Here is a 144179-nt window from a genome sequence, read left to right on the forward strand (position 1 = left end):
TCAAGTGTTTCTGCTTGCTTTCACGTTTCCATCCGAGAGCATCTCCAATGCAACGCTAACAGTAATGATGATTAATTGCGCCTTTGTTGTATCATTGTTTCCTCTCACAAATATCAAATTGAAGTGGTCAGATAATGATGTTATTAGGAAAGTCCAGGTCTTTCGAGGTCAGTGAGAAGACTTCTGTCAGAGTTTTGGGGCCACTTCTGGATCTTACGTGTTGCATGTGTCAATGAACAAGATTACTTTAAAAAGGTTGCCTCTACAATTGCTTTGCAGTCATTAGAAGACGCTGTGGAGGAGAGTTTAAACGATACCTCAGTCCGGAGGTCACCATCTGGTGTTTTTAGTCATTTAAAAAGCCGAAACAATTCAGAAGGTCATTTACGCTGTGAAATTTACAAATGATGTGATATTTGCTAAGGTGTTGTTGTGACAATTGCTGTAGATTCGAAATGCTTCTTTTCACAGGTATTGCCTTCTTTAATGGTCTTAGGTGCATCACTTACTGCCTCTTCTGTTTCTAATGTTATTTGTTTCTGCGGCCAAACGTGTTTTCTCTCTGAGGATTTATAAAGCTGTCAGATCTAATAGAATTTAATTATTTATTTAGCGATATAAAGGACTTTTCCCCCAAACTATTTACTTTGCAGTCTAACTACACTAAGTGTGATAACAGCTGAATGCCTTAAACAGTGAAGTCATTTTACTCATTATTGTTAACACACCGGTTGAACTCTGCACAACACCTTCCTGCAGTGTTTTTAGAAAAATACTGCACCAGTCTGCAGGGATACATACAGTGTGTGCACACTCACACACACACATATGCGTGCAAACACACGCACCCTCATTTCCTTTCGCCTTGTACTCCTCTTCAGCATACAAAGCATTCAAAAGCAGCAGTCAACTACCCATTCAGCTGAGGCCTCCTCTGAGGACAGCACCAGTCAAAAAATTAGACTTCACTCATCGTGCCATTAAAAACAACCTGCAGTATTTGAAGCTGTCAGGTGAAAATCCCCCATAAGCTGCTGAACACAACAGAGCAGATATAGGAGTGGAGCAGAAAGATAAAACGTGCCATCTATTCTGTGCGAGTTTCTCTTTGAAACTTGTCTTCGGCGTGCCTCTGAGATGGAGGTTCTTTGCTCCCTGCAGAGCTGCTCCAGCTTCTCCTCTCCCTGGAGAGATTTGCAGAGCGAGACAAACACCTTGGGTTTCTCTGCGGCTGTGTGTTCTCCAAAATTCACCCCAGGCAACTTTAAATTAATACCTAGCACTGCCTTTCCCCTGATAATTACGTATCATCACCCATGAATGCTATAAACGCAGGATGTTTAGTGCTTTTATAATCGGGCTAAACTGTTATGCAAAAACCCTGTGCTGGATATAATGAATGCTGCATCTTTCAGAAATGTGCTGAACGTGCCTACAATTACAGGGAGCTCTGCAGGTTCATAATATTTACATGCTATTACAGCTCCGTAGCTTCCAGCTATGGCTCCTTTTGTTGCAAAGAAGCTATCTGAGCCCACAAATGCAAAATGTCAATGTCGGGGATCAGCAGAAATTTGTCGCCTGCTTAACTCCTTCCTGTCCTTTAACCAGGACATGCTTTGTTTGCAGCAGCAACAAGCAGAATGCAGATTCTTTTCTCAATAATGGGCAGACTGACAAGCCCGTGGAGGTTTGTAACCAACAACATTTCTCCCAGGCTCGCTGAATGGCGGAGGGATGTCTCACCGGTCGCAGCAGCATGCGCCCTCTGTTGCAAGGAGACTCTGCGATTAGCCGGGAATTCATTCCTGACGTGATAATTGCTGTCAAATTACAGCCAACTGCCAACAATTATGATGAGCGCTGACAGGTGAAGTGTGCTCATCTCCAAGTCCACGAGCTGCACGGCCGGCACTGTGTATTTATAGGCGAGAGAATGAGGGAATGCACACAGTTTACACACACCGACACAATTTGCAATTGTTCAAGGTCCCTCAGTCAAGCAGCACCGCTCCATCAGCACACAACTGTTGTGCTGACTGTGGAGCGAGAGCAGCCTTGGCTTCCACCGCCGTGGTTGGGTAATGAGATGCTTTGCAGTGAACGGGGTACTTGCTCCCTTGTGTGAATGTGTCGTCCGTTATCACTCACCACTAACTCATCCACGGCCTCTGAGCCACACGGGCCAGAGGGAGATTTCTGCATGGCCGAGGATGCCTGAGCATGTATGATTTATGGAGAAGGGCAGATGAACAATTCAGCCAATTATATCTATGTAAATGGGAACTTCGTGTCAATCTGCATGCCACCATTTGAAGGGGAGGGCATGAAGCTTATGACTGACCAGGTCGCACTTGTTTCTAGAGATGTAAACCACGATTCTGAAAATCTATGAGCCGCAGTGGTGACTGTGGTGCAGCAAAACGCAGTCATCATGCAGACGTATGAGTAGGTATTTGTTGCAAGAGACTCCTTCTCCTAACCTCAAAGTAAGTTTATTCCTACTTTGTACATGATGATGCAACATGACTTTTCAGTTGAAATTGGTCACCAACTTACAGCATACAAAGGCCAACATAATAACTAAATCATTTCCACTTTATTTGTACCTTTATACTGTTGCTATGATCCTCCATTTTTCCCTGAAACACGTCCACACCAGCTGCTCTGTGAGGCTGCACAGTGATGCTAACCCTCAGCTTGCTAATATGGATACAATGATGCTGCTAGCATGCTAAATTCTTGACCACTTTCACCATTGGTTTAGCATGTTAGCATGCTAATTTGACAACTAATGTTAGCACAAAGCACTGCACAGTACTTTGAGTCATTGGCTTGGCAAGTATGTGATAAAATGTAAAAAAATATATATATGATAAGCCAAAAATGATACACTTTAAGAAAGGTGGATAGCTCAAAGCTAGCCTGTAGAGGTTAGCCTGCAGTAGCTAGCAACTGTTGCTTACAGCAAGAGTTTAAACACTCAGAAAGTTGTGCTAACTTTTCATTCTCGAGAAACATTTACAGTATTTGATAACATTATGTGTCAAGCAGCCATATGACATGAAAAAACATTCTGTGTGATGTTTACTAATCCTTTCAGGTAAAGCCAAAAACAAACATTGAGCATGTTTCCCAAAAAAAAGACCAGTTGTCTTTGAAAAGTCCCAAAGGCAAAGTGTATCAGCACATTTCACGGAGCAGAGGGAAAATAAATGATCTTACCTGCTCAGTGGGTCCATATCTTTTAGCTTGTCTCCAGGAAATCCAAGGAAAAAGGCAGTTCCTCCCAAACAGTATTTTACCTCAGCAAGACTGAATACAGAGTTAAATCTTAACCTTCTAAGGATTTAAAAAAACAAAACAAAATCATTCTCACTAACTAACTGCACTTTCAGGTGGTGAAAGATTTACATTTCACTTGGTTCCAGCCAAGAAATGCAAGTCCCTCTTCCTCCTTAAATCACTTCCTGCTTCCTCCCAGAGCAGGAAGTGAGCCAAAGGTGTGGCCATCAGAGTTCCCCCCTGGCTGCATTATATCTCCACTTCAGTGAACCCGGAGCTGATTTTTTTGGTTCACAGATAACAATAAGGCGCACTCAAAGTTTGCAGTTCGCTCAGCTGATTTAGTCAAATCCATGAATTAAAGTTAAACTTATAACAACTTGGGAAACCTTTCAGCTTTTGTGAAAATGTCAAACATGACACAAATGATTTGCTCTCAACACCATTGCAGTTTGTACATCAGCTAAGCTATTTATCACTTGTTCTGCACTTGAGTTGCTGAATTATATTAAGCGGTAATTAGGTTTATTGAAAATAAATATGCACTGCACGTCACGCCAGAGGCGGGGGTGTGAGATCGCTTGTCAGAATGAAAAACAAAGGACTAACTCAGCTTTCATTAAAACTGGAACCAGCTTTCACTTTGCTCGGCAGCGCACCTGCGACCCCCATCGTGATCAGAGGAAAGTCTACGTCGGTAAGCACATATTTTCATGGAACTGAACTATTTCTGAGCGATGCCTTCACTTGAATGGGTCTCCTCAAATAGAACTAATTACTAAACTGCGGTGACCACTGATAAGCCAATGAGGTTTGTTTGAGGCATTGCTGACAGCCAATCAGCTCTGGTCTCTGCAGCCATGGGCGAGTGTTGTGCCTCCCTGAAACCTCAATAACACATAAAAAACATTCAAAGTCACAAATCTCAGAGGTCTCATCGCGTAGAAATCTGTCAGTCAATCCATTTGTATTACATAGGGCAGTTTATTGAACTTGTAAATGTGTTAGGTGTCATTATGCATGACCTTAAGTTTGTCTACACTCACAAAACCATAAAAGTTTGAACATTTATAATAATAATTTGCTGCTTCAACATTACATTCAAAGCTGTAAATTGTTATAGCTACATTTTGTTAAAAACACAGTATTTACATTAATTGTAATACACAAATTTTTATATTTGGCATACTTACATTAATCTCATCATATAATTTACAGGTTCTCAAGTACTGATTAATGTGAATATTTAATCTCAGAAAATTCACAACAAATCAAAAAGTAAATCATCCATACAAAAATGAAACATAGAAACGATACTAAAGCTAATCTCCCCCCGCCCCCCCCCTCAAAAAAAATGTAGCACGGATTTAAGATTGATGAATATTTTATGCCAAAATTGTCTCTATTTTACAAAACAATGTGAAATCTGCCTGCCACAGAACACTTGCTGCAGCACTGCAGCGTGGCTGAACTGAGCAACTGTTCATCGTGCCGTCAACTCACGTCCAACTCAATGAAACACAAAGTAAATCTCCACTATACAAATATTTGACAATGATTAGTTTGTAAATATTTCTTCCACAGCGTGTCACTCCTTATGTGCTTTAAGGTGACAGTGAAACTCTGCTCCAATTGCTGCTTTGTCAAACAGAGAGTTAACAGTACTGGTCATAATACACACGATAAAGTCCTGTTTGTGCTTGTCTTGAGTTACATCTGATCAGCAGATTACAGTTTAATCAGAATTTTTTTGGGGGGGGTAAAATCACTTTTAAAATTCTTTCTTAAAAATGTCTCTTCAGCTGAGCATTTATTTCCAAGCTTCTTGAATCCAGGTCCCATTAAAAAAAAAAAAAAAAAGAAAAATCTTGACAGCACATTGTACATTTTCCTTTGGCACAATACTTTGTAACCCCCCTCCAAAGATCTTTTGTCATGTACATCATGCAGGAGGGAGAGCATGTGTTCACATCCATGGCGATGGTCGACGTCCAGCTTTTAAGCATGCAATTGCACCAACGTTTGGCAGTGTGTTTGGTCCAGGCTCATGATGTCATAGTGAATGGGGGGGCAGTTTTTGCTAAGTGTGAATGTTTAAAATGCTGATTTTAAGATCAAGGGAGAGAAGGGCAGTAGAGGTGGCAACTTCTCACTGAAAGCTGCTCTAGTTTTCTTATTTTCATGTAATATATTATAATCTGGAGTTAAATAAGCCTCAAAACTGCTGTGCTGGAGTTAACTTTACCAAACTGTGTAAAAAGGACAAATACGGTCATCGGTTTTGTTGGCAGAAATGCAGGTATAACAGCATTTTTTTCATTGAACCATACATTTTTGTTCGCTTTTTGGTGCCATTGCTTGCGTGGATATGACTATGGGAACACAACCTTGTCTACTACACTTCACTGAAATGCATACTCGAGGCCTCTAGCACCTTTTTAGCCATACAGTATACAAATGTACAGAGTTGTTTAAAAAAAAAAAACGTGCAAGACTCACGGATAAAAGACTCTGTTTCCAATACTTAAGGCAAAAACAATTCTCATATATACCAATATACATATATTTCAGATTATTACATCTATCAAAACTGTGTTTCTCTACACCGTTCTGGTAAACATACGCTGCGACTGACCGCGGTGACCTATTGTACGTACTAGAGCTAAAAGTGCGGAATGACCAAGTCAAAGTCAATGCAATGCCCTCTAGCAAATACAAAAAGAAACTTCTATTATTTGACAGTTTCTTCAGTTTTGTTTTACTTTTTCTTTTTTGACTGCCTGTTAATCTATAGGCCTGTGTCGTGTATTGGAGTGTAGGTCAGGAATGCCAAACTGAAGATCACAAAAAACAAGTTAGTGCCCAGTAGAAAAGTGCAAAATACGCCAGTGTGTTTCTTCAAGCTCCAGACCCGGCACCTATAGCTGGGACACCTTCCTGGGCAGAGGCCTCGGTCTGGGGACTCGAGGGTCGGAGGTCCCGTCCAGCTTCATGCTGCCTGTGCGGAGCTGGTGAGGCTTGGGTGGCAGGGCCGGGGGGTCCGTCTGTGGGGGGATGGAGAGACTGTGTGGCAGCGGCACGGGCCTGCGGGGGTTGTTCCTCTCGTACACGCTGTAGGGGGGCGGGGTCTTGTTCTCTCTGCGGATGGGCTCGTCCGAGCTGCTGGAGACAGAGTTTGGCAGGGTGGCGGGGGGAGGCAGAGGATGGGGCGGGTGGTCTCCCGCAGGCAGCTCGGTGCCCGAAGCTTCCGACACGCTGCAGCGGCTGAGGGAGGAGATGCCGCTGCTGTAGCTGCCGGAGAGGACGGGGGAGTTGGAGACCAGGCTGGTAGACTGGCACTCAGTGGGCGAAGGGGTGAAAGGCGGCACTGTGGTCTGGAGGGAGAGGAAGAGTGACAGCACATCAAATACTTTTCCCCCGTTTAAATCTAGTGTGCTTTTCGTTGTATCCAGCGGCTCGTGAAGCAGTTTGACGTTGCTGTTTGCGATTTCGGGGTCTTATAGTAAAACTCGCAAAGTAGGGCTGCAACTAACAGTAAGTTTAATCATCGATTGCTCTGTAATGACTTTCTGATGAGCTGATGAATGGATTAGTCTGTGGAACACAGTCTGAGAGCCCAGGCTGACGTTTATTTTCGTCCCACCGACGAGCCAAAGCCCAGATAATCTGGAAAACGGCACACGCTCCATTTCAGAAGCTGAAGCTGGATAATACATGCCAACTGTGATGATTAAACAGCTATCAAAACAGCCGATCGACTAATCAATTAATTGACTAATTGCAAATGAGTCACTATCTTTGGCTTTTGGACTGTTGATCAGACAACGCCGGCAATTCCGAAAGGTCTCCTTGGGCTCCAGAAATGGGCATTTATCACCAGTTTCTGACATTGTTTAGACCAAACAATTGATCAATTAAGAGAGAAAATAAGCCAAAGATTCATCGATAATGACAATAATTGTTACTTGGAGCCCTATAGCAGTTTCTGAAAAGTTTTTCTTTGCAGATTGGCTCATTTGAAGGATTTTTAGAGGCCTGAAATGACAATATCCAGTGTTTCTCATGACGAAGGCGAAGATTTGACGTCAGTAAAGGCCAGGTATGCTAATCATGCTGTGTCCAACTCGTGTGCTGACGCTGCCATACAGCAACGATAAATACTAAAGAAAAAGAAAAAAGCAGAGTCAGTGAACAGATTGAGAGGGCCAGGTTTTTCCACTCTATCAACCGGCTGTGTGCATCGAGACGAAAAAACACAATATGTCGCACTTCCCCGCTCAAAAATCCGATCGCTCAACAAAATGTTTTTCTAAGCAATTACACCATGCCGCCATTATATCTGCTAAAACTTAATTGGATCTAGTGGAGTATACAATTGATCAGTGAGGTTGTATTGTTCATGCTACGGGGGGCACACAGAAAAAGAGGTTTCCATTTGACATGCACGACTGGACGAGCCTTCTCACATCTGGGGCGAGCTTGATGTAAAGCTGTATGTTTAATACAGCGCTGACAAGCACTTTAAAACCCGGTTTTCCAGAGAGAGGCTACCACTAAATATCATTTCTACCTCTGGAGATGAGTAAGTGCAGCCCTGTCAGACTGGCACCATGTGTTTTCTGCAGGTTCACTTCTGTCCTGGGGTTTGTGGTCTGGTAATGGGCCCCTGGCTGCACCGACTGATGTGTGTGTCTGGCGTGTGTGCGCTCATGTGCCAGATAATGGGGCCTGCTGGTGGTCCACGGAGGAGCCGTCTCTGGCTGTGCTGTGATGGGCAGCTTGGTACTTCGCTCCAGGCCTCCTCTATTGCCACGGCACGCTCTCGCAAACACAAACGCACGCGGGTGCACACGCCGAACCACACACACGCGAACCAGATTGACAGAGCATGCTGAGCGCCAAGCTGTCACTCACACTTTGGTTTCCAGAGTTGTTCTCTCTCTTTCCGCCTCACACACACACACACACGGACCGCGCTAACGCGCACAAACAACCGCATTCTCGGTAGTTGTCACATGTAAGAAGACATCGCGCCCGCAACAAAGCTGGGAGCTTAGCGCTGCTGCTTGTGACGAGCCCACAAAGAAGATAACAGTTAGCAGGAGACAAGCTTCGGTTCACCGACGCTTCAAAACAACTTTACCCTCATTAAGAGCTCCTTTGGCACTTTGCTAACCTTTCCCGGACCTCTACCGCGTCTGGAGACTATTAACTAGTACGAGGCTCATTAACAATAAATGAGAGCTTGGAGAGAAAGTGAGAGTAATCAGTTTAACTGTGGACAAACATGAAAACACTTGAGGTCAAAAAAAAAAAAACCCTCAACTTGTTTTACCACATCTCAGCTGAGAGAGGGGAACATTCAGTTCAGGTCTCACAGTATCAGCAAAGCAGAACATAACAAACAGGGTTCAGTCTTTGAAGTTTAAATCAACTGCGTGTGTAGTGAGGTTGAATAAATCCATCTAGTGGTGCATATTCTTAGCAGGCAGTCCAGTTGACATCCTCTCAGAGCTTGAATTGAACACAGCGGACACCAGTTGGCGTCCACCAGGTGTGCATTTCGCTAATGCAGCGAATGCCCTCCAGCCAGCCTCGTTTCGGGTCCTCCTTTTGAAAGCCGCGTCATGAAAACTACAAAATCAGTAGCAGCGGAGCAGTTAGCGGCTTCAGTGAGCAGTAATGCAAAGCTCCCAGACCTTGGGTTGACACAGAGTAGGATAAAGACCCTGGAGCTGGCTGGTAAGATGCTAGCAGCGCAGGATAAAGGCCCCCTGAGGCTGTCGCCGAGCAAGGTCGGGCTGTCTCAGGGAAACGAGAGAGGGAAAGAAAAAAACAAAACGAAGACCGAACGGACAGAGGAAGTGAGCGACAGCAGCAGAACCAACCTTTTGCGGCGATCTGGACGCGGAGACGGGGGACTGCGACCTCATGTTTTTCGCCGAGGAGCCTGCTGACAACCAGATGAGAGGGAGAGGGAGGGAGGAGAGAAGAGAAGAGGGCAAATTCAAATTAGAGGAGCGTTTTCTCCCATTCATCACGATGACACGGCATGAGTCACGCAAACATACACACACGGAGCTGAGAGGGCCAGTGGCTTAAAGCATCAATGAGTCAAATAAGCGCTGATGTTCTGCAGGTCCTTTAGGCTGCCTTAAGCTGTTTCTACATCCAACAGCTGTTACTGCTTTGTGCAATGAGGGCAGAAAAAGTGAGGGGTGGGGGAAAAACACTCCATCTGCTTATTACGCTGCTGGGCAGTACAATGTATCAGAAAGCACTGGGGAATAAGTCAAGTGTTGCATCTGTAAATAAATGAAAGACAGTTTGAGGTGATGGAGGAAATTGCTGTTAAAATGTAATGACGTATTTGTAAGGGGGTCTGAATGGGACAAAAAAACAACACAAATCCAGGAATTGACTGGAATTTCAAGAGGGATTGACTTCAAAGTCTGCACGGATTTTCACGCTTGTTTTCAGCCGAGCTAACATACCAGAACATGTCAGCATTTTAAGCCAGTTAGTAAAGGAAACGCTGGTGAGCTCATGTCCGTATGTGGGGAATATTAGGCAGCAGCAAGCCAGGAAACAGTCAGCCGGAGAGCCTCAGATGGGAAAGTGTCATAGCAGGAGGAGGGGGAGGAAGTGCCAGGTGTCAAAAGTCGGAGTGGAAAATTAGTACCATTCCTCATTCTTCACTCGCCACGATCGGGCTGTTTACCTGAGTACGGCGGCCTAGGAGGTACGGGAGGGCATAGCAATTTGCCAACTGAGTCAGAGAAGGATGGAGCGCCCTCTTTGACACTGTCAAGGCTCCAGCTACTGGGCGTGGGTCTCACTTACAGTACACAGAAACATCACAAGTCACTCAGCAGGTCATGGGATTACACAAGACAACACGGAGAACACAGATGGTGCGAAAAACTGGAAACTAATTAAGAATGAGAAGTGTATTCTCATGTCGTCAGAGCACGGTTGTGCTGGTTTCACAGCAAACAAACAAGAGGCTAAAAATAGATTTTCTCAGCTTCTTGTGACTCTTTGAAGCAGAACCTGATGACAGTTCAACTCTCACTAAATGAAAGCTGACGTTACTGAGCGATGCTTAAGACCTGAGCCTTTGTTTTAAGGACTCTGTTCTCGTCTTTGTGTAATTTCGCGTCTAACTCTCCGACGTGTGGCTCCTGCTGTGTTGTTACCTTTTGTCTTATTTCTTGTCCTGTCTCTCCTGCCCTTTTCAGAGGGACCGTCGATTTTATTCCACAACTGTTTTCGCTTGTTCCTTCCCAGAAACAGTAGCATTTACTAACATTACTGTCAGAGACGTGACGTTAAGGTCAAGCAGCTAAACAAACCTCTGAAGAAGCGACCCGTGAGGTGGTGGAGGATGCTTTTTTTTCCAATTAGGAGCATACAACAGATGCATGCAGGTCACCGAAAGGAGGTTTTATTCACTGGCACACATTTGAATGGGTTTTGTTTTCAATGCGACTATTTATTTAGTTTTTGTGTTGTTTTCATTGTGAAAAATGTCCATGAAGCAGAAAAAAAATCATTCTGCCATGCAACACTTGCATATCTGGAGTGCTAATGGGCTAAATTCCTAAATAAATATTCCATATAAACAGGAATTAATTATAAATTACAAACCTCAAGCTCTTGAAGCAGCTGTAGAAACATCTGCACCTGAAGTAGCTAGAAAATGTTTAACAGAATTTCCCCAATGAGGGATTAAAAAAGTACTTTCTAGCTACTTCAAGGGCAGACATTTCTGTAAAATTAAAATGTAACGGGGCGCTAGAATTGAAATCACAGCACTGACGAGGCCTCAAGAGGTTGTCTCTCATTTCATTTCTGCAAACTGGAGTCACTCTGTTTGGTATGTGGAGTTATAATTTAAAGGCAGAATATGCGACAAATGACACTTTTCCACAATTGCAGCTTTTGTGTAAATCTTGGCACCTTTTCATCACCGCCGTGTGCATAAAGGTGTCACGTCTCCATATTGCGGCAGTTCATCTGCCTCTCGCTGCATTATTTACCGCTCGCACTTTAATCGCACGGAAAGGTGCGTGTTTTTGTGTGAGTCACAAGGAAGCTATCACGTCCGCACTCCTCTCTCTATTTTAAGGTGTCTCGTCCGCAGTCCTGCCTAATTATTTCACAGCGTTCGGAAAGCCGTGTATGAAATAAATTTCACATGTTCATTTTATAATGGGAGTTTTGCTGAAGTTCAGAAAAAAAAGTTATCTAACTGTTCAGGGTTTTTTTTTTTAATTACATACGGGGGTTCAGCTTTCAGTCTCAATTCACTTGCATATTTTTCCCCCGAAAATGCAAGAAATATGCATTTCCCCTACGCTATGCTGAGCGAAATGACAACCGGGGGCTTAACTAAAAGATATGCAGTCATACATATGAATGTCACACACGTCCATCAGCATCGCAGGGACAGTACCTGCCATTTCATTACTCTTTCAGGATGAGGGAAGATGAAATGCTGTGATCTAGACGGCGTGTCTGGTTAGGAGTCGGAGGAAAATGGAGCCCGGCGTGTATGTGTGTGTGTTTCAGGGTGTGTGTGTGTCTGTGTGTGTGTCCAGAGGAGCTCCCTGAAGCAGCTGTGTGAAGACAGATGCCTCCAGTCACTCTGTGATCAGACTGTCTCACACACACACACACACACACACACACACACACACACACACACACACACACACACACACACACACACACACACACAACACACACAAACACTGCATGTCTGGACAGACGACCACCGCCCCGGCGGCTATTACTCCAATGAGTAATGGAGAAGATGTTACTGTTGCGGCATTATTGCGCTCCACTGAAGAGAGCTTCTGTTAGGAAATTCTGCAGGAATTACAGTTAATGGACACATGCCCAGGGACTTACAATAAAGGCTCTTGTAAATAACAATAAGCAGCACACAAAACAATATAAATAATACTAAACACATACCTTAGAATAGTTTTAATAAAAAGTGTGTACACATGCTGGATTTATTATTCTGCTGGAGGGGGGCCCCTGCAGTGAGAGCGTATTTCCAGGGTTTTTGAGAATGTGGACGAAAGCAGAGGCTGTAAAATAAGATGCAAAAGGTAGTGTTTTACCTTTGTCTGGTGCTGAGAGGTTGGGGTCGCTCCTTGGTAAAGTGGTGTCACCTATCTGATGAGAAGGAGCTCTCTGCATGGAGAAGAAATAATCCAAAATTACATGCAGCATGATAGCACAGGTCAACACTACGTTCACAATTATAGGAATAAAATGGCTTTTTCTTACCCTGCTGCACTAATTACAGAAAATGATACAGGGGATCAATGTTTCTAATAATCAATACTCCATTAGCAGCTAATAGCTAGTCCTGCGCTGCTGTCAAGTTAGAAATAATTATCAGGACCTCCCGTCATCTATTCATCTGTAGACTTGAACTGGTTCTTTTGATTCGAGCCGGGCGAGCCGTGCCAGCAGCATCAGCGCTGACGAGCAAATGAAAGAGCCTTGAAAAACAAACACATAATTTTTCTGTTACAGCGGCTTTGTCACCGAGGATGGGGTCTGTGACAGCGTTAGGTGCTGCCCTTCAGCTCGAGAGGAAACTGCAATATCATGTTGTTCTTGTTGGCTCTCGCGGTAACATTAGCTTGCTTTCTTTTTCTGAAAATGAGGCAAAGCTCGACTGTCTGGCTTCAGTAAGCCACCAGCTGCTCTTGAAAAACTGCAACGCTCAGCTCGAAAAAGGCCTCGTGATACGTGCCATTGTCCAGGAGGACAGAGGTCACCCATGGAAGTGTTTGTACAATGCAGAGGTGACCTTGTTTTCTGCACCTTATGGGAAAACATGCCTGTAAGAAGCATTAATGTACACATATTCATCATTAACTAGCTGCTTGTTAGCATGCATATTAGCAGCACAGTGACTCTTTGTTAGTCATTTTAAAGCACGTATTGATGCCTTATTCTGCACGGCCATATTCTACAACTACTGGGCCATTAATTTAGACTTTTCCCCCAATAATCTGTTGATTATTGTTTCATCAGTTTGGCAAACACTTTGGAGTTCATGGTTAACTTCCCCCCTCATGCCTCTGTGCACACAATGTACCCTCAACTGTATCAATCAAGCAGATGTTTTCTATCTGACGACACAAGCGGGAGAGTTTTATGCCCGTAGAAGCCATTAAAGAATCAGTTAAATGGCCATTCGTTGTATAATGTATATGTTGATAAGTGTTTGTGTGTGTGTGTTTGTGTGTTAACCTGTGCAGGGTCCAGGGGGTTGGGGAAGATGGCACTGACTGGCCTCTCTCGTGGAGACAGACACGCGTTTTCTCTGGAATGCTTGTGTTTCTCTGCCATCTGGGGTGAACCTGGAAAGGTATGAGATGTTAGAGTGGTAACACACACACAAACACACACACCCGAGAGCATGCGCAACACATAAGGGACCAAATAGCAGCAAGGTGTTACACTATTACCCACAAATACTGGCAATCAGGAAAGGCCAATCTCTCTTTGTCCCTCCAAGTCTCTGCACTATTCTTTCAGCCTCACTGGCTCCACAACATGATAAATGGCCTGCCCGCCTCCCCCGCTGCCTCCCCCCCACACACACCTCACCTCCTCAGTTAGGTTGGACAGTCACACCAGACAGGGACACATGCAAAACCTCAACACAGAAGCATATGCAACGCTTGCAAGCACGAGATAATGTAGCCGATGTGCAGATCTTGATCCATTAGCGAATGTGATGCCACTTGAAAGGCTATCATGTGAGTATGAGATAGCTATCGCTGGCCCTCATTCAGATAACACACGAGCAATAATTCTCTCCAGGCTTTATGGGTAGACAGAGGCCACTTTTATAAGGGCGCCGCCCGCTGCCAGCAGCCTGCCAAAGGGGAGTGCATACGCTTCCATAAACGTCTTCATATATTCTTACTTTTTATGATGTGGATCAGGCAGGAACACGTTTGCACACTTGGACACAGCGAGATAAGAGAAGGCATTAGATATTCACACTCCACTGTAGAGGAGGCTTGGCCCGGGCTGGACTGGAGATTGTATTGAGGTCCAAGAGGGATACTCCATAGAGCTGTAATCATCTCTTACTCTCTCTTGCATTTTCCCTTGCTCCATGTTTCTTTCAACAGCATTTGTCTCCACGTCTCAGCCCATTTCATTTTTCATCTTAGCTCATTTTGTATTCTCTCTGCTTTTCAGTCTCAACCCTCTCTCCTCACCGTTGTCTAGCTCTCTCTTTTTTTACCTTATCTCCCTCTCCTATGTGTATCCCAGGCTGTCGTCTAACCTCGCTAACCTCTCCAGACAGGATGCCGCGGTGGTTTGAGAGAACATCGTGTCACAGAAAGGTCAAAGGTTCGGTCCCCGTGTGCGGTGTGTCCAGCTGAACCTCTGTCTGCTTCCTCTGTGTGAGTCACTCTGGATTGAAGTATCAGCTAAAAGCCTACAGTGTGTAGCATTAGAAAATGAGTGCCAGTCTCACCTCTGGCACTGGAGGGGGCTGAGCTGGTAACATTGGGCGAGGCAGAATGGTTGGAGCTGAGGCTTGAGGTAGACGGACTGGGCTGCAGGTAGGAGGACAAGAACAACAAATACAACATTGTGATGAACCATTGAGTGGTAAATATGTCATATATGAAATAGATTAGCTTGTAATACCGACTTGAGAAATTCATAACTTCACTTAAAGCCACCTGGACGTGCAAAATTATTATTTTATTTCACAGATAAACGATGATTAAAGACAACAGGACCCAGGCTCAAAATGCTATCCAATGTATGGCGAATATAAAGCCATAGCCTGAAGCCAGTTAGCATAGCTTAGCATAAAGGCAAGAAACAGGAGGAAACAGTTAGCGTGTCCAAAGGTAGCAAAATCCACCAACCGGCGCCTTTTAAAGCTCACTAATGAACATGTTATCCTCTTTATTTAATCTGTACAAAAACCAAAGAGCAACAACAACATGTTGTGATATTACGACGGCTCTGTGCTACTCTCGGCCAGGGGCTGTGACTTCCTGGACTCTGCACATGTTGCCTGGCAACCTCGCAGTGATGACAGGGCTAAGCTAAACAGCTGCTGCTGATAGCTTCATATTTACTGGAAAGTCAACTGGTTTGTGATCTTATCATGGAACTGGAGAAGCGTGTTTCCCAAAACGTCAAATGATTTCCCTTAAATTTCAAGTAGCTGGACAAAAAAATCTCTTGTGGCCTTCATCAGGTTCATAAGAATAATATACTCACATAGAAATACTATTATTATTTCTTGCTTTAACAATTATTATTGTATATTATTGTATTATTCTGACAAGAGTAAAAAATTGAATGATTTAAAATGCCTCATGCTCGTATGCCTCCACCTGTGATGTCACAGTGGAGCTTCTATTGACACTTTTGGATATAAAATGTCGTCATTTCATCATTTCATACAGACATTTTTGCCATAATTAGCATATGAATTGTTGGGTTATCGCCTAAACCACGTGTTGTTGAGTTTTGTTTGAAACTTTTTATCTATACATATCCACACGCGGAGGGCTGACAGATGAGACTAGATCTGTCACAATGACTTCAGTCGTGGTCATTAAACAAAAACCCTGTTGTTAAAATAAATCCATGCATATCACAAAGTCTGCAGCTGACACCTTTAAAGTGCGTGTCTGCAGTTGAATGGGGTTTAACAGCCTGGCGTTCTGTAATAATACTTGTCTTTTAGATCACCCTTCAGTGAATTGTACTTGATCTATAGAATAAAAGCTACGATGTTCAAAAGTAATGTTGTAATAGGTTCAGTCGGATCCATGACAGCAGCTTTTTTCTCTGCTTCCTGTTATTCCAGGCCTGCCAGGTGCAGCGGACGGCTTGCCAGGAGTTGTCGGCAGCTTTCTCAATTGGCCAAATCTAGTTTAGATTACTGCCCAACTCCAGTGGGCTCCCTAGACTGACCACACAAAGCACCGTGTCCTTATTTGATATAATCATGACAATTTTCTTGACCAGACAAAGCGGCTAACAGAGAGGGCCGAGGAGAGAAAGGGTCACTGGAGAGGAGAAATGAGGGTGGAAGGGAGTGAGGGGGATTAAAATGAATTGCAATTGAAATCTGCAGGGAGCATGAGGGTAATGAACATGTTGGGATGTGGTCTACTACCTTAAGAGCCTTTGTGTGCATGGGAGAGAGAGAGAGAGAGAAAGGTTACCTGCATGTTGAAGACTTCATCCGAGCTCTCAGACTGCCCTGTGATGTTACTGACTTCGTTGGAGGCCTGAGATGACAGAGAGGACGAGGAGTAGCGGTTCACCGCAGGGTAGCTGTGCAGACTGAAGGTGAAAGACAGAGAGAGGTGGTCACGGTGGCTTTCGGCAAAGGCAGGTAGGTTTGGGTGTTTCGTTTCATTCGCGTTCAGAGGTTTCACTCACCGAAAATTCAGCATGAGTGCCAGCAAAAGGGCGTGCGGGGAGGGGGAAAAGACAAACAGAGACAGAAAATGTCAGATTAGAAGAAGTTAATCGATGCAGCCATCACAGCATTTCGTCAAGCACTGGTCCGCCAAAAGGCAAAAGTTTGAAAGAAAGGTTAGAGAACAAACACAGATGGGGTTTTAAGGAGAAGGTTAAAGCCGAAGTGTTTGCAAAAAAATAAATAATGATAAAAAATAAAAATAGATACAACCTGAGTTTTGTGTTGGCAAACAGAGAACAAGAAAGAAATCAAAACTCCAGAAGTTAAATGCAAAATGTCAGTGGGAGATAGAGGTGGTGTGTGTGTCTGTGGCGCTCTGTGTGGCTGTGCCCCCTGGGACCGGACTGTGACGGCAGAATGTCGCAGGTAGACAGAGTGGCAGGGTCAGTGGACACATCAAAACACACACACACACACACACACACACACACACACACACACACACACACACACACACGCACGCATGCACACACAAAGTACACAGTCTGCATGCTGGCCCGGCAGCAGCCACACAGAAATATCCCTGTGGGTGCCAGCCAGTCGCCCCCACCACCTATTGTATGCCCAGATGGAGCCACACCGGTAAAGAACAGGGGGAAGGAGGGAGCAAAGGCACAGAGCGTGGTGTTGGAGGTGAGGTGGGGACACAAAAAGGAAAAATAAGCAGGTAAGTTGAAAGGAGGGATCAGCAGTGAAGGGCGACTGAAGTAAATCTCTAATGCAACAGAAGGAAGACAGACACAATGACGCGTTCAATAGAATCCGAAAAATCAAACAAACATTAGACAAAAGAGGGTCGTCACCTCCGCCTGGCGACCCCTCTGCCGCCGTCGGGGCTGATGATGTTGGGCACAGAGTTCCTGCATGTCCGCGGGCTCCCGTTGGTGAAGTGCACTGGGCTCGCGCGCACGTACGCTGGAAACTCCTGTGGTGTGAGAGGTGGAGGAGAGGAAGTGGACATGATTAAACGCTTCTTCGTGCCAGCAGGGGAGGGGGGGGGGGGGGTATGTAAAATAAAATACACACAAACGCAGATAAAGGAAGTGTGTTTAATGAGGGGTGGCCTTCTCCTCGGAGGACTAACGGGGTCGCTCGCTCGGTAAGTCTGAACGCAGCGGTCGCTTTCTGTTCTCACATACAGTGTGTGCTTCGATAAAGGACTTAAGGAGACTTAATGATTTGAGGAAAAACCATTAACGCAAAAGGGATGGTTTTAATCTTCCTAATACATGATTGATCCATCATTAACCAAAATAACATCTGTTTAACTTGATATTTGAATCCCTCATTAATTTACAAATGCGCAGCCTTTAAGATGTATTACCATGGCTTGTCGTAGGGCCTACCTGTATGCCGAGACTGGATTTCATCAGGTGAAACTGGTCCACTAGCTTCTTGTGGAGAGGTCTCATGTCCTGGGGAACAAACTTCTCATGCACAGCGAGGCCGTACTCCAGAATGTGCGCCTGCGGGAAAGAGCTGGTTAGCATCTCCGCAGGTTTAACTGTCAGTTTTGTTTTGTTTAAGGGGAAACTTTGCCGATTTTCAACCCGCTTTGAATCATTACAGTGTGGGTAGTGTATGCCAGCGAGCGATGTTAAGCATGCCTGCTGCTTTTGAGGCTGCTGTTGGAACTACAGATTGTACTTTGGCATATTTTTGCGTGTCCTCCTCCACAGAAAGTCGGATGGAGAGCTCATTAAACGCTTTTCTTACCTTAGGAACAAAAGGGAATTCCACAGTCTTTTTTCCTCTGTTTTCTCTGTCATGTGGCACCAATTTAAAAAAATATTTCCACTGCATAGACATCCCATTCCTTTAACTATATGTATACTGTACTATATGTACTCACTATATGTATATTATACTATTACTAGGCAGGATTTTCATTACATCTGTGCAACTTATCCGGTCCAATAAATAAATAAATATGTGTGCAATAACACAAGGACATGTATTTTGGGCAATAATTTCATTTTTATACTATTTGTATACAATGTTCACAGCCCTCTTTTTTATCTTATCTTATCTTAATTGTTCGACTTTGCTCTTTTTTTTTTACCTCTCCTTGTTATTCTCCTGTTGTAGCAGGTGAATTTCCCCAGCATGCAATCAATAAAGTCTTATCTTATCTTATTATTATCAACTATTTTTTACCGAATTTGTGAATACAGTGATTCCCAGTGGAAATAGTACGGGTTATATCAGCAAAATCAAGTTAATCTCACCTCATAAATCGCCTGGGCTGATATGTAGGCTGACATTATCTTATCCCTAATACATCAGAGTCTTTGTTGATTGCAGTACAGAAATTGAGGTTATTTTACAGTTTCAATAACAAACACTTATCAGCCTTGAAAAATCGAGAATCTGTTCAGCTCTGATAGGTTTAATAAGTTGTTTTGCACTGAAGGAGGAGTGAACCTGCCTTTTCCTTTTAATGAACAAGGATTCTTACTAAATTAAACAACGTTATAAACAGTACTGTAAATTGACAGGACAACTCAAGGTCCGCTTCCTCACATGCTCTTGAGAGTGTTTAGTCGCACGCTCTTTCCGAGGTCTCTCCAAGGTTTCTGGCCTGTTTATCTCTTATTACAAACCTGTTCAAACATGAGCTCTCTCAGCCGCCCGATCTTCTCGCCGTCCTCAGGGTGATTCATAATGTAGTCCTTCACGAAAAAGGCCTGCGTGGAGACAAAACGCAGAACATCTGTTATGCACACACCGGGAGCTGAGGCGGTAGGCTTTCTGTGCTGCGGAGCTACCTGAATCCCCGCTGGGCTGACACAGTGAATTAGCGTCCACACGTTTTTGTTGAATCCTTAAAAAACATCCACAAACAAGCCGAGCAAATAACCAAACAGAGAAAACTAACATGCAGCTCAAATGGGGTGCAACACTCCCGTCTGTGTTTTTGTGTTGTGATATTAATATCGAGTTCAGGGAGGAGAATAAAAGAACACACTGGCTAAAAATAGTCGAAGAAAACCACTCAGCCAAATGGATGTTAGTGGAATCAAAGAATTGATTTTTGTTTGATTTAAGGGCCAATTTGGTCTCAGATTTTAAAAGCTTTTTGTTTTTTTCAAATCACATTTGTTCATGTCACTGCTTCCTGTTATAGATCACGTCTCCTTAGAAACATCACACTTCTTGATTATGGCTCGCAGACGGAGCCTTCTGCACGCTTTCCCAGACGTTTTACTTCAAAACAAAAAAAAAAAACCTCAAAGGGGGAGAAAAAGATAAAAAAAAGCCGTGGTCTGCTTTGAAAGATGCATACATTAAAACGCCAGTTCCTCGCTGTTTACAATGCCATCAACACTTGTGATGTGTCTACAGATTATGGTTAATCCGTTTCAATCTGCATCAGAGCACACAAAGAGGAGAGAGACGACGAGCCGATGAAAGACCCGGCTCATAATCTGCTTTCAAATCTGCCACAGAGGGAAACGCCTGCACACACAAAAGCAGGGGACTGAAAGGTAAATGGGGAATTTGCAAAAAAAAAAAAAAAAAAAAAATCAGCACGCTTCCTTTCCCAAGGACGCAGCTGTTTATCTCCAAAGAGACAGAGCAAGATGACAGTCAAAGAGAAAAGATGCTCAATGCTGCTTCAGACATGTCGCGCACATCAACAGCACCATCCTCGAAAAAACAAGGAATATGATTCCTCCAGACAAACAACCTCAGATGGCAATCTCTGTCAAGACAGCATATATTAGTATGCACTGTACATGATATGACATTCCTTGATTATTAAACCACGCGACACAGATGTAGGAGAAATGAAAAATATCTTATTGCATAAACATTATGTCGTCGTATAGTCGATGCAATATAAAGCATAAACAGTGCCAAGGTAGCCGTTCTAAAGACAGAAGTGCTGCCTTCAGCAGGAAATCCCGACCAAGGACTGCCGGAAAAAGCAGCAAAAAATAATCAATAATCTTCCCAGAATGATGGAAATTTTCTCGTCAGGCAGCAGGGAGTGAGGCCTCGCCATGGAGTGGCTCAGTTAATCATTAGAAAAGTCCAATTAGAGATGGAACGCTGAGGGGAGGGGAAATAAATCAGACAGCATTCCCCCCTCCAGGCCTTCAACTCAAACTAAAGCAATAAATCTGAATATTAATAATGACAATTTCTCCTTCATTTGTAACGGAGCAAACCTCCACAGCTGTCAATCGGCATTACAGTGGGAAATGAATAGATTTATGGCGCGTTCCGCCGAGCGCGGCGTGCGATATTCTGCTAAGGCGGAATGAGAAACAGCCGAAACAGCCCCATCTGTGTCCACCTTGTGAAAACACCTGGAATATGGACGACTTGGACCACGTATGATATGAAAATAAGAATTAGAAGTGCTTGTACAAGACGCTGCCAACCTGTGTGCAAAAGCAAAGTGTCGCTCTTTAAGTCTATTGGAAGCTGAAAATCGTTCCATATGCTATCATTTTTCAAACAGCGTAACGGCGGTGAGCGTGGAAAGCCCTTCAGTGACGCTCGCCTTTGTGACTCTATCAAGTATCCTACAAACCTTAATAGGCCACTTCTACACAGTGGCACGCTCTTCTGCACAAACCCAATATGCACTCGCGAACACACACATGCAGCCTGTGCCCACACACGTGTGCGCACAAACAGGAACATGCGCCCCCACGTACGCGCTCCCAGTGGAAAAGGGTGGTTGCTATGCGACACGGAGCGAGTCGCAGAGTCCACTCGGTTTGTTGAGAGTGGGAAGAAAAAAAAGAAACAAAACGTTTTCTTGAGTGGATTTGGAGACGTCTCTTTCTTCAGCTGCGCTCCACCTGGTTAACAAACTGCGCTGTGCTGCCATCCTGCAGCTGTCTGCTATGTGGGAGCTTTTGGAGAAGCGTTAGATTTAAGTGTTTGTCAGCGGGATTGACCCCAATATTTCAGTCCGTGTGTCTGTCTTATTCATTCAGCTATTATTGGCCTTCCATCTCTCCATAATCCTTCCTCCCACTCCTCTTTCTGCCACTTTATGACCTGACCCCTTTCCCTCCCAGAATCCATCCGTCCACCGACCAAGACCCCCCATTCATCCACCCATTCCTCCATCACCCCTCCATCTCCTTTTCCCGCTTCCACCCCCTCTTGCTCTCCACTCATCCATCTATTCCATCATCCCGTATCAGTCAAACCTTCCCTCAGCCGTTCATGCATCCATCCGGCCATCCATCTGTTCATCCGCTCCTCCCGCTGCAAAACGCTCCCTGTCCATACATCTCTCCACTAAAACCCACCTTCATGCATCATTAGGCAATCCATATGTCAGCGCTCCTCAGCACTGCCTCGCTCTCTAAAACCCTCCAAGCTTATCCTCCATCTATCCATCCATACCTCTTGGTAGCGGGCCAGCCCCCCGTTGACAGCGGCGTCGATGACCCCGTTGAGGCACATGGTGAGGGGGTTGATGTTCTGCATCTGCCGGCTCTGACACTGGGTGATCAATGTGCGCAGTTGTAAGTTCTTGTTCTCGATCACCTCGATGGCGTTCTCCAGCGGGCTTACCTCCACCTGTGAAGGGGGGGGAGGTTGAAGACAAATGCTTTAAAGGGCAAATTCTTCTGTAGCTATAAACGGAGTCTAAAGTCTGAAAGCTAGAGGAAAATAACGCACTCTGTTTGGGCTTAGAGATGTTCATTTAGAGTCATGTTTCTGCCATCTGATGTAAATTCCAGTCCAATACCTAGTCAATTTTAGCTCCTTTTTTGGTCTCCACCAACTCCAAAGCGAAATATGTGGCTCTTTATGAGCTCCTAAATGCGCCACTGTGCTCACCAGCTAGCTGCTAGTTGATGAGTGCAGTCAACTTGAACCCAAACAGTTCAGTTGTAAGCCGTAAAAAGTAGAACAATGAGACGGATGGATGCATAAAAAATCTTCTTCCCTTCATCCTGCAGTTCTTTTTCTCTTTCTTCTTCTTCCTCTGTCTCACACAAAGCTTAATCCTCCCGCTAATAGAGCTTTTGCCAGGTCTATATTTTATATGCTATTGCACTGCATAGCCATCATAGAATAACACTGGGCTCACAATCCACAATTTCACACCACAGTCAGCAGCTCGGTGCTAAAGAATATGCGCTTAGACCAACAGAGACAGACTCTGTGTTATGTTTTGCATACACGGGACAAAATAGCATTTAAAATCCTCCCACTCCTTAGAGATCTGAATGGGAACATCCAAGACAGAGAGCTTTTGAGGGGATTTGTGTGTAACAGTGTAGCAACGGACTTGTATTAAATATGATAGTGATTCCGGGGTAAAAACACAGAATAAGTATAGCGGAAAGATTTCCCAATACAAAAAAAATCCTTTAACAAATTGGACATGTTGTAATCAAAGCAAGATCTTTTGCCTGACATCCATCCAATCCCATGGTTCAAATGAAATGTGTCCAATAGCCCCAAACTCATGACCTCGATCATTATTCCTGTTCGATGTAATGACTCGGATCAATACTCGAGTATTGGCTGCTGTACTCTAAATGGCAACCTGCAAAATAAAAGCGCATTACAGTATCCCCTGTGTGACACGGCTGTGTGTTTGAGCTCTCTTCGTGGTCGTCTCATCGCACTCACCAGCTCTCTCTTGTCCACCTCAAACCAGCGAGAGATGCCCGGAAGACTCTGGACCAGAGTCAGGGTTGTCCTCTCCACCCAAAGGCTCTGCATTAACACACGATACACCTGTGGTTATTAGCTGATTGCTAAATACACTTCAAAAAAATCCATAGCTACTTATGCCTGATGCACACATGCGCTCCATCGCTGGCAGAGCGCACACAATTTAATTACCGACACATAGTTTGAGGAAAACATGTTGAGCACACCTTCTGCCAAACACCCACTTGTAGGTGTAGGTCAGATGTCATATCTTATATCTCATACCATCATTCATGTTGCACCACTTACCCTGTCAGCCAGCATGCTTGTCAATACGCCAACGTCTCACAAGGTCATTCTGACAGCACGTAAACTATGGAAACGCTAGCATTCACTGCAGGCTATTAACATAATAGATTCAGACTAGAGTGGAGTACCTACAGTGAAGTTGTATTTTGTGAACACATCAGGACACACGAGGAATGAACAGCAGTTAGAGTTTATATGTGCTGTATTTTTGATATGAACTCATTATTTTGACTCATAAAAAACAGTTTGGCACAAAAATCTTAACTCAAGGTCCACTTACTGGCTTTTTCTGGAGCAGTATTTTCTCTTTTGCTCTCATGCTACTGTTTCCAAGGTCAAGATTTGGCTTCTCTATGCTGCACTTCGCTCACAGCAGTGCTTTGAGCTAAATGCTAATATTGGCATACCAACATGCCAACGTGCTGATTTTAAGCAGGTAACAATGTTCGCTTTGTTCATGTTAATTTAGCATTTCAGCATGCTAATATTTGGTAATTAGCACTTAACGCAAAGTACAGCTTTGCAAGTATAAACCCAAGTACTGAAAATCCTCGTGTAAACATTTTGTTTTCTGCTGGGCTCCCCTCCACAGCCGGGTGACATCAAGGTGCCGCGACAGTACAGCTCCATCTATTTTAAGCTTAGTTTAGAACCCGATGTCTTGCTCAAGGACACTCCAGCAGAGCAGATGAGTGCTGACAGTATCGATCCTGTGTCCTCAGGTTGAAGAAGGGTCTTCCGACTCACTACACAACCCTGCTCCCCCTTATTGATTTTCTGCTTTTGAAGGCCAAGAAACCCACCTGAACACCTCTTTAAAAAAAAAAAAAAAACCCATGTATTACAGTTTAAGAGCAGGAAGTTGAAAGGAAAATCTGTCAAATCTAAAAGTCTTGACCTTTCTGCAAACCGTTTTTTTTTTTTTTTTTTTTCAGCAGATAGGAACTTCTTTGTTGAATTTTTCTTTAGTACTTTATTATGACTGATCAGATCATGGCTGCTGGATGCTCTTGAGACCATGCAAAAGTTTATCATACACGTTATTCCCACCTGAGGGCCAGAGATATGGAGGCCTGATGAAAATATATGATTACATTTAGCCAGATAGCTCTGATGGAATGGAGATGAAATGACTGCAGGAACCTTGTGCATGTGTGTGTTAAGACTGAATATTTCTGAGCCTAATATCCGTGTGTGTGTGTTGCGTGTGTATACTTAGTGATGATTAAATGATGCGCTACACACAGACTAATACCTGCGCGCAGTAGAAAATGAAGCTCCACATCAGCCAGTGAAAAAAATTGCTAATAATCAGACATGAAGAATTTTAAACTCTGAAATATTCAAAGGAAACTTCCCCATGTCATTTCAAAGCACTTCTTGCAGCTACTCTACGTGCTGTAGCAAGCTGTGAGATTATTATTTAAATGCTTAGTTTCTCATCTCCACAGTGCTGACAAATCCGTGGAGTGAAACACGGATGAAATTAGATAAATGCAGATAAATGTGTAGCACACTGCCCTCTTAGTGCGTGTGTGGCGCACGTGTCAACTTTTTTGGCTTCGTGCGTCAGAGGCTGTCTGTCATCATCAGCTGTCTTTCTACTGAATTTATCTTTCTTTCGTGCGTACCTTGAACTCGTTCTCCTTGTCTTTGGTGCCCTTGTGAAAGGGCCGGTCGTATCTGAACCTCCAGATGTGATTGAACTTGTAGAAGCTTTTGATGTTGTCTGGCACTCCGTCTCTCTGCAGCACATCCTGGCTCTCTGGGATGGGGGTGACAGCGTAGATCTGCAGGTCTGGAAGCACCGGACGTTAAGGAAAGCTCCAGAGAGTGTGACAATAGAAAGCAGCGCGCATTAAAACAGACAGGAATTCTTCAGTGACCTGAAAGAAGCTGGGAAGTGGCACAAGACAAGGACACACAGGATAGTAAAGTGTGTGTCTTTGAGGTAAATGCATCTCTCCTGCAATACCCTTTTTTTCCATGCCAGTGACCACACACACTTTTATTTACATCCACATGGAAACAACACCCCGCCAAGGATATATTTCTCTGTTTCTGAACAACCCATAATTGCTCATTAAGAATTCTATCTTCCTAACATATACACACAAACACGTCATTCTTGCACACGATCAGAGCAGCGTCGCCACAAAAGAGGAGCAGAGAAACAGAAGAACTGAACGGAGAGACGAAAAAGCAAAAGGAAAAAAAAAAAACAGCAGAAGACGGGACTTGTCACCGTGAGCGGTGGAGGGGGACGGAGGAGCAGGAAGTGATTTGCCAATGTGTATTTGCATGAATGTTTGCAACAAGGATGTACAGAGGAGTGAGCAATCTGAGAGAGAGAAATTATTGATTAGCATCATATGAGAACAACAAAGCAGCGTGTTAATTCATTCAGATGAGTCCCTTCCTGCTCAGTAGGGGATGCACATTGAAGCAAAACACATCGCATGCATTAAAAGACAAAAAAAAAAACTGCGGAAAAGAGAGTACTGGATGTACAGTACACAGAATAGAAAAATAAGGAGCTATTTCATATATATAAGTAAGGATAACTTGTTCCAAAATTAAGAAAAAATCATCAAATAAAGTAAGATTAAACCAGGAGGAAGAATCCGGGCTTGTCATTTCAGAAGAAGGCTGATTGAATATGTGCTCTCCACAGTCTACCTCCACCCGTTCAGGGTCTTTGGAGAGAATTCTGTTGGCGGAATTTGATTAAATGTTTTATAACCTCTGAGTTATATCGTGCACAGACAGGTGAGACGGGAAGGCGTCTGCGGCCCAGCCACCCGGTCATATTGGCAGGAAGTAATACAAGCAAGACGGAACATTTTTGGTCACGGCACTGACAGCTCTTTGTCTACAATCTATTTGGCCAAGACTGCAGCTCATTTATCGGCGCAAGACAAATATCTATTGAAGATATTATTAGCAGAACGAACCTCCAACAACGACTGGCTGAGTGAATATTGTGACGAATGCTCAAAGCATGGAGAGAAAGACCTTTGCGGTACATCCATGGGCTGATAAATTCAATATGTTCTGCTGTATTTCTGTTTCTTCAACAAGAAAGCATAAAAAAACAACTTAAACACCTCTCTCTGTCCTCCATTTGGCTTTCTTTTAGTGCCTTTGTGTCATGATGCCACTCAGTCTCCGCTTCCCCCTCCCTCTCCCTCTATATAGGCCAACAGTTGTCCCATACATTCGTGTGAATAATTAAAAAGGCGCCCATATTGCGCGGCTTCATTTGAACACACTGCCTGGAGACGAACGGCTCTCAGTGCGAGCCGGTGACTTGATTTGTGTGGGGGTGCAGGTGGGAGCCTCGCAGAAGCTCAGGCTCAGAAGTCACGACCATGTTGAGATGGTTAACTGCTGTGGTGGACAGTCCGCGCTAAGCTTGCTGCGGATTTGTTCCAGGGCGTCACATGAGCGGAGCCGCACAACCACATGAAAATGTATACTGTTGCAATAAATAAATAAGTAAAACCTTGACTGAACTGCAGTTCTAGATATGCTAGTAAAGCTTATCGCTGTGAGATAATGAGGCAACCCAGGCGACTGTACTATCACATTTCTATCACTTCAGAGCTTCTCTTGTCTGATTACGCTGAGCAAGTGGATGCTGTTTAGAGAGATTTTAGTGGGTAAATGCATTTGAACTTTATAATTGAAAACAAAAGTGGAAGTTTGTCTCTTCAGTTTGCGTTTAAGCAGATGTACGATCACAGTGAGTTTGATGTACTTTCTCGTATGACATGCGGCATGCTGCACATAATATGCAGTTTGTGTGTGTGTGTTTTCCTGTGAATGGGCCTTTGATAATGACAAGACAAAGGCTGGGAGAGAAAGAGGGACGCATGGCACCTCATTACAGGTAATTGCGTGTATGTAAACACAAAACAAGGGTATGTGCGCACATTTGTATGTATACTCTATACTACAGTATACTGGCTGTAATGTTTTTATGCATTTCCAACATATGTGCCTGTGTGGCAAATGCACTGCTTAGCATGGACGCATGTGCTTGAAATGAATTTTGTATGTGCATCTTCCTCCAGCCAAGGATACACTGTGCGTCTGCCTGGTATATGGTCTGGTCTGGCTGGTTGACGTGCTGCATGGCGATGGCGTGGGGGAACTCGTTAAGCATCCGCTGCTGGAAAGCCTCCAGCCTCTCGTAGTCATGGCCGCGGCACACAAACTCCTTATTCTGCAGAGGGTGGGGGGGTGGGGGTGGGGGGGGGGAGTGGGGGTGTTGAGGAGCAGAGGACAGCGTGGGGTTAGCTTGACATCTAGTGGTCGCACACTGCAGCTGCAGCCTCTACTGCAGACTCCACCAAGGACGGGGCCTGTTACATCATTAAACGGCATTGAATAAGAGTTGCTGAATGTCACCTCACACTGGAGGAGTCTTATATAAGAAAAGTTAATTCTTCCCGCAGGTCCTTTTCTTCTTTAGAGAGGGCAAAAGTATTATTCTATTCGACTTGATATTCATGACACAGAGGGAATATGGAGATTTCTTTACCCGTAAGAAGAAAGGGAACTTCTTTCCATAGAACCCCACTCGAAAGAATTCGGGCTCTAATCTCTGCTGGTCCATGATCTTGTCATAGAGAGAGGCCTCCATCATCTACGAATGGAAATGAAGGACAACACTGAATATAAACCACTAGCATACAAACAATAAGGGATTTGGTGCATTGACAAAAGCATAGCTATTTTAAAAGCAGATTAATTCCTAAGTGCATGATAGAAGAAGGACTTCAACTGTCTCTGTAGCTTTTTTAAAGACAACTCACCCTCATCTTGCTCAAGTTCCTGTAGTCGTAGTAAGACTCATATTGGTCGGCCAGCTCTCTGCACAGGATGATGCCGTTCTCCCAACACTGAGGACAAAAAAAACGCTTAATCATCCTCATGAGTCCTGCCTCAAAACACAGTGGAAGCAAGAATCAGGGACTGTCATGTCTATTCATTTAGACGAGCATATGAAAAGAAAGCTTATTAAAACTTTATCTGCAGTGGTGCTGCTAAGCTGCATGTCCCCCACTGGGTGGCACTGGTGAGTTGGCGATACAGAGAGTCAAATATAACCTCTTCATGCAGGTACACGCAGCACCCAGCCATCTTGCTAATTAAATGAAAAGCTTTCCTTTCCCGTTGCCTTCCAATCCCTGTGCGGCAGCACTGGCAGATGGCATAGCTCATGAATGTGAAGGAAAATTGGACTATGAGTAACGAGGGGAGCAGTTTTAATGATTCCACAGAGCAATGTTATTTCATCAGGGATGCTGAAGTTTCTTTTTGTGTGTGTGTGTAATTTTGGAGGGTTTCCATAATGCCACTTTTCTCTGAGAGTGCACAGCATGATGGCAAAGGTAGTTAGGATAAAGAGGTAGAATTGGTGCAGAGGAGCAGTGGGAGGAAGAAGGGAAAATGTACATCCTGGAAAGTCTGGAGACTACTTTTCAAACACTGCTGCATCCTGAATCAGCTGCTTAAGCTGCCAATCTCTGTTTAACTGAGGCCTAAAACCAGCACAGTGATTCAAGTCACACTCCACCCGTCAGTCCTGCCATCATCATTTCCCACAGTATCTCTTAAAGCCACGGTGTAGGATATTGTGGGACGGTATGGAGCCTGCTTTAATTACAGCCGCCAGCGATTCATCTGTTTAAAGCAGGGAAGTGCTGACGCCTCGAGCCGCTGTCACAGTTCACAACGACTCTGGCGGTGAGTGGCACGTATTATTGTAGTTCCATGCAGTCCTGCTCTCCCCTTATGAAGAGATTTCATTTCGTGTGATAACGTCACCGCTACAACGAGCGGGGAACTCCACTTCTCTCATCCTCCACCCTGCTGCATTTCAGCTGAGCGTGAATGTTTCATGAATTTGTTGACGTTTATTAGGTTAGAATCCGTCTGTTTGTTTCTTCCAAAAGAAGCATTTATAATGTGGCTGCGCTTCTTTTTCAATGCCAGGTATGAATTAGTTCCATTTTAGAATATGCATGAGAAGCTGGCATGCTGTTGGGTGTTAGCGCGGCAAAAAAGTACTTTCAACTAGACCGGAACATGCTGCTGCCTCCACAGTGGCGTTGCACATTCAATGGTCTTTAGCAGCATTAAGAAACCACTTGTGATGCTGGTTTTGGAGCTCATGTGTCCAGTGTTTCTCCGGGCTGGCAATGGAGGATACTAACTTGTTGCTACCAACACGTCTTTCAACAAAGTGACGTAGAGGAGCGGAAGAGTGTGAGGCTCACCTTCCCCCTGTCGAAGTTCTGCACGATGGTGAGATGCAGATACTCCTTTCTCTGCCACTCGCTCTGCATGGGGTAGTTGAGGAACTCTCTGAGCGGCCTGTCGGACCATTCCAGTAACTCATCGTACAGCAGCAGAGTGTAGGACGCCTCTGCGGCACACACAGGCGGGAGATGATATACATGTGAAAGCAGCAGTAAGTGTGAAATATCTTTGACAGTATGATTAATGGGAGCAGTTCAGAACAATACATTTGGATGCAAGTCAGTGCTGTGATAAGAGCAGAGTCATGAATCTCCCCACACACGCGCTCGCACATAGTGCATGTTAGGGTCCTGTTTGTTTGGGCTTACCTGTGTAGTTTTGTGCTTTCAGGTGCAGGTCGTACAGTTTGTGAATGTAGCGGATGTACATCTCCTCTTTGTTCAACTCAGTTTTGTAGAAGTTCTGGCAGGAGCAGTGGGCGGTTCAGTGATGAGTGAGGACAAAGAGAATCACGAGAGAAAGAAAGAGAGAGAGGGGTGGGGGGGTTGTGAAAATTATAGACAGAGTTGGAGATGCAAATGACAAAATGAAAAGTGACAGCAGATTGTTCTGAGGTAGAAGTGCAACAATATATTTCAGCAGTGACTTCTGATCTATCTGCCTACACACACAGGTGTTCTTACAGATGGCTGCGGTTATATAAGAAGACCTAGTAGGCAGAAGGACTGACAACAGAGGGAAAAATGAAAGAAGAGGCTGATTGCTTATGTCTATGAGGGAAGGAGATGAAAGACACTTAAAAGTCTTTAGCGTTAATTTATATTTTCACACCATTAATCAGACGGACTCATTATGTAACTTACAAAATACACAAGCATAAAAAAAGCAATGAAATTATGTATAATAGCCTGGAACGAAGAAAATAACAACAAAATCTGATTTTTGGGTAATTCTTCATCAACAAAAGGATGAAAACTTCACATGGCTTATCACAGCAGTAGAATATAACACATGAATTACATTTTGCTCTAATAGTTTAAAGAAGGCAAAGACCTACTGAAGAGACTGAAAGCCTCATTAAAAAGTCTCCAACTTTATGCAAATATTGAGGAAAAGTTCGATATTTTGGGAAACAGACTTCTCTTTCCTGCCAAGACTTAAATAAGATTGATACAACTTTAATGCTTGTGTCAAATGTGAAGCTTAGCTTAGCATAAAAAGTGGAAGTAGGGGGAAAACAGCTAAACTAGCTCTGATCAAAGACAGAAAAAAAAGCTCATCAATCAGTTAAACCTAATTTGAACAAAATACAAAAGTGTTACATTTGTAGTTTTACTCAGAGTAATCACTACTCACCAGTAAACTGACAGTACATCCAATCTTTTTCCCATCCACTTCTCCCAGCTTCATACAGTCCCTGCGACAGAAGCGCAATTGAGACAAGTGTCGACGGAAAAAAAAGATTTCTGAACATAATTCAAACTGAGAAAGCATGTATGCCTCTGTGTGTGTGTGTGTGTGTGTGTGTTTGTGTGTATGTGTGTGTGTGTGTGCGCACTCTCACCTGTAGTCTAGCAATCTCTCCATTAGGCGAGTGACGGTAGCGATCAGAGAGATTCCACTCTCCCTCCAGGTCTCCCTCTCAATCTTCTTCAGCAGGCTGGAGGACAAAATAGAGAGATGTAAAGACCAAAGGAGACAAGGGGTAAAAGAGATCAAATGGGAGAGGAGAGGTGGGGTGGGGGAGAGCAGGAGGAGGAGGAGGAGGAGGAAGAAATTACTGCAAAAGAAAGGGAGGCGAAGCACAGAGGAAATCAATCTCAGTCACACCAGTGTCACCTATGCTTGTTGGCCTGCCTGTGGGAGTTAACACAATAAAATACCAAAGGTGGCTTAAAAAAATTCACAATAGCTGATCTAAATAGATTTTTTCAGAATTGATTATCTCAACTTGGCTGGTAAAGAAGACAAAACACATCGCCGCCAAAACACTGCCGTTAGCTTGCGGCTACGTCAACCCTCGCCGCCGTTCCCCCTCACACAGACGACACAGAGAGAACAAAGAGGAGAGCGTCTTACCTAGGGTACGGACCAAACAGAGGAATTCTACTCCAGGCGGGAAGCATAGGCGGAATAAATTAATATTAATACGATTAATATCAGCACACACTCACTCAGGTTAGTCTAGGGTTTAGTGGAGTTAGTAGGAGGAAAATTAAGAAACTAAATCAAAACAATAAATGAAGCAAGGAAAAATAGAAGTAGACTAAAACCATAGTCATAAAACTAACATTATAAGAACAATAATTTTACTGCAACATCATATTGTATTGCACAATAGATGAGATATAGTGAAATAATATGCAGCAATATTGTAGTTTTTTGCAATGTTTCACATATGAAAATGGCGGGAAAGAGAATGGTCCACTATGAAAGACAGAGGGACAGTTACAGTGGATGTATATTGATAAAATACTTATCAAGATTACACCTCGAGTCACAGCTGTGTGTAAAAGAGATGTACAGAATGTGTGCCAATCAGAAAATGACTTCATTTAATAATGCTTTCGAAGACTGAGTTGAAGTAGTTTTGCAAAGTGGGACATAAAAATATGAACAGAAAGAAGCAGGGATACACACACGCGCACACACACGTTAGCGCGAGCACATACACTAAAGCATGCAGGAGCACAAACCTGGAAACACAAGGACAGAGTGGACGAGGACTGGCCACAGAGGAGGCGTGAGTGAAGATGAAGGTGACTGAAGCTGAGTACTCGTCACTTACCTCTCACCGTCATTTAATCAATATACTGACTATAAACAGCTTCAAACACAGAACAATCGGACCGCCTATTCTTTCATACGGGGCACAGCTTTGAAACCTTGCTGGCACATCGAACAGCGCTTTTTTTATCCAGATAAAGGTGCATTCTCTGGACATTAACGCTGCTGTCTGTGCGCTTTGGTTTTCAGCTCATTTTCAGAACACTTAGAGATAAAGCAGCCATTCACTGAGGCAAACCACCTGCCGGCTGCATTTACCTGATGAAGCCTTGTGTGCGCTGCATCATTTAAGGTCATTAGACTCAATAAACAGCTATTTTATCTGTCTATGGAAGTGTCTTTACGTCCTGAACTGGCCTCTTTATTTAGGCCTTTACTGTGATTTTGCTATTGAGCTCCTTGAGCTCCCTTTACGTTTAAAATCCAGGCTAATTATACAAACCACTCGCCCCACATCCTCATATTTTCTGTTTCTACTGCTGCTCCTTTCTCCAACTCACATGCTGTTGAAGAGCTCCCTGTACGTCTCATCTCCTTTGCCCTCTGACATCAGGCTGTCCAGCTTGTCGATCAGCTTGGCCTCCACCTGCGAGGAAGAGCAGCATGGACGGTTTAGAGCTTAAAACTGAACGCCGTGTTCCACTGAATCGCTGCACGCCATGTCAAAAATCACAGCAACTGCCACTGACATGCTTTTACTTTTCTGACTTATTGCATGCATTCGTGAATGCATCAGCTGCTTTTGGTAGGTATATTCAGAAATTATAGTGCATAGTAGCTAACTAACAGCTTGTCAGCTAATTGTAGTTCTGGGTGCATTCATGCTAACTAAGCAGCCTGGTGAGTTAGCTTCAATGCAAAAGACAGACTCTAACATTTGCAATTTCAATATTTTTTTTTTTCTGCCAATTAAATGAGTGCCAGGCAAAAAAATCTACTTTTAGCAGCTGTGTACCTGTTTGAAATTGCCGCTGCGTCTCTGCTCCCAGTCCATCATGTCATGGAAGATGGGGATCATGACATTCCTCAGATCAGGCTGAGGCACCAGAGTCACCTCCAGGAATGGACCAATCATCGCCGGGATGAAGTTGAGCTTGTGCTCCCCTGGAGGAGAGACAGGGGTCAACGCAGAGGTCAGATTCTCACTTTAGCCTTGAACACAGCACGCTGTTTATGTCAGAAGCACTCTGGCAAACTCTGGAAAGCATTTTCTTCCCCTCAAAAATTTCAGCAAGAGCACAGGCAGCTCTGATAATTTAGTTTAAGTGCACAGATGACTCTCATCACAGTGCCTGCGTGACTTAAAACGCATTAGCATTAGCATTAGCAGGGAGACTTTGCCATTCACACTGACATCAAACAAAACAAAAGTAAAATGACCTTGAAATGTATTTCAAATTGTGCATAAACACACTTGAATACACATAAAAACACTAGAAATTACTCTAAACACCCCAAATTGTCTCGGCCTATCACACAGAGCCAGATAAAAACATCCACACAAAAGAGAGGCATCCAGCTGGTTGCCACGGTGACAAGTCCAGAAAAGGCCTTAGAGTGTGTCTCGCTCCACATCAGCTCAAATACAAAGAAACAGACAGATTTTCTTTCTCTGACATCAGTCCATCACATGGACTTCGAGGAAGCTGCTCTTGGATCAGGAGAGGAATAAATATGGAGATATTTAGAGAGACACTGGAAGACGGACAGCTACCTTCACTGCGCTGTATTTGCAGCACCACTCAGAAAAAATCTGAGTGTATTTAGGAACAAAGCAGCCTGTGTGCACCGTGCGCATCAAATGCATAATCTTACCTAAATTCTGCCACATGCTGAAGATCTCACAGCCCATCATCACCCTCATGTCTCCATACCTGCATGATAAAATATCATGGTTAGACATGTTTGCTTGCTGAGAGAAGAACAGCATATTAAGCGTTCATTATACTGTACGCGGCTGACAGTGTAGTGTGTGTGTGACTGTTTTAAAGTTTGACGGACAACTGGGGAAGGGCGGGATGGCTTGTCGAGGGAGCACGTGGCTCATTACAAGCCATCCGCCGGCAAACGAACCGAACTCACTTTTCCAGGATCTTCTTCCTCTTGGAGGGAGAGAAGGACTCCAGCTGAAGACAGGGCTGGTTGATAAATATTACAGACAGATAGAAGTACGAGTCCCACACCTGGAAATGACAGCGAAAAAACAGCGACATGTCAAAGCTGCGTGAAAAAAAGTTCCTCCTCCAACTTCAGTTTGCAAGAATTCAAGCAAAAAAATAGAGGCTTTGCCGCTGGTGTCCACGGATTCTTGATACGACCTTTTGCTGGTATGCTGCGGTATGAACCCAACAGCTGCTAATTAAAATCATAAACAAAGTTGAGCCTACTTCAAACACATATTAATCTCTCAGTACACTAAATACTGACACTTGGACCAGGAAATCTGCAGTATTACAGTACAGGGAAAAGAAAAGCCTCTTTACATTTTAATTAACTCATCTCTTGTGGTGTTTTTATTGCTGTTTTTTTGCTTTCAGCTAATTTCACTGACTGACTTAAGCTTCTCAGTAATAGAATTAGCTCTGTTTTATGCATACGTGTCCGTAAGGGCTTTTGTTTTAACAAGAGAAGCACAAAAATAAATATATTAATGGCTTCTAGTAGCTTTGCAGCGCTGTCGCATTGTTTAGATCTACACACACACACACAATTCCCCTACCTTGTAGTCGAACTTGTCATTGAGGAAGTTTTTCCTCAGAGCGTCGGAAAGGTAGAGGACAGTTGTGATGATGACGCTGAAAGAGCATGAGAAAGAAAGGAGGAGGTGGTGAAGAGGGTTACTGTGCTACCTTGGAGGAATAATGCATCAGCCCAAATAATTTAAATGCTACACAAATGGCCCATCTGGAGAGTAACAGTGCAGAGGTGAAGTGATAAGACACAATGGGACAAAATACACTTGTGATTAAATGGCACATTAATGAAGGTAAAAAACGAAGGGTGAACCAGAAATACAAAAAGAGCAAAGCCATCGTTGACTATGTTCACACGCACAACGTTCCACAATTAATCTGTATGTGGGATATGCAGACATATTCAGGTTTTAGGGGGCATTATTTGGATAATGCATACAGTGCATTCAGAACACGCATCTCCACCAGAGTTTTTACTGTGAGACGCGGACACCTGCCTGTATAGGAGAAACACACCTATAGTACTTTAAACATTATGAAAGACCTGGTTTTTGGATATGCTTCAAGATCGCAACACCAACCTTTTCAAGAAGGCACGAATGAAAGAAGGAGGCTGTGTTTGTTAAACCATGTAAACAGGTAGGTTGGAAAATCGTATTTTTGGGAATAAGGCCAAAGACCTGAATATGTTCTGCATGTAAATGGACTCAGTGTGATCATCTCCTGACTGTGGCGCTTTTCCACTCCGAACACTTCATTATTAAGTACATACAAGCTCTTCATTGCCATTTACGCATCAGATCCTCTATGCGCTGCATCTGATAATGCCCTCCAAAGCGACACAGTGCATCAGCCTTGGATTCACTCTCATGAGAGCACTTCATCAACATTTCGCTACTTTTTCTGCCAATAACAACTTTGAGTTTTTGAATGTTGAGAGTTTGGTTAAATAGTTTACTTGTATTTGCACCTCCACTTCGTTGCTGAAAGCTAGAAGCATGTGGACTAAATAGACGTCACCTTGGATTACTGATTACCCAGATAAAAGAGAGTGCAGAGAGGTGGAACACACTGTCCAACTGATGCTTAAATTTGCATGTGCGGAGTGTCCTCATGGCCTGATGGTCAGAGATGCATCCCACGTAACGGCCCCTGTCTGACTCTGACTTACACCCTGATTTACCCTTGATTATTTCTTCTTTTTTTTTTTTAATTGTGTCCATGTGTGGACATTCATGTGTGTGCTCTTACTTGTTGGTGACCAACCGCATGACAGTCCAGTCTTTGGGAAACATTTCTGGTCGGATTAGGATCCTGAAGACTGTGAAGATCTGGAGAAGAAAGTCCTGGGACACACAAGCACACACAAAGGCACACACAAAGCAGACAGGTTATCAGTCAAAACTCAACTCAGTTCGGTCAGACTTGGTCCTAAATTTCAAGTTTGTGTGTTTTTTAAAAATCTCTCTTGATGGTGCTTAAACATTTAAAATCAAGCTCTGTGAAATTCACTCTCTAATTCACTCAATTACCATTGGCTTCATGAGGAACACTCATGAAATTTAAGGATTTAAGACACTTATTGATCATTTTTCCATCACTCTGACTGTGAAACCTTCTATGGATACACTGAAAGAACATTTTAGGGGAAACATAGCTGTTCCTGCATGAATGTATCTCCTAAAATGTACTTAAAATCTAAGGATTATTGTTGCAGTTTGGAATCAAAGGCAGTCGCTTCATGTCTCTCTCCATGGTGCTGAAACAATAGTTTCATGGCCAGCGGCTGCTCGATCTGTTCCACACACTTACCCTGGACACTTGTGATAAAAGTACTAGAGCTAAAACACAGAAATAGCCTTTCTCAAATAAGAGCTCTCAGGCTAACAGGAGCAGATGACCTTTTTCTGACAGTCAGCGAATTGATATTTCTCACTGGAATGAACTTGTGCCCTCATTAGCTTTTCTGTCTCTCTGCTCTTCTTCCTCATTGTGTAACGTGCCACCGCTGACCTCGCGGCGCAGAATACAAAGCGCATGAATACCTACAGGTGCACTATATGAACATGTACGAGTGTGTCCATGCACTTGTCTGCAGGCGCACTGAGTGAGTGGAGAGAGATGGAGAGCCAGAGCGATGACTCGAAGAGGGCAGGAGTTAAATCAAATGTTTCACAGACGAGCTCACATTAGAATACTGAATAGAGAAACTAAATAAAAATATGCCAATTGTTCTCTGCCTCTCTAGTCTCTATCCAATTTGCATATGCCAGTGCACACACAGGCCAAGGAATGGCTAAATATAAAGCAATGTGCCATCAATGTGTTCTCACTGTGAGCTGAGGTCTGAACTAACGCTGTAATTGGCTGGCAGGCATTTTAATAAACACCAATGAATCCAATTATAGCGCCCCTATCTTATTTCTTTAAGCACCACTCTGCCTTATTTACCTTTTTACACCTACATACTTGCTACCCAGCAACTCGCTAACTACAGAAACTAACCAGCAGAATCACTTTTCCCACCGGAGGATAATTAAAATCTCTTCAATTTGCTTTTAATATTCGGCAGCAGTTCATGTTTAATCAATGGCACGGAGGTAACTTTGGAAGCAGCTTGACATTATACAGTGCAGGTGGGAGTCTATTATCCATCCACTGCTGTTCGTTTCGTTATTTGTGAGCTTTCAGAGTCACATGAGGTCACAATGCCGGGGCAGAGAGTAAGAGACGGAGAGATGGATGTGGTGGTCTCACCCTCAGGTTGTCTTTGCTGCTGAACGCCTGCAGCAGCTGCTGGTAGTGTCTGTCGCTCATCTGTCGCAGAAGGGCCAACAAACATGCCACAAACTCTCCCTGAGGGGTAAAACACAACGAGAGAGAGGGACAGACGGAGAGGAAAGTTTGTGTGAGCGTCGCATTTAATGTTGAGATGTGGCCGATTGTCCTCAGGGGTGGTTTACGTAGAAAGCGCTGACGTATATTAAAACAAATCTGTCCTTTTTTTTGAGAAATTAGTTCAGAATAAACTGAACTTTCGCATCCTCCTTAGTATCCTTTGCGGCAGGAAATAGGAAAGGAAGCACTTTGTCAAATTGAATTTAAAAGTGCGCCCTTTATTAACCCCTATTGACAACCGCTTAGAATTGTAGCTCAATCACATGTGGAACAACCCTCCACCCTTCCTTGATCCTCCATCATCAAACAACGATGATGATGATGATGATGATGATGATGATGATGATGATGTCATTATTATCCACTTCCCTATTCCCCTTTCACACTGCATTATAACATAAATCTTAATTATTGACAATGATGTTAATAATGTTAGTGGAATCATCGCCACAGCAGCATCTCAAATTAAAATCCATAATTACTCTTGTGCATTTTGTGAAGTCCCAAAACAATTTATAGTTGGAAGCACACACACACACATGCTGACTGACACATGCTGTACAAGGTAAAACACACATACAGTGACATCCTGGAACTGGAGTCTCATGGCAGGTCCGGCAGGCTGGGGCCGGTTGCTAATTTCCAGGATGGTCCTCAGTAAAACTCCCAGCAGGCTCTCTACAATTAGCTCCACCTCCTCTGAGACCACCGGCTCCTACACGAAGGACAAAACACATGCATATGAATCACAGGTGAGTGCACTTTGCATTTGATCAACAGACTCAAGAAAAGAAAAAAAAAACCTTTTCGGCTAAAACATCAAACTGAAGTGTCACTTAAAGTTTAAAGCAATTTTACTTATTTTCAGAGCAGCACAACCTTGAATCCTGATCGACGTCATTCTGCCTCAGAGTCCTTACCCTATAATTTTACTTTCATTTTAATGAGTCTTGAACCAGTAAGTGTGGAGACTAATATGAAGTTTCAAGGCTAAGAGCAACATTTGGAAACTCTAATTTAACAGAGAGGGAGGAAAGTGGAGGAGAATAAAAGTGGGTGGAACACAAAGGAGAAAGTGACAGTTAAAGATTAAAAGCAACTCAAAGAGAGTGGAGGATAAACTGATGGGTGTGTGCGTGTGTGCGCGTGTGTGTGTGTGTGTGTGTGTGTGTGTGTCTGTGTGTGTGTGTGTGCGCGTCTCCCACTAGTCTCTACCCCTGACAAGACAGACAGGTCTTGGACAGAGCGATAATGAGAAGGAGCTTCAGACTGGCACATTGGCTGCCACTGCTGTCACTTTGCTTTAGATGTGGTGCCAGTCTTTGTGAGTGTGTGTGTGTGTGTGTGTGCGTGTGTGTGTGTCCTACTGGACGCCTTTACCACTAGCTGCCCCTCTGGCAGCGATCAGTTCAAGCTAGGCATCCCAAACTGCTCCACACTCGTGCACAAATCAGAAACACACACACAGCTCGGAGTGACTGCCGCTTCAACAATGGCCATAGCTAAATGGATGGGTCTCATTACTGGACTGCACGGCTGCCAATGCCCTTGTTACCAAGACTAATTGACCATATACACACAACAAAGCAATCTGCTATTGCAATGTACTGGTGGGGAAATTGCTGTAAGACTCATTCCTCCAGCTTTGACGTCCTTTTAAGTTATTTTCCAGTTATTATGTTGGTAATTTGCTTGTACGGTCTTGCAGAATACCAAAAGGAATTCATTTTCACTGTACATGATCATGTCTGGGTATAAAGTCACTTCGTCCGTAATGTAATGTAAAAGTCACTGATCTCTTGCTTTGAGTCAACACCCTGAGTTTCTGAAGCTGAGTTTCTACACCAAGATTGATACCTATGTTGTATCTGTACGCTAATGATGAAGCTACTGCCAGCAGCTGGTTAATTTAGCTGGGCCCAAAGACTGGAAACTAAAGCCATCTTAATCAACCACTGGTCCCCGCTGGTGAGGAAACAGCCTGGCTCTTATGCTGTTTAGGTCATATTGGATGTCTTCTGTATGTGTTATGTGAGGATCAACATTTTGTGCACTGACAATATAACAATGTTTTATTCAGGTTTAATTATCTTAACGATGGACTTTGGCTGACATGAGGCGTCCATATTTGTTTGGTCTTCAGCCACTTCATTGTCATGGTTGCCATGTTAGATCTATCAGAGCTGCTGGAAAAAAATTACAGTCGCTCTAATATGACATGGAACACTGCAAACCACCAAAAAAAAACAGGATTTGTCGCTTTACACTGCTCAAACAAATGAGATATGTGTCAATTAGCAGGCTGACATCTTCGACAGAGCCAAGCTAGCTGTTTCCACCTGTTTTCAGTCTTTGTGCTAATCTAAGCTAACTGGGTCAAAGCAGTAGCTTGACATGTGGTAACAAACTTCCCTCCTGTTTCCAAAAATGTCCATCTATTCCCTTAAGGATAAGGCGGGCTTGTATAATGGCGAACAGCTACTCACCGCAGTGCCATTTTCCTCCTTCTTGATTAGAGACAGCATGCTGGTGAGGATGCGGGCACACATGACCAGGTCTCTCTGCTCCTGCATGTGCGCCTGGAGGACCCGGAGCACCACCGGCAACAGGATGCACCGTGACTCTGCAACACACACACACACACACACACACACACACACACACACACACACACACACACACACACACACACACACACACACACACACACACACACACACACACAGTCGTTGTACCATCAAGACCTAATGATACATAAAGAATAAACACAACAGGGAACACAAGCCAATCTCCTGTGGCTGGATTAGTTCTTGTTTTACACACACTGTTTCTTAAATATAATTAGCTATATCTTAATGTGATTCTTTGATAAGATAAAATAATCTTTTATAAATCCCACAGCAGGGAAATTTGCAGTGTTAATTGTAACGTCTGACAGCAGCAGGAGGGAAGGACGCCGCAGGTGAAGCAGCCACTGACGGAGCTGCACAGTGCTGTCAGAGTGTCCCGCATGGGGTGGGACATGGTCTCCGTCAGGGATGATATCTTAGCCATCATCCTCCTTTCTCCCACCACCTTCACTGGGTCGAGGGGGCACCCCAGGACAGAGCTGGCGTTCTTAGCCAGCCTGTTATTCAGTGTGTTGTGTAACATTAATGTGATTTGCACGGGGGATGTTGTTCCTGCTACATGTAGCCTTTGGGAGCATGCTGGAAATAAAACACTGAGTAATTTGCCGCGGTGTGCAGCCTTTATTAAGAACAATTTAATGACACAGAGTTAGGTACACTGTAGGTGTTCTCCAATGGCTGCACGGCAGGAGTGCACAACCAATCAGTGTAATATGGATTAATAGCCAGTTTGTACATGATGCAAGACAAACACACAGTACAGCTGATTGCTTTCTGCATTTTCTGGATGAGTCTAGTTGTTTGAATCTGTTTGTTTGCCTCTGTGCTGTTTACTATTCCTGTGTGTTCAGAATCTGTATGCAAGGCTTTTTTTGCATTTGTGTTATTTGCGCACAAATGTTTTTTTTTCCTGTGCGTTTACAAGGAAACAATCATGTCGTCTTATTGAAGTGTACATAAACCGTTCATCTGTGCCGGCAAGTCTTCACCTGGGTTGATGTAAAGCTGGCTTTCCACCGTCTTGGCGATGCACTGCAGCTTGACAGCCTCCAGGGGACAGTCAGCGTGGACGGTGGTGGGCAGGCTGCCCAGCGTCTCTCTGACGAAGCCAGCTACCTCCCGCACTGTGAAGATCTTCAACAGCTCGCCATAAACTGCTGGGAACGTCCGCAAGAACACCGCCTAGGCAGAACGGGGCGACATTCAATCACTTGGAGGCTGAACTGAAGGGACACTGTGAATCTCTTTCCCTCAAAGACTGGAGTCACTTTGTTGAGCGCTGACAGCCAAAAGCATTCACGCCACAAATTAGAGCGCACAGAGCAGTTCAAGATATGAAGAGGCATGTTTTACAAAGTGTTTGTTCACTAATTTCAATACATTTTCCACTAAATCAGATTTCATACTGTATATTAACCCTTTAAGGCACATATGTCAAACCTATTCCACAAAGGGCAGAGTGGCTGAAGGTTTTCTTTCCAACCAAGCAGCAGCACACCAGACTTGACTCATTTCATCAGCTGATCTCAGTATTCAGACAGCTGATTGGTCAGACTGCGTGCTCTTGATTGGTTGGAGGAAAAACCTGCAGCCACATGGCCCTTTGCGGAATAGGTTTGACATGCCTGCTCTAAGGGGTGATGTGGAGTTCCTGTGGAGCTGAATGGGCAAAGCAGGCACAAACAAATGGTTTTCAGCAGCTCAGGGGCTTCTGTAAAAGTTCATTCCACAAGATCCTGTGACGTACCGGCAAAGGCAGCCATAACACTCAGTGCCCTTATTTGCGATGGATGTTTCGTTGGGAAAGTATATATTTACTGTCTAGCCTCAAACAGGAGTCACAGAAGATTGCTTTCATAGCTCCTACTTTGTTCTAAATTAGCATAAATGCATTAAATATGTTCTAATTACATTATTTTGTTTTGAAATCTGTTTAGCGCATCAGCTGTTACCTCATTCTGTGATGAAAACTACATCAGGTGCTAAACGGTGCGTACGTGGCGTCACTGTTTATGTGTGTTGTCCAGTGTGTGTGTGTGCCCAAATGTCACAGATTAAGCTGGATTAGCATTAGCCCGGCGTGCATCTCCCCCCACAGCTATTGTTGTGATGAGAATACAGATTAGTCTGGATCAGAAGTCAGTGGAGGGCTGGAGTGGAGCTTTCCTGGCGGCGTGGAGAGGGAGTAACTGGAGTGGCTAATGTTACACCGAGGTGAAATCATTACGGAGTGAGTGGTGGGTTTTAAACACTGCTGGTTTTGATAACCAAACTCTTTGCGTGGGTCTCTTGAGCAGATGTTATAACAGTTCAACTGAGCTGTGAAAAGAATTGATTTGAACGCATTTTTCCCTAATGCAGGAACAAAACATGTGTTCACGATTCACATGGGTGAACCAAACAAAGCAATAAAGGGAAGATGTTATTAACACGCACACAGTCTAACTTGAGTGCTGAGAGGAACCTGGGATTTAGTCGATTGAGAGTGTCGCTCTAATGGACTAAAGAGAAGTGATCAGAAGAGACAATACAAGCAAAGAGAAACACAACAAAACAACACAGATCCACGCACAGCTCCTGCAGAGGTAAAAAAAACGAAGACGCACACAACCACACAAGCAGCTGTTCCTGGTGTGTAATTAGGATTATCTTTAGCGTCTTTAGCGTGTTTTTTTTGGTCTTGTTTCAAAATCAGTGAAGGCGGCTACCCTGCTGCGCAGACCTCCCAGCAGAGAAGGGAAAGCTGCCACAGAAAATCCTACTCCGACTCCAGACCCCTCTGGCAGCATGAAATTCAATTACAGACAATTTCTCACCTATCACGACTGCATTAGCAAGAGTCCTCGAGAAAGAAAGCGGAGTGCGGCGCACAAGCACGGACAGGCGCAGATTTACACACAGAGATGCACACGTGATTGTGGAGGCACGGAGGATTTGAGACGCACAGACACATACACACACACACCTGTGTTTGTGCGACGGGGCTGGTGCCTTTGTTTTCCTGCGAGAGGAAGAAGCGGATGGACATGAAGAGCTCGTGGATGCAGACTCGGAATTCCTCCTCGTTCTGGCCCCCCGTGGCCAGTGAGAAGAGGCGGCGGGACTGGATGATGTACTTGAAGATGTACTCGCTGGCCTGCAGGACGGAAAGGACAATCATTGTTTATCATCTGGTGTTTGGTGACTTCCCTTGCAGTGAAAATGGTTAAATGATGATGGGATGTGAAATTCTGCCAGTGACACTTGCTTTAGCTTCTAAAACGTGAGGATTTGCAGATTTTTTTTTTTGTCTTTTTATGAATAAAACACATTTCAAATTTCTTCAAGCTCTTGGAGCTTGCGATGGATATTTTTCATTACTTCCTTGCATGTTATAGACAATGTATTTAGCTCATGAAATAAGCAGTTTGTTCAATGAAATATGTATAATAACCACTTTTAAACCACACAAGACCAAGATTTATTGGCTATACTGCAGTGCTCTCACTGTGTCTTCCTTTTTTTCTTTATTAAAAACATTACAAATTTATCTTAACACGTCCAGCTTCACACTTTCAGTATGAGATGTAACCTGCCTGAAGGAGGCGCTTTCAAAAAACCTCATGGAAGACATTCTATAGGTCCCTCACAGGAGGAAACCCTGCAAACACATCTGCAGGGTTTGACTTATATATTATTTACTGCATGACAGAGTAACATTTACCTCTGGTGTAGAATGTATTCTATGAATGACGAATGAGGAAACCGCACTCCAGAAGCTGCAAATGTTCTTCTCTGACGGCGCGAATCATTAGAATAATGTGATGTGGATTCCCAACACCAGAGGCATTGCATTTCTGCTGATTAAAATTGCATGCGTCGTAATGGATTGAGGAGGGGAATAATGAATGATGGCGCGATGTTTTCGCTGCTGATGGGGGGATAAATTAGCAGGAGTGGCAGTGAGAGGGAGAGAGTTTGTTTGTTTGCGTTTCTGGATGTATCTGTGTTGATGCTGAGCGCGTGTGTTGTGCTAGAGCAAATGCCTCACCTTGAGAACCTGCTGTATGTGATCCTGATGCTCTGCGTCAACAATGCGGTCCACGTACCACTTCAGCACTTTGATCAGGTCCCTAGAGAAGACACACACACACAGTATCACCGCTCACCTCTAGCTACATCGCACATAGCTTCTCTCACTGGATTTAGCAAACACACAGATGAGGCAATGCGGCGTTTTAACATGAAATACTTCATCGCACAAAGTTTAAGTCAATTTCAGAAACTGCTCTTGGTAGTTTTTCATAAATACAGCTGCTTTGAATCTTAACTCTTATGAATAATGACCCAAGGATGACCCGCAAAGTCAGTGCTTCAGTATTAAAAATTAGTGGAGTTTAGAAGAAAACTCAGATCTAGGCAGATATTTCTTGAGAGGCATTCCTTCATGCAGCAGTAAGATTGTGACAAAGAAGGCAGACAGTGATGACAGAATGTAATCAGGCTTGGATGACACCCTGGGTTCCTTATTAATAACTAAAGATAGTTGCAATGAGGAAAAATAGAGATATGCACGCACCATTTTTGTGTTAATTAAGGTGTGACACTTCTAATGAAACAATATCGCAGTTATAAAGAGTTTAAAGCAGATGGATGTCACAGCAGTAGTGTGTGCGTGTGTGTGCGTGTGTGTGTGTGTGTGTGTGTGTGTGTGTGTGTGTGTGTGTGTGTGTGTGTGTGTGTGTGTGTGTGTGAGAGTGGGTGCATGCAAAAAGACTGGGAAGAAAAATAAATAATAAATTACAGAGAAGAAGACAGCACCAGCACGGTATCTTAGCAGGTACAGAGAGTGTGAAGAAGACAGCCGGCGAGAACAGCAGGTTGTGAATACGTGTGTGAATGTGTGTGTGTATGTATTTGATGGATGGGAGAGGGAGGAGGAGGAAGGAGGAAGCAAGCACAATTTCATAATACATCAGCCAGGGGGCACCATAAGCATTTCGTTCGCACTGGTCTGGTGAATAAATCACAGAGCAGAGCTGAGTTGAGCTGCCTCTCAGCACTGACGCAGGTTCTCTGACTGCTTGCCCACGTGATACAGACAGCATGTCATTAGGATACGACACACGGCTGCGTTACTGCACGCTGAACGGCCACACACCTGTAGGACAAAGCTCCAGCGAAGTGGCTCTCGATATAGGTGTCCATGACTGGTTTGAAGTGCTGGAATTTGCTGTCCTGGAGGAGGTTGATGATGTGGACCTGGAAATAAACAGAGAGGACGTATTAGCAAAAACATAGAAGATAAGTTTCTGTGCAACTGTTATGGTTGTTATTTCACTATATGACTTAATCATATATATTTTGTCTGGTATCTGTAAAATAAAATAGATACAAATAAAGTTATTTGAGTTTGAACAGTGTTTAGAGCCTAGCACAGCTTGAGTTCAGCTAACCCAACACAGTGTGTAGTTTGGAAAGTAGTAATCCTCAACATTTAAGCGAACATAAAAACAACATTTGAAGTGATATGATATGAGGGGAAAGGAGAGTTAAGATATGCAGACATCTATACGGATGGTTGTCGTGAAATGCGGTGAATTTGTCCGACCACAGACGCTAAGTCCACTTGTCAAACTCGCGCGATTGATCTCGAGGCCAGAAAAAAGGAAACCCGATGGCTGCCCCGGCTCGCTAGACCTTTTCATCACTGATAACGCCACGCTGAGAGGTGAGAGTGTGTTCATGTGTCAGTGTGAGACTGATGGAGAGGGAGAGAGCCAGAGAGATCAATCACTCGCTCTATCAGCGCAGTGCAGCATAACCGGGGTGAGATTGGTTCAGCGGGCTCTGTAGCGTTACATCACCAGATCTTTCTCCGACGGTTGGCTTGCGTTTCTGCTTCCTGACTCAAACACGGCGAGATCGGGCTTGACACATGAAGGAAGAGGAGGAAACATAAAACACAAAAACTTACCAGTGAATCAAACACCTTGAGTCCGTATCTCTGAGAGCTTTCATCCAAAATACCAAAGAGAGTGTCCAGGGTGTCCTGTAGAAACTGTGGAAGGGAGCAGAACAAAGGGGGGTTTGTATGTGTGAGCTGGGGCGTCAAATGAACTTCAGTTTTTGAACATCTTCATCCTCTCAGCCTGAACTTGAAAAACTCCTGGACTGAAATCAAATCAGAAAACAATCAATACTACAAATGGCAGGATTGCGGGAGCACTTCAGAGAATCTGATGGCGGGCCTACTTTGACAATCTCCGAGCCATCGATCTCCTTCAGCTTAGAGAGGCTGTCGTTGATCCTTTCGGGGTGGGCTCGCCACTTCAACAGGTCCAGCATGTCACCTGGAGACAGGACAAAAGAAGGGGTAAAATGAAGGAGATACAAACCAAAAAATGACAAGCGCAAAAGATCAGGATGCATCTCGTGTTTGTTTGTAAAGGAACGCCGGATGATGAGAGCTGTGCACACCTCAGATCACAACGCATCACCACATCCTTCAATTACAGGCCCAAAACTCCTCTGAATCCAAACAACTGATGACATTTTCAAGTGCAATGGGATAAAGGAGATAAAAAGTCATCTTCCTGAGCCAGGGTCCCCAGACGCACGCATGAATAAAACATCAGCCTCGAGGAGAAAGTCTTTTAGCTGTCTCTTTGGATTCTGTTGAACCTGAAGTGTGTCTTTTCATAACTTCATGTGCAAATTCTGTGCCTTGTGCGTGCGTGTGTTTGTGCGCGACTGCATCTATTTTCACTAATCTCTCAAGTATACTTTGTCATCAGACACTGCGCATTACATCTGCAATCAATTCACAGACAACGTCAGATGGATTCAGGAAATTAACAGCCTTTTGCAAGCAAACTGGACCTGTAGCTTTTATGCTTATATGCCCTACCATCCTCTTAATGATGCAAAAAAAACATGATTCATCATTCACTGTTTTTGTTACGGCCTGAAAATACTGTTGCGTGGTAAAACGTGACAGTGCCTGGTGAAGTCTGGAATGCATCAGTGGCTCAATCTGTTTCAATCTGTGATTATTGTTGCGATTGTTTACAGTATAAATGAGGGAAAACGTGATCAGTGATGAGCTAAACCTGCAGAAAAAGGAATACAGATCCCACTCTGCAAGCAGATTTCTGAAGGCATAAGGATTTATTAGCTCATTAGGGAGCACTGCAAACTGGACGCTATTCCCACCATCCTGCATATTCACACACTGTCACTAACTCTCTTGCACACTCGTGCCTCCCTCTGTTTTTTTTTTCTTTAAACATACGCCGTTTAACCATTTTGTTAGCCTCTTACGACGTGTTGATAACTATCTTTGGCAGTAACAGTCGTATCTTCTGCTCACTGAGCTGCACAGGAGCACCAGCTAGTGTATTAATGTACAAGCGAACTCAAATTTGAAATGTGACAAGACTTGGAGTGTAGCATCCACTAAAAAAAAAAAAAAAACACCACCTCGCTGGGCGAGTGGCCAAAATGTTAATCGCTGAGTGTAGTTTACCGTTCTGCGTGAGCTTGGTGGAGCAGAGGAAGCTGGTGATCCAGAAAGACTCTTTGGTGCCTTTCAGGGTCTGGTTGTTGGATGGGAGGTTGGCTTTGGAGAATGGCAGCTTCAGGTAACGCGAGCAGTCTGCCAAGCTGGTATTCTCCTCACACTGGAAAAAAAAAAAAGCAAGAACAAAAGCACACATTTCGTGAACTGGCACAGGAGATTTTTAGGAAAGGAGCGCGAGAATGTGATAGTTCTGCTCCATTTTCGTGCAAATTTGCGAAAACATTTCATTGGCTGCGCGCTGCGTATCAGTCAGGATGGTGACACGTGTAAAGCTAATCAATCGCAGAACTCTGCTGTTATTTTTGGGGCTTCACGTGCAGCTTTAATGCACAGCTGAGGCCGCTCGGGCTCTGAAGCCACCACATCGTTTGGACTGATTCTACTGTGTCTATTTTGGGTCTGAGCAGAAACTAGGCCATGCCAGTTTCATTGAGCTTTTCAGCAACTTCAATCTGGCATTAGACTGGGCCTTTTCCCCTCTCAACAGTGGGAACACACACACAAGGCGACCAGAGTTGTCCTCTCAAACTGGCAGGCTCGGGTTAGAGGGGTCTGGTAGGGCTAAATCTGGCCACCTGACAGGAAAAGAGGACGGTGAAAAGAGGAGTTTTTGTTTTTGAAGACTACATGGCGAACAGTAAAACAAATAATCATACTTTCGGTCGCATTTCTGCCTCACTTCCTATAAAACGCATGCACTCCGTGCTTTTCCGTCCTCTGCAAAAGCCTGAGGTTTACGCACACACCCTTCGCCTGCAGCAGAGGAAAAGTATGCAGTCTGCAATTATTCCGAATTATACCCAAGACGGCCCTGCAGTAGCTCTTAACTGGGGATGCTGGCCGTTTTATTTTCTGTAGTCTTTTGATGTGTCAAAAACCGAGATGTGTGAAAAGACGAGTGGACGTAGAGAGAGACAGAGTGGACTGAAAGGAGACGCTGTTTGTGCAACCAGTTGAGTACCAACTGTTACACAAACACGCATCCGCTGACACTCGCTCGCAGTTAAATTCAACCCCACAGCATGACAATGTTGCGTAAGTGGGCATTACTCATTGGCTCTTCAGCTTGCAATGGAGCGATGTGAGCTGTTTGTCAGCCCGTGGCAGCAAACAATGCGATAACAGGATGACCGCATTTTGCCATTCAGAGCGAATGATTCACATAATCATGCACACTATGTAATCCCCTCCGACGAAGCCTTGGCGACACCTGTATGAAGCAAAACAGCGAGTGGGTTCGCTTAAGAGAGTCTCTAAGGTGCAATTTGCCGACAAACAGGATGACCGTGAACTTTTTTCTTTCTGTTGACTGAGATCCTCTGTTTTTAAACTGCACTTATAAATGTCGCGTCAAATGCGTCGTGCAAGGAGTGGAAGAGGACGGCCCACGGGTAAAAGCCAAGTAGCTTGAACTAGCATGCGATGCAGATCACAGCCCTGTTATTGAGATGATAACACTTCAACTACAAAAAGTCGAAAATGCTGAAATTATCACATCCTATTGATTCAAAATCAGCCTCAATCTTGGATGGAATTACACATTAAGGTGAATATTAAAGACTGTACAGGTGCCAAATAAAAAAATATCCTGCAAAACACACAGTCAGCTTGATGCCATGTTGTTCAGAGGAAACCTTGGTGGTGAGGGTACACAGTTATTACCTTATGGATAATGAGCTCATGAGTGCCATCTGGCAGAGTCCTGCCGTCCTCCTGCATCAGTGGAACAAAGGAGTAGCCAAACAGTTTCTTCTCTCCCTTGTCTTTAGCTGTCAAACAACAACACATGGACATGATATTGAGTCCAAAATACACCAGCACAGGCGGCGAGAGAATAAACAAAACAAAACTCGTATTATGAAACCGGTTATGCAATGTGATGAACAAGGTGAGCAAGTGCATCTGATGCTTTGCCTTCAGTGCATTTATTCTGCAATATTCTGAATGCGAAGCCGGCCAGGGCAACACGTCTGACCTGAGGAAACACCTGGTCAAACACAAAACATATCCAAAAGCTGGCGAGTTGTTTGTTAGCCTGAAAACAAAGTCTCCCGAGGACCCAACCCTGCCGGCACATAGCAACTACAACATATTTGGATTCTGTAAAATTGCTCTTCAAGGGCCTGATTAAAGTGGGCTGCTGTGTTTTTTAAGAGGCTTTCTGAAAGCTCTGGGCATAATTTACATTGTGAACACATGTAATCTGATTTATCTGCTGCTTTAGCAATAAAGTGCTAATGTGCGCACAGCGGGAAGTGAGAAGTGTAGTGTTTCTATTCCCTTTCATTGCAGCACCAGTGATTCATTTAGGCAGCATCTACCAGCCCTCTGTGTGTGTGTGTGTGTGTGTGTGTGTGTGTGTGTGTGTGTGTGTGTGTGTGTGTGTGTGTGTGTGTGTGTGTGTGCGCATGTGAGTGCGCGCTTTCTCCCAGGAGAAGCACTGTGTTAAACTTTTAAAATCAGTGCTGCTCCATGGCCATTTTATTCCCGTTGCTTCGCTGTGATTAAGTTTTTCCGCCGGGAAAGTTATTGCCTACAAGACTCAAGACTGTAAACTTTTGATTTTTGTTGTGTGAGGTTCTTTTCAGACAAGTTTTGCTCGTCTAGAAGACCTCATAGCCTCAGGGAGATTAAGAAAGATTAGGTGGTACAGTGTGAAACTCGGGCTTAGCTGAGTTTGGCGGACCAGGTAGAGAGCGGTGTATCTCTAAACCCACTCGACCAAATACACTCTGCTATATAGCAGAATTTAACGGTTTGAGGGCTTGTTACGATTTTAAACTGTAAACGTGGAAAAACTGGGTATCTTTCTGCTGTCTAGCAAGAGAAAACACTGCTCCTACGGCGGCAACAGCGTTCTAATAATAATAATAGCACTTCTTCAACTGCAAATAGTTTCAATTTTTTGAAATACTCAATAAACAATCGGCTTTAATAAAGCTAAGTATTGCACTGCTGATGCTGACAGGTCCTTACACTCCCCTTTAGCACCATTTAGGAACAACACTGGACTCCCCGCAAACAAATTAACAATTACTACTGCTACATAATGAGTGCAAAAACAAGATAGCATTTAAAAGCAAATTCGGAAAAAATGAGCTTTCTGTTTTTAATTAATTGAAAATGAGAGTGCCTGCTAATCATATTTATTCAGGCAGGTTGTCCCAGAGTTTGAGAGCCCTGCTATTACGTGTAATATGGTCTCCTCAGTTTTTTTTTGGTGTCACCACAGGCTTAAATTGGGCTCTTAATAGGCAGCCCTTGGGGTAGCAATGCTAGCATTGCCAGCAGTAATAAGGCTACTATATCTACTGCACACAGACACACAGCCTCCCAGCTTGGCTGCAAAAGGCATAATAATATCAGCTTGTTATGAGAGAGGAGACTCTGCCTTCCCCCCACAGCTCAGGGGAGAGGGGGAGAGAGTGAGAGTAATATTTTGGTCATAATTAGTTGTAAGTAAGTTTTGTCTCATTAGGTGAGAAGTTGGACAAACTACCCTCATTATGGAAACGCTCAAACAAACGCGCACTTATACATTTGGACGCTGTGTATTTGTGGGTGGCACTAGCCTCGGGACTTGAGGCTGGAGGGCTGGTAGATTCAAGTGAGCAGGAAGGTGAATGCTTATTGTGCTTTTCCCCCTCCACAGCAACAGCTCTTCACCTCCAACTCCCCTGGATTATCGACTGAAAAAAAAAAACAAAAAAAACAGCACCTCTGGCTTTCACATGCGCACAGCTAGTGCCTGGAAATGTGTGAAAGCTCAGAGCAAGTCACTTAACCTCTGCTGGATAAATAAAGGTTATCCACGACGCCGTTCCCACTTACTGGAGCAGTGCCGGAACTCAAACCGGACGTGCGACCCTCGAAACATGTCGACTGGGATGGGCAGCTTGATCTGCTCAGCCCAGCGGGGGCTGTTGTTGTGGTACAGCACCAAGGAGTGGTACTCGTCCCCGCCCGGCTCTCCAGAGCCAGCAGCCACGTGACTCTGAAAGACAGAGGCAGAATGAAAGAAAGAACAGGAAGTGAAGACAGGAAATGAGAGGCTGGGCTTGAGGATGAGGTAAAGGGCAGGTTTGAGGAGCGCGATAAATTAATGAGCCAGATAGGACCGTACTGAAAACCTCCCACGCCAGAAGAGTGAGAATGACACGGTTTACATGTGTGTGTTTATGTGTGTTAGGGGGTTGCGTGCCGTGTGGCGGCGGCAGGCTTATATTTGAGTCTATTTTCTGTTCAAGGCCGAGGCAGCGCAGGAAACCACAGAGGCAGCCTGTCACAGTGCTGCACCAGAAATGGGAAACACACTGGAGAGACACTTAGCTCTCATCTGGGTCAGCGATATTTAAATGAAGAGTTTTACTCCAAAATAAGACACCCCCTATTGAGAAAGAAAAACGAGTAAACTAAGGACTTAAATAAGGCATTTAGCGCCCTTACACAGTGTTCCACCCTTAAAAATGAAATATTTTCTCAATGACATTTATGCTACTTGCAAAACAACTACGACACACGTAGTTGATGGGGAAAAAAAGTGTTTTTACCTTGAGGATCTGTCCATCGATATCCAGCACATAGACAGTGATCTCTACATTCCTGGCTACGCTCTTCCCACCCTTTTCAAACTCGCCTTTCTCCAGCGTGACGTAAAGGTCATTCCTCATCTCTCCTGCAGGAACAGGAAGGAAAAAGAGGCAACAAAGCATTGATTATGCACATGAGCATGCATTATTAATGACCTCTCAACAGCTTGACGACAACTTTTAGTGTAATGCGTCATGACAGGGGTGGACAGCGGTCTGCATTAGCGGCAATTAATGATAGATTTTCTGCTGACAGGAAATGTAAGCCTGAGCTGTGACCTTTGACCACGAGAAAACACAATATTTAATATCATCTGTTAGCCTGAATCCATTTCTTACATGTATTTCGAGCAAAGACTACATACTGGACGCTGACTGGCAGGTCATGGAGGGTTGATTCACAGCAATAACAAGAGGCTGTATCATCAGGCTTAACACACACAAGGAAAGGAGTGCACAAAAAGCTATCATTATGCTATTTTAGCTAGCATTTTAGTTAGCATCACTGGCAGCTCCTCATTCCTACATGCAGTTGTATGGCCTATAAATAAACTGTACGAGAAGATAACATAAACATTACGTACACAATGCAGAAAACATGTAGTGAAGATAACAAGGAGTCACAGAGATCATCCTGAAGCCTCAAGATTTGAGATGTAATCCCTCAACTAGCCAAAACAACCTTATAATAACCTGGTACATGAACATGTGTAAACAATGAGTCGAGTGTGATTCATAAAAACAAACATCCAGCCTATATCGCAGCCTTTTCTTCAGGCATGTGCTGCCATCTGCCAAAGCACTAAAAGGAAAATAATCCCAGGAAGTAATATTCTACATGGGTTTTTTTTTTTTTGGTAGAACTGCAGCTGAATGTACAATGACTGGGCCAGGCACACATTTATTTCCTTCTGCAGGGGAAGTCAAAATGGTGCAAAGTACTCTGGGTAAGAAGGGGGATAGGCCTGTTTCCTCTGCAGCCCAGCTGTGGTCAGACACATTGTAAAATAGATCCCCTATATAACCTCTCCCAGTGTGTGTGTGTGTGTGTGTGTGTGTGTGTGTGTGTGTGTGTGTGTGTGTGTGTGTGTGTGTGTGTGTACTCTCATCATATCTCTATCTCTAGGGTCAACATTGATTTTCTGCTCTTAACAACAGTAACCATGGCAATACAATACAAGGCATTCTATATACACCCATACTGTACACTCGCTTCACACACACACACACACACACACACACACACACACACAGACACACACACAAAGAGAGCAGGAAGGCAGACATACTCGAGGGCAGTTTCTTAATGTACAATAGGAAAAAGGGAAGTGGAGAGGGTGGGGCGAGAGCGGCTGAAGAAAGAGAGGAGAGAGAGAGAGATCCAGTTGGATACAAATCGAGAAAAGAGAGACAGAAAAAGAGGGAGAGACGGTTTCCTAAGCCCAAGGGCAGACTTACACAGGCGGAAAGGGTGAGAGCACTCAGCGTTAAGGGTTTGTAGTCAGACAAAGACAAAGAAAGAGACAGTGAACATAAATCTGTGTTAGTGAGGCGCTGGGGGACCCAAAGTCTGTGGTTCCACTTTATCTGTGTGACCAGACAGCACACCTCACTTATTTAAAAGAACAGCTCTACTGTGGATAAAAAAAAGAGTCCCCCGACATCCAGCTCCCATAAATGAATGAACAGACAAAGAGTCAGAAAGCTAATTCAGACACCTTCCCCTCTGTGCTCTTTCCACATATGTAAATATAAACATGTGCATTTTTTTTCCTTCCCCTGTTTCATCTTACATTTAAGTGGTTGTGCATTTGTTACCACGGCAACCCCGTCCAGCCTGAGGGTCTCTGCAGGGGTCTGTGTCATTTAGCGAAGCAGCTATGTAAGTGATGCCTATCTGCCTGAATGTTTCATCTTTGCGAGGGCACCCTTAGGTGGAATTCAAATATCTGCCTCACGCAATACAGTATGGATGTCAAGTGTTCCCCAGGCCGCTACAGTGGATAATATACAGCGGACCAGAGTATAATGCAAACACTAGAAAAGACATTATTAAGTTTGTGACTTCAGAAGCTGTAACTGACATTTTACATAGAAATCAGTGTTTTATTAGTCTTACTCATTGATGTCTCCAGTTTATTACTGTATCTTCACACCTGCTGCCCGCGAAGTCTTTCTCGGCTATACCCATCTTATGCATAGAAAATGATGTTTTATGTCAACAGCAGTAACATGAGTTTACGGGGAATAAATAGGAGAAGGACTGGGTCGGGCCAGAGCTGCAGCTGGGGCCTTTCTGTGTGGAGCTAACTTCTTATTACCACACTGATAGATAGGATAAGTAAATAAATAGCTGGATGGATGTTGAATTGGATTGTTAGGGGGATCAGAAACAGCCAAAGAAAAGCAACTTGAAAAGAAAATCAAAGGACAAATTAATCAGTGCAAGCCATTAATTGATAGCTAAGTGATCTCTGGGATGTGTAGTGGTAAAACATCTCAGCAGTGACTGCTGAGCACCAAATATCAGCAAAGTAAATGTTGAATATATAAGAGCTGAAGTGGTCGAAAGGTTAATCTGTTGCAACTCCAAGAGTGTTTTTAATGGTCCTATGTAATAACATCTCCCTGAATTTGATGCATGTCCTCTTGAACAAGGACCTCGGGGCAAGATATAATATAGTGAGGGACCAGCTGACATCCATGATAATCAAAACCACTGGACTGGTTAAGTTCTTGAGCATACTGAAGGGTGGAAATGGCTGAGAATCAACCTGGCGTCCTGTCGTTCATGCATGTGAGCTTGTTTGTGGTGTCCTACCTGGCATGATGATGTCAGAGAAGCCCAGTTTCCTGGTGATGGACACACCCCGAGTAAAGAGGACCATGTACTCTCTTCGCAGCTGCTCTATGTCCCCATGGAGAAGCTGGAGGGCCACCGCCAGACCTGCAAAAAAAAAAAAAGCAATACCAGATTCAAATCCAAATCATCATATTCCTACATTACAGCCACGACGTGGCCTTGATTTTCCCTCCTCTATCCCTTCCCAAAGCCACTCAATAAAAAGTTCTAAATATATCACATCCCTATTCCTAACGCTATAAACAATCCGGTACTGTGAGCTCAGGAAAAAAATATTCACGAGGGCATATTTCCAGTTTTATTGTAGCCGCATGGACTTTAGAACCAGAGAACTACAGTAATACCTGCCAACAGCAAAACTGTGTGTACGGAACGCGAGCATACACCCTCACATACATAAACAAAATGCAAACACCCTGTGAGTCACCCACGGCACTTTTTTATTAACAGGAAATCCTACATGAAGGCTGTCGTCTCAAATCAATACCCTTATGCAATAACTCCAAATGTCAGCGCAGCTAAATTAAAGCACTGACTTGTATTTAGAGCTCCATATGTTTCTCCTTGATGTCCGTGCGCCTATGTGCCCGTCCACGCTCGTGACGAGAAGAGACCGATATGCAAACAGCTTAACGGCAAGGGAGTGTGTGCGAGACAAGATGATGATGATGATTATTATTGTTGTGGATGTTTTCAGGAAAGTTGGGAGGCAGTGGTGAAATGGTTCATTAGCTGCAAGAGATTTCAGTCACAGGGAGTCAACAAAGCGACGTGACTTGTTTGCAAACCTGCAAGCAATATGCCAAAATATGCTGCATAGCAAAGGCACAGAGCCGCATAAGGCAGGGAAGCTGGGGGAGAAAAAAAGAGTTTGAAGGCTACCCAACAAATTGTGAATCAGAGAAATGTTGTAAAGGCTTAATTCTGTGCCTTTCTAGGCTGATTATTTTGCGCCAAAAAGGACAGACAACCTGCATAATTCATAAAAAAATGCTAATAAGAGGCTCAGAGGGGAAAATATAGAGTCTGCAGACAAAATGTGTTATTGTGGCTTTCTCCTCTTTGTATTTTAACAGAAAATAAACCTTATTTTGAGTATTAACATCACATAGTCCATTGGAATTAACTCCATCTCAGTTTTGCTAGCCGTCTGTCAGTCTATTAGCAATATCTATATTTAAATAGATTATACATTATATATACATATATATTCAAATACATGAATACACTTACACTTCACACAATTACGCATGTGATTTAAAGGTAGTTCAGGCACTCCAAATCACTCAAATTCGACTAGAGTCAAAATGTGAGACTACTTACTTAACTTACTGCTACTGTGCTAACGTTAAGCTAGTTACCTTTAGCATGAGTTTAGCAGGGTTTTCTGGGTACCATTATAGGATTTAGCTGCTGCCTCATTACTTATGTGGAAAAACAAACTGAATTACTAAGACTATTTAACTGAAATGGATAGCTTTCAATTATAGGTAACAGCGAGGAAAAACTACATTTTAGTTTTAGGTTCAGCTAAGAGCAGCTCAGTAGCTAGCTCGAACTTGATGTAGCGTTCTTGCTTTAGCTGTGTAGTTGGTTGCTTCTCTGCAGTTAGCATGATGGCTGATTTAAGGGTTTGCATATTGTCAAACCAGAGCGTAGTTACGACAGTATTGACAGCAATACGAACCAGAAATATAGTTACTACACAGTGTAGTCACTGCAAAGTTTAAAAAATATTTTTATGGTAAAACAGAAAAACTCTGATACTGGTCTTCATTAAATTTGACCACATATGTAGTCAAACAAACACACACACACACACACACACACACACACACACACACACACACACACACACACACACAGAGGGACATACTACACAACAGTCACTTTGTCTATACAGTTCAAAGGTAACACACACACAGTCCATCAACAGTGTGTTCAACCTGGCACAAAGGCCTGGTGGGAAATGAAAGGAGAGCCCCATCAGGTTCCAGCCGGGTCTAATCTGCCTGCCCCTTAATGTGGATCAAGCCTTTGGCTTTATACGCACATAAACGAACACACACACAGAGACAGGCTCTAAAAGCTACTGCAGGGCTACAATTAGGCAAACCGGCTTCATTACTATTCCGCCTGGTATATGTAGCTGACGTTGACAAAAACACCCTCAACCTCGGCTGCCCTCAGCCCACCCGGCCTGCCTCTGCACAAACCCAACAAAACAAGAGAAAAACACAAACAGTGGAGTTGTCGCAGCCTCTTCTGTCACTGCCTACGCTCACACGGAGGTGGGAGCTGAATTACCTACCTGACCTGACTCATACAGCACCAGATTCTTATGAAATCCCTTTTATGGAGCACTGGGCTACATGTAAACAAAACCACCGTGTCTCCCATCAGGTCCCACTCTCATCTTTCGAATCTGATCACCCCTAAAAGCCCCACGTGACCCGGAAGCACACAGGTGAAGAAAAACGAGAGCCAGTATGCTACATGTGAACAAAATAACCGTCTCCCTACATGGACTGCCTCTCTGCCTCTTTATTACCCAAACAGCCCAGTGTTCTTTATACTTTAAGGGCAGTGCATTCATCTCTCCCCTGCTAATTGGCTGCTAATAAGAGACGCCTGGCATGCTGCCAGGTCTGTTTGAAAGGAGAACCACACAGCGACACAACTTCAGACACACACTAGGATGCACACAAAGATAGCATAGGCGCACACATATTGAAACATGCACACATACAGCGCACACACAAATGCACATTGCGTTATCTCACTCTGCTGCACACTTGTTTTAATTGCCCTCCTGACACTAAGTGTAATAAATTGTGGTCCTTAAATTATGCATGGTGTTCCATAACTCCTGCACGGACGTTTTTACAGGGACAAACTGGAGAGGAGACACTGACCTGTTAGCTAAAGATAAAATATTCTCCCTCTCTTATTTGAGCAGGGAAGAGTTAAGGCACAGGGATGAAAAGGGTCAGTCTGAAAGTTTGCATTGGCGATGAACTAAAACTCACTGGAGTGCTATTAGACAAAGAGCAGGTGTGTATGTGAGTGAGGGAGACATGTAATTAAAGAGATAAAAGAAGTTATAAAGATGCAATAAGAGCCCAGACCTTGCAAAGTCAAAATGTCAAAGTGAATACAACGGCAATAAATTCATTTTGTCCAGACAGATGAATGGAATACATAAATGAAACCTAACATTCAGTGCTCATTATCTTAAAAAATTGAAATTATTACCTCTACTTTTGTGATTAAAGCATTTTTTTTCTGCCTGGGCTCGATGTCAAAGTCACTTAAGTGGCGGAAATGTAATCTTGGAACAAACTTGCTGGAATTACGCATGCCGGGGTATTGTAGTGACAAAAGATTAAAAGCGCTCCTCTCATTCTAACGCACTATGAAAGAGAGAGCAGTCAGGCAAATCAGGCGTTCAGGCTGGATCAATGGCTCGAGCTGACAGCCACTCAATAGCTAACGTCCAAGTGTTTGTGACAAATTGCACGTAGCAGGCAGTGACGGGAGCAACCCTTTAAAATAATTCACTTGCATTTATGACGTGTGTGCGGCGTGCCAAACGAGAAGCCTGAAGAGAACACTTGCGAGTTGAGAACATACTGTGAACTAAGGCAACACGCTGTCTTCTGCCAGTAACGCTGCTCACTTAAATCAGTGGGAATGTTTTTGATTACAGAATTGCTTATCTTAAAGATGGCACTTTCATCCAGCATGAGACACTGAGTAAGCCACATGTCTGCAGCGTTATCTGCCAAAGGTCCTGGAAGTTTAGCATCAACAATGCGCCGCATTATCTGCATGCTTCATCTGGAATTAACTGTGATAGCGCTTGTGTAGCTGTGTGCTATCTGATAATACAGCCAGTCAACAGTAAGTAGTAAATTAAGCTGGTAGAAGAACACATAGAAGATTTTTCAGCGAGTGGTTGCGTAATATTCATGTTTTAGTGTCATTTCTGCTTTATCAGAGGCGAATTTCGACTTTTCCTGCACTCATCATCACAACTATGCAGCCCCTACATCTCCGTCTATTCAACACACAGAACTTCAGCTGGATGCTGCAGTTTCACATCGAACCAGAGCCGTGCAAAGATGCTGCTCAGATAACGCAGCATGTGCTTAATGGCCTTGTGTCACTCGCTTTAATTACTGCAATCCCTCACGCTTGTGCAAGATAATTCATGATCACTTCAAACCCCTGAGTTGTACAACTTCTCAAGTAATTATTGGTCTTGCAAGGGAAAGTGGAAAGAGGGGCTGAGTCAGCAGATCGGTCCCACAGATTGTTGACGTTCCTATTATCATTTGTCGCATTTCTGCAGTTTGCATGCTGGTAGTCCTCAAACAATTATCACCCTTTTCTGTGCGGCGGACGACGGCGCTGCTCTGAGAAAACACGAGGGACACGTAAGAGGACAATGAATTGACACGCAAAATGAGCGAGTTTGCAGCAACATTTTGCAGAGGCATTTATGTAAATCAGCTTTTAGACAAACTTCTGATGAACTGTGGCTGATTGCTTACTGTTGATTGGACATGTGCCCCTTGATGCAAACAGCTGCAAACAAGCCAACACTGTTTGATTCGTGATTATGTCCTCTAACTTCACACTAACTTTGTACCCTGTTTGGACTTCTTTCACGGTAGACTATAGTTCATCCTGGGGTATCATTTTGTGGTAATATGATTTTGTGTAAACCATAAAAAAGGGCTGTTTTCAATTGAGTATATCTTTAAAAAGGATTAGCAAATGACCACATTCTGTTTTCTTTCTGTTTTCCAGTGGGTCCCAACTTTTTTTGGAATGGGGATTACATAATCAACAGACATGAAGTTTGAAACTCGACGTGGAACAAACCTCTTAAGATGTTACATGACATTTCTTTGACGTTTGAAGAACTGAACTGAATGTTCGCATTCTCCACCGACCTGTTGCTATGGCAAACTGCTGATGCTGTTGTTCAGCATGATGCGAATGCAGCTATTTATAAAAATCATCTGAATGCATTTGCAACCGCAGGCTTCCTGCAGACACAGCCATACGGAGACTGATCTGCTCCCCTAAAGAGGAACTTCACTTGCACATAAATTCCTCCTCAGACTGACTGGAAACAGACTATGGCACGATAAGAGACTGATGATGCAAGGCAGCTAAGTTTGTCAACCATGCAAAATGAAGGTTTTGTGAAAGAAGTACCATCGGGCTATTGAATTTACAGCTTTGAAAGCATGAAACAAAGGAACCAGCTTGTTTAACGTCTCAAACTGAGATAGGAGGAAGCAAAATGAGGTAGAAATTAAAAGATGCGGTTCTTACCAGTGTTGGATCCTGACAGGTTGTACCTGGAATTCGCCTTTTTGATGATGTTCTCATGGATCTGGTACCACTCACTCTCAGTGTTACACCTGAGAGAAAAAGATGAGAGAGTAACATAAAATAAGTCTTTTTTGTAGATTTTCTACTCCAGTGATTCAGCTTTCCCTTGGATAAAATGGGAGAACAGAGGACAGATGACTAAAAGAATGTTTGGCAGAGGCCACCTGACCTTCAGTCTTAATGCTCCTTTGCACCTCTAACAACTGGCTGACATATGTAACATGTAGTTACTGTATGACTCACTGGAACTTGAGTCACACATTTAATGTTATATGAATCACAAATGTAAGTAAAAAGTTACTGTGACTACAACACTACAGTGTTCAGATTTAACTAGGACAAGTTAAAACAAATTCTTATAGTATTTCCACTGACGTCTTGTCTGGACCTAATTCTGAAAACATTTGGCTCAGAACTTTAAAGCTAATCCCACTAAAATCTCTCTGGTGTTACAGCAGGTACAGAGAAAGTGGTTGTATGTTCTTCTGAGCTGAGTGTATTCGGCCAGTTGGTCTGATCCAGCCACAATTTAGGTCAGACTACTGTGTCAACGGTCGCCTTTTCTATCCCTCAGGACATCGCGTAGACTAGGTTGGACCACAAAGTCGTTTTACTGCCACTGTTAGTAAAAAAGCTGCTGAAGGACAACAGGAAAAGGTGTATTTTAGAAGTAAAATGTTAAAACTGATACCAGTCATTAAGATGACTCAATTAAACAAACATTTTTTAACATGTTACTTAGCACGCTTTGGAGTTGCTGCTAGACGAGCTGAAGCGTAGCATGATTCAAATACTGGTTGTGTACGGTGACTTACGCGTAAACCTTGAGCAGGTGGTCATCCTTGGAGTCAGCAGTGAGGAGATCGGCGATGCTGACGACAGCGCAGCCAAACGGCCGCCTGTACTGCACGCTGCACAGATTCTTCTTCTCTCCTGCTCCCATTCTCCCTGTGCATACACACACAAACACACACAAACAAAGAAGCATCCAGAGTCAAAACAGTACTGCTACAAAAGCCCAGGAGATTTAAAAGGCATGTCGAGCTCAGCGGAATAAAGAAGCAGCAGCAAAACTCCCACCGATTCTTATGATGTGTACAACGATGTAGACATCTTTCCGTAGATCACTGCTTCCCAAATCCTGATAAAACAAGAAAACATACTTAGGCATCAGATTCAATCATTGTAAACAAGCTACAGAGCAGTGAGCTTTTAGCTTTCAGGCTAATGGAACATGACTTCGGTCAGCTTTAAACAGCTTTAAATTGCTCCCAATAAATCCCTGTAAGCACAAAGTCATGTTCACTACTCACCACAAATAGAGTGCATTGTCTTTCTGTCTTCTCTGGCGACTTGGGCAGGCCGCTCTTGTTCAGCTTGACAAAGAACCTTTCGCTGTACAAGAGGAGAGACAGAGGGAGGGAACACACGTTGAGATGAATGGGGTCAGGACTGACGGCTGGGTGTCATCATAAACAACTGCATCCAAGCCACTGCTAACAGGAACAGAATTAAGATTAGAAAAAGTGTCAGAAATGTCAAGCGCTGAACGGCGGGCACTGGAGAGAACGCTTCAAAGTTGGAGCTTCAAACCAAAGCTGTCTGAAAGAGACTATGAGGCAGGGGGAAGACAGGCAGAGAGGGAGCAGAGACAGATGGAGAGAGGGAAAGAAAAGCATACACAAAGCTTGAATTACTGAACCAAATCCCCAACACGGAATGTCTGTAACATATCCGACAACAAGTACATCCACACGTGGCTCCTCCACGGATGGATAAAATATTCAGTGTGTTATTTCTCTCCGACATGTTTGAGCACAGATGCCGCGCCGTCAGCAAAAATGGTGATGGGCTACAACGAAAAAATGCACAACGTCAGTGTGATAACTTCCAAGCTGGTTGTCATGAATCTTCCAGTTGTGACAGGGCTTGAGCGAGACCGTTACTGGCACAGTTAATACAGAGAGAGAGGGAGACAATTAACCTGCTAGGTGCTGGTAAATGGCGAAGACACTGTGCTGTGTGCTGAAAGGACAAATATGCAGCTATAGCAATTATATGAGTCAGGCTGTGCTGCTGCGTTTTTTTGTACATGACAAGAAACAGTTCAGTTACTAATGAGTTGTTTGGCCTGACATCATTTAGCATAAGTGCTGTGCTAATGCTAGTGCATGAGAACAAGTCTACAGACAAGCTATCGCCAAGTCAGCAAACAACAAGTGTTATGCTAGCAGCTCCGTGAGGCTGTAATTCCACACAGCGGTGCTTTGAGCTAAATGCTAACATGCTCACATAGACAATGCAAACATGCTCGTAGCAGACATATTCACTTTAGCTTTTTTAACTTTAAAATCTGAAATTCACAGCTTCCCACAGCAGAATGAACCATCTCGAAGGAACAACTCTGGCCTCACACGCCCCCACAACCCCCCGCCTTCTTTCATGCAGGCGGGAAATGAAGTGCATGTCGGGCAAAAACAGAAAGGACAGAGACAGATCGCATTTTCATTCTCTTTGTACCCCGTCCTCTCGCTCTCTATCTCGCACACACGCTCAAAGAGAGGCACTGGAAGCATCCTGCTGGGCCCGTCTCATCCTGGCTGGCGAGCTGAGGGCTAATCCAGTTAGGTGACTTTCACAGTCCACTGATAAGCAGGGAGAAAACCTTGTAATGCACCAGTGCCTGACAATGAGCCAAGTCGCTGGCACGGCTAGCAGGCGCAAGCTACAGTAAAACCCATTCACACAAGAGCAGAATACACCCCAACAGATCCTATATAACTTGACTTCATGCTGCATACAGCTACAATGGATTAGGATGTTTTATAATAGTGTGAGCTATTAAAAGCTCTTCTTACAAGCTTAAAACTTGCCACGTCGCTTCCATGATGTAAATAAGAAGCTGCCTCTTGTACTGTAATTCAGTGTTTTGTGGATGTAGGGCAGTGGGCACTCGTGTTTGAATTAATTAAGCTCCTGATTATTAATTATGCACATGCTTATGATTTTTCATACATGTATTCCTTCAGTAAAATGTTTCCCTTTTAGCGAATAAACCAGCTGAGAGGCAGTGTGATTCAGAATCAGTTGATCCTCATTAGCTGCTCTCTGTAACTTTCCAGACCATTTATCCGGCCATATGGAGACGGATTCCTATGCATTAGACATGAGCCTCGCGCACGTTTCTTCCCGTACCCTAATTAGTGCTCTATTGTTGAAACCCCAACTGCCAATTAACAACCACTTCTGTGAACAGACACACAAACACAAGTCTCTTCCACGTCCTCCCCTGACGCCGACTCTTCTCCCTCACAGCTGCAGCGTGTTGATCACCCGAGCTAAGAGGACCAGTGTCCCCCAGCGGGACCTTATCTCCCTCTATCACTGCTCGCATTAACATAACATGAATGGCCGATTTCCCTCCCCTTTGGGCCTGCATGGTGCCCGCTATTCCCTCTCCTGATATCGATGACTGCATTAGGAACAGTGCTCTCGTCCAATGAGGGGGTGAGAGAGAGGGAGCAGGGGTAGGATAGCGAGCGTGTGAAACGCTGGATAAATTAACTGCCACTGTTGCCTCCCACCCCCCTCCCTGAAAATCTTAAATCTACCCCAAGAGGCCACAGGGAAGAGGAGAAAGCTGCAAGACAAGACAGTGAGGAGAACAGACAGAGGACACACAAGGCCAGATCTGCTAACTACCAGCATCCCTTTGTCTGAAAACACACACGATGCCTCTGCAGTTCTCACAGAATGAGCAGATAAACATGCACACACACAGTCGCACATGTCCAGTCATCCATGGGTGACCTTGTTAGCAGGTGGAGGGAAGTGTGAGGATGGACTGAGACAGACTGAGGCAGTGCGAAGGGTCTTCACATTGTTGTCATAAATGTTTGATCTGGAGCAGAAAGAGCAACAGGATCATGTGTGAGCATGGTGTGTGTGTGTGTGTGTGTGTGTGTGTGTGTGTGTGTGTGTGTGTGTGTGTGTGTGTGTGTGTGTGTGTGTGTGTCCTGCTGAAAAGCCAGACAAGGAGGCTGCACTGGACACAAAGAAGCTGCCATGATGCACAGGGGCTGCTGGCGTTGGCATGGTACTGAGTCGGACCCCCATCTGGTCTCACACACACACGCACACACACACACACACGCGCACACACACGCACGCACACGCACGCACACACACACACACACACACACACACAGATACTACCAGCACAGAGGGTTACATAGAAATGGCTCCATGCCAGGCATCTTTGCGTAAATGTGTGTGTGCGTGTCTCGCTGTTTATGTGTGTGACCAGACAGTGAGAGACAACGCTGGCGAGCTGCCATCGTGAGATTTTCCTCGAAGACAGAACCACTACAGCACAGCGGTTAAGGCCTCTGACTACCTCTATGCCCCAAAACGGATTGAAAAAATTGGAATTGGCTGATTTAGGACGCGAGATAAACTGTGAGAAAAACAGAGCTTTGCATCTGTCTGTAATTATATCATCTGCTGTGTTCGGTTTGGATAACAGATTTGTGCTGCATGTAGACTTTCTGCTGTTTGCCGTTTTCATAGCATACATTTCCGACGAGCAATTTAGCGTAACCGCTAATGTCGACTTCATTCTGTTTCAGAGAATCAGCTGTAAATCCACTTCAAATGCATGATAGAACTCAAGGAGTCTAATTACTACTACCTAGCTAAGGTACTCAATCTGTCAAAGACAAAGGAAGACAGCGAGAGAAAGACAGACGGCAAGACAGAAATACAGAGACAGGTAATGATGGTAATAGAGAAAGTGCTCCACGTGGGTCTTAATATGATGGGGCTGGACGCTAATTACCCACTTTAAGACGAAGTGCAGGTTGGGAATAGTTGAAAAATGTACCTTCATTATTTCCAAAACTTTCACCGAAATACATGAAGAACGTGGACATGTGAGTCAAAAGGAGACAAGAGAGCAAATCTCAAGCTAAAAGCTAAAAGTGCTTCCAATCCACTGGCAAATCGTATGTGTGTGTGTGTGTGTGTGTGTGTGTGTGTGTGTGTGTGTGTGTGTGTGTGTGTGCGCCTGTGTGAACACAAGCAGATCTTTTTGTTCAGAATCTCATCTTCCTCAGAGATGAACCACATCATGACAACCAAAAAGCCTAAAAATAGAACCTCTTGTCATGTGCGCCATTATTCACGCGACGTCGGGGGGGAAACCACAGATTCTCCACGCGAGGTTTAAAGCGACGCGGGTCGACCAAGTTTGCACAGCAGTTTGACTTTGTGCCAGCAGCGTGATGAATAATGAAGCGGATTTCAATAGGAGACTGGAGTGGAGTTAAGTGTGTGTGCTGCAACAAAATGAGCCTCGTCAATGTCACCCCCGTTCCTCTGATGTGACCCTGCAGGGCGGAGAGGAGCGTCAAACACAAGCGTGACTTATCAAAAGAAGTTTCGGTGCTGCCGTGCTCATTCTTCAACCCACTCATTTTCCTTGCCTGACGCATCTACTTGTTTGTGACATGAAATGGAATTTCTTTCGCTTTGAACTGTGAAACCAAGGAGTTTAAACACAGTCTTTTATTTGGCCAACGCCCCATCAGGAGTACGTGTGCGTGTGTGTGTTGATGTGCATGCGTGCGTGTGCAGACTCCCAGGTTGATAGGCCCTTTTATGTGGACAGCATGGACACTTTTTATATAAGAAAATAGCATGGCCTTGCCCACTTTTATGTGCCCATGTGCACTTTAACAACCTGCCTCATTTAATAAATCTTCATGAACATAATTAGAGAAGGCTTCTTGACATCAGAAGCGGACCCTGCAATCACCAATCCACCTCACTTACATTGCTATGGACAGTGCCTCCAAAAAAAGCCAATGTAAGAACTATGCAGCAATGCAAGTGTTTATTAAGTGCAGTCAAAGCAAGCCAAAAAGGAAGACTTAGGCAAAATCTTGTTTCTAGTATACACACATTTCCCATCGCTGCTTCTTAAAACTATGGAGGATCATTTCTCTCAAGTGTCTACCTGAGCGGCCGGTTCTCCCGTCCATCGTAAATGTGGAAGAAGACTTCCAGCTCCTCTCCCAGATTGGCACTCATCAGACTCTTCATGTGGACGAACAAGTGATGGGTGCTGGCGGGCGTGGCGGTCTCCTTCTTACGATGCCGATGTTCCATCTGCAGAGGAGAAGACAGAACAGGAATCAGCGCCAGTCGATGTCCTAATGCCATTCCGAGCAGGGACATCTATATATCAGACTTAATCTGCACTGCAGAGGTAAAGAAAACTGATAAAATAAATAAACGGCGTACTGCTGTCATGCAGGGACTGAAGGGATGGATTTGGAAAGGTTAGAAAAACAGGAGCTCTAAATTCTGAAAGACCCTCAAATGCAGGATCAGAGTTAACACCAGGGTAAAAACAACATGTGGATACATCTTTTTTTAATACCTGCCAATCACATTCAAGAGGTGCTGTTTCCAGGTCGAAGATAAATAATATGCGTCTGAGACACCTTGGGAGGAGCTTTGTGGCAGATTTGCATGCATATTTGAAGGCGGTGAAAGCCAGGCTAACGATATAGATTTTGTAGATATAGACTGAGTTAATATAGCGTGTAATATTGCAGACTCTGAAAAGCACCAGAGGCTACAACGTGAGACTTCAAGCTCGACTGTCTGGCTGTTTCTTTGTTGCAATCTTGGTGCCAAAGAGACAAATGGGACACAGGGAGCTCGCACTGCTATACATACAGCACAGATATGCACATAAACAGACTTAAAAGACTTATTTCTGTGTTTTACAGCTCAAGAAATTCATCACAGCAGGTATAAAAGCACCAAAACTTGCACTTTATCTTATTTATTTACCTCAAGCATTTGTCTTTATGCAGGCTAATTATTTTCTTGACACAAAGAAGTAATGGTGTTTGCGATTTGCATCCCTTTCGAGCGGTTGTTTAATCTCTGAGCAATAGAAACCGAAGCGCTGAAACTCACACTGAATGCAAATGCAGGCAGTCAAGCAACGCGGTGCGAATCTCGCGCGTCTGATATTACAGGAGACATTAAGTCAATCCCTACCGATAAAAGATCAATAACGTGTCACGGAGGATGGTGCACGGTGGAAATACCTTTCATATCAACACAAATACTGCAGCTCTGTTTATGAGAGGCTCATCCTTATCTGCTGTCAACATCGAAAATACAAGGACAAACACACACACACACACACACACACACACACACAGAGCACACCAGATGGCCCTTCGAGCCGCTGCCAAACTGCGCTCCACGTTCACTTCTGTAGTGGGATGTAAAGAGACGAGGAGGGGGAAGCGGGACGGTGACGAGAGAGGAGGAATAGATATTAGAAAAAAATAAATACAAGGACGAAACCACAGAAGAGCGTCGAGAGTATCAAGAGTCAGACATACAACGCAGAAACTGCTACCAATCACCCCCAACAGTACGTTATTAGCCATGATGGAATCCTTTCGTTAAAGGATTAGGTCAACATTTTGGGAATATGCTTCATCCAGTTATATATAAGATAGATAACACCTTCATGCTAAGCTAAGCTAACCAGCAGTACCTGCTGTTACAGTTACCTGCTGCCGTGTCTTCTCATCTGTTCACCTGTTCAACATTTCAAGGAACTCTAAACAGTTCCTAATGGAACATTAATCTGTACTACGGTTTAAGATTATCCAACGCAGCAATACAGAATAAACAAACCCACGCGTGGATGACGTGGAGACCACAGCTGTTGTAAAGTACAGTTGAAGGTGGTTCTTCCCTGCATTATAAATATGCTGTTCAGCAGTTGACTGTGAAGACACTGATGTTGCAATGTTTTGAACCCACCCAAGAGTGCGTTACCAAGGGATAACAATAGCGCTTTGACAAAAACTAAGGCGACAAAATGCTAAGCTACGGTATCTAAGAGAAGTCTGAGGGCTGATATTCATGTGAAATGTGAGATAAACAGCGTCTGCCTAGAGGGTAAGAAATCAATCTAAAATGCACGACATGATTTGGAAAACAGCTGCACTGTACTATAAACGCAAACATATAAAACACCACTGCGACGCTCCTCTGAGACTTAACATGCTTGGAAATTATCCCACAAATCATTTTACAATTGCAATATCTGTCAAAATGATGAATCTGTTTTGTTTTTGTCGTGACTGCTCTGCCCTATCTGAGATCCCAGAAGCAAACAGGCTGCAGAGTGATCCAACAACAAGGCACCAACTCTATTTTTTACCAGATTAGCTACTCTCAGCACAATAGGGCTGAGCTCCTGGGTTTTGACACAGAATGGCTCAGTCTGGGGAGGCCTAATTTATGCTGTGGGATTTTATGACGAGGTTATATTCAGTGTGTCGTTTAAACTGCCTCGCTGGAGCGGCGTGTGGTTATACAACAGCTTCAGCATGACTAGACACAAAAGGATAGACACGACGGCCCGGCAGCCCTGCTGGCTACACAAAAAGCTGTGGGCAACAAGAAGAGGACGATGGAGATGGAGCCGAGCGTGACCATGTGTGTGCTTGCCCACCCGTCTTATTATTGTTCACTCGGTCGTCGTTTCTTAAACAGCATGAAGCAGCATCAAGTGGAGTGGCTGTCGAACTACAGGGTGCGTTTGAGAAGGAGAGAGGGGTCAAACTGAGGCCACGGAGAAAGCTCCCAGTCTTTTCTCCATCCCTCCATCGGAGCTGCCTCTCATCACTCACTTCGACGTCGCAGTATAAGCCTCTTTTGAGCTTGTGGGAGGGAGACCCGCGCGACACCAGCAGGAAGCAGGAGATACGCGCATGTAGTTTTTAAGGGTGTTTAGAGATAACTGAAATCACAGAGGAAATTTTACGACCACGCGTCCGAGGCCGGGCCTGAGCTATCCGTCACCGCTGTCTGATCTGCCACTGTTAGTGGATTCGTCGCTCTGGGAGCTCTGCACTGAACTCTGAACACTGAACTCACCCTGTGTGGAAAAAACAGGAGGTTTGAAGCCATTTTTGCCTTTGCGCTACGCACAGCTTCAGCTTTAACTGAGCAGGCTTAGCATGAGGCTGCGGAGCCAGTTAGGGATTTGATAAAGGTTTTCTCCCTTTTAAGGCTGCTACCACATTAAATGCCACAAAGGGGGTCTGTTTTCAGATGTCAAGTCAACTAAAAATCAGGCTTCAGTCTCCATAGAAAACTTCAGCGACACTATAAAGGGGCATCCCTGGAATATGCCATCTCTTTCCCTCATGATATGTACAGCACTCACCAAGCCAGTTTTTGGCATTTCTGCTTTATGTCAGCTGGAGAGAGACAGGAAAGAAAGAGGGAGAGAGAGAGGGGATGATATGCAGCAAAGGACCCCGGCTGGAATTGAACCCCGGCCGCTGCTATATTATCTCAGCCCTCCATTTTCTCAATCACCCTTTCCGAACAACTGCATGTATTTTATTTTGGAATCAAACTCGTAGCATCGTCTACGCCGTGCCCATGCGAACTCTGATTCAACACGCCGACTGTCTTTCCTTCATCCTCCTCGGTATCCTCTCTATTACACTGGATGGAAATCACACGATGAAGCAGTCAGGCTACATTTTCCCACAGTAACACCCCACTGCCATTTCAGCACACACACACACACACACACACACACACACACACACCAGGTAATCCCCATCTCATTTTAATTAAGCCGCACCACAGCAGCACCGCACAAGGCAGAAACAAAGAAGCTGTTCTCATCCACAAAGATCTCACTGAACACTATTGATGTCATCTGGACTTGATGTGACGGGGTGCTGTGTGTTTATGTGCGTACGTGGATGGCGGCAGTGAATGCCCGTCCCTTTATCTTGTCTCCGTATTGGGGAATTGCAGTCATTTGCTCATTTTGTGCACCATTTAATCGAGGTGTATTAAGCTTTCATTCAGCTACGCCTGCTTTTGTTTTGACAAACAAAAAAAAAGAAACAGATGGATTAAGAGCCTCAATTACCCCTGCAAAGGGAAAGCCGTCACTGTGTGCGTGTGTGTGTGATACAATTCTCCCTGTGCTGTATCAGGGCAGAGAAGTGGTTGCCATGGTAACAGCGGTTGGGGCTTGGAGAAAATGGGAAGGGGAAGCGGGGAGCAAACAGTAGGGGAAGGAAGGCATGAAAAGGTGCAGAGACAGATGGAGGAGGTAGAGATTCGGACATTCAACCACATCTTTCTACATGACGCCGGCGGCCTGTTGAGCGTTTGAGTGTAAACTTTGAAGCAGACATGGACGAGAAGTCCTGAAAGCTCTGAGAAAAACAAAGAGAGACTGTGTGATGCAACTGAAAGCCCCTGTTTCCAGGGTCAAGAGTGAACTTCCAATCCCAACTTTCAGACATTTTTAAACATTGAGATTTTAGTCATGCATGAAAAGTCCTTAAAGTGCTCAGAGGAAGTGGAAATTTGAAGCTCTACATCTCAAAAGGTCCTCGAGTAACCCTTAAAAGTGAGATTGTTTTGCATTCACAAAGATAAGACAATAAGATTTTTAGATTTTCGCACGAAGCCGAAAACTGTGAAGTTAATCCCAACTTTCCACAGCCGAAGGTGTGCTTGGCAGGGTTTGATGTGGTCTGCCAGTTCACACCACTACCTCCTCCACCTGCCAGCTTTGAGGAAGAACTCAGGGAGTGACGGACAGCTCCTCACATCACCTCAGAGGCTCGCCGGATCAGACGAAGCACTGAATGAACAAACTGTTTAAACATCCTTCTGTCTGAACTGTCTGCTGTTATCAGCTGAAGGGTGTGTTGGTTGAAGCAGTTAGCATGAAGCTGCAAGTCTGGGACTGACAATTTCAATTTTAGCTACACGCTGAACAGAGTAGATACAGCATTATACAGCCAATCAATCCATCCATCCATCATCTACACCCACTTATCCTGTTGTACACTATACACCTGTCTGGCATTGGGGTTGACACTTCAGAAGAGCCGATTCTCGCTGAACTCACCTGCTGCTCCTCAAATGAGGTGTTACTTTGGGAACAAATCACTGATTAAAACTGAGTGGAGAGTTGGAAGAACACTCACCAGTCTGTAAAGCTCTGTGACGCTGATCTCATCTGGGTCCACCATGCTGAACTCTCGCCTGGGGACCAGGTCCAAGCCGAGCTGTCTGCAACGCACAGATTCACACGGTGAATTACACACAGATCAGATACATCACACACATATTTACGCTTAGTTCATATCCTGCTCTGCGGCAGGCAAAACAGACAAAGTTGAACTGAGCATCAAATACGTATAGACCCACAAGTGACATACACTCACGAGCCAGCGCTGTCAGATCGCCCGTGTCAGTCAGCTAAATAAACCTGACAGATCGTCCTCCCCTCTAAAGAACAGGCGAAAGAAAAGCGTCCTCTCCCTTCAGCCCCCTGCTATGCTCGCTGTCCTCTTTATCCTTCAAACTGCTCCCCTCCATCCCTCCCCCTGTCCATCCCTCAACCCTCTCTGTTCCTTCACGTCCTCATCGGTTTCCGTGGACAGCTCTGCCTCACTTTCTCCCTTCCTTCCTCTTATCCTCCTCCAGGCTGGCCCCTTCCAGTGGACCAAAACGGGATGCTACAGTGTGCCTCCTTGTCAGCAATAAAAGAGACAGGCCTGGTCAACCATACAGCAGCCCACAGCGAGGGACTGTCCACCCATTTCCTCAGTAAGGAGGTGTGTGTGTGCGTTTGGGGTGTGCCCACAGCAGGGAAACGAAGGAGAGTGAAGGGTAAGGACAGACAGAACGACAGAAGCTGGGAGATTTTTTTTTATTTCACCCCCATGGCATCGAAAGAGAAGAGAGAGAGAGAGAGGGAGGAAGGATGGCGAGAGTGCTGTCTGTGTGAGGACGGGAAAAAAAGACTTGATTGAGGAGGAGTGTCCCTGCAGGGATAGAAGGTGACAACAAAAGACAGAGGAGCAAGGAGAGAAGAAAGAGGGAAAGATGAGTTAGAGAGTTGCAGAAAGCTCCAGGACGCCCAAAGACAGAATATAAAAGCAGTTGAATCACATATTCGGTTTTATTACAATTTCCCCTTTTCTCCTAAAATATGTGACGAAATGTGAGGTGAGACCTTCTCGTTTTCCAATTCAGTTTTGTTTGCTCCAGTTGAAGCAACCTGTCATTAGATTAAACTGGGCTGTTTCTCATTCACTGCAACTTTAGTGTAAGAACTGAACACTGTGAACGTGAAGCTGGATTTATTCCATTCATTTATTTTGGAGAAGATTCGTGCGTAGTCATAACGAGGTTATGCAGATGTGCACAAGCGATTCATCAGCGGTGCGTTCAGGGAAACTCAGAGGTTTTAGAGTTAGGTGTTGAAAAGCAAAATAGGTGAGAGTCATTTTAGAAAATCATGCATATAGCAATGACACGACCGATCAGCATAAAATATAGCTACTCAATAGTCAATGTCATGTGTCAGGTCTGTGGTTCTGCCATCAGTCATAGCAGGCTGCCTAATCAGTTTTCAGTGCCATCGCAATCACTGTCTCATGTTAACTTGTGTGAGAATTATTCTAATGAGCGATCTCACACAGCGAGATAACAGATTTTAAATCTGAAGAAAAGAGATCACAGGCGGCACGGTGGAGCAGCAGGTAGTGCGCCTCATAGCAAGAAGGTCGCTGGTTTGATCCCCGGGTCAGGCAGGGCCTTTCTGTGTGAAGTTTGCGTGTTCTTCCCGTGCATGCGTGGGTTCTCCCACAGACCAAAAACATGCTCATTAGGTTAATTGGTTACTCTAAAATTGTCCTTAGGTGTGAGTGTGAGTGTGAATGGTTGTATGTCTTTGTATGTTGCAATCGACTGGCGACCGGTTCAGGGTGTACCCCGCCTCTCGCCCGTTGACAGCTGGGATAGGCTCCACCTCCCCCGCAACCCCGAAAAGGGATAGTCGGGTATAGAAAATGGATGGATGGATGGATGGATGGATGGATGGATGGATGGATGGATGGATGGATGGATGGATGGATGGAAAAGAGATCACTCAAATCAGACTGACTCTGTATCTGCAGATACCCTAAAGTGATATCGGGAGACAAAACTTTTATCAGTACGTCAAAAAAGGTGAAAATTACATCACGCAAACAGTTTTCAAACAGGTCAGGTTGAGCTTCATATGCTGTTGACTTGTGAGTGGACGCAAAGGAGACATGCAGAGTTCTAAAGAGATCTGTGACAGATGATCTGTCCTACATCTGTGTTTTATGGTCATGCAGCTTTATAATGTAAGTGCACTGAAACAGATGGCAAATTGACTTCTGCTTCTCCGCCCCTCATTCTAATGATATCAGCGGCAACAAGTGCCTGCTGATCGTGTGTGTGAAATGAACCCAAGCTGCAATTCAATTCGACTCAATCCAACTTTATTTAGCCCTGTACAGACAATGTGGCTGTGTGCTGCAGCAGCTGCTGTGAGTCATGTTCAGCTCTGCAAACTCTGGGTCATCAGACAGTACACCAGACAGGGACTTTTTTGGTTCCAGGAAGTATAGCAGTGGAACTATGGTTTGAGTTCCTGGTCTCTCAAGTCTGCACACAAGTCAGAAGTTCATGGTGTGGGTGCAGACTGACGGAAGACAAGATAACAGGCAATACGGGTGATGCGAAAAGGATGACAGATTTGGAAGTGGCTCCATTAAAAGGGTGCAGCTCAGCATCCAACAAAATCTGAACTGGTTCTGGTTCATAATTCTATTACCATGCAATAAAAACATAACTTTTAGAAAAATAAAACCCCCTGAGTGGTCCATGTGATGGATTGCTGCTCTCAAGAAAGCCTCTGGTCACTGCTATTTGATTTACATATATACTATATCGAATGGAGTCCAATGGCTGTGCAGAGAGCAGAAAATCAGTCTTAAAACTAGCAGCAAAGTTTATCTGATGAATAACTGATAACCTGAAACATAGAAAAACAACATAAATATGGTCCTGTGAGATGGGACAATAAAAACAACTGCTCCCAAAGCTACATTTAGACATTTAAAGAGAGCAATCCCTCTGCTCTCTGTCTGTCTTCTACTCACTCGTTGCCCCAGTCCAATCTCGCTGTGATGTGCTGCTTGACGTCCCTCATGCGGTCATGGGTGAGGTGACCCACCAGCACCTGCCTCCTCAGGTCCAGGATTTCATTCATCACATGCCAAAGTCGGTGGAACAAATCCCCCTCATTCTTCTGTGGAAGCAGGAAACGGCGGGGAAAGATGGAGGAGGAGAGAATTAGGAGAGAGAGAGGCAGAGTGGAGTGAGTCAAAGGGGAGGAATGAAAGTGAAATTGACAAGAAGGAAAGACAGAATGAGGATGACAGACAGAGGGGAAGACACAGATAAGAAGATGAAAACATACAGCTGCACTGAGACACCCAAAAGTGAGAACCGAGTAAGAGACGACGCATTAGAAAGCCAAATCGACACTGAGAGGAAGAGGGCGACCCGTAGAGACGCAGACAGAGGGACTTAAAATGGATTTGTGCAAATTAGCCTCAGTGTCCTGCTGCTTTTTGCCACAAATTTATGCACTTTGAACTGCGAGTATTCATCAGCTCAATTTAATCAGCTACCCCAGATAGCTTAATAGGCCACAAACACAATCAATCCAACTAATGAATGTGTATGAAAAAGCTTTGACTCCGCGTGGCTTTTGAATTACCCAGGGCCAAACAAATTCCCTTCATGAGAAACCGAAAAAGGCAGCTTTGCTTCGGCGGCAGTGGTATTTAAATCGGTACAAACGGCGCGTGTGTGGGTGTGCGGATTCATACCACATAGAGTTGTTTCCACATGGCACCCCAGTCTCGCAGCGTTGACGTCATCTCTGTGATGACGGAGTCTTCAACGGGGATGACCGTCTCAAATTGCCTACGAACACACGCATGCATAAGAAACCTGCACACACAAGAACAGCAAAGGACAAAAAACAGAAAAACAAAAACACTTACCCTTTATTCTTGACGTGGGCATTCTTCAAGTGGATGTAGCTGGATGGGAAGATCCCCTTTGGGCCAAACATAAACAGGTTAACGAGAAGCCGCTCTGATGTTCAGCAAGTCATCCATTAGCATTTAACTGCTAGCATGTGGAAATGATGCGCATAATCAATACAGTGTTAAGTGTGTTTGTGGGTTGAAAGAAGGAGAGTGGAGGGAGAGAGAGGGGCAGACGAAGATAAAAGCAAGGAGCAATGGGACTTAGGAGACAAAAAAGATGAAAAGTGTGTTTGTGTGTGCGCCCTGTTTGACGCTAATAAACTGCAAGTTGCTCCCCATTGACTCGGGGAGATCAAAGCAGAACTTATGTTTAAGTATCTGAGGATAAATGCAGCACACTGGCGCACACAGAGACTCTGAGCACACACCTAACTTTGCTTTACGCCCGACATTGTTCTCCTGCGCCACTGTTTTCAGCAGGGTCTGGAGCTTGATTAACAGTAACGATCCAGTTTGGTTCGGGCGGTCATGATCAAGGACTCTTGTTTTTTTTTTCAAGCTGCGATCAGACGAAGACTTGAAGCAGTCAGATGGTCTTGGATTTTTGTGGCAGTACGAGTTACTTTGGCGTATTTGATTGAAGTTTGAGTACAAAGGTGGTGCTGTGGTTTAGCTGTCGGTGTTTGGTAGCACCTGGAAGTCGCTGGATGTTTTGTCTGACATCATATTCTTCGTCTACGTTTCTACCTCTTTTCTCTATGACTCTCATTCTGTTTCTCCACGATGCCATTGATGTCTGTTTCTGTCTGCTCTGTAAATACACATTTGTTGCATCTCCCTCCTTTATTGCTCCTTCTGACGATTCTTACTTTTATGTCCTGGTAAATGTTTTGTGTGGGGCTTGTTGTGAAGCCATTTGAGGCCAGTTCGCGGTTTGAGAAAACGACAGAAATGGAAAACACACCTATCTTAGAAAACAATTATTCAAGCTGTAAGTTTGAGTTTGAGTTGAGATGGGAAAGCAAAGGTTCACTGATATCATTAAAAACCTTCTATTCAAGCGTCCCAGTAAGGCATAACGGTGTGACAGTGAGCCAGACGGAGCTAAATGGAATCCAGCCAACATTCATTTTATCATTTACACCTCCACCTTTCCTGCCGTGACACCACTAGTTTCTTCAGTGAAAAAGAGCCATTATCAAACAAGTTGCTTTGGCGAGTCTTTTTTCCACTTCAGGCTCAGCACACCCACACAGGTGTTTTCACTTATTGTGGCTGATGTGACTTCTGCTCAGCGTTGGACAGGAAACTATGCGATGTTACTTAACCTTTTCCACTGCAGGCATTTTGAGCAGCCGGAAAAACAACCTGAACCTGAATGGAGGACATGTATTGTACCGTTTCCTGCGATGTTAGCATATCTGTCATGAAAGGGGTGCCCTTGCTAACAGGTGCAACAAAAGTAAAGGGAGAGGGAGAGGGCTGATGAAGAGCGCCGTCTGCATATCCCCACACTGTGCTGGGGAGAGCAAAATCGGGCAAAATAAAGCAAAAGCACCCATGTGGATGGGCCACGGGTGTGCACCTAACCACATGCAGTATGAGCACTTTTTACCACAGAAGAGTAAAGTCTTTAGTTTAGTTTGACCAACTGACAGAATGAAATATTTTGCTCACAGTGAAAGCACGGCTCATGAATCTGACAGCCGTCATCTCAGCTGGTGAAACTGCTAGCTGCGGCTAACGAGGATTAGCCTGGGGAAGATTTAAACGTGATGCCCCTGCTCTGTCACTCGACAGCATTCAATGAAAAAAACTTCATGAGGGAGGGCTTCAGGAGTGGAGTGAGGGTACAAATGAGTTCTAAGCCAAGCAAAGACAAGAAAAACACGCACACAGAAAAAGTCGCCTCACCTTAACATTTGGATTCTTCAGGATGAATCCTCGGTACCAGCCTGCAGAGAGAAAGCGGCATTGTAATTTGCAGTGTGTTGCTATGACTATTCCACTTCATATCAGGGTAAGGCTGCAGCACACACAAGGAGAGGAAGCGGAGAGACCAGAAAGCGGTGTTTAATATAAGAAGGATATAGAAGGAGATGCATGTACGTGTGTGAGAGAGAGGGAGTGTGTGTAATTTCATGAAAATGATCCAATTCTACAAAAAATGTCACAGTAAGCCCACCAGGCATTTATTTTTATTCCAAGTCAGTGTCGTGTGAAGAGGGGACTGAGACAGTAACAGATCTCTGAATAGATATCTGCCAAATGAACAGCGTTCCACTGCCAATAACGGCGTTTCAGATTTTCTTCTTAGTCATAACAGCACTCAAAAGCATTGCGGGAAAGAAGCTTTTTTTTAAACATGTTTTTGCAGTGACCACAGGCCACTGCGCGGCCTAGCGAAACCTGTAACACACGAAGCCTCCAAAAACCCCGTCAGACCTCACTACGAATTGTCCAAGCAGGTGCGAAAGCAGAGGAAGAGAGTGAGGTGACGAAGCTGCGGCTTGCACACACTCACACTTTTCGCACATCAGTTACACGCTCCGATCTGAGCTCAGGTCAGACCAGTGCAAGAGCGATGCTTTTGCAAATCCCGCCACTGATAGAAACAATATAACACATTTACATCAGAGGCTTTGAGCTGGTGTTCTTCTCCAAACTGATGATTTAAGCCCGTTCCACTGTTGCAGTCATTGTAAGTCCCTCCAGCTAAGAGCATTAGCTAAATAGCTTGAATGTAAATGTATTAGATTACTCTAATCACTGTTGGGTTTCACCGCAGCATCTGTCACTTTGGTACTATTTTCTCCCTGATTGGTTTCAGGCATGCACGAGTCAGAGGAGGTTTGAGCAACTTCTCAGTCTGCGCTGTGAAACAGATGCTCAGTATTTCCTAGATGAGTCACTTCTTCTGTCGCAGAGGTCAAGTACTGTGACAGCTTTCACCAGAGTTATATGTCAGTGAAGGACTGCAACGCATCTGTGAAGGATCGGCAGCATGTGACTGATCAATGTTTTTAATCAGTGATTACCAACCAGGGCTACGTGAGATAGCCTACTGCATAGCCAGGGGGTATGAAAGGATTAAAGCAGCGCAGCTAATTCTTAAATACATCCATATATTTGCGTTAGAGGGGAAAATAAACAGCTAAATTGGATTCCAAATACATTAGGGGGTGTCTACAAAGGGGTACTTGACCTCATCTGATAGGGCTGTATGGGTACATGAAGGCAGCACTGCTTAACATCACAGTTTAACTTGTTGCCCGACACTCAGTCTAATGTGGTTGCTGCTGTCAGGAACTTGATGTGGCGAGTCAGAAATCAATAACTGAGCCAGGAGCCACGTGTCAGAGAGGACACGTTCACATGCTAAGCTCCTGTGTTTTGATGTGCCAGAAGTATCAACACGAGGCGGACCCATTAGTCTGTCTCCTCCGCCGTCAGCAGCTCGTCTCTCAGCCGCCGAGCTGCAGGCAGAATTTTGATTTTGTTCCTCGGCTCTGGACCGAGCATTGTGGTGACGGTGCTATTGTCGACTTCCTCTGGGCCTTTTTACCGCAACATCACATCCCTCTCGCTGGCTGGCCGGCTGCACAACTGGCTGACTCTCTCGGTGCGAGTGTGCGCCTCAATCTCCCAACAGGAAGTGAAACAGTGTGTGTCAAGAACTCCGGATGAGGGAGGTGTGTGTGTGTGTGTTTGTGCAAAGCTGGTTATTTGTGTCAAGGTGCGCTTAACAGTGTGGCTCTGCTGTGGTTAGATGATTTCATGTTATTGTAGAAATGAAAAAAAGAATCTAAGGAAAGAGAAAGAGGGGAAAGAGGATGCAGGTGATATAAACATTAACAGACAGGGAGAGAGGGACGGCAGAAGATGGAGAGTGGAAGAGAGAGCAGGGAGAGGAGAAAAACAGAATTGGCGGGAAAAGCAGCCAGTCTGTGGTGCAGGAAACAGTAGCGAACATGAATGTCCACAGCCATTCATCGCAGACATGATGCTGCTCTTTTCGCAGCATTTGCAACACGACGTCCCTCAAGAAGACATACAAGAAGTGTGACATCCACCAGGAGAACTTTCTGTAACATCAAAGCTTTATTGCATGTGTTCCTTTGTAGCAAATAATGCGCCCATTTCTGAGGCTGTTTGTCGTGAGATGGATAAATCTGTGGATTAATGCAAGTGTCTGCGAGCGCACGTGCACGTACAATACAGTGTGTGCATGCCTTTACTGATTACTGATGGGTTGAATACTGGAAAAGAAGTGTGACAGCTTTCACATGGATTCGCTTGATCTGTATATTTAATGGAAAGAGGAAGTGTTCCTAATATTTTGGATGTGCATACGTGCATGTATTCACTTAGCTAATCAAGCGAAAGCAATTTCCTTCCATGCACTACCGTGTTTTATTCAAAGCGTGCATGAAACAGAATAGCAACCGTGTGAACCGTGTGCACTGTACCTTCACATTTCTCCAGGATCTGCACCGTGTCTCCGATTTCCAGTGGGAGGCCATGCTGGACGGTCCCTCGGAAACTGGCCAGCACTACAACGATAAAGAGACACGAAACGCCCACATGAGTTTCTCTTTGTTTTTTTTTTAATGTTGGAGCTCAGTTATGCAGAGTTAGAAAAAGGTCCCGAGACAAAAGCACAGCAACACAAAACAAAAAGCTTGTGGAGAAGGGAGAGGAGGCGCGATCAATATCTGTGTAGGTGAAATAAAATCAAAGCTTATAAAATCTGCACAAACTCAAAATAGCGATACACAAAAGAAACTTACATAAATACATTCTGACCATAGGAAGGAGTCTAAAGTTGCAGACATCTGCAGTATCGCAACACCAACTCGCTCATTCGAGAGGCTAACCAGCAGACGACCTCAGAGGCACGTGCAGGTGGGAAAATAACACCTCTCCCATGTTCTACAGGCCGAAAACAAGCTCCCGCTGAAGCCATGTTTGTATGATGAAAGCTTTGAGAGTGGACTCGGGAAAGCAGAGGCAGTAACAGAAAGTTTTAACACGTTTTCTATTTCCCAAACTGAATCAAAAGAGATGGAGAGCAGACGTGGGCACGGACTTAAAGGGGCGCTCCGCTGATTTTACGCGAGGATCAGCTGACTTGTCATGAAGACATGAGGAACACAGCCAGTGACAACAGCGGGAGGGAGCTGAAAAAACGACCTCAGATTGGGACTGAAGAGCGTTACGAACTGCGTGGGCGAGTTTCAGCGTCGCGTCGTGGATCTGATAACGGGAACTAAAAGAGCTGCATGATGGGAAGTCGCACGATCCAGGTTTTGTGAAGCTTGACCCATACTAGGCACGAAAAGATCTCTGCCTCTGCAGCGCCATGATTTTCCTAATCTGTCTTTTGTAACACTAAACTCTCTGAGTACCCCTTACAGACAAGTTAGGAGGTAGGGAGAGGAATCATGGATAAAACAGATGGAGGGATGTAGGAAGCGGCTCAGTTAAAGCGCTGAAATGGAGAAAAACTCCGGTAATGAGCATATTGTGTTGAGATTTTAGCTTGTACGTGTTTTGTAAGTAAGGAGGTAGAGGCGTGCTGGCGCTTCACGAGCAGCGAGCGCTGCTGTGAGAGCGAGAGTGGAACAGCCATCAGCAGAGTGTCAGTTGACAGCTCTTCAACCGTCTCTTTAAAAAGAGAGCTGTGTCCCGCTGACTCGCTCACTGCAGCCTGACACACACACACAAATAAATTAACCGACACATTTAAACCTGAATGTACGCACAGATATGTCAACCACTGCACACTTAGAGTACATTCACACAAGCACTGACAAATCCACGCACTGCAGACACACATGCTCTCACGCCGGCACACAAGTAGCCGATTCAGAGGGCGACGCACGCGAGCACACACACAAACAGACATGCATTCATACATGGACACACATGTGGAGGAACAAGACAGCTCCAGTGGGATTTGGAGTGGAAATGTATAACAAGAGTCCCTGCCATGCAGAACTGAGAGGGATCCGGCGACAGCTGAAGTGTTTAGGGAGAATTTCATTTCTTCTGCCTGCAGGGCTCGTCCAGTGTACCTGAACGCACCGTCCAAACAGCAACGAGAGAATTTCCTCCACTGGAGAGGGATTATATATAATCCAACCCAATTTAAAGACACAGAGAGCTGCACCAAGAGATCTAGAGTACAAACATGGTGGCCACGCAGGTAATGTTGCATGGACGCTATGTTAGCAGTCCAAAAAGTAGCAAAGATCTAGTTGAGCCGGCGTCCTCATGGATGGGACACAACGGCTTTTGGACGCATTGGGAAGTAAAGTTTGGTTGAAAATCACTTCTAAAAAAACGGGTTGTTGGCTTGTTCTTAATGCAAATTGGCAAAAACAAAATGCAGTGAACTTTGCTATTACACTAAGCTGAACTCAAAGATGGCAAATCAGAGGATGACTGCCAGAGGTGTTTAAATTTTTATTTTGAGGCTTTTTTTTTCTGGCAGAGTAGCCCACGACCCAAGAGAGGATTCAGTTGAATTACATCCACCCACTCCATCATGTTGACATTTAGATCAAGTCTGCTGATGAAATCAAACAGAAGCTAGACACTCTGTGCTGCCTGTAACTCCGTGTGTGTGTGTGTGTGTGTGTTTGCGCGCGCGTGTGTGTCCTTGTGCATTTTATGCTGAAGCTCCGCCAGCTCCTTGTTATCCCTCGAGCTGCAGAAACACTATCTTTACAAGGGATTTGTCACAAGTGCACATCTGACTTTGTAATTCATTCAAAGACCAAACGCTTGTGCACACACACACACACACACACATGCTAACACACACATGCCGACTTTTTGTAATTCATTCAAAGCCCAATCACTCACACACACACAGGCAATCACAGCAAACACACTTGCACTCACAAAGTGCGCCCAATGCATGAATTATCCAAGTGACTTTCCCAGCTGCAGTCAACTAAATTATTCAGTTTCAAGTCGCCGTGGTTTTTTTTTTTCTGCTGTGAAATGAAAGCTTCCCGCCTGTCGATCCACAAGCCAGCTGCTGTCTGTCCGTCTGCCTCTAACTGTCTGTCATCCGTCTGCCTCTGACTATCTGTCTGTCAACTGTCTGGGCTGGCTAACCACCAAATGATGCACTGAGTGGACAGGAAAGGTGTTTGCACTTGAGGGAATTGATGTGTTGTTGTTGTTTGTCCCATTTGCTGGGATTGGGTTTTATTATGACAGAAAAAAAAGAGGACAGCGAGTACAAATGGGGGGGGGAGATGCCGTTCATGGCTGTTCGACCACACAGCTGCCGCAGAGTACAAGAACAGGCGCAGCAGAGGGAAAATCCTATAAACGGACCAATGCGCACACACGCTACACACACACACACCCACACACAAACATAGCACATCTAAGTGGATGTCACTGGTGCATGAATATCCTATTGCATAAACTGAACAAAAGCAGACCTGCTGATGCTCAGATATGACATGAACACACACACATTGTCTGTCTATTGAACCTGTCAGACCCAGTTTCCAGATGGCCGGCAATGACCGGCATTTCGGCCGCCAAAAGGCAAACTCTGATCCTTTCTGACACACCCAAACACACGCAGTCTGATTCTGTGTGACACCAGGCCCACTGGGTCACGGCGAGGACGCTTCTATTCTTGCCCAAACCATCATCCCCAAACTAGACATTACACAAAGATGGCAGTCTGGAAGAGCCATGCGCACATGGATAAACAAACAGGAACAACGGCAAACAGACACGGGGAGGGAAAAACTTTGCGTGTTGTCGGTCGTCTCAAGAGTAAACAAGAGAGGCGACGGAATGGAGACTGACGAATGCATCAGCAGAGGAACGGAGAGCAAATATAGGAGCTAAAATAGAAATTCAGAGGGTCTCCGGTGGGGAGCTGGTGGTTTAACACTGATGCAGTGTGTCATCATGTCTTCGCAGGGCTAATGTGGCAGCACTCATCCCCATCGCCACACTTCACACGTCACGGCGGGATTCTCAGCATATGTGAAGGTCATACAGAGGGAGAGATACTGAGGGAATGTGCTGGCACATGGAACAAGGTGAAAAGGTCAGATGGCGAACATGGTGAACATTACACCAGATAAACATTAGCATGTTGACATTGTTTATAGCGAGCATGTTAGCATGCTGATGTTAGCATGTCACTAGCTTGACTGTAGCACCGCCACCTTTAGCCTTGTTCAGTGTTAATGTGCATTTCTCATCCAAATTAATGCTAATGCAATTAGTCAATGATTCAACTATTCAACGAACAAAATTCATGCTTTTCATGCTTTTCAAGCAGGAATTTTGTTCTAAATTATTCTAAACCGAATCTGTTTGACTTTTGGACTGTTGACCAGACAAATCAAAGCATCTTAAAATGTCACCTTGGGCGTTTGGGAACTCGAGCTAGCTTCATCAATAATGAAAATGATCATTACTTGCAGCCCTACCTCACATATATGATCAAACAAAGTCGCACTGAAAGCCAATAATCCACTCACGGGAGGTCAGAGGTTGCGTTTCGATCTCTTTAATGCTCTTTCACCTCGCCTTAATCTATTAGGGCTTCATCTGTGTCTGCTGGTTTGCAAGTGTATTCTGCTGAGTAGGTCGAGATCCCTCGAAAGCCCACTGGCTCGGATTAAGCGTGCATGTGTTTTAGGCTGCCACTCGGAGTCAAGGCCTGTCAAACCTCGTTACATTTGGGTTGCTCATCGCTCTGTCTAAGCCCCTTAGAAGAACAAACACTGCCAGAGGTCCTGAGTAAGAAGAACATCGGCGCTCCTCCTTCAAAAACAGCCCGAGCTCGTTGGGAAAGAGCGACGACTGAATGGAGCAGGTATACCGACAGTGATCAAAGCTCAATTTTAGAGAGATTTTACCTTTAAAGTAAAAAAAGAAAAAAAAAATCAAGCATAAAGAAGCTACTGATCTCTCTCTCAGCCCACAGCTTTTTTTTTTTTTTGCATTAAATCACATGGCAAATTTCACTCAAAGCGCTCGTTAATGTGCTTTTTAACCTCATTAGCCTGACCCTTTCTTCTCTCCCACTGACAATGATTCACGTGCATAATCCACCCCCACATGTTAATTATACAGCATTTATATCATTAATATGCTAATTCGACAACATGGCAACTGGTGGCACTCCGTTGCTCTCCATTGCTGGCAAATGTAAGGATCATGAATATTTCATTTCTGTGTGGGAATGTAAGTGCGAGCCTTATGAAACACACGCGTGCAAACACACAGTGTATAAGGACGCATTCATGTAAAAAAAACACAAAACAAACGACAGGTTAATGAGTTGATTGTGAAGAAGGCAAGAGTGGTGTCCACAATGCGGAAGCAGTGCTCGTTTACATCTGCTTTCTTGCCAATTTACACGTTTAAAAAGTACAACAAGTCACAGCGCACACAGAACTGAAAGTTAACTACGCCAATAAACCTCTTCAGTTCCTCTCCGTGCACACTCGGCTTTCTGCACGTCCACTGTCCGAGCGCATAATGCTGTCAGAGCTGCATCTGCCAAACCAAAAGTGCCTTTTATTCCAGCAATGTGACTAAAACATTCCTACTCAGACCAAAAGTAGCTCAGCTATGCTTTGCCTTAGCCAACTCCATGCACACTGTGTTCCTAATCAAAGGCTTCAAGCATTTATCTTTCTGTGTGGTGAGGCAAAGGGGGCGAAAATGCCTCCGTGTCATGTCAAAACACTGAAAATGTCCCACTGCCTCGTGGATTCAAGGCAGCGAGTCTGTGAATGTGGTTAACAACACACAAGGACTTACCCTGGGATCATGTGCAGTAAGAAAATCCAAACCACAAAGATGTGTTTATGCATATATATACCACACTTGCAGACACAACCTTACATGGGTGTGACAGAGTAAGAGCACTATTTGACAGCTTTAGTGTGAGCTAGAGGCAGATTAAGTCAGCTTGTGTGCATTCGTGCGCATCTGCAGAAAGGTGATTTCTCTGCTTGAGCCTGGAATGCTGGGAAGAGGCATCATGCATTTTAAAGCAGGGCAACCCACAGGGGTCGGCGGCGGGAGAAGAGAGCGGGCAGACGTCTGAAAGTAGCGCCGCCGAGAAGGCCTTGAACAGGACTCAACTTGGCAGCTGGTGCACACAGAAGCAGACAAAATAACACACGTGCGCAGACATGGAGGTCTGATAGGCAGCGCGGACAAAAGCCGGGCCGGCAGAATCACCCAGGAGGAACGGCTTTCATTTCGCTTTCCCCATTGACGGGCCGCCAGGTTCCTTTCGCTGCCTTTGTGTGTGGAGATAGCAACCTAACCGCCACCGAGAAAACTGCTCACGAGCAACAATAACCCTTCGCTGAAATCACGCTGCTGGGGAAGAAGCTTTCAAGGCAGAGTTGTGTGTTATTACTTTTTTTTTTTTGTCATGGCTGCATGGGAAGGAAAAGTGCAGCTCAGTGCAGCTCAATATCATTCCAGCATTGCCTCAATGTCAGAGACGCATGCAAAATCTTATACCTACAGTATCTCATGCATGAGAAAACCAGAGATAAATAAGCTGTGCAGGTGACATACGCAGCCAATTCATAAAAGAGAAGGTGTCTATAAACTTCTCTGAGCTCCTGCTGCTTTTCCCACTCCACATGTCCTCATGATTAGCACTGACGAGCCTGATGTAAAAGTCCACATGCAGGCCTTTAGCACAGAAAGAGTAAAAAACCCTTTTTTTCATTCACTTTTTCATCAGTATCATGAAACACTAAAGTAACTTTTGCCAAGTCATAAAGAGAAAAGAAACCAGAGAGCAACAACAGCAACATTCAGTCTTACTGGCTCAAGCAGGAAAAAAAATCATAAATGACTCAGATTAAATAGAAATATGGGTCAGTGCGCTAAAACCTCACCTCATTCCCAGGCATTAATCTGACTCTGTGTGTGTGTGTGTGTGTGTGTGTGTGTGTGTGTGTGTGTGTGTGTGTGTGTGTGTGTGTGTGGTTTCAAAGCTTGCTAAGTGCATGCATTAGATAGCCCACCGATGCCAAAGTCGAGATGAGATGATTATTACAATCCTCTTGGAGGGTTTTATCTCACCTGCATAAATGTGTCATTTTTCCTCTGTTGTATTTATCAATGGAGTATGACATCACCATTCCTGTGTTTGTCATTGTGCGGACATAAGGAGTGCGTATTTTAAAGCGGACTTCCCAATCCTGATGTCTGATCCCATCTCACTTTCCTGCAGTTTATCTCTTTTGCACCTTGGTACAGCTAGTCACAGCCAATGAAGTGCGGGGTAACATAAGGGACACTTCCTGTGACTGGGTCCAACAAAACCAGCCCGGATTTCATTGGGAAACGATCTGAGGCCAGCTCTCACTGGAGGAGATTAGGACGCCCGTCGAGGTGCCACCAGAGCTCAACTGGAGTGTTTTTATGTCTGTAAATAAACGCTCCAGAGCGAGCATCATGTCTTCATCAGATATGTTAATGATATTTTGCATTAACTGATTTTTACTTGGGGGAACAAATTCAAAATGGAACATTATCTAGTTAAAGGTGCTGTGGCATTAGCATTAGCAACATTAGCACAATTAGCAAAATAACAATGTTGAGCTTTTCCACGATTTGTATCAGTTAAGATAACACATTAACAGTCGAGCAGCATTATAGAGGCCACTGTGTTTGAAGGTAAAGCTGAAAGTGGCACACGAGAAATGTCAGTAACAATCTCTGGTTATGCAGGAAACCTGTGGGTAAGTACCACCCAGGCAAGTACGTTAGGTCAAAGCTGAACAAGGAAGTTGGCCTGCAAACTGCGATGGCTGCTAACATCAACTTCGTGTCATCTTTCAAATAGGTACTTAAAACTTGTCTGATGAGCTGGCTGCTTATTTGTCTTAGCTTGCTCCTCTCTTAATGGATGTGTCTGCATTGCCAAATCTCAGCTATTCAATTCGCGGGTACAATCTTCACATACAATTGTGGTCAAACTACAAAAATATGACCCAAGTTGTGATAAGCCCAAATTATCCTTTAAATCACGTTGTGGTTTGTTGAGGTTTTTTTTGGGTTTTTTTTGACAGACCACACGACACATGACAAGCATCTCGTCTCTCCCTCACTCTCATACTCTCAACAGTCCAGATGCAAATGCTGGGAGCTGCAGCTTTAAAGAGTCTTCACTTTCAGCAGCAGCAGCTGAAGTCACACCGACACCGGTGCCTACACATCCTCCCACTCTGCGGAAAGATAGATGGAGAGCGGAGGAAATAAGGCAAATATACAGAGGGAGAGGAGGGAAATGAAGGGTGGGGGTGTGGCTGGTGATAAAGCAGTACAAGATAAAGATTTACACAGCTAAAGAGAGCTTGTAGAGGGTGATAGAGTGAGAATCGAAGGGACAGAGATAGATAAGTGGAGAGTAGGCTGCATCTCCCACTGACAGATGGAACAGAAAAAGAAGAAAGATTAGCAGACAAGCATCTGCTTCTCTTCCTTCAGGTATAACGGTTAAAAGTGGGAGTGTCAAATGAAACCAACTGCATCAATCTGTTTTTCTCTCATTCTGACTCACTGCTAGCTCTGTTTCGCTTCCACAGAGCCTCTACCGTCCCTCAACGCGCTCTCTTTCAGGGAAGAGGAGGTGCGACTGACCTCTATCTGCACTTCAAGCTCTCTCGAATCAAAGTACGACAAATTATGCACTTGTGCTGCAGTGGCACATGCAGATGCAAATACACTCATGCACCCAACGCTGACAGGAAATTCACAGTGAACACGTGGGGGCCTGAAGAGAACATGTGCATATTGTACCTGTGAGTGTGACCTTTGTGAGCGCGCACACACATTCTCAGTCCACACAGATATGTGATGCATGTGGCAGGTTGTGCGTTTAGCTGTGAGCAGCACTGTTAGCCTAAACAGCGTCTGACATCACATCTCACTAACATGACATCAGCAATAGATCCTGAGCCACCACTGGAAAATAAAAAACACACACACACACACACACACACTCGATTTCATTGCTCTAGGCTACAGCAACCCAAACAGCAGTCAGGTCCACATTGAGGATGATGAAACTATGATGAAAAAGTGATGAAACAAAATCCAACAAAAACAGCATCTGTGGTTCTGTATCTCGCAGCTCCGGCTGGCCAAAAATCAAACACTGAAGGCGTGGCATTTCTAAAAAGGGGAAAGAAAGGGAAAACGCTGCCCCAAGGTGAAGCGAAATCAATTGCATTTGAGAAGCCGAGCAGGTAAAACCGCTGCAATTGCTTAGTTTGAATTTTTCTTGGTGTTGCACGTCTGTCAAGAGACGTGAGATGGGAGAGACAGTGGAGCGTAGCCTACAGCCACAGCCTCAAGCCTGGAGATGCACACACACCGGCGGGATTTGTGCTGACTGGAGAGCAAGAGGACGGAGTCTGGGTAAAGACAGGCAGAAGGCGAGAAGGTGAAGGACAGATAAACACAGCAGAACAGCGAGACAATGCGGCGGAGAGAGACAATGGGAAAGCAGAGAGACGGGACGAGACGGAGAAAGACAGAGAGTGAATCAAACAGAGAGGCAGCTGAGATAAGTAGCTGTCAGCTCTCGTGTGCCTCACTTCACTTTGTTTGCCCCTGCGCTCTGGTATGTCAGCTCGAGGGGAAGAGAGATGCCCCCGTCGACTCTTGAACATGCACACGCCGGCTGAGGGGCCGGGGGACAGAGGTGTGGGTGAGGCCAGGGAGCTGGACACGTGAAATCGATCATGGAGAAGACAGAGAAGAAGAGACGGCTGCAATATATCCACTCCAATTTGACTGCACTGTTGCAAAGAGGTTGAAAGAACGGTCAACTGCTGGAGTAGAAGAAGCTCCCCATACTCAGCTTCCACCTGTCTGGTTGATAACGCACACACCATCACACATCATTTCCCAAATATTTTGCAAAATGCTGTGCTCAGACCTGCAGCTTTAACACATGGAAAGTTGCTGATTGCAGCGTTAAGTGTACCACTTTGATGTGTCTCTGCCTAGACTTGCTGCAGGTACGGACACTGTGTACACAATGAAATAATCATTTCCCACTCCGTCCTTAAAGCTAAATGCATTCATCACCTCCAAGGTTTTTCACTGTGACGGCTGGTTCAGGTACAGAATGTACAAAAAAACAGTTAAAGGCATAGTTACACAGAGAGAGCTTGTTGCTTAATAAAAGGTTCAGACTTTCTGCTCTGGCAAAGAATGACATTACAGATCAGAAAATAGCAAAGCTCCAGCTTGTTAGGTAACAGCAACAGTTACATATGAGAGAGAGACGGAGACATTGTCAGGGCAGCAGCAGGCTTCTAAGTCAACCCTGTAATTGCAAGGAAAAACTTGTGGAGAAACCTTGCAAATGCAGATGCTCCAAGGTCACTGAATGGTGCCCTACGGCCTTCACAGTCACCTGAGCTCAACCCAGCTGACCACTGTGGGAGATGTTGGACCATGGTCTCCAGCACCATCAATGACACACCAAATGAGGGAATATATAACCCTGAGCTGTTTTGTGTCTGCACCTCTGCTAAGTCAACCTATGATCAGTTATACAAGATGTTCTGTGGGATTATGTAAGACATCATCCTCTAGAGATAGACTTTATGAACCAGTGGACCTTTGGATAATTTTATACATCCGTATGCTCCAGAAGCAATAACTGAAATGCTATCACTCTGAGAGAGATTTGCTCTGCATCTCCTTCCTGGGGTGCTCCTGCGTCTCTGTCGAGTTAATGATTATGAAGTTGTTATTGCCTGATGATCATCAGGAAGTGTTGTGCAGGAGTATTTCTCCTTCATTCCTCAGGAAATAAAGACAGAATAGCAAGATATCTGCAGGAGGATATGATTCCTGCCATCCTATCGCTCCTCTTTCATTTTAGATGTTATCTTGTGTGTTTTTATATTTTAAAGTTCATTAAAGTGTATTTTTAATCCTTTCTGGAGAACTGGCAATCTTCATGTGTTTTTGATTGAATGAATCGGACCTTGAGGCTTGAAGCTTTCAAGCCTGAGGACGATGCGCGAGCTGTGCAGCTCAGTGTTTGAAGGATGCTTCTCATTTGTACACTCAGCATGTGTCACTGCGTTAATGTGCTGGTATCATACCATTCGATTCTGTCGTATCATACTGGACAGCTGGTGCTTATCACCTCATTTAAAAAAAATCACCCCACTCTGATGAAAAGCATGTTGTTCTGCAAACATGCAGTATCTCAGCATGCATGCATGCATGCATGAGATTGCACGCAACACGCGCACAAACACGCCCACGTGCATGTTGTTAGCAGGGTTAGCCCGGCATCTCTGAATCTGCGCTGAGCCATGAACGAACATATGGAGGTTTTCTTCTTAGTTAAACCCGCTGGATTGTTGCACAACGGTAGCCTGGGAACAAGTAACGCATTTTATCAGACACAGATGCAGGCTGTTTTGAACACTGATTTGTTGTTAAGGCAACATGCCGCCGCAACATCACCGCCGCGCTCTCAATTGCAGGGTGCGAGCCGTGACACAAAAGCCCACAGAGGATGAATGAACTTCCAGCAACTCGACGGCGCACACAAACACCTCCTCTGAGCTAAAATTAAAACTATTGTTCAGCATTCCTCACTGCAGAATGAGACCTATCAAACACATAAATGTGCTTAAAGGGTCATTCTATCGTGCCTGCGCGGTAATAAAAGGGCAGTAATGCTCTCTAGGGCATGGGGCTATGGTGCCGAGGGCAGTGAGGAAATGAAAAGAGAGATTTCACAGCTTCATTTCTGTGAAAAACCACAGCCCGGCCTCTTGTTATAAACACACATATACCTTGGTATCAATGTGGCATCTTACTGCGCCTACAATGTGCATTTGTATGTGTGTGCCAATCTATCTAAACAAGACGCTTCTGCCTCACCTGATTAGCAACCTTCAGCTCAAGGGATAAAAACGCATACAGAGAGAAGGGAAGGATGAGGGGAAAGGTTAGTCTGAGACAGGGGTTGATGAAAAAATGAAGATTAAGTGCTGGAAGAGAGAGGGGAAGCGAAAAGGGGTTAAAATGTAACTTAAAAAGAAGAGAGCGCAAGAAAAGGGTCAAGCTCTGCATCCATTTTCATCGAATCCCCCTGCCGACCATAAGTCTTCCATTAGTGATGAGGCTGACCGTACACGTCCCCCTTTGAAGCACGATATGAGCCAGTTATGGAGTAATGACCCCATGCTGCTGCCGCTAAATGCTCAGCCTCCCAGAAGATACAGTGATTAGACGAGAGTGCAAAGAAAAAGAAAGACAAGGAGAGTGGGGAGGAGGGAGAATGACAATGTTGATGATATGGCTGCAGCTAATTATAGAGTTGAAGACAATTCAAGCAATTACATTCCTTGTTTCCATGTCTGCTAAAAGTTGGCAATCCTGCCTCCAACCACCAAGAGTCTTATTTAGCCCAGTTTGTTGCAAACAAGATAAAACACAAAAAAGGGGGAGAATTAAAGACGCAGCACAAACAAAAGAGAGAGAAAATCCCACAGGACGAGTATCCCGAATGCTGTGTTGTTCCATACGTTCGCTTCACATCCTGGCCTAGTAGCCTTCATTCTACTCCCCTCCTGAGGAGAAACAAAGAGCTCAGTGAAAAGCAGAGACACAGAGACTGTATAAGAGAGGACTGAAGCATCAGTGAGTGATTTCAGTCACCGGGGAGTGTATGAAAAGCACAAGAGTGAATGAAAAGACCACAGTGTGGGTCGTCCGCGCTGAGCCGAAGGGCCGCTGGGCGCCCGCCGGGATGTTGGATGCGCGCTCAGATTCACGGCGTGGGGTCGAGACACGGGAAAGAGGCGCTGACTGAAGCGCGCACGGTCACAGGACGTGTGAGTACGGCGTGCTCGTGAAAAAGCGCGCGCACACAGGCGCGCTGACAGACGGCGATAGCCTCAGAACACAGCCAGGGCAACTGAAGACGACTTCACAGGAAGTGGCAGCAACTCAGACACACACACACACACACACACACACACACACACACACATACACACAAGTACACACATAGTGGCTCCACTCAAGGACACACAGATGGCAGGTGCTACACAAATACAAGCCACTGGAGCATATCTTATCATCAGCTAAGCCAGCAAGTCATCTAGCAAGTCACTGCTTCACAACAGGAACCAATCTGACTGCATCCCTGCAAATGGGAAAAGAGCAGCTAAGCTAACAACTTAAAGGCAAACCTGTGAAGCAGCGGAGAGACGAGACACTTGACTGGAGGAATGTGTGATGGATGGATGGATGGATGGATGGATGGATGGATGGATGGATGGATGGATGGATGACTTGTTTCATGATAAAGACAGAAAATGAGTGTGTGCAGAGCATTAAGATGTTGGCTGGACAATCAACACTGTTTGTGGGAACATATGTGCATTTTAATTTACTTTAACTCCAAAAAATAAGGCTAAACAGCGCTATCTGAGCACTGCGAAACACACAACATGACACCACAGCTCATTCTAGTCTGAATAAAGCAAAACTTGTGTGTAGAGCAAGGAGACACTATGAGGGATTTTTTTCATGTTTCACAAAATAGGATTAAAATACAGAATAAAAAACAGAAATAACAGGTCTATTTTACACAGAGCAGCAGGAAGGCAACATAGAATTACTCTGCATACACGCTGAATGCAAAGTGAAAAGTGATCGTCAGCACCACGTGATATAAATCACAGTGCAAAACACACACAGTCAATTCTAGATTAGACTGAGAAACATGTCTGAGCGCCTTTATGGCTCCCGCATGTTACAAATGATCTCACGTGTCTAATATAGAAGGAGATAAAAGGTAAGTCAGTACAATCAGCATCATTCTAAACACTGCTAAGTCCCTAAATAATGTTTATTCTTGTGTTTCTGACACTGAATGCTGTCTTTTATTGCCAGACGTTAAGGTGCATAGCTTTGCAAGGCCACAGTGTGCAGTCTGATCCAGAATCTGCAAATCTGTTACCAATACAGTTTAGCATCCAAACAAAGAGCCATTCAGCGGTGGCATTTTTCAAGTACAGGCTGTACCACAGGGTATCAGGCAATTCTAAGCAAGTCTGTGAGCTCTGCCACAAGTACTTCCGAGCTCGGCAAGAGCAGAGGAGGCCATTTGACTACAATAGAGCTGAACTAACAAAGGCAAGAAAGCGACAGCGGTGAGGGGCGACTGAACCAAAAAATACGACGAGCACGGAATCTGTCATCGAGCCCAAGCCTCAGAATAAAAATAAAATGTTTTCATGTGATATGCATTCCGCTTTCCACAAGATACGGAGGATGAATGAGTGCGTGTATGAGTGTGCGTCCGTGTCTATATTGGCAACGATTCTCATTCTTTCCTGTAAAGAGAGCCTCGCGCGCTGAAAACTGAAAAATGAGGGTTGGATTCCGCGGCTTGTTAGCGTGCCAGTCCTTCTGACATCTGCTATAACTTAGACAGATCAATAATGGATGTAACACACACACACACACACACACACACACAGAAATATGGACAAGGGATGGGGCAGATCAGGGAGTAAAGTTTTGACGGAAGCAGTTCAGAAAACACCAATTTACTGGAAGCTCTCGTGTACACACAGTGTGTATTAAAATACATATCAGATAACTCATTTGTGCTGCAATGTCTAATGGCTCTCTGTAGGAAATGAGTTTCCTTCCTTCTACTGTGCTGCGGTTAGCTTGCGCGGCCTTTTCTGTCATGAATCGCAGGGCTCGTGAAAAAAAGAGATGACTCGTTCACCAAATTTGCTTTCATGTTCATCCGGAGTGCACGAGAGCGCCGAATGTAAACAAGGGCGGACTGGCCGGTCGCAGCTGATTCCAAAACAGCCATCTTTAGAATGAGGTGCTCTGTTCTGCCCCGCACTGTGCCGCACTGTGCTTGGATGTATGGCCTGTGCGCGTGTGCACGTGGTCAAACATTCCTGCGGGGCTAGGGGGTTCAGCTGTCGTCGGGGCTATTTTCCTGTGCGCTGCATGCCATTGGTGGATCAAGAAGGATTACTCCCAGGGTCGGAGAACTTTGGGCTCCCAGAGATGGAGGGGGGGAAAAGAGAGAGAGAGAACCACTATGGTTTGGAACGATGTCTTCCAGGAATCAAAACTCAGGCAAGAGGGAGTGAGGATCGGAGCTAAAAGCAAACCACGTAGGAAATGACACAGCCAAGAGCTACACTGAGCGAGCGGGAGAGAGAGTGGCCACTCGAGCCGTCTCACGCCATAAAAATAATTAACTGATACTCAGCTGTCACACAAGAAAATCCCTCGTGCCTGCTTTGAATTTCGCCTCAGCTCGAGGAGGTGCTTCACACGTTGCCTTAATCTTGTCCATTACTTCAACGACATCCGTGTGAACAAAGAGGCCGCTCTCCAATTTGTTTCGCAACGCTTCTCATTTCTGTCAGCCCCCACCCCCCGAACGGACGAGATTCCCAATTCCCCTACATATCCTCCAGATTAAATTGGGAGGAGGCGGCGCTGTGGCCAGGCTGATTCAGATGCAGGCTGAGAGACAGACTCAGAGCGAGTGTCAAACCGATGGCCACGCTCGGCTAATTTGTTCGTGCTCGTCCACACAGACAAAATCAATAGAGTGGAGTAAGAAGTTGGAGGGGGCGAGGGGGGAAAAAACGCCCCAGTTTCCTGATGTAGGTCAACGGCACTTGTGTGCACCCTAATGCTGTCTGTAATTAAATAAAACTAGTTAAAAAGTCTGGAGGAGCTCTGAACTTGAAGAGGGGGGGAGAGGGATGAGAGAAGGGGGAGGGATGAGGCTAGTGTGATTAATTTCATCTTTGTTTTTCTCCTCCCACTGTTGCGAGCGAGCACCATTACACAAAGCAGAAAGGTAGCCTCATTTGTGTGCCCGTTCGACGCCTGGTGCTCCCCTGGGGGAGGAAAGTATAAAGATTCTAATGAGCTACAGAGAGGAGCTCCTGAAACGCAAACGGGCAGATAGAGACACGCCGGGACGGCGCTCTGCGAGCTCTGGCAGCTCAGCTCGGAGGAGGAAGTCCACGCGGACCGTCAATTGACAGCCCATCAAACCATCACATTCATGTCTGTCTGATTCTCTCCGTCTCGCTGTGTCTCCTCCTCCATCGCGCTCGTATCCACCTCTCTTTTTCCCGTTTCTCCCTCCCTTTATTTTCTCATCACTTCCTCTTGGATGTTACTCGGTAAAGCCTGGCAGATCATGATCGAGACAGTAAGTGCGTACACAGTACAGGGGATGCACCCGTGCATGAGTAACCTATAAGCTAATATCCGCTTTAAAGATGCTCAGTCAGAGCTTGGGATCTCTGTACTATAAGTAGCAATTCTGGCTGTTCCAACATCAACATTAATTATGCCAAGATAAGTGACATCATTCATTCACATTCATTTTATCATGTGTGCCAAATACTACAAACATAATACTGCAAACATATGTCACAATATCCCAAATGACTCAGTTAGTTGAGCTTATCAATTATGAGAATTTACTGATTGGCTCTGTTTTTTATCATCTTTGGGTTTTGGACTGCTGGTTGGACAAAGCGAGACACTGAACACAGCACTTCAGGTTTTAGGAACATGTAATGAACACTGACATTTTAAAAACCCAACACCTCATTAGTTAATCAGCAAAATGATCTGCAGAACGAGCAATAATGAAAGTAACTGTTAGCGTGTTCCATGCAAGAAACTGAAAAATAAAATGCCGTGCCTGATGTTTGATGCATTGAAGCACATAATACAGCAAACCTCATTTAGTCGCATTTAATGACAGCTTTGCCCCGCCCACCACAAAGAAGCTCCACCAATCAGCTGATTTTTTTTGAGGTTGAATTTTTTTTACTTATGGTTAAAGATGAGGTTAGGAGTTATGGGATGCAAATCCTTGCAGAGGAGGAAGGATTTACACACAGACTGACGGGATGCTTTGACAGTGAAGATCAAAACAGGGCAAAGCTGTTTTTTTTTTTTAAAGTTATATAACACATGATGCAGCCTATATTGTACCACTAAAACAAATTTAAGCATTTTTGATGCCGAGAATGGCAGTATTTCTGCATATTGCATACTGCTGTAGTGTACAGTTTATTTTTCACTGTCAGTAATTTTCTAAATGTGTAACTGGCAACATAATAATGTAAATGCACTTTAATGTTTAAATAAGATTTGAGCGTTTGCTCTCACAATCATTACGCCAAACAAGCTCAGTCACAGCTGGCCACTGCCGCCCAGCTTGTATTCCTATAGGTGGTGGTGACGGTAAGGTTACTGGTGCATTAGGACAGCCTGCGCAAAGAGGATTATGGCTGTAGTCCAGATGAGGGTCCGGCGGGAGTTGATGGGTGACGCATCACCACTGATGATGCCTGGAAACATTCCCCTACAAATCAATGGCCTGCTTCCAAGCGCCCATTCAATCACTACCATTACCACGCTAATACTCAATACAAGCCGGGGGGGAAATGCAGCCACATAATGCAACAGAACGTCAGATTGGGTGCATCCTTCTAGCGTTAGATATTGCAACATAAAGACCCGAATCAGCTGCCGTTTTGATCAGAACTGCAAGCAAAGAAGTTTCCTTTTCTGCTTCAGGAGACACGGCAGCATCGGCAGCTATGCTAAAACATACGTGCTAAACGTGTGCGACCCAGCATGCTCCATTTGCGCATCAGTATTTTTAGCATCCTCATACTCATTATGTCAGCAAGGCACAGCAGAGGGGCCGAGCTGGCCCGAGTGAACTGAGAGAGAGGCAGGAAGGAAGACAATGCACGGCTCTGCTTCGACTCGGGCATCTGCTGCCGCAACGCCGGCCGCTCACGTGTATGCTGGCTGTGAAGAATGTGTTTTGCTTTTCACTTCTCCAATTAAGCTTACTTTGGAGGGCGATGGAAAACAAATAACGGCTCGTTTCACTGCTGCAGCCGCGTGCCGGCGGGCTCTCGAGGTGCTGCTTTAATAAAAAGTCAAAGTCAAGAGGATGGGATTCATGACAAGAGACATAAATCACGGATGTTACGCTATGCCTCTCGCGGCTCTTTTCAAGTTGGACTATTGAAACAACATGAAAGCATCTTTCTTCAAAAGGTGCTCAAAGGCTGAAAGGTGATACTGGGCTTTGTAATGGGCATCAAGGTCAAAATGGAACCCATGACAGGTCATTAGGCTGTTGATAAATAGGCAAGGGGATACAAGATCCAAGAAGATATTTCCATTATTGAGCCATTAGCAGCAGAGGTTTCTCTATGGGAAATAGTTGGGCTGTGATGTTGTTTTTAAAAACTCAGGTGCCCTTGGGAATGAAAAACAAACCAATACAATCGCAATACATCACTTGACAAACGAAACCATCTGCAGTCAGAGGGATCTTTTGAAATAAATACCAGGAAATGTGGACATTTTTCTCGCTGGCATCCAAGCTTGTGTACTATTTCCATGCCAGCGTCTGTATACTTCATCTGAGGCCAGGCCTCAGCACAAATTGCTTGTTAGCAAGAATAGACAGGGGCCTTCAAAAGGTATGAGAACCATCCACTGGGAGGGGAGCCGCTATAGGATCAGGGGTTGTGCTCGTGTTGCGTACATAGCCAGCGTACATACAAACAATAATTCCCCTCTCCTGTCATCTGCCATGCTGGACTGAACCAACTGCCTGAGGTTTACATCCGCCATCATCGCCCAGACTGAGTGCTTCTACTCCCCTCACAAAGGCTCCCACAGTGGGGGGTTTTTCCTTCGCATTTCCCCTCTCACCCCCACACAAAGGGGATCCATTTCAACCGCTTTTAGCAGCGCCACTTTCCGCTTTTAGCTCTTCAGACTCCCTCCCCTGAGGGTGCGACTGGTGGAAGGAGGAAAATAAAGGCACCAGGTGGATGCTTAGAGAGAGGTTAGGCTTGTGGAAAACAGCAACTTCAAGTCAATCACACCGTGGTTGAGTGTTGCCTTTTTTTGGGCATGCCTGGAGGGAGGAAAAGAAACTGATACCATTGCCTGGAGTGACCCTGGTGCCCGGTTTAATGCTGCATTGCTTCATGCTATCAGAGAGTTGGTGCAACATCAGTACATATCTTTGAATAACATAGGAAGTTGATACCACTCTCATGTCTGTACAGTAGAAGCTACATCAGCAGTTGGTTAGCTTAGCTTAGCACAAAGACTGGAAACAGCTATCTTTTTGTGTTTATTAATGCTGTTTAGACAAAGAAGATTATTCATAAGCTTTAAAGGTGCTGGACAGAGCTAGGCTAGCTGTTTCCCCACGCTTTCAGTGTTACACTAAGCTAACCATCTGCAGGCTGTTGCTCCATATTTAGCGTGCAGACATGAGAGTGGTATCAATCTTCTCATCTTCCTCTCAAGAAAGCAAACAAGCTTTTTTTCCCAGAAATGTCAGACTATTCCTTTAGCAACTGCATATCCCCTGCATCTCTTTGCGGGTCTCTCTTAAACAGCAGGAAAAAAGAAAAGAAATACTCAGCCTACTGAATAAATAGAAGGAATCCTCTGTGATAGTTCCAGAATAGGAGCACAAACAAAGCAAACCTTACAATGCACTACGATGCCAGCGTTTGGAGTTGCTAGAAGAAGGCTGAAAAGGCCCCATTCAATCAACGATGAGAGGCAGGAAGTGGGAAGACACTTCGTCTTCTCCCCTCAGACAAAACTTCAAATGTTCCAGCGGCTCAGATATTTGTGGGGCTTATTAATTCAAGTATTTAACTAAGAAAACCGTTTCTGTCTCTGCGTGTTTTGAAGGCTTTGCTCTTAACTGGATAAACAGTCTAAATAGGAACAGTCCCTGAAGAAAGGCCTGGTTGAAAAGAGGAGACGTAAGAAGTGAACTGGGTCGCAGTCGGAGGTTTAGTCAACCTGATGAATTAAACAGACTCTCTGAGGCAATGACACTCTACAACACCCACATAATTAATTTAGGAATTCACAGGAATCGTTCAGCTGGGGAGAACCAGTCAGTTTCAAAGTAATCATATTTTGGAGCTCTGTCCCCGAGATTGGAGTTAATCTCATTTTCAAAGTTGTAATTCTTCTCTTCTTTTGCCCCACAAATCTAAATTAAGAGCAGCCCCATACGCAGCATACTATACATCCTATACCTTCTGCCTCTATAGAATGAAGCTATTTCAATCAGTGCAGTCTTGCGTGCCGAAAATCAATTGCAATCGGCCGCGACACTTCAGTGTCAAATTGAGTGAAAAAAAGGAGCCGTGACGGAGGCGAGCGAGTGAGCGGCAGTGGGTTGCAATGAAAAGTTCTTTTGAAAGTCAACCTCACATTAAACTGGCTTTTCTGTGCGCGGGCAGAGAGAGGAAGTGAGGAGAGAGCTGACAGAAGAGAGGTGAGGGGGACGGGCGGCGAGCCAGCGCCTCGCATGCAGCAGGGTGACGTGCAGGGGAGATCCAGGCCATCATCTCCACGGCAGGAAACAGGTTGCGCACACACATGAACCTCAAAGGGGACAAAGATCGAATGTAGAGATGGCATATACACTAATTCAACCACAGAGGAGGTGTACACACACAGATGCACGCACACTGAGCAGGTAATAAGGTCGCGAACGGCAGCCAAGGTTGGAGAGGCTGCAGCCCAGAAATCAGGCAGGCACCAGCTGATCTTAATCTTAATGGAGAGAGTGAAGGAGACTGGAAAACAGTTCAAGCTCAGAGAGGGCTGAGAGGAATCTAAACCAATCAATGTCCCCGCCATAGCGCTTACAGTCAATACGCACAACAAGTACGGCACACCTGTGGCGTGAGAGCGTGCAAGCATCTCTATTTGCACGGTCAATTCTGAAATGATCATCACTAAAACCTGCTCTGATTCAAATACAAGTTCACAGGACACAAGAGAGGCAAGAGAAGACAAATAAATTCACACTGCCGCTTTTTGCAGAGGCAGATCTAATCAGCGGCAGAGCAAGGATGCGGGGTCATTCTTATGTCGCTTCTGGATGGTGGCCACTAGCCAGTGTGAAAGCAGCTGCCTCCTTCATTAAGAAAGCACTGATAAAACACAAAGGCTGTGAAGAGAAAAGAAACAATGAGACAGAAAGCAAACCCAGGGAAAAATGAGCATACCATCTGCCTGCCTGCCACATGCACTTCAAAACTATTTATGAGAGACAGACAGATCCTGCAAAAATGTTTAGCAGAACGATTTTTATGCATCCACTTACAGATAAGAGCAGCACATCCGGGTGCCTTGCCCTTGCATGATGCTCTCGCCCCTTTTAGGGTGAAAACAGCCCCCACTAAATGCAAAGTCTGAGGTCTTCGCCAGTTTCAGAGACTAGACTACTGTAGGCTTTTTGTTTCGGGCACTGACTTGAATGACAACTGTGTATTTTATCAGCTGTAGCTAGCTTGCTAACGCTCCAACTTTTTGAATGATATGTTTCCATTAAAAGGAAATATGCTGAAAAGGCTTTGATGTGGAGGGGAGTATGTAGCACAACAGAGATGTATAACGTCTGCAGCTACATCTCTATTCCAAAGCCTGTGGGGCATCTGTAGTGCTTCATCATCTTCAGACTCGCGGTCCACTGAGGCAGCTGCAAACACACACCACGAAAGACAACATACAAATGTACACACGGGCATAAAAACGCACCCGTGCAACGTTAGATACGGCACAGCCACAAATATGCGGGTATCCTTGAATGTGCAACCTTTAATACACAAGAGGAAAACACACAGTATTTGGAGATATGTAGGACAGCTGAGGATGGATCGGGAGAGGGGAAGGGGGGAAAAAGAGAAGGAGACACATGTGGAAGAGAGATAACGGTGGAGCAGACTGCAGCACAGATAGAGGGAAGTGGGCTGCTAAAAGAAGGGAGCAGGAAGAAAGCCAGACAGAAAAGGAATGAGTGAGAGACAGATGAGAAGAAAGAGGCAGAGAGTGAGATAAGGGTCATCAGAGTGTGACCTGCTGTCTCTGGAAACAGTTCACTCCACAGGAGGAGTGTGTGTGAGTGTGTGTGGGTGGGGGGGGGTACAAGAGGGGAAACAGGAAGCAAAAGAAACCGACTCAATACAACCGAAACACAAAAGCATTTCCATTAATTAAGACCCGACAAGTCAAAAGCAGAGGGAACAGATGAGGCCAGCCACGTGTGGACAGTGCTGTGGGTGAGCGCCCAGTCGAGGCCAAGGCTTCTAAGCTTTCTGTCTGACAACCCTTTTCCTCTGTCTCTGTCTCTCCAGCTGACATTAATCCTGACAGTCGGCCTGGTGATAAACTCCAACCAGCGTCCTCAATGACCTGAACTGGACTGTGACGCTTTTCAGAGAGAATGAGGAGAGATGAACCGCACTTTTTGACGGATAATTGTTTCTCGGCACTTTGAATTTAGGCCACGTCCACAAATGCATCTTCAATCCTGCTTTGTGGTATTCGATCCACATTAAATGGTGATTTATACAAATTAAATTTGATCTTTTAGAAAACACTCTCCACTGCAAGTTTACAGTTTTAAATGCCGCTTTCACCCAGTAAGCGTTTAGAAAATGCTCAAGTTTTGATACCCAGCCAGGAAATACGGAAAAACATTACACATACATGTATTAATCACAGTATCTATAAACTATGTGATCAGCTACTGCATACTGACGCACACAACTGGCAAAAGACTGAGCCAAACAGAGTTTAGCATGTCACTGGTCATGCCAAAGGTGTGCAAAGTACACTGGTAGTTATTTGGCAATTCACTGTAGACATGTACACTATCCAGATGTATCTGCATTGGTGTGGACATGTCCTCATGGGCCGCCATAAAACCGCAAAGGCTAGTATGCAGAAGAAATATGCTGAGAGGAAAAACTGCCGCAAAAGTGCAGATTTGGCCTGATGTGGGTCAATCATCCCACAGAGAAATGGATTACACCGCAGACCAAAACAAAGAGCTGGACTGAAGCCATCTGCATGAGTCTCCTCTGGTTACACATCCCCCCCGCTATGGCTGCGTGAACGAGCGCGTTAAGGCCAGTTCTATATTCAAGAATTAACAAGAGAACCACGACCATTAGCTCTTCACATTCTTAAATTATGCATATGTCCTTTAAGGAAGACCTGACACTTTATTATCCATCAATAATGCATTAATTCTATAAGATTTATCCTGAACAGACGACAACTATCCCTTTTTATTAGCATGTTAACAATGAATGAAGCATTGGTTTTAGTAACTTGAGGCTGAGCAGAGCTAGCTATTAATAAACTGAGGTTTATGGGAAAATGGAAGCCTTGAGGTCATTATGATGCACTGGGTCAGTCACACAAACGCTCACACAAATCAATGTGCACTTCCTTTATGGTCAATACACGCCAGCCTGGATTACAGCCACGGCGCACGGATAACTGATGCTGGACCAGTGCCGGCGGTCGTTTTTCTGCCGCAAATGAGCACAAAAAACAAGTGTCTCTTGATGCATAAACAGCTCTTCTCACCCGCCAATCACAGTGATTGTCACCAGCAGACGCCCTTCGTTTATGAAAATGGCATGTCAATCACCCCCACACCCCACACCCCACTGATCATACACACACACACACACACACACACACACACACACACACAACAGCAGTGCCACTGATCAGTTAAGCTGCTGAATTCCTAATAGGACATATCCCATTAACCTCTGTCTCACACAGGGATCAAGGATTGATATCGAGGAAGGGGAACCGCAAGCACGGCACACCACAACAGACAGGCAGAGAGTCTCATAACAGCCAAGCTGACCAAAAAAGATGGAAGGATTGGATTACAAGCCACAGTTTTTCATTCAGGATCTTGAACAGATCACAAAAAAACTCACTTTGCAATCACTGATGCTTCTAAGAAGTATGTTGGCAATTACCAGACAAGCATTTGAAAACAGTAATTCATGTCAAGCCAATGGGAAATAATGGGCATTACGGCCATATGCATGCTGGTAAACTGGAAATCACTGGGCCATCTCGGAGCATCATCTCCCTTCAGCGACGCAGTGCGCTGCCACAGTGGAAGCGCAGGAAAGCTCCCCGCAGCTGTCGATCTTGACATTATACATGGATGTGGACAGACGATTACAGCACATTGGTTTGTTTGTGTCACCACTTCCAATGGGATTCACAGGGGTATCCCCAGAGCGGGCGCGGTGATGAAAATCTGGAAGGAGATGAAACATTCTCATTTCCACAAAATATAAGTGAGTCTGACACGAGCGCGTCCTTCGCCTGCGCTGAGCGCCGCTGAACAGACAGACAACGTTTGTGCAGTTTGGGTGTTTTCTTTCATAATTGAGGGCTCCGTAATAAATAGAGCATGATTTAATTGAACGGCACAAATGAACCAGCGGTGGAATTTCTCCAACTCTGCCCTCTCGTCTCAGGCCGTGTTTGCGCTACAAAGGCTATTATTGTCAGGGTGAATCAGCAATGAATAAAACGCTCATTGAGCTCGTCATATGTCACATGTCCGTGTAGATTTATTTAACTCTTCCATGCACGCACGAGGGAACAGCTTGCGTATAGTAGTGGGTTGGCTGGTTAACTCTCTTCCTGTCTATTTTTTTTTATCTATTTCTGCATCTGTTCGATTCACGGGGGAGCCTCCTACGGTCTCCTTCCGTGTTGACTGACTGCATTGCGCGAGCATGTGTGCAAATGTGCGCGCACGCACTGAGGAGAAGGGGTGCTATCTCTGCAGATGGAGATGAGGCAGCGGGCGAGGAAGCAATTACAAGCCGGTAGGCTTCACCTCACCACGCCCCCTCCCCCCACCCTCAACCATACATCGCCCTGGGGCTTGATGCATTAGAGAATCATGGGTATAATGGTGGAATGGGCCTCGGGGCCTCCCTCCAAAACAACCTGCTAATCCCCTGTGGAGTGAGAGGGTAAGGGAGGGGGGTGGATTTGGGGGTAACAGGGCAGGTCGGACACCCCGACAATGAGTCCACCCCTGACACGCGCCAGCACCCTCCACCCCCCATCAACCACAGCGACATCCCCCCAAGGGAGGAACCAGCGATGTCATCCACGAGAGAGCAGGAAACCCCCAGGCCCGACGCTGGCTCCCTCTTCCTCGGCACTCAAAGAACTGACTGCGTGCAGGATCGAGCTCCTCCAGCCATCAGCGGAGAATTCAACTTGCACGCATGCAGATGCAAGCCATCTCGTTAAAATGGTTTAATTACGTGCCTAAATTATGATGAGCAATGACATGCTTGATTGGTTGTATCAAAGGGCTTTAATGAGGAGAACGGCCTCAATCTCTGTCTGTCTCCAGCATTAACTCGACGTCGACTCTCAACGTGACACGAGCCGCCTCGAGTGTGTTCTGCAGTCAGTGACCAAGTCAGATTGTGTTTGCCTTCAGTGACATTTGTGACAGATTATCCATCGTGCACGTATGGAGCATTGGAAAGACATTATTGGGTACCTCTGTCATCCAAATCGCAGCTATCTAAACTCCATGCCTCCTCTTATCCTCTGTAACCTGATCTCATCGTTTTTACTGCCAACCTAATCCATCTTTGTGTTCAAAAACATGACTTTATTCTCCCTCTTGGCTCAATATGATGTCTCCATATCCCAAGTCCATTTAGGAGTCAGACATTAACATCATCTCATCAATTTTCCAACCTTCTTCCTTCAGGTTAAGAACCAGTAATCACTCCACTGGTGGGCTAATGGGCGCCTCAACATCAACTTGCCAAGAGTCCATTCATATTTCATTAATGGCAGTGGCCCCCCATCCTCCCAGGGCCCTGCTTCACTGGTAAGGCGAATCGACATCAAACGCCACAACCTTCCAATTAGACAGCGAGGCGTTCTTATCTCATCTCGATTGGCCTGAGATCAAATGTTCCTGCAAGGATCCAAGATTCTCCAAGCCCTTTAAGTTAGCCAGCCTCCCTGTCAAAAGGGGATATAATGTTCGCTGAAAGCACCTGGAGGAGATCACATTTAAAATGGCTGAGGCAGGGACTTTCTTGTACCAATATTTAGATATCACGGCAATTCCGCAGCACGGATATTCAATCCGTGCTGCGGAATTGAAGGAAAAGTACAAACAGATGTGGATCGATGATGTTAAATTCTACTGAAGTGTGATTAAGCTCAGTAACATCTCAGGTGCTGTTTCGCTATAAGTTGCGGGGACCTGTGGAAAAGCAACAGCTGTTCCTCCTGGCATGAATAATTTACAATGAGATTCCATCTGGGGATCAGTGGTCATTACTGGTGCGAGGGTATTTTGAAACAAGGATAAACATTTGCTCATCCTTTTCCCCTGCAAAGTGAGCGAACAGCTGATGGGAGTATTTTGCCTCGTCATGCGCGGGAACATTTGCAGTAACCATGCTGGAACGCAAACATTTTAGCAATGTAAAGCCTTTCATTTCAGCGGGATTATCTGACGAACATTCAATTATTTACGCAGAGCTACTAGGAAGGTTTTGTGGTGAGATTTAAGGCCCTGGTATACATCATCAGAAGTGTTTGCCAGAAGGTCGAGCAGCTTTGGAAACCCACTGCTCTCATATCTTATGGATATAGGAACTAGGGGGCAGCTGTAATCCCCATATTTAAACAATTATCACGTCTCGACTATCTCCATGATGGGCAGCTTTTCACCTGGACTTCCAGTATCTTCTGCTTTTGCGATTTGGTCAAACAACACATTACATGTACTTCTCCTTTTGGAGGATAACCCAGCCCCTAAAAGCAGTCAATAGTCTCCACTGATCCACTCCACATACAGAATGAATGACACTAACAGGAAATGCATAGTGCAAAGAAAACCAAAGACCAAAAGCATGCCAACCTTTCTGAACTTCAGACTGAAAAAAAAACCAAAACACTGAACCTGTTCAAGCTGACGCGTTAAAGTAACATATTTGTTCGCATGTGTGCATCACGTAACCCGAATTTCACAACAGGAAAACGTCCCAGTTCCTTCCTCAAAAAGGACCTGGCCACAAAGACGTGCACCGCTGCCAAAACATGTCTTAAAAAATAAATCACAGCCAATTAAATGAGTCTTATTGCTGTTATTGGGGGGGATAAAGTGCCTTAATCCAATTAACAGGGCCCCCTCTAGCAGTGTGGGGACAATGGCAAGTATTTAGCCGTCACAATAAATGTCATCCTTTCATGCAGCCATTTGAAGTTTGACAGGAGGGAATGGGTTTGAGAAGTAAATCTATTCCGTGCTATCAAAATATGGAAGCTCCGGGCTCTAGGGGGACTCTTCCCTGCACAGGATTAAGTATAATACAACTGCACACAGTGACTCAGGTCAGGTTTTTAGCACTTACATGGCCAGAGAAGGGAAACAAGTCTATACCAGGGGAGAATTTAGCAGGGCGATCAAGTGACCAGACCACAGAGCGTGACACAGAGAGGCCAAAGGCTAGTTTCTGCTTCGCTGATTTCAGGTCACAGTGGCAAGGTGGCATCTTTTTGGATAGTAAGCAACATTCACAGGAGCCTGGGAGCCTGCCTTCTTACGCAACCCGATAGGCTGCGCACCAGAAAGAGAGCACAAGGAGGGAAAATGTGCAATCTCTTGTAGTAGTTTTAGGAGGTTTTCACTGGCCACTTTCTCCTGGCAAAGATTACAAAATGATTATTGGCTCGTTTTCACGGAAGCTGCGGGATCCTGTAGGGACCAGATCATCACACACAGAGCAGACCAGTATCTCTGGGGAATATAATTATGAGACATTTAAGCCGCATCTCAATGAGCCTCTTTTTTGCGGGTACGGTCACGCAAAGGAGACATTCCTACCACGCCAACAGGACAAAGTCTGTGTGGGATTTTTTTCCCTCTCTCTCTCCTCTACATTTGGCATCGGTTGCGTTGTTGTCGCTTGTTTGTCTCACTTCAGTGTTTGATCCAGAGCCCCCCCACACACACCCCCACCCCCGACAGCCTGGAACAATGCAATGAAGGATACACACATCTCCAGGACCTCGCAGGGTCCACAGCAATCTGGATCCCAGACACACACTGAAATAAATCTTGATTTTTTTTCCTCCGATTTGGGTTTCTTTCGAAGAATTGGCAGAGGTGGAGCGAAACATACAGACAGCGACTGGCTGTGATCAGCAGCTGATTTTTTTTTCCCCCATTCAAACAGACAGAGCACAACAAATACAAGGCACCTCAGAGGCAAGACAGCCCACTAGTTTAATCCCGGACAATGCGGGGGAAATAGGGCAAATCACGAGTAGAGGGGGTAAAAAAGAAATCCAAATGTGGCTGTGCATTTGGCAAAGCATGGGGGGTCAGAGCGACAACCCTGTGCCTCGCAATGTGGCAGTCAGATGAATCCAAGCTCTCATCGCGGGCTGTTTGGAGGAGAGCTGATGCAGCCTTATAATAATAATAATAATAAAAAAAACTCTCAATAGAACAATCCGCAGCGCTGAAAATCATCATTCGTGGAGCCAGTTCACCTCCACAAACCTGTCCACACATGCCTCCCCCAGCTGAATGTGAGTGGACGCAGAGGACAGCAGTTTTAAAAACATAAAGGCAATAAACTTACCGACGCCGTATTTCTCATGTTCTGTAGGTATCCACATGTTTACGGTCGGCACATTTAAGTGAGAGGTCGGAATAGCAGCGAGATGCAGGGTTTTGGTGCTGTGTAACGCATTCTATTGGTGTGCTTTCCTCCGGTCTGTAGTAGGAGTCATTGTTTAGGTTACGGAGGGAGAAAGCGCTGCTGCTGCTGCTGCTGCTGCTGCTCGTAGTGGTACGGAGACGTGCTGCCTTCTAGTGCTGTAGGAAATGTGACAACTACGAGGTCAGTGCACTCGCATTGAATTGGGTTATATGTCATTTCCCAACTTCGTGACATGAAGGGGTGGCGGATATGAATGCTGCAGCATTATCTGATATTTAAACTGATGTATTTGGAATATTTTTGATGTAAATCTGCTCTTTATTCAACCTTTATTTTTCGGCTGTTTCAGTACAAACGCACTTATTCGTTAAGTTGCTACATTCGTGTTAGACTATTGAAAATACTGAGTTTATAAGCTACTTATTCTAAATTTTCTTTTCTCATTAGCTTTTCTATAGCCTAAATATCTGCGCACTGTAAGCGTAATGTTACCTCTGATAGTTTTCATTGGTGCTAAATTAACGGTTTGCAGTCGCCACTAACAGTCCACATTTAAGATAGCTCAGTCAATGCACGGGTCAAACAGTAACACCAATTATTATGTGACATTTTTAGGTTACTGACATGAAGTCGCTTTTACAATATAAATAGAGAAATATACCATACAGTAGTCAGTGAATTGCTGTAACTAGCCAAGTGTAAAGACGACATGCCTATGCTATGCTAGCTTGTCTGACATATTTGCAAATAAGTTTCCCATCCTATTTTGTTGAATTTCTTGCGTAATGATCATTGCAAGTTATACACAAACTCAAAACTTTCCAAGTAACTGAGACAGACATGAAGAGTATCTCAGGTGTCACCACAATACAGTTACCAAAAACACAGGGTGACATTTTTTATTTTTTTTTTAATCAAAAAAATTAAAAAATTTAACTTACATTAGATCTCTTCATTCTGCCATGGCACTGCAAAGTAATGGACTGTCTCATTGCTCCAAATATAGATACACCAAATATAGATACACCAAGAAGTCCAGCCTGAGTTTTATTATTTTATATCGCAACCACTTTTGTTTACAAGTGACAGCTGAGATTTATAATATCGGATATAAGAACTCCCGAGGAGCACTTGAATGCAGCGGCATCGCCAGCGCAGTGAGAAAATGGGACCAATGCATTCTGGGACTTGTAGTAGAACCCAGTGACGTCAATGAAGATGTGAAGAGCCCATTATCCATAACATCTCTACAGGCATCAGAGTTGATCTTTTGTTTTTGTACTTTCTGTGAGCTTATTGAAAAGAAGCTAAGAAAGAAAGAAAGACAGATGAACTCATTACTCACAGGAGAAATTAGATTCTTAATTCCAGAGCATTAGTGAGGAACATGACCTTGTAGCAGTGGAGAGTCCTCTCTTGGACATGCTAGACCTTCTACTGGGACAACTAGTGCATGAAAAATACATGAGACTACTGCATGAGAAGAGAACTGGAGGGAGTTCCACAGCCAAAAATGAAAGAGTTGTTCAGTGTGTGTGTGTGTGTGTGTGTGTGTGTGTGTGTGTGTGTGTGTGTGTGTGTGTGTGTGAGTGAGTGAATTTGTACATGCCTTTGTTGCAGGGTGAGTGCACATAAACCCAGTGTCACACATTTTTTATGAGTCAACTGTCCTCACCACCGAATACGTCCATTGCATCCACACATTGTCCTCGCCTTTTCTATCATTCCCATACGGACTCTCATCATCGGTCTGGGTGTAGCTGCCGTTGTGTTTGAGTACAAAGGATTTTTGTAAAAAGCCATTCTAATGCATGTTCATTTCCCATGCTGCAAATGGTGCATTAAAATGCTTTGAAGTGTCAAATATGCCTCTCTTTTCTTTCAGTCTCATCACTGGTTTTCATGTCCACTTACCCATCCACCTTTGTAGTTTACATGGTAAATTATGAATGTGTGTGCCATGAAAAAGCAAGCAACCCGAGGCTCACTGCTGGCTTTGTAGGTTAAAGTACATACCGTGAGCTGTGGGCATCATGGGTCGCATGTCATCCTCTTTTCTTATCCATTTCTCTCACCGTACACAATAATATAGTATGCAGAGTAAATGCCATGACATAATACATTTAATTAAAAAGGGGCTAGCAGATAGAGCTGGATTAATTTTACAGTGCGCTTCCACATTCCACTGCTTCATCCCCATTCGGCCTCCTTCGATATTTCTGATTGGAGAGGTGGGGGGTTGTGGGTATAGGGTGGGGTATGGGGGATTGTCGGAATGTTCTACTCTACATATGAATAAATCATAAGCCGGGGAGCGAAGTAAGACAGAAACCCAATGGATTCATCCCTGCGAGGACAGGAGATTGGAGCCAGTGTGCTCTTTTAGAAAGTGGAAACTAGACTGTGTTCTACATCAGAGAATCACGGCGCAAACTTCGGCTGCTATCACAGTTTGGTCGTGATAGAGGTGAAGAAATATGGGAAGGTAAACACGAAAGCAGGGATGGCACAGATAAGACAGACACAGCTGCTGACTGCCTACAGCTAAATGTGACCCGACTGAAATGATGGAGTGTCTTATTGTCAGACCGTTGTCTCAGAGAGTTTCGTACAAAGTAGGAATATCTATTTTCTTATTGTTGTAGCTCACATTCCAAAGAAAGAGTTCATTTACAGAATGAAATATTTGGAAAAACCAGACATTACATATGTTTTATCAGTGCCTCTACAAATATACTCAAACTGTTATATTGTCAACCAATGATAAGACAAAGAGCAGCTATGTGAGCACAATGGTGTTTAAGCTAAGTGCTATCATCAGCATGCTAATATGCTCACGATGATAGTGGGGGTGAAAATATGAATCTTCAGCATATTTAGCCACAAATTTGCCGCCCTATCAACGTCTGTGATTTTTGTGACACTGTCAGCCTCAGACTGACAGAAAGTGATGAAGTGGCAGCTGAGGGACTGAAGATGTAAAAAAAAAAAAAAGGAAGCAGCAGGATCAGAGGTGGCATATCTGTTCCCTGACCACACAGTGAAAGGATTATCAAGGTGGACTGAGGACAGGTCGAGTCCTCCCGCCTTCTGTTTCGGTGCTGGATTTTCTTTTCTCTCTTCAACCCTGCATCTCTTCATCTCCTCTTCCCTTTCCTCTTATCCCTTGTCCAATCCCAGTATCCATCCATTTCTTCATGTTTGCTCCGAGTTTCATCAGTGGGACCCATATGTTACCTGCAGGGCGTCATACTTGGAAGTACGACTGAGGATGATGGAGGGAGGATGGAGTCAGTCATTGTCACTGACAGTTCCACTAGCCCAGATGGGCTCTGAAGATTGCTCAGCATTTCCGGCGCTCGACCACCAGTCTCTTTTTATCTCTGGCCCATGGCCACAAATAAACGCAACATCTGTGACGCATAAATCAAAATGGCTAGGGCTAAGAGAAGAGACCAGATTTGTGCTTTGCTTTAGCATCAGCCAGGTCTCCATTCCTTTTTGGAACATAAACAAGTTGTGTCTAAGACATGAGATGAAAGAAGACATGATCACTGATGCGTTTTAGAGCCACAGTAGAGCTTTCAGGTTTTATTTAGGGACAACCCTGGTTTCTTTTTTGTGTCTTTTCATTTTTCCCTCGCCTCCCTTTGGGCATGAAATCACTGTAACTACAATCAGTTTACTTGTCAAAAACCGAGACTACACAAGGCTGGTTTACTTTGCTGGCCGGTTGGAGCAAAAATGACACCGGCTTATCTCAAGAGTCCACTGCCTATCACCTCTTCTCAGCACTCAGCTTTGATTTAATTCACGCCAGGAAGTGTAGGTCAGATGGGGGAAAAAACATATGCCTCCCTCAGCTCACGCACAGCAGGCAATATCCTCACCTCCAGTAGAAACAGGCCTCTAAATATAGCCATGAAAATAGGCTGTGCCTTACAAGAAAAACACTTCTCTTTGTACATTATGCCATATGAAGACTTGATTTCACATCCCAGCACCTCTAATGAAGGCTCATCATATAGAAATGGTGGCCTTAATTAAATTGGTTGTCCTTACAGAACATTTACAGTGTTGACATATTCATTGTAGCTGCGAAAGGGATTTGTCATTTTCTCTTTCTATATCATGTGTAATGCCTTCTTAGGGTGTAATCCACCCATAAAGCCCACTCATAGTCACACAAACATGTGAATCTATACACACATGGGAGAAACACATATTTCACACATATTCCTGTGACGCCAAATACAGACTACAAACAACACAGGCACTGTGAAAGAGAGTAAGAGTGAGAATAACAAGACTGGCTTATAAGTCATAAAAAGAACAAGGAACAAAAACGAAGAGTCTTCAGCCATGTTAGCAACATTGAACTATTTGCTAACACCAGCTGACATGCATGCAGTGACAATGCTAATAAGCAGATGTTTATCAGGTATAATGTTCATCATCTTAGTTTAGCATGTTAGCATGGTAACACTTGCTAATTAGCACTAAACACAAAGTACAGCTACAACTGACTAGAACGTCACTAGCTTAGGTATTTGGTGGTATTGGAGAGTATTGGACACATTTTTAATGACGATTGTGCTAGATTACAAATTCAGGGATGACAAAAATTAGAACAAATCATCCTCAGTGGTACATGAATGTGTGTACTGTGTACGTGTTGTTCACTGAATACCACAAATGTCAACCCCATGGTGACACTAGACGAAACATCAGGGAGTCACCAAGGGATCAGTAGTATTCATCCTCTGGGGACCATGAATGCCTCTCCAGCATTTCATAGCAATCCATTCTGCAGTTGTTGAGATGTTTTAGTCCGAGCCAAAGCGGTGGACCGACCCACCCACATTGTCATGCTTCAAGCTGCACCACCACTGCTCCTAAAAGACCTTTGAAACCAGTAACAAGCCGTGCAGGAAGCCTGAACATTATTCTTGATGGTTTCCATCCGATCAACATGAATGATAGAGGAGCATCTGCAGATCTTACAGACTGTGGATGAGAGCAGCATATCAGCTCAACTTCTTTCTTCCTCTCCGCTGGGCCCTCACTTCAAACCTTGTTTTGGCTGGATGTAAAAATAGACCTCCTCCGTCTCCCTCCTTAGCACCAACAAGGAATGCACTATGGATGATTTTTCATCGGTTTGATGTGCAAAAACCGCACTCAGAAGCGTTGAAATATGATTTGCAGTACAGGAATGGATCCTGTCACCAGCAAGTGTTCACTGTGGGAATCAAAAGACTTAAAAGTACAGTGTACTACCCCCCATGTTCTCTCTGATCTAGTTTAACCGCTTCTCTGATACACCCAAAACATTTACTACCACCAAGCTAAAAGATGGGTGACTATTAGTTTTCCTAGTCGGTTAAAGCTCATTTCCAGCTGATTTTTATTTTACCTTTGAAAAGAAATCCTCACTCCTTCAGGCAGAAAGCGTTCGGTTTTCAGAATATTCCCAAAGATCTTTGATGCTCATGGGATCTGAACCCTGATCTTGTTTCAAGACATCAACGAGTGGAGTTAAAAGGAGCAGCTCAGTCTTCTGTTATCCGCTATAGCCTATGAAGTGGTCTTTTTCATCCGCTTTGCCTCCAGGAAGCCTCTGAACAGACAAGCTGTCCAGCCACCCTGGTAACAATCTGGGCAGTTTCATTGAAACACTTGATTGGGATTGGGATTGGGATTGGGAGCGGCCCTCTACTTTGTGATCATGTCGGGTTCTTAACTTATGGTAAACACACAACTCTAAAGTACAGATCTTATAGAGTCCCAGTGTGTATAGCTCTTTTAATATGAGCATGGAGCTCATTTAAGATAATCTTTCCCAATGCTCTCCAGGTGTTTTCTGATGTTTAATCAACTAACTGCAAACCACAATTGCTTGACTTCACTGCTAAGCACTTTGCAAATCACGCCGTAGTTTTAAAGATTATTGGATGTATTTCCTTCATTCCATGCGTCCTATCAATTCCTATTCCTATCAATATTTGTTGTACACTTTCAAACTGATTTAGAAATGGTGTTAAAATAAGCGTCTCAGTCCAGGTTATTGTCAGCAGAGACTGTCTTGGACACGGTCAGCTAAACATCTTACTAAAATGAGTTGTAATCCTGAAATTTTTCTCAGGTTTCTGTTTTTGGTTCATGGTTATAAGTGGATACCCCATATGTGCCATCTAACCTAACATGCTCTACTGGGCTCCCACGTCCCCCCGTGCTGTTGCACTCCGTGGGTGCAATATTACAGTATACAGCCACCTGGACCCTGACACCCACCCGCGAAAATATAATTGTGCCTGCGAGTGTATGTAACCACACACACATGCACACACACACACAGATACGCTGGACAGATGGCTGTCATAAATGGCTGTATCTGTTAGCAAGTTGAAAGCAATCCTAGGCAATGTGTCCCCTCCCAACACCTACCCACCGACCCACATACATGTTTCATCTCGTCAGCTCACAGCACACGCACACACACACACACACACACACACACACACACACACACACACACACACACACACACACACACACACACACTCACACCAAACATATGTTAAAAGAGTTTGGAGGTTTTTATTCAGCCTTTCAAAGACAGTGTATTTATCTGCAATCATGCATGTTAGCTGCAAAGGTTAGCATGTCTGGCTAACTACATAGCTTCTTCTCTTCAGTAGTAATCTATTGTTACTACTGTTACTACTACTACTACTCGCAACAAATGATAAAAATCTGCCAGAGGCAGTTGTTCATTTCAGCTGGCAACCACTCTCTGAAATCTAGAACGTTTTGTTTTGAAAAATTAGGCTACAAAAAGTGAATTGAAGTGGTAAATGTGCCACAGTCACCACTGTAAATTGCATAAATTTGACAGACATTTGAACCGTAACTGAGGAGTGTTAGCAAACGGTAAGTTACTGCAGTGATTGCACACACAGTACTTGTTCATAAATGCATTAACATTTGCTGTTTCAGCAACAGCAATGGACTTTCCCATGAAAATTGTTATGCTCTCCAGGAAGTGACAGCATTTGTGTACTAAAATTGGATTATTAGGAAAACAGAAGCAGAACTGGATATTAAGCATAAGCACCGAGACACTAAGAAAACAGTAACACGGAACCAAAACTCGATACTGACAGAAAATCCAACAAAACGAAACTACATAAATGGAAGAATTAGCAAAAGGAAAGTCAAGATGAAGGCAGCGTGAACACTGAAGCTGCACGCAGTTTCCTGGCTTGATTCGCTTGTTTTGACTATGATTCAAATGCAAGATTCATCACCAGATTAAATAACATGTAAAGAGTCCAAGTTTAGCAGTGCTTAAACATGCAATCTTTTGTTTCTATGCTTAGTCATCTGTCTTACTCATATCTGCAAAACCACAGACTGGCAATAGCCTGACCAGCTCTCAGCTAAGTGCTGTTTGCTCTTTTCTGGTTGGTGTTTAGCCGTTCTACCAGCCGGTTGGTCTGTGGGTGTTGGTGTGAGGAGCAGTCTGTGCTGCGATGAGTGTAACCGCCCCACCTACATCCTGTAATCCGCATAAAGAGGTGGTGTATAAGATTCACTGGCGGGTGAGCTGATAATTTCTGCTTTTCTGATGCATTAGGTCCTCAGTGCATAAAATGCCACGAGGGCTGTGATTACCATAGCGGCATGTTTACATGGACCGATAACATAAAAACATGCTGACATATTTAACTGTAGCTTGTGACACCTGTGACAGCATGCAGTGCTACCAACCTGAGGGCCTGGAATTACATACTGTAATTGCCAATGCTTTGATTTAGCTGAAAGTCCGCAGGTTATCTCTGGTAAAAACATGGCTGCAGAAAGACCAAGGTAATACCCGTGGAAAATACGAATTTCCATATTGCCGTGCTCACATTATAGAGATTATTATGCCACCTGTGATCAGGGTGAATATGGAGCGTGGTGTTTGAAAAGCAACGTGAGAACATATGTGCGTACTGTATGTGTTTGAGAGTTTGCACGGCATTAGCGTGTCATTCTGAAGTCAAACTGATTTATTTTATTTAACTGAAATTTCTTGGACAGATAACTCAAGGTCAAAACATCAGTTAATTCAATTTTGGTGGTGATCGACATCTGGAATTTCCGACATTATGCGATTATCTAAGTCATTAGTATTATGGTGGGCTCATATGCAAGTGGGAGGGTCTGACATCTTCCATGGTTTCTAAATTAGTTGCTAAAGAAATAAAATCAGCTATATGTTTGACAACTGCTCCCAGTCTGCAGTGACTAGGATTTGCTCTGTTTTTATTTGCATGCATGCTTCAAACTGTTTAGAAAGACACTATACAAATACCAGCTACTCTTATAGCTGTTTTTATGTGGCTTTGTTCTGTCAGCAAAACCAGAGGCAGGAAATACTGATCAGGACAGATAAGTCAACAGAATTACACATCACAGCAGGATATGAAAGAAACTAAATTTACAGCTTTGGGAAGCTCAATCAGGAATACTGTCACTCATTTTCTTTACGCTGGAAATCATGGATTTTACACAGCATAAAGAATGTGTTTTTTCCATAGCATTCACTGTTTTTCTGAGCACATATTAACCCAATGAAACAATCAATGCTAATGTAACTAAGAATGTAAATTCAGCACTTTGTCTGATGGCGTCTGCACTGTCAGAGTCAGGTGAATGCTTTTTTGATCATTTACGAACACTCAACCCAGGGCTGTGTCGGCTGTGACAGTGAGCAAACAACACTCCAATCAGCACTTGTCAATACCAAATAATTGTCACTGAAAAATCAACATTCATTAACACTGGACTTTTTGACGTGCATGTCAGTTCTTGGGCAAGATGACTCAAGTTGGTGGATAGAAAATGGGGATTCGAGTAGGAGAAAAGGTGGTAGCGAATTAATGTGACAGAGTGGGAAACCTCTGTAAATAAATAATATGTCTGTGTGTTTGTTTGTGGTTTTAGCGCAGTTGCATTAAGCACAGATGAAAGTCAGCGGAGGGAAGATCTGTGGCTCCTGACTCAGTGGGAGACGCATCAGGCTTTCCTCTGATAACCCTGCGACGGTGAGGTGAGGGGAACTGTGAATCGCAGGAGTGCGGCACAGAGATATCCACAACCAGCACTCACACACAGGGCCTATTTCGAGCATGCAGAAACATCAAAAAAATACCCAACGCAGGATAGGGGCAGGCAAAGCGAGAAAAAAGCAAAAAGAGAGAAAGGAGTGAAATTATGAAACTTGAACAAAGACAGACGTGCAGTGAGGGGCGGGGAGAGAGAGACAGCTCTGGACAGATTTGAAGCCGCAGAGAGACAGGGAAAACAAACACAGCTCCATTCTGCCTCCCACATCAGAAAGCCTTCTCTTCCAAATGTCAGGGCAGCTGGATATCAGGCCTGCCCGTGCTTCTGAGCCAGGCTCGTCTGCACCTCATAGCTGGATTTGCTGCCCTTAAACCCTGACTGTCAGGTATCTTCTGCAACCAGAGCATGCACCGCAGCCTTTTTGTGGCTAATATTTGCAGCTGCAGCTACAAGGCAAGGATGTGGCAGAGGCCATTTCCTCGGTGGATGAACCAAAGCAGGACAGGTTAGGTGTGTGACAGAGAGACAGACAGACTGGCACCTGGAGACGTTTACAGTGGGAGCGAAGCAGTGGCTGTGTTCCCATGATTGTGATTTATCACCTCAGGTAGTGTATGTCTAATCCAGACAGCACAATCTCTGTTCTCACATCCCTTAGAGGAGGGAGTAAATAGATTGTGTCCAACGTGGCTGTTATTAGGTGAGCAGGGCTTCAATTTATTTCTGTGCTTTGGTGCACAAAAAAAAATGACTGCTTTTTTGTGCCCTGGGGGGAAATCGAGACCCTTCTACACTCAAATATAATGACTCAGCCTCACCTGTGCAGATGGTGGATGACAGTCCAACCTTTAATCCAGGAGATAAAAAGCAACAATTTCAGTTCTTTTATTGTGGCGATCACTGCCTTTATTAGACCTTCTTATTTCACTCAAACACATTTGCCCCCCTTTCTCTATGTCTCGCTATCTGCCTCCCTCATCTCTGGCCTGACGGATGGAGCCGGGTCCCGGCGGATATTCTTTTCTCCTCCAACTGTCACAAACGATGACATAACCTTTAAAAGCCCTTTGGCTCGGTTTCTTACATCAGCCCGCTCTGTTTCCAAACAGCATCCAGCCATGATTGCGGCGATTTTTCACAGAATGCTCAGCCCACTCTATCATTAACCGAACATGACATGTGGTACTCTAAAATGAAGACCAAATCAATAAGTGCAGTGCAGTGCAGTGCCAGGAAATGGTATAATGCACCTCAATATCACGCTGGTAATAAAGTACCAACAGTGATAAAGCTGTGAAGAACTAGACAGAGAAACTGTTTGATTTACACAAATCAGGTTTTTCTAGTTACACGTGTATTTGTGTTAGTCAAACGTTCTCCACAGTCACGGGAGAATTGGATATATATAAACGATGTGTCATGTTTAACTATGCAGAGAGGTGTTTACTGGTAATTCTAGGTCACATCCTGGTTTCCTCTATCTTTTTTTTCAGGGTTTGGCCATACATTTCAGCATACATCCGCCACAAGCTATCTTCTAGCAGACCATAGGAAGCTAAATTCCTCTTCAAGGCACTGAGCCTTGCTCGGAGAAGCATAATACCAAAGGACAAGTTGCATTTTTATGAGGGGGTATGTGCCAGACTAATTATTGGCTGGGAGCAGTGACCTCCTGGAGCCTTTGCTGGTCACAGTGACACCGAAAGTCGAAGGTATAATCCCACAAATGACCCTGCGTGACAGCACAAATTGTCGTTTTACACTTTGTTTGTGTTCAGATTAAACAAAGGAGATATGATGTGTTGACAAGTGAGTTTTAGAGGTGCTGGTAAGCAGATTTTTTATCCTTTGAACAGAGCCAGGCCTGCTGTTTTTCTGTTTCTTGTCATTATGCAAAGCTAACCAGCTGCTGGTAGTAGGTTCCTATTTACTGTATTCAAATGGGAATGGCATGGATGCTCTCATCTAACTCTCCGCGTGAAAGTGAATAAGCTTATTCCCCTAAACGTCAAACTATTTCATTAAATAACACATATACGCTGTGTGTGATAAAGCCATGCATTCTGCTTATTTTTAGGCCTGAGGCCTGTAGTGACGTGTTAGCAGGACTTCCAACATGCTATCAAGAGCCGCATTTACTTAAGGTCAGAAGGCACAAACTGCCAGGGTTTCCAGGCATCAAATTTGGTGATTCACCTTCATGCTGGAGCTGCATAATGTGACTGCATGAAGGCAGCACATACTGTAGAGGCATCTGACATCAAAACCCGTATTCCTTGCCTCGGGCCTAGTCACGGTGCTTTTGAAGATACGCATACATGCCTGTTACCAGCTCACATACATGTACGAATGCACACACCAAAATATGATCCATGTATCTTTGATCTCTGTGCTGGCTGCATATATTACAGGGCTGGATTTGTGGTAAAAGCACCTTGGAGGAGGAGAAAGCTGGAAAATTATGAATTCTCTGGTAATTCTCTGGAGAAAGTCCGGGATTTATAATACATGAGGCAGGTTGGGGGGTGGACTGGATCCGTGGTTGTCATTTTTCTGCGAAAGATGTATTTTAGCAGTGAAAACAAAATGTTAACAGTTAGATATCAATAATTCCGGTCAAATGCCAATGCCAAAATGTTGCCATTTCTTTGGATATATTTCGCAAGTGCAGATAGCTTTCAATAGCTTAAAAAGCAGATTTTCCAGGCTTGTTTCTGAACCACTCACTGTAGTTAAGCACAACAAGGCAGCTCAAAGTGACTGGTAGAGATTAATGTCAACAAGCGACAAGTATCTTGTCTCTCTCTGTTGCTTAAGCAGGGACGGAGGGGGGTCCACACACAGGCGAAAAGATATAGGGTAAAACACATGCACGCAAACAAACACCTTCCTCAGCTGGGGTTAACACTCTCTTGAACATTGTGTTAGTGCTAAAATCAGAATCAATAAGCGGAGGAAGGAAAACAGACTCATGGGGAGAGAGAGAGAGAGAGAGTGAGAGAGCCAGACAGGGAGGCAACGGTATAGATTTAAGTGTACTGTAGATAAAAGTGCTCATGCACACAAGAAAAAGAAAATCACATGCATAACTAAGCTTTTTTTTTTTTTTTGCAGGGAAGCCATGCTGACTCGATGCCAGGGCTGTTTTATGGAGTTTCCTTTAGCTGATAGCAGCCAGACAGCTAACAAAGTATCCAGGTGGGAAAAGACAAAGCTTTCTCACCCAGCTGTTTGCTCCCCAGCAAAAACAAGAGCTTCTATTATTCAGCCCGAACGCACGACGAGCACGGCGCCTGCAGACCGAACAAAATACAGTAGGAAGATGAGCTGTCTGAGCTTTTTTATACACCTCATGTAACACTGACTGGAAACTGAGATTGATTACAAGCAATATACAAATACTATTGAATGCGATGTTTATGTTCATTTGAGCAGTGATAAAAGTGCGGTTTTTGGGTTGAATTAAAGGAGGCAGGATTGAGGAAGCTGTGGAGATATGATTGAAGATGAGAAGCAAGCAGCCGAGACAAAACCAAATAATAAACAACTTGACTGCGTCCTTCACAAATTATTCATCCTCTCCATCGATATATACGAGGGAATTAATATTCTGATCCACCCCGACACAAACTCAGGCTTCAATAGAAGGGGACGGCAGGCAAGCTGAGCAGTGTTTGGAGCAAAGCATCACTACAAGCTAAGGTGTTTGATGCAATATGAAAAACAATGTTTTATTAGGATTAGGATGGTTACCAAGGTCAACCGTAGCTGCCTTCAGGCTCCTGAGGCAGGAAGGTTCTGCCCTGTCAAAGTGCAAGAAATCCAAAGCCTCTGATCATAACCTCTGCCCTCTCTGTGGAGGGAAGAAAAATGACAATATAATTACCCTAAAAGGGTGTTGTCGAAGATGTTGAAGCGTTTCAGTGTCATAATACATCCAGTACAGGAGCTTGTGAATGTGCCTGAATATAAAATAAGCTTGAGTTAAGGATTAAAGTGAGGGTTAAGCTTAGGTAAGTAGTGGTTATGGTTAGAGCAAGTCTCCAAGTATTGAATGTAATGTCCCGAGAAGTGATGGAAACAGGATGGGGTGTGTGTGTGTGTGTGTGTGTGTGTGTGTGTGTGTGTGTGTGTGTGTGTGTGTGTGTGTGTGTTTCTAGCTGAGGGCAGCAGTATAGGGGACTCAGGGGCCCAGTGCCCTGCTACTGCCCACGGCCTGACTGATCTGCTCTGCTAGAGATCTAAGCTCTTTTTCTCCACACACACACACACACACACACACACACACACACACACACACACACACACACACACACACACACACACACACTCTAGGTTAGGAAACCAAAGAGAGACAACAGGGGGCAGGAAAATAGGGAGGCAGGGTGAGACAAGACAGAAAGCAACGCTGCAAAAATTCGAAGAATGTGGGATCATCTGTTTATGTATTTTCATTAGACAGTTTGCTTATAAAACTGTTACAATTTTCCGTCTAGGTTCACATCTGCCACCCTCATTTGCAGCTCCTACTGCACCTCGAGCCATCTCCCCTTCGAATTTCTTCCCTCAAGAATTCTGCGTGTGAGCTTGTTTTGAGTTTTTCATTGTCTTCTCTTAGAGAGCGTTGGCTTACACGCTGCTGGTGTAAACCACACTGAGACGCTATATGATGCTGTGCTGCTAAACCAGACCTGAAGTGACTTCAGCCTGTCCACCACGAGGGCAACGAGTTACAAAGCAATTCATTACCTTACAGAAAACAGTTCATCTGTAATGTGACATGGTGGACTCAAATTGTGCAGGGTTTTCTAACTCTCTGCCCTCCTTTCTTTGTTTCTGCCTCTCTGAATTACTGAATGCCCATTGGCCTAGCAGGCAAGCAGTTCCAGTGAGCACACAGTGGTAATAATTCACAGTCAATCTGTGCACTGGACCGCCACACAGACTCATTTAAATACTGCCCACAGCCATTACTATATTTCTCTGTCTCTATCATTATCTCTCCCCTGCTTTGCTCACTTGACCTCCCCATGCTTCCTGCTTCTACCTTCAGTTGTTTTTACTCCTTCACCTCCCAATAATGATTAGATCCCAGCTTCTTTCATTTCTCCAACCCTTCTCTCATACTCTTGCTATTTGTCTGCTCACTCAATCCTTGGAGCTCAGGGGTGAGTTGCCAGGATGCCAGGAAGCTCTGATTTACTTATCTTTGTTTGTGGCTCCTGGCAATAACGTTAGAGCTCAGACAGAGATCGCAGCGAGGGCTGTGTCAATGTAGGAAATTAGTATGCCATCAAGACGCCTGGATGCACATACTGACTGAATACTGAATGAATGTGTCAGAGTGACATGTATAATACATGTACAGTCTAGTTTCTTTTGTATGTTTTGCACTCCTCATGCACACATATACAGTGTACCCTGTTTTTTGTCAGTCCATACTGTACAATATAATGAGATATTCTAATATATTGAGATTTTAGATTCCATCCAACAGTTCCTGGCTGATATGGAGTATGAAGCACACTATGCTGCAGCTGCAGAAATGCTCCAAGAAAAATGACATGTCATTTATTTTTTAATATAAAGCAACTTATCTCACCCATTGTAGTTCATGAAAGCAGTTATTTTCTTAGCCAGTTGTGGGTGGCGAAACAAGCCGTGAATGCAGCACTGACAAATTATCACGTTATTATGATGATGGCACACATCCAGCAGACACATAACAACATCAGTATTTTGTATCCATTTTGTGTGAATTTAAGTCCAATATTTACTTTCCTTTTATCTCTGTTTTGGTCTCCACCGTCTCCTGAGGGAAATTACTAGCTTATTAGCCACTAAATGCTGCTTTTTTTCTGTCTGCTGTTTGTTGCAGTGCAGGTTTTGTGCAGGATTTATCATGGCTCTCAAAACAGCTGGAACCTAGATTGATAAGTACGGTGAAATGAGCCGAAACAGTGAAGCTGCAGCCTGTAAAACCAAAAGAGTGAGTTTCAAATAGCTAAATAGCTGTGCTGAGCTGAGATGAACTGCACAGTCGGGTGATAATTCTCTGCGGGTTGGTCACCATGAGTGACTCCTTTTAAATTACATAGTCATTTGAACTGTGTTGATGTTGAAAATTGTCTTTTTGGCAAGAGACCATACCTGAATTTTTTTAAACAATCAAAATTGAGCATTTTGGTGTTCAAATACAACCAACTGGTTTATATAAAACAAGCCTCGTGGTTATACTGCATTGTTAGGCTATGCTGGGGCCCTCCTTACATTGCATTTCTGAGCGGTGAATGCGCTCTCTGACTGCAGTCCTGAGCCAGATGCAACCTACATTATCGAGAGCTGTTTGCATCGTTCACTCGCTCGCTCCCTGCTTCATGAACGTCTCATTTGGTTTACTGGAAAGAGCTGTGTGGATCCCAGTGCACCGCAGGTATCCATCTGCAGTGGTTAAGGTGTGAGTGAGTGAATGAATGATCAAGTGAACAAGTGAACGAGAGAATTGGAGCATGGCGAGAGATTCAGCCTGGGAGTCGTAATCATCTCCAGCTGCTGCCCACCATCTCTCCCCAGTTCTCCCCAGTTCTCTGCGGTTTCCTTTTTTCTCCAGATTCCCTCCTCTCTTTATCCTCATTTCCCCCCTTCTTTTCTTCCCTCTCTGCCCCGGTGTTATAATCTTCCACACTGCTGGCAGATCTAGCTCAGGGTACCCATGGGCTGTGTTTATCCCAGGCTTCAGGCTCCCCAGGCAGGCAGGCAGGCGGGGGCGAGAAGAATCCCCCCATCAAGCCTCACTGCGGGATCACCAGAGGTTCTCATGGCTTCACTGCATGCCACCCTGCAGCGCACAGTTGGTGCTGACCTACAGAGAGGAAAACATGGGGATGGGTGAGGGATGAGGGATGGGTGGGTTATATGGGATTGTGAATCTACAAAAGCATTTGCAGAGACTTTTGTGTTATGAGATGCTGATGTTGCTTCAGTGGCAGGTTTTTTAAAGAGGGTAATTCTTATTTGAATGCATGTGGTACATGCAACCTCTGTCATACATTGTTTCTCTCAGTTTAGTTTTCCCAGATATTATACTAACAAGTTGTGGGAACAGATTATTTCATTCTTTCTCCTCAGACTCATGCCTGCAGTTACATAAGGCGTCATAACAAGCACCACACTTCCCCCTCTTTGTGGCTAGAGGGTTGCCAGGCAACTCCAAGAACGTCTGCCTGGCTGCGTCCCCGCAACCTTTAGTGGCACTCGCACACACACATGCGAGTACACGCACACACACCCTAATCCTTTTAATCACCTGTTCTCACCCTGAGTGTCTGCCTCAGAGGTAGAGGTTACCCGGCTCTGTTATCTGTGTTTACCTAAGCTAATGATTCTGCCAAAAGGAGAAGTCTGAAAAGAGAACAGAAACTTCACTGGACACCAGATGACAGCGTGGAGTTTCCCAACTAACTTCCTGGACAGACACAGCCAAAGGATCTTGGACCCATGTAGTTATTTGTGTCTACTTTGAAGTCCTGTCTCTTTGGAGCTGCATTTCCTCGTCTCTGCCAACCTTTTCTGTCAGCGCTGACAGACCGAAGTCAACCATTATATGATACACAGCGTGCCTGATTTGGCGGCCGCAAAGCTGGATGATTTGTGATGAGTAGATGGGTGATGCTGCACAGGAAAAACGCACAGCAGACTTAGCTACTCGGATGTGCGACATCATCTCGTTGAAAGTGCAGAATTAGCTGGAAGATTTGAGTCCCCGACCAACATGTGGTCATTTCTTAGTCAGAAGGACGTGACTGCAACAAATATAGATTTTCTTTCCTGCTGAATGTAAAAAAAAAAAAAAAAAGGTGAAGCTGATTCATCAGGGTCAACACAATTTATGGGCTGCTACGTCATTTATTATTGCACATAAATAATTTGCACACATAAAGTTGGAGGGCTTACCAGAGGCAGATTTGAAAAAAGTATGTTAAAAATTGAAGCAGCAAAGGCCCATGTGACATGAGTTTTACTTCCTAGTTTGTGTCACCAAGAACTCTTGATCCTACGTTTCCCATAACACAACTCATAGATCTCCTTCATTTGGCCTTTTATGCCCTGGAATGGCCAATGCAACCTCCATGGCCCCAGATGAAGCGATGACGCTGAAGATCTGTGAAGACTGGCTGGTGATGGGGAGGTGAAGGCTGCTCATAACAGCAGTTTAAAAACTTGCACAGTGGTTTTGGACTGCGGGTGGTGAAATAAACCAAGTTAACTGAAAGTGAAAAGAATTTTGTTGTGAAATGTATACATATATTTCTAAACTATAGACCTTCATAGATATTTTTACCAACAGGGAAATGCAGCTCTTAATACAAATCATATAATTTCCCTACATTAGCTTAAATTAGCTTAGCTCGACATAATTCTGTGTGATGCTCGGCCATTTCCACTGTAAGTGCCATGAATGATCCACTGTGTCCATTTTTTCCCCCAAACATCTCAATGCTGCTACACTGACGACTACGCTGTAGACTGCTCCATGACTGAACAATCCATTCACTGTCCCTCCTTTAAAATGGATTATTATTGGCACGAAAATGAATTCACACTAGGCATCCTCTGTATGGGTGAGTTGCGTGAACAGTGTGTGGTATGGTCAACACAGGCAGCCCTCATAGGCCTGAATGGATGCGAGATCGCACAGCAAACTCAGAGTCAGAGAGATGTTCACAGGACAAGCTTATGCCACGTTAAATACAAGCCAGGAGCGGACTGGGAAATATTAATGTTTCATGCACAGTGCACTTTGTAAGAAATACCATTTTACATGACGGAAGCAGTGACTAAAGCTTAAAAGTTGAAGAACCTCTCCGTCACTTCAGCCGGACACATGGGTAAAGTTTCTGCAGAGATCAAACTGGAAGACGGAGAGAAAAAGTGAAGGGGGAGTGAGGGGAGAGATGTTTGTGCTCATGAGAATAAAAAGAAGTGATGCAGAGAGATGTGGGAGGGGAGGGGACGGATAGAAGGATATAACAATGAGGTGTAGTCATCCGCTGAGGGAAGCTGAAGAGCGAGAGATTCCCCAACAGATAGTCTGCCTGTTTTAATAGCCTTTGGGTATAGTGTCCTCTTTAGATGGGACTTCATTGTCTGGGAGGCTGCTGCCTGCCCAGACACACACAGACTCCAGCAGCATCCATGATTACCTCCAGTACTTTCTTTAAGGGGATGTCTTATTTTGTTATGGGCCCTGTCTGTGTGTGTGTGTGTGTGTGTGTGTGTGTGTGTGTGTGTGTGCTTCTTTCAGTTCTAAGCTGTGAGGCTCACAACCAGAATTAAAGATTAAAGTGAGAACTGACATAATATGTATCAAAATTCTGATTTCCACCTTCGGTATCCGGGGAAGATGGATGTCATTTGTAATTAGTGTAATAGTTTCAAGCTCATCGCTGAACAGTCTTTTAACTTCAAACAGGTCAGCTGGCTCGCCTCTATGGATGGCGCCTCCCGCATCAACCCTCAGATAGGACGTCTGAATTTATTTCAAGTGCTTTCCTGCCAACCTTTTCCACAATCTCTCCCTCGGTGGAGGAAGGGAGAAAATAGGAGGAAATTCCCGTAAAAGGAAAGGGGCTTTTCTGAGGAAATGGAATTGAACAAGCTGTCTAGTAGCTCAGTGATCTATTGATTCAATGCCCAGGGCTCCTCTGTCTGTGGAAACCTGCAAAACGGACCTCACATCCGAGCTGGTTTCGAGGACTCGGCCAAATGAGCACACAATTAAAGAAAATGTTCGTGCTTTACGACAGGTGGAAATACGTCCGGATGCCTGCGAGTTATGGATCTGAAAACAGAATGCTGCCTGTTGGTCATTGCTTTGGTGTTGCTGGTGTTTCCAGTGTTCGTACCCCAGCTGTAGGTGGAAAATGGCCACCTGCAGGCCATGAGGACAGAGCAGAGTGTATGAGGGCGCCATTTACCCTCCATGCAAAGCCATCAGAGCCACAACCAGCCAGTAAATGTGTTTTTAATCTACTTAATCAGATGGCCAGACAACAATGACATTACCTTATCATCTTTGTGCGTGAGTGTGCGCATGTGTGTGCGCGCTTGTTGGACTTAATGGATTTTTCCCAGCACTCAGATAAGCTGTATGGGGTGCAAAATGCTTTCATTGCAGATTCTTATTGAGATTCTGCAGCAAATTGATGATCATGCCTTTTGAGCAAGATACAAGGTAAAGCTCGCCTTAAATTAACATTTAGAGTAAACAGATGCAACTTATTATTGTCAGGGGAGCTGGCACAAGCAGTGGCATTTTCAGGATTTAATAAATATATCCTAATGCTTTATTGGATGGCTGACTTACAAATTAATTTGCAAATAGCTCCTCAAACAGTGACTTGCTGCTCTCAGTGTGATTAGGTTTGAAGCTGAGATAAAGAGGCAGAGCAGAGTTGGGGCATACATGTGTTTTTGCCTCGACCTTCTCCCAACTCTCTGTCTTTTTTTTTTTGATCTTTTATCAATTAAAATCCATGTTAGGGATCCTGGTAAGGGTGCAGCATGCCACATCTTCAGAACAAAGGATCCTCTCCCTCCCTCTCTTAAAAAGATTAATGGCTTGAGACTGGAAGATGCAAAATATGAGCCAGTAAGACAAACGTGTACAGGGATGGAGAGGTAATTACAATGACAGAAGCGTAGCCTAGCTGTCATGGCAAGCAGTCTGATAAAGTGTTAAACTCCCACTAAAACCAGAAAATGAGGGGAAAGGATATGGGATTCAGCCAGTGACTAACAGACTGTAATTAGGAGCTGGATGCTCTAATTTGAGCACCCTGCCTCTATCAGCAAGCAGTTGTTTTTATCCCTGAACAGAGCTAATTATTGGACAAATAATATGGATTTGAATTATACGTCAAAGGCAAGCGGAGTTGATGCCAAATAAGTACAGTTTGGTGTTTTTTATACGGGTCACATGAAGTTGAGTTTATCCCTGTTGTAGGGAAACCGAAATCTTTGTTTTTTTATTTGTATGACTGGAGAATTTAAAACAAGGGTAATGAACCTATAGCACCTCTGATGCTCATCAATCAACACTTTGTATTTCATTTGTTTAAGCTGTAACTTCCGGAGAGGTGCTGATTTTGTTACCTTCAGAGGGAGCCAAGCTAGCTGTTTCCACCAGCTCCCAGTCTTTGTGCTAAGCTAAGCTAACCATCTGCTGACGTGTCATCTAACTGTCTGCATGAAAGCAAATAAGGGTGTTTCCCAAAAAAGGCGAACTGTTCCTTTAAACCTATATGCCTATGCATAGCATGCACTGAATAAACGCTTAATAGCCGTACATCCCAAACTACAAATTATGCAAATGCATATGCTTGATGAGGCCCTGCTTGGTTGAAATTCTTACCACCCGATCGTTATTATCCTGCCTGCAATCAACAACTAAGGAAGACAAAAGAGAACTGCTCTCGAAAGATCACCTCCGCTAAACTTCTGACACCGCGTCTCCATCAACCTCCCGGCCCGGGATCGCTTCCTAACCTCGCCCCCTCGCCTGCAGGCTTCACCCATGCAGCCTCAACACATTGCTCAAGGCCAAGTCATTTATGAATTATTTAAAAACAGAAGCATTACACATGAAATTAATATTCAGACATTTTCTATTATCTGCTGTCAGCTCTCTCTCTCCCTCTCCCTCTCACCCTGCTATCTGTTATTTTGCTAATGATCTGTAGTCCTGTGGCATTAGGTTGGTCAGAGCTTTTGCCCATTGATGCAACGTGCCAGGCATGCTGAGCGAGGTTACACTGGGCTGCTCTGTTTTTCCTTACTCCCACACTGGTTTACTGGCAGGTGATTTCTCTCTCTTTCCACTACACATCGCTTAAGCTTGCCTAAACCAGTTCCCACTACCTTATTTTTTTCATCACTTAGTATACGTTTGGAAATGCAGCCTTTGCGGTCATCCTAACTGCTTTTGTTGCTTGATATTTGCATTGCACGCTGCAGCCCATTAAACGTTTAAAGCAAGACGCAGCTCGACAGTGAGCACAGTTCGCACACTCAATAAATTATGCATCAAAAAACATCTCTTAGAGTTTCACTTGCTGTATTGCAGTGAGAGCAGTGTGCCCTTGAATTTCAAACAGAATGGCTCCCCCTAGTGCCAAAGACCATTACAAAGCCAAGCTGGGTGATCATTTTTTTAATCTTGAAATCCACTTGGCAGCTTTTTTTTGGTCAAAGGGAATAAAATATAACCTTTTTACATACCTGCACTGACTGTCTCACAGTGGATCCACTCTCTGATTTTCCTACATTGTCCCAACACGACCGTGAGCTTTGAGCACATTTGGATATTTAAGGGCACTTGAATACATCAAAAAATGCATCTTAATGAATAATTTCGCACAGAATCGACCATATTGTGCTATGCTTCCCATTTAACCTCACACTATGTGTAATTGTACCCACTTAATAGGCCCCAGCTTCACACATAATGAATTATTCAAGCTTGATGCGGCTGCTCTGCCCGTGTACTGTGCCCTCAGGGCTACACAGAGCCTCTCCTGGTTATGAGTAGTGTTGTGGGCCATTTCGAGAGCAGAAAGTGTGAGTCACCTCAAAAATTCAAGGCATTCAAAGCCACATGCACGGTGCGATGCAAGTGAAAGTCCTGCATTTAGCGTGTTACTTCGGTAAAAACGTCTCAGTATAATGAGGAAAATGTGCTTTAAATAAAATGTACAGATAAAATGCAGAAAAATGCCCCTTGTGACTGCTGTACTGTGATATATGAAATCATTAGATTATGATGACTAACGCATTAATGCAAAAGCAGCATTTTACTGGTTAGTTGGTTGAGGTGGAGCTCATTTTTAACTATTTTGTGCAGGACTTTGACTAAAAAGGCACTCAAATTCTTTAGATTTTGGCTTGCAAATCCTCACATTTGCATGTTTTGTATGCAAAAATCTTAATCAGCAAAGTACCTTGTTAGTAAATAATGGCAATTATAGTGAAATAAAAGTGCAATATTTGTCTGAGTAGAGGCAGAAAGTTACTGTCCGCCACTGCCTGCATATATCGCGAATGCATTTTTGTGCAAACCCTCTCACCTTTGCAATTATGGAGCACTCAGAAACGTCAGGAGTGCGTTGTTTCATTAAACTCACATGTGTAAAGCCAAATCTCTTTCCGTATTTTACCCCATGATGAAGGATTATGCGGGTGAGCTGTCTGTACTTGTTCAGTCAAGATTTCAGCTGTTCCGTCCCGCTGAAGTGATTAAGCAGGTAGCATTTACTCTTTCTATGTGAATTGTTGTTCACGTTAATGTGGTTTTTATCTGGGACTTTCATGTTCGTCTGATGTTACTGTCTTGGCAGGGTGTGCAGAGAAATCTTTGGCAGGACTCTTCGATTAAGCAAAGATTTAAGAACTTACTGAATGTGATTTTGAGTCCACCCACGTCTTCAGAATGTGTGTGGATCAAGGCATTTTGCTTCTCCAAAGAAAATCTGATCTAAACTGACAACTACACGATAAAAATCAGCTTCATTAATTACCTGGATTTAAAAAGGCAAAAACTGACTATCATGATCAATGTGCAGCTCTGGAAACCTCCCAGCAGTCGAACACGAGGTGCATGAAAAATTGAAAGTCATCTTTGAATCCTGCAAGCCCATATTCTGATGTTTGTCAGGCCTGAGCTGGCAAGAACAGTGTTGACAGTTGGGCTGTGGGAATGACAGCAAGGAGGCTGCATCTGTGAGATTTTCCACTTGTGTAAGAAAGAGTGAACTATTTCTGTCATGTCAAGCAAAATGCAAAGCGACTGAAATGATAAAAGCCAGGAAAGATAATAAACTGGAATGGTTCAATCCTGGCGCTGCGTCAGGCCAAAGTGTGATGCATGTTCATCTGGATATCAGGCAGCAGTTTGGAGAGTGGAGACGATGGTTAGCAGATGCTGTCCTACATGACCTCTGAACTATAAGATATATCTCACCAGGAAGTTAAAAATAATGTGTCGCAAAACATTAAAAAAAGACTCAAATCCAGGCCAGGGAACTCCTGGAGTACAGATATTGGCCATGTGCCTACATTTTTACTGTCCAGGAAGATTATGTGCTACTGATACACATTGTCCTACATAGTTGAGGAAATGTACCATTTCCCATCTGGCTGGATTAGTGAATTAAAATGCGCGAGTGATTATTGTCAATTGTAGTAGCTGGGCTTATTTTCAGTGAAACACTAAAGAGGTTTGGCAAGATGTAAAATAAATAGTTATGTGTACCTTATGTATGGGATACGAGCAGGCATATGTCTGCAGAAGTGTCACAATAATTCAGATTTTGCTGAATAAACATTTTTGCTTCAGAATATGGGAATCCCATTGACCATTACCTTACTTTTTAAACTGTTGCTGAACTCTGATGATGGATACAATGCATTCATTCCTCAGATCTAATGTTTCCTGCAAATGCCACTTTCTGCAGTAGGTGAGAGAAAATAAATTCTTTAGGCTGCAATTGATTCTCTTGCAATGTTAGTCTGAGAAAAATCCATATTCTTTGTACCCCTGTAAATAAAGCAACGAGGCTGCAGCAGCGTTGGCTTTGTATCACATTTTTCTCAGTTTCACACCATTGCATTGAACAGAGGTTAATGGTTGCATTTACCTTCACTCACACCCCGCCAAAATAAGTCATTTATGGATAGCTCTTATCAATTGCTTTCCTCCAGGGAGGAAATGACAGAGACCAAATCTATCGTATTTGGGACAGCGATCACACAGCACGAGCAGTGAAGTGTTTTTACATTGAATTTCATTACACTGTGTCCGTATTGTTCTCTGCTAATTCATATTATTTGTGAAACTGTCAAAGTAGAGAGAGTTTAGTCAGAGGCTTCCTGCATGGGGTCTCAAAAATATTAACAACTTGTGACAAAAAAGTGGAAGTGCACATGAGAATAGCTGCCACAAGCTGACCCCAAGACATCTAAAACTTCATATTTGTGAAACACTATTAAGAAATGGGTTAAAAAATGGACTTTGAGTAACCTCTCACAGTTTAAAAAAATCACAAAATTAATGTTTACTGTGTTGTTGTCCTTTGATAATGTGGTTTTGTTTGTTTGTTTACCTTATCATGGCTAGAACATAAAATAGAGTGCATACTCTGCCTGGCAAATTAAACAACATTATGCATTGTATCTCAGAGGACCGTAATGACAGCATTTATTGTGATTATTGTGATTTGTTTATCTATTCCATGAAGATCAATAGTGTATCACAGACACAGTTGGGGGAGAAGTATGAAGATCCTTTTAAACGTAGCAATACAAAAATGCAAATAGAATATTACAAGTTTAGGTTATGCAATTTATTTAAGTACATAAAAGTAATATTGTCAGAATATTGTTTACGTATCAAAAGTACTCGTGATGCAGAATGATGCTTTTTTAAGCCCTGATATTGTTTAAGTTACTTTTTTTTTTTTTTTTCAGATCATACGTGAATTTTGCCTAAAATAGTGATGATTATAGATAGATCTATCTTTTACGACAGACTCATAGTGGCCACGTCTCTGTCCACCGCGTCACGCGCACACACACGCGACACTTGTTCCTATTCCCGGATTGGTCGGCGATGCCGGGAAACCTCCTCGTGATATGCAGCCGGTATAAATAGCTCGAGCCACCCTGTTTTAACGCAGCCCTGGTCTATGAGGGAAAATGTATCGTCTCGGCCAACAGACTATCTCCAAGATCGCTTTCAGTTCCTTTTTATCTACTGTGCCACGGGAATATTTTCATTTTACGAGACAATACAATAAAAGCTGGTCGTGTATTGGCTGATTTTTGATCAAATTGTACATTTGTTTGCACGAAATGCCAAGGACCAAGAAGAAGAACAGCAGGGGTAAGTAAACGGGCGGCCGCATTGCTTTGGCCTTGCTTATTGGCGTCTCTACGCTCACGGTAGTTGTAGTTCTTTTCGTGTTGTGAGTCCATTGAGTGGAATTGAACGTGTTTACAGGAAGGACTACAAACAACAAGAGGCTGGGCTACGTCAAAACACCAAGCTAACTCGCCGTGGTCACACAAAGCATCGGCGTTAATTCCGAAACGTGCCATCATACGACAGTATGCTTTCTATAAATACTTATTAAGACAATTGTTTAATGATCATAGACTAATTTATATTTCACAAGAGTCGTTAATAATCATCGGACTTTAAGAAGCTAACGGTGGCTAACCGTTAATGTCAACTACACACTAGCAAGATACAGCTTTGGTTGCTGGATAAACTTTATTTAAAAACATATGCTTACATGACAACGTGGCCGCGTTTACCATGGTTGTTGCTTCCAAATACAGAAATGAATAACGTTTTTCTTTTGTAGGTCTTCATAACACTGACATAAGGTTAGCTTAAACTCTTGTAAAGTGAGGTCGTCTTGTCTGCAGACTGACCTCAATTAATCTTGTGTCCAGTATTTAGCTGCAGGTAGTCATTCGGACTAACGTTGAGTGACTTTAAATTGCATGTAAAGCTGATAGTCATTGTATAAACTTGGTTTTATCAGGTTGTTATTGTTTAGCGACAGAGGGCGGACATTTTGGACTCCAGAGAGCGGGGTGGAAAAGAGGCGGCGCCCGGTTCTCAGAAATCAGCTGTCGCGGGGGCAAGAGTCCACGTCAACACCCAGAAATAGCATATATTAAGTGGGAAAATAGACGTTTTAAACCACCTGACAGTGCTTCCTTTAGCATTTAGCATATTTAGCATGGCATGAATAATCAAGTACATTGACTCTTTGCTGCGACTTCAGTGCGGCGTGTTATCGCAGCGATAAACAAACCAAGATGTCTTCCAGAGGTGAATTCAGGTCAGGCCGGAGACGCCTGTTGAATCGGAGTCTGGTTACAATGTGCAGCTTCAAAGGAAGTCATTTCCTACACATTATATAGTTTTTATCTGAGGTTTTTCAGGATTCATGCAACCAAAGCTTTTTTTGCTTTTGAATAACAAACACACTCAAAATTTTTACACTTTCTTTAGTTGTGAATTTTCACCACTCTCCCACACTCATCATGGTTTTAGGAAGACCTTAAAAAATATGAAACAGAAACTAGCAACTGTGCTTACTGTCTAGAGTTTTTTTATCCCACTTAACAGTATTCTGAACATTTGAAAAGTCCTCCTTCTGCACTGACAATCAGGTTTGGATTGAAATGTGCTTCCTCCTTGACCTCAATGACACGTGTTTACCTGCTCTTATGTTTTTATGACAGCACCAAATCTACCTGTGTTTATTCTTCACAGTAGTTTTGCAGCTGAGAGTAATCGCTGTGGCAGATCAGATCTGCTGTCACGTCATGGCCCCTGTCCCTCTAACCTTAACATAATGTCGTGTTGACACAAGTAAACACAACTGTGGACCCCCTTGACTTTGACAACGTGGTGCATTTTCACATGAGATAATAGAGAAGTACAGCTGGTTCGTGTGTGTAGAGGACATAAAACAGATTAGATAACTGCAGTATTTGCCACAGTACCTGTGTGGCGCCTGGGTTACATAATGAATTCACACAGTCCTGCTGAGCTGTGATAATGCGTTTTGATTTGATTGGACTGGAATATATTTTCTGTGCTTTTTCTCCAGGAGGGCAGCATGGACATGTGCAGCCTTTCAGTGATGAGGATGCCTCCATTGAGACCCTCAGTCATTGCAGCAGCTTCAGTGACACCAACAGTGTCGCAGATGAAGGTAGGTCTGCTGTCAGTGGGTGCATCTGCATGGATCAGAGTTCCCAGTCTGCGTACATGCCATGCAAAGTGCAGTTCATCCAGTGTTTTGTGTCCTGTCACTCGGATCAATACTACATTTACTACGCCTTGTTGTGTTGCCAGGTGGAGAGGCCAGCGAGGACGCAGCCCAGGAGGATTTCCAGTACAAGTTGAAGGGGTTCATAGACAGCACTGTGGATAAGAGGTAAAAGTCCTGCCTGATGATTTCAGCCAACCATATTTGTGTTACCTGATCTTTGCATGCAGGCTCTTACTTTCACATGGGGTGCATTGGAAATAAAGTGACTTTATTCTACAAAGAATGCTGCATCAAAGCAAAGATTGTTGAGGGGGGAGGAAAACATTTTGGCTTTCGAACATTTCGAAATCTTTTGTCCGCTGAGGAAATAAATCATTTAACATAAACAGATGTACAGTTTTAGTGGAATAATACCCTTGAAATATTGACAAAGAGCCTCCAGCCACATGCGTTTTAAGTAGCTGGAACTAATAGGGTTTAAAAGGCTTATTTCTGGGAAGGATTGGCTGAGTTCAGGGTGCCACTGTCAATCACAGGAGAAAGGTATCAGCGAAGTTTGCAGCCCAGTCACGTTAAAAATAGACTTCATCCCCAAAAAGGCTTGTCACCATTGGTCTGGTGAACGTGACGATATTACAGTAGGGATGCAACAGGAGTGCCCACAGCCATGTGGGAATGACATTTTAATGCACACACTTTAAACCCACATTTGCTCAATGTTGTAGTGAACTTACTTAATATTAGATAATTTTGATCATTCGATGACAACGATTGACGGTTAACCTTTCAGATGACAGTCAGACATTCCTTATCGTATGCATGTAAAATTAAGAGCATAAAGCACTGAGAATAATATTCTATAGAAACTTTTAATTTGAAATTGATCTAATTGCTCATGTGTTTCAGACATTTAACTCAAAGGGATTGATCCAAGCTATTGGCCAAAGTAGTGGGTGTTGAGCTCATGCTCTTTACATAAGCAAATTTCTTCATGGAAGTAGTGCCACCCCCATACTTCACTGTTGTGCATTACTCTTCATCCAGGTTGCTATTGAGGAAGAGCTTATCAGATAATCTTTCTTTTAACGGGAATAATGAATGTTTATGTACCTGTTTCCTCAGTGCTAAGACCAGACAAGGGGCACTGGATGGGCTTAAGACAGCAATGGCCACACGGATCCTGTATGAGTTCATTTCAGAGAGAAGGATGACCATCACTGACAGCATCGAGCGCTGCCTCAAGAAAGGTGCCAGAAAAGATCATTTTATTTAATAGCTTCTGTTCAATATTTCCTGGATGACTTGTTCAAGTTCGGTCCCTCAATTTTATATGTTAAAGTCTACTCAAGACAGATTTTCACTCTTAATTTAAGGGAAAAGGTTAATAGCACCCCTTTCACTCAATCAGGCAAAGGTGAGGAGCAGCGAGCCGCAGCATCCTTAGCCTGCCTGCTGTGTATCCAGCTGGGCTCAGGCATTGAGAGCGAGGAGGTGTTCAAGACCCTGAAACCCATCTTCAAAAACATCCTGGCGGATGGATCAGCCAACATACAAGCCAGACAGGCAGTGAGTATCTGATATTATTTTGAGGCTGTGGAACAGCAGCCACACTGTACCTTCTGCGATGTGGTTGTCTGGATTTCTCTGAACGTGTATGCACTGTGGAAAGGCAACTGAGCAAATCTTTGTTTCCCTAATAGGTGGCGACAAGCCTGGGCCTCTGTACTTTAGTTGCAGAAGATGACATTTTGGTAAGTCCTTGATCACGATTGGTGTCTTTTCTGTGGTTTGACACCTCTGGGCTTGAGGGCGGGCTGCAGTGATGTCTCTCCTCCAGCCTTTTGTCAGTCGTTTATTTGCACTCATTGGCCGTGACATTGTGCCTCATTCAGTCTTAACGTTCGTGATGTCAGCAGCACAGGCAGCTGAACTCAAACGTGCCTCAAGTAATTAAAGTCATAAACCTGTTATCAGTGATGACTGGCGTTGTATTTTTTCTGAAGTGTTTGTAAACACCTCGTTTATTGCAAACTCCAGTCTTCATATTATGCTTGCTACTTCCTGCTTTAGGACGTGCATGCTACCATGGAGTGCTTTGAGAACCTGTTTACCCGGTCCTATGCTAGGGTGGATGGTACTTGCCCTTTGATCAGTCCCCAGACAAGCCATCTCCACACCAACGCTCTGCTGTCCTGGGCACTGCTGCTCACCATCTGCACTGCCAACCAGCTCAAAGACATTTTGCGCAAGTAAGACCCAATGTCAAAAGTTTGTTTTATACATGTACCTCAACCACAGTTGTTTTCTTTTTGTTTTACTGCAACCCCAGACCCAGGTAAACATTGGAAAATGTAAGAATGGATACATATATATTTTTTAAAAAATGACTGCATGTGCATTGTTTTGCAGACACCTGCCAAAACTGCCAACATTGCTGCAAAGTGAGGATGTCAACATGAGAATTGCTGCAGGGGAGACCATTGCTCTGCTCTTTGAGCTGGCCAGAGACATGGACTCTGTAAGTTCAAAGCTATGCTATTGTTCCAAAATCGCTGTTGTAAGACGCAAAATGGGCTGTAACGGGCCTTTTTCTTCGTTCACGAATGCAGCGTTTCTTTCCATGTGCTTTCAGGAATTTGAGTTTCATGACTGGGATGAACTGTGCGACAAACTGAACGCGTTGGCCACAGACTGTAACAAGCACAGAGCCAAGACCGACAAGAGGAAGCAGCGGTCGGTGTTCAGGGACGTCCTGAAGGCTGTTGAGGTGGGCGTTCAGAGTCTGTTGACAGCGCCTTGGTTTGTCAGGTTTTGATTTAAATTTTAGTTACTGTTCGCTCGTCTGGCTGTATTCTTCCAGGAGGGTGACTTCCAGACTGAGACCATTCGCTTTGGGACAGAGCGCATGATCATTGATAGCTGGGTCAGAAAGAGGACATATGATGCCTTCAGAGAGTTTGTGGGCTCTGGGATGAACTACCACCTACAGGTACCCCTCAGTAGCTTATGTTTTCCAAGTTAGGAATGTTTTTGAGCTTGAATATACTCTGGAAAATGCTCAATTTTTATGTTTTCCACATCTAAATTTAAGTAATAAGTTAGATGGTTAGATGGTAGATGGGATGACGGGGGCTTTGAGAGCCTTAAGTGCTTAAATTTTACTCTAAAAAGGTTGTGCGAACCCTTAATGTGTGACTCAATGACAGACTGATGTTAAACGTACGAGTCACCTTTATTATATTTAATTGCGCTGCAGAATCATGAGGTTGGGTTGGATGATGTATAACAGGAGAATGAACACATGAACATCAGCAGGCCTGCGTGATGCATGGAGACAACACTCAACAACAACAAAAATGACACATAGTTTGATTTTAAGATAATGTGTAGTGGAGGGGAAAAAAGCCATTACAATAGCTGGTGGGAATGCAGTGTTCAATCTGGCTGGCAGCCAGCGCTGACAGGGAACTGCAACATTTCACAAGTGAACATGAGACAATGGAACATTTCAGACCACATAACGCTATAAACAGGATCTAAGATTAGCTAGCTGCTGTTCAGATTTGTGCTGACGGTTGGAGGAAATGTTTTCTTCATGTTTTTTTTTTTCTTGCTTCTTTTAAACAAGGGTAACGAATTCATCAGAGACGTGTTTGAACTGGGACCACCGATGTTGGTTGATTCAGCCACGATGAAGGCCATGAAAATCTCTCGCTTTGAAAGGGTACGTGTGCAAGTTAAAACCCTCGTGTTGTAGTTTTTTCTTTTTTTTTTAGAATAAGTTTGCACTTTATTCAACTGCCCCACCTCCTCTTTTCCAGCATCTCCACAACTCGGCTGCGTTCAAAGCTCGGACCAAGGCCAGGAGCAAGTTCAGGGACAAGAGGGTGGATGTGGGAGAATTTTAATCTTTTCCTTTTTTTTTGACTCTAATAACATATTTATCCATCTCCCCTGCTTTTTAGATGAATTGTCACGACTTAGTGTTCATGTGATCCTCCCCTGAAATCTCTTGAGCATCAAATGCGCGCACCCTCTGCAGACTTGAAAGGAGGCTTTAGCACGGACGCTTTGCTCTGTAATGGACAGAACTTTGTGTTTATAGTCCCCTTTCAAACCTGCAGGAGGCGAGTGTTTGATAATCAAACAGATTTTGCGTAGTGTGTAACTTTAATATATATACCCATTAACAGTGGTGTTGTACATATACTGTATATTTGTTTTCTCATGTTAATATTCATTATGTGGCCTTTAAAAAAAATAGTATGTAATAAGTTATAAGTTAGCCAGCACTTGTCTTCGCACCATGTAGTCCTATTTAGTTCAGAGCGATGTAGAGACACGTGTAGTGACTGTCACCCCTTGATGGATTTGTATGGAGTTGCACTACCTTGTTAACCCATGGCAGGTTATTTCTGAAGAACCTCGCAGAATATTGTAATGTCTTTTTAGTACTGGTTATGTAATCTAAAGGGCAAGGATGGTGAAATAAACACTGAAAAGCTGTAAGATGTTTTTTGTTCATTCGTCAGAAGAGACGCTGGCGCAATTGATCCAGCTGATATCAGTTTTTGGGGAAGTGACACTTCAGCGGAAGAGGAGCTGCCAAGTGAGTTTTGCAAATCTCTGCTACTCTTTCAACTCCTGGCAGATATATGAAGGTGGTTTTGAGCAAAGGGGCAGCACAACACTTATTTACCGCAGCTCCAACATATCAAAGTGAAGGATCTTGCAGCCAAGGTGGCAGGTGCATTACGGCGAGGGTGAGCGAGCCGCGCGCCCTCCTACGTTCTGGAGATATGACTGTGATGGAACCTCTTGCGTTGCTGATAGAAGTTTGTCAGTGAAACTATTCAGGGAGCGGCAGGAAATAATGGAACATACATTGCGCACGGCGTATTTGCTCCCCCGGGTCGCACTCGAAGGCTGCTGCCTTTACAGAGCAGTAAAAATACTCTATAACAGCAGCGGGTATTGCATGATAAAGGTAAATGTCACAAAGCTACAAATAGTCCCATCAATAATGTTAGCCTCTTATCCAGGAGCTTTGAGCGCACGCAGGCATCCTGCAATCGATGCACCCATTCAGCAGCCTCATGCCTCAGGTGAAACCGTGTTGCCTACAGGAGGAAGCAGCAACACGGAGCTGATGCATTTTTCACGGCCTGCCTTTTAGTTTTCTCCTGGAGGACGGTCCTGTTTTTAGTTTCTCTGCTATTTGTCCCAGGAAAACAAGACAGACGACGTGTCCTTGTAATATGTCTGTCAGATATTAAGCGCTGCTGGATTAATGATTTCCTACAGTTAAATGGCTCTTGCTCTGTAAACAGTCTCTGGTCTGTTGTGCCTTCTAATGTGCAGTCTAATGCCAGAGATTTCGGTTTGAACGTGCTCTTAGTTGCTTCAGATGAGACACAAGTTTGCAGCTCTTGCAAAATGTTAATTCATTGTGGCATTGTGAAAATTAAAATTTTCTGTTTAACAGACAAACCCTCTGTAGCAAACACTGAAGCAGATACAGCGAGAGAGGGAACGCGTCTGGGACTGACTGAACCAAATGGCATGCTGTAAAATTCTGCTCTGTCATTTCCCCGTCTCTCTCTGAGGAGACCATTGTCTCTGCCATAAAATAGGAAGTTGCGGGCAGCTCGTCTGCAGCTCTCTGACACTGCAGGGTGGCTTAATACTTGAGTCTGTTCCTCTGTCTACGACCTGGGAGTCAAAGTGAGGGGTGGACCTTTGATTGTTTTTGAACCCTTGTAAATTAAGGGAGGGAGTTTCACTCATTCCCTCTGAGTGGCTCAAACAGCAGAGAGGTAATTGCACTTGTTAAACAAATTTCTTCAACATTTTGCACTCGGCAGGTTTATTCTGATCAAGAGGGGAAAGCAGACTGAATGAAATTGCACTGGCAGTTACTGATTACATGAAGATTCCTTCACCTCTTCAACGTGTTTTTTCAACACTCTCGTGGAGGATGAATTTGAAGCATGGCAGAACTGTAATTTTTAGGATTTGGGCTTTAAAAGAAATCCTTTTAAAATTTGCTTTGCCTCAATCCTTTTTGATAGCAGAGAAAGAGCTGCAACCCGGAACAAGTGCTGCAGACATGAACCTTGTGGAGCCACTCGATGGTGGATTAACATCTTAAAACGGAAAATTAAACCAAACTAGCACGGATTGTTTTTGGAGGTGATTTTCTTGGAGATTAAGGCCGAATCAGGGTTCAATTTTATAAGGTATTGTCCAAAAAATGAGAAAAGTGGTACAGATTTAGCATCGCTCTCATACAACATCGCTGGATTTACGATGGACATTTAGACCTTATAAAAACTGCCTCACGTGATGTCACTTGAGGCAATTTCTCAGATTTTGCACAGGTCGCTCTGGAGCCACTTGGGAGCAAAAATGTGAGCAAAACACACATTATAAGACAGACAATATAACATTACTTTTAAGTTAGCTGTTCGTTTGATGAACTTTTTTTTTTTTTGCTATAAACAACTTCCTGCACGTAGAATCGATGCTGACGCCAGCAAACAGTAAATCTACAGTCCATAAAATGAGCTGAAAGATGCTAAAAGGCTCTGCAGAGCTGAGGGGATCAGATAATTCTCAGTGCATTCATCACAACGAGCAGCCCCTCTCACATACAAGTAATCATTTAATTCATTTTTAATCTAAGAATATTGATCGCAGCAGCTTTAAATCCAATTAATCAGTGTTTGCTGAAGGATTTAATGCTTGCTTGTAAAAACTATATTAGTTTCAGTGTTGATTTTCTGGGTGGAAAAAAAATTCACCCAGCACATATAGCTTCTCTGTAAATAGACACTATCATTTGATTAGATCCTCCCTATCTCTGCTACAGTCAGGCAGGTAGAAACGAATGTGGAGAAAGAAAATGGGCCGTTATTGTTCATATTTCATCAAAGTCTGTTATTTGCGAAGCACGACCGTCACTGCACAATTAAGAGGGATAAATGAGGATCAAACGAGGAAGAGATGTGATAAGGTATCTTCGGTTTAATCATTAATTTGCTTCATTTGTGTGCTGTTATACGCTCGACGCCATTTACGACACTGTTCCATCAACTCGTTGGTGAAGCGGTTCCTTCGGTGAGGTTTCGTTGTGTGTGTGTGTGTGTGTGCAAGCTGAGAAACTGCAGTGTGCTGGAGGAGACGTGCAACAAAACGGAATAGGATATGTCATCGTGGTGGGTGGAATCTGACCGGTGGGCGTATGGAGGAGCAGAACAATGAAAGAACACGCACTCTTCTCGTGTTATGCACCTCGGCCGATTCACATCGACCGGTTGGTACTGCTCTCATGGAAATGAGCCTTCTGTTTCAGCCAGTTGACCTTTCGGGGTGACGGATCTGACCTTGGAGGCCCTCTCTGTCATTCAAGTTAATGCATCGTCATATTGCATCGTACGTGGCCGCTCTCAGCCAGTCGTTGGCACGGCTGGTTAGGCATCCCTTGTTGAGTTTAGCTTTCTATTCACTGTGTCACACATTGGCAGCAAAGAGGGCCTGAAGCCAAACCGCTGAGCATGTGTGGCAGTCACACACACAGGCAGAGACGGGCCCGTTTCTGCACACACACACACACACACACACACACACACGCACACACACACACACACACACCCTCCAGATGGATGCTTTTCAATAGCTAACCAGGTTAATGTATTTATTCCACTTGTGTGCTTCTGGCGTCCCAGCAGCTGTTTCTGTGGCACCTATAGATCGGCCTATTAGTTTGCAATGTCTGATGTTGACACTAGCGTGCCACCCACATACTGCACACCTCCTCCTCCTCCTCCTCCTCCTCCTCTCTCCAACATCTCCTTTTCTTGGCCCTGTTTGCTCCCTGCAGCAAGGCGTATACAGTAGCTATCAAGATGAAAAATGGATGGAGAGATTAGTGGCACTTTGTCACCGGATGAGCGTTATGTGTTCTCCATCCCAACACGCCGAGGGGTTTGTTGTTGTGACTGATAAAATGGCTGCAGCCTCTCATGGCTGCAATTACGCCGCGTACATATAGAATGATTTATCTCGCTCTCCGTCACCTTCTCGGG

The 144179-nt window shown here is 44.2% G+C and overlaps 2 protein-coding genes across 9 annotated transcripts; one reads left to right on the forward strand and one right to left on the reverse strand.

Moving 5' to 3' along the window:
- Positions 1 to 6047: 6047 nt before the first annotated feature.
- Positions 6048 to 109301, reverse strand: dock4b (dedicator of cytokinesis 4b). 8 transcript variants are annotated; one of them, XM_070992001.1, is made up of 53 exons: positions 109046 to 109301; positions 80879 to 80962; positions 78324 to 78364; positions 76422 to 76477; positions 76245 to 76341; positions 75510 to 75658; positions 72516 to 72600; positions 67460 to 67611; positions 62757 to 62838; positions 62524 to 62584; positions 62259 to 62391; positions 61384 to 61472; positions 55993 to 56118; positions 53133 to 53257; positions 52414 to 52576; positions 50245 to 50351; positions 48529 to 48682; positions 47256 to 47353; positions 46978 to 47061; positions 46162 to 46262; positions 45052 to 45133; positions 43987 to 44157; positions 42011 to 42203; positions 40878 to 41014; positions 38972 to 39106; positions 38251 to 38349; positions 36745 to 36839; positions 35520 to 35595; positions 34883 to 34983; positions 34616 to 34674; positions 33756 to 33904; positions 33301 to 33386; positions 32093 to 32119; positions 31578 to 31673; positions 31370 to 31430; positions 30382 to 30475; positions 30031 to 30179; positions 28564 to 28650; positions 28290 to 28394; positions 27830 to 27971; positions 25375 to 25541; positions 23411 to 23497; positions 22169 to 22345; positions 19399 to 19482; positions 18142 to 18261; positions 17599 to 17720; positions 16533 to 16644; positions 14813 to 14894; positions 13567 to 13676; positions 12420 to 12492; positions 10007 to 10123; positions 9174 to 9235; positions 6048 to 6659 (listed from the first exon to the last, which is right to left on the reverse strand). In XM_070992001.1, exons 1-53 carry the CDS (start codon positions 109080 to 109082, stop codon positions 6204 to 6206), a joined length of 5937 nt encoding a protein of 1978 aa, XP_070848102.1. In that variant the 5' UTR covers positions 109083 to 109301; the 3' UTR covers positions 6048 to 6203. The 8 variants fall into 8 exon arrangements, with proteins under 8 accessions (XP_070848102.1, XP_070848101.1, XP_070848108.1 ...); XM_070992000.1 differs by having other exon boundaries at positions 16533 to 16653; positions 109046 to 109283; XM_070992007.1 differs by lacking the exon at positions 10007 to 10123.
- A 24666-nt stretch (positions 109302 to 133967) lies between these two features.
- ifrd1 (interferon-related developmental regulator 1) lies at positions 133968 to 140601 on the forward strand. The gene is made up of 12 exons (XM_070992267.1): positions 133968 to 134180; positions 135928 to 136032; positions 136176 to 136257; positions 137215 to 137339; positions 137501 to 137658; positions 137793 to 137843; positions 138163 to 138341; positions 138502 to 138610; positions 138725 to 138859; positions 138953 to 139081; positions 139721 to 139816; positions 139914 to 140601. The coding sequence occupies exons 1-12, from the start codon at positions 134150 to 134152 to the stop codon at positions 139998 to 140000; spliced, it is 1287 nt and encodes a 428-aa protein (XP_070848368.1). The 5' UTR covers positions 133968 to 134149; the 3' UTR covers positions 140001 to 140601.
- Positions 140602 to 144179: the final 3578 nt, after the last annotated feature.

Source organism: Chaetodon trifascialis, chromosome 22 (genome assembly GCF_039877785.1).
Source record: "Chaetodon trifascialis isolate fChaTrf1 chromosome 22, fChaTrf1.hap1, whole genome shotgun sequence".
NCBI classification, from domain to species: Eukaryota; Metazoa; Chordata; class Actinopteri; order Chaetodontiformes; family Chaetodontidae; genus Chaetodon; species Chaetodon trifascialis.

Excerpts from the sequence above, each read along its gene's own strand:
- dock4b (XM_070992000.1), bottom strand. The coding sequence starts at position 109,082 with ATGTGGATACCTACAGAACATGAGAAATACGGCGTCG. Across the intron at positions 48,683-50,244 it reads ATGAGCTCATTATCCATAAG|TGTGAGGAGAATACCAGCTT; the intron begins GTAATAACTGTG and ends TTTTTTTTCCAG. Across the intron at positions 47,062-47,255 it reads ATGGCTCGGAGATTGTCAAA|TTTCTACAGGACACCCTGGA; the intron begins GTAGGCCCGCCA and ends TCCCTTCCACAG.
- ifrd1 (XM_070992267.1), top strand. The coding sequence starts at position 134,150 with ATGCCAAGGACCAAGAAGAAGAACAGCAGGG. Across the intron at positions 136,033-136,175 it reads CAACAGTGTCGCAGATGAAG|GTGGAGAGGCCAGCGAGGAC; the intron begins GTAGGTCTGCTG and ends TTGTGTTGCCAG. Across the intron at positions 139,817-139,913 it reads AAATCTCTCGCTTTGAAAGG|CATCTCCACAACTCGGCTGC; the intron begins GTACGTGTGCAA and ends CCTCTTTTCCAG.